General features: G+C 45.5%; 8 protein-coding genes and 2 pseudogenes across 9 annotated transcripts in view; 7 read left to right on the top strand and 3 right to left on the bottom strand.

Moving 5' to 3' along the window:
* Window positions 1-832: 832 nt before the first annotated feature.
* On the bottom strand, window positions 833-3,879 carry LOC133923544 (protein POLYCHOME-like). Its single transcript, XM_062368828.1, has 4 exons — window positions 3,659-3,879; window positions 3,513-3,565; window positions 3,127-3,402; window positions 833-1,735 (listed from the first exon to the last, which is right to left on the bottom strand). Exons 3-4 carry the CDS (start codon window positions 3,394-3,396, stop codon window positions 1,316-1,318), a joined length of 690 nt encoding a protein of 229 aa, XP_062224812.1. The 5' UTR covers window positions 3,397-3,402; window positions 3,513-3,565; window positions 3,659-3,879; the 3' UTR covers window positions 833-1,315.
* Window positions 3,880-30,019: 26,140 nt separating this feature from the next.
* On the top strand, window positions 30,020-31,921 carry LOC133924408 (uncharacterized). Its single transcript, XM_062369924.1, has one exon. The coding sequence runs from the start codon at window positions 30,103-30,105 to the stop codon at window positions 31,573-31,575; it is 1,473 nt and encodes a 490-aa protein (XP_062225908.1). The 5' UTR covers window positions 30,020-30,102; the 3' UTR covers window positions 31,576-31,921.
* An 88-nt stretch (window positions 31,922-32,009) lies between these two features.
* Window positions 32,010-35,099, bottom strand: LOC133924407 (probably inactive leucine-rich repeat receptor-like protein kinase At5g06940). The gene is made up of 2 exons (XM_062369923.1): window positions 32,686-35,099; window positions 32,010-32,543 (listed from the first exon to the last, which is right to left on the bottom strand). Exons 1-2 carry the CDS (start codon window positions 34,925-34,927, stop codon window positions 32,182-32,184), a joined length of 2,604 nt encoding a protein of 867 aa, XP_062225907.1. The 5' UTR covers window positions 34,928-35,099; the 3' UTR covers window positions 32,010-32,181.
* Window positions 35,100-36,178: 1,079 nt separating this feature from the next.
* Window positions 36,179-42,646, bottom strand: LOC133924405 (uncharacterized). Of its 2 annotated transcripts, none has more exons than XM_062369922.1 (9): window positions 42,254-42,644; window positions 41,601-41,701; window positions 41,105-41,504; window positions 39,152-40,003; window positions 38,570-38,621; window positions 37,942-38,009; window positions 37,754-37,860; window positions 37,568-37,655; window positions 36,179-36,887 (listed from the first exon to the last, which is right to left on the bottom strand). In XM_062369922.1, exons 1-9 carry the CDS (start codon window positions 42,374-42,376, stop codon window positions 36,570-36,572), a joined length of 2,109 nt encoding a protein of 702 aa, XP_062225906.1. In that variant the 5' UTR covers window positions 42,377-42,644; the 3' UTR covers window positions 36,179-36,569. The 2 variants fall into 2 exon arrangements, 1 of the variants encoding a protein (XP_062225906.1); XR_009910805.1 differs by having other exon boundaries at window positions 36,818-36,887; window positions 37,568-37,650; window positions 42,254-42,646.
* Window positions 42,647-47,308: 4,662 nt separating this feature from the next.
* Window positions 47,309-48,843, top strand: LOC133925519 (1,4-alpha-glucan-branching enzyme 2, chloroplastic/amyloplastic-like; annotated as a pseudogene).
* LOC133925518 (S-adenosylmethionine decarboxylase proenzyme-like) lies at window positions 48,842-49,517 on the top strand (annotated as a pseudogene).
* Window positions 49,518-55,979: 6,462 nt separating this feature from the next.
* LOC133924404 (uncharacterized) lies at window positions 55,980-56,866 on the top strand. Its single transcript, XM_062369921.1, has one exon. The coding sequence runs from the start codon at window positions 56,424-56,426 to the stop codon at window positions 56,730-56,732; it is 309 nt and encodes a 102-aa protein (XP_062225905.1). The 5' UTR covers window positions 55,980-56,423; the 3' UTR covers window positions 56,733-56,866.
* A 20,814-nt stretch (window positions 56,867-77,680) lies between these two features.
* On the top strand, window positions 77,681-78,712 carry LOC133923543 (fasciclin-like arabinogalactan protein 7). The gene has a single exon (XM_062368826.1). It carries the CDS (start codon window positions 77,774-77,776, stop codon window positions 78,533-78,535), a length of 762 nt encoding a protein of 253 aa, XP_062224810.1. The 5' UTR covers window positions 77,681-77,773; the 3' UTR covers window positions 78,536-78,712.
* A 233-nt stretch (window positions 78,713-78,945) lies between these two features.
* On the top strand, window positions 78,946-79,838 carry LOC133925517 (fasciclin-like arabinogalactan protein 7). Its single transcript, XM_062371421.1, has 2 exons — window positions 78,946-79,251; window positions 79,338-79,838. Exons 1-2 carry the CDS (start codon window positions 78,946-78,948, stop codon window positions 79,836-79,838), a joined length of 807 nt encoding a protein of 268 aa, XP_062227405.1.
* Window positions 79,839-111,812: 31,974 nt separating this feature from the next.
* LOC133924403 (probable WRKY transcription factor 20) overlaps window positions 111,813-112,099 on the top strand; it is a 6,003-nt gene continuing 5,716 nt past the window's right edge. Inside the window, exon 1 of the mRNA XM_062369918.1 lies at window positions 111,813-112,099. This exon is cut by the window's right edge and continues 62 nt beyond it. The gene's annotated coding sequence lies outside the window, so the exon portion shown is untranslated.

Genomic DNA, 112,099 nt, shown 5'->3' with positions numbered 1-112,099 from the left:
TTTCAACTTTGTTGGTCCTTCAGTTTCTCGATATTTCATCCAAGGGCTTCTTTTATTCTCGTTTTGCTCAATACCATAGTTAAGTATGCTTGCTTTTACCAAAGGTTGCATGCTTCCTTTAGTTAAGAAATTCCGGTGAATTCATTAACTTACCGAGCAAATCATAAGGCCTGGACACATCATCATTGCATTGCTAAATGGCGACCAGCTAGGGTCTACCATGTGAATCAGCACAAAATGCAGTTAAGTTCAGAATTCACAAAAGTTAGCACTAAGTCATATGAACAACATTTTTTATTAGGTCCTGATGCTCGTCTTTTTTCTTTTTATTATTCGGTTGTTGTTGCAATGACCACATGAGAATATAAATAAATTGTTTTAAGTTGTACTTTGGAATTGAAAATTATATGGGTGTCGAAAGATGGGTGTAGGCACATGTGCAGCCAGGTTTTCCTCTTAAGCAACCGCACAAGTAAACGCAAGTTGCCTGCAAGACGAACGGAGAATTGGAGTTTTTCCTGACCGGTGTCATCAGTGTTTTGGTGTGTTACGGCCGCCAGCAGGTCAGGATTCAGCAAACAGAATATGAGGTGCCCTACATGAAAATTATCAGTCTAATGTAAATGCCAAATAGCCAAAGCATGAGATAACGAAAACATGCATTCTTCAGCTAATATTTTGGATCAGGAAAGAATATGGAATCTACTGAACAAGTGAACATGCATTCAGATAATAGAATCAATGCTTATACTTCAGTTATGTACTGTATGGCTAAACCTCAAGAGTAGAGAACATCCTCAGCAGAAACACAGAAACCATGTTCAAGCCACTGTCATGCATGGGTATTCTGATTCTGCAATATTATAACATAAGAGTACCTGAGTTGCAAAAAACTGAAATTGTTCATATGCAACTAATTCATATTACAGCACAAAGAAGGAACTTCTACAGAGTTCATTTGTTCTGCTAAGTGCTACCCACTAGAATACATAGAAGCCTGCGTACTTCTACTGCAGTAGCACGAACAATTGTCTATGACGGCATACCTGACAAGCAGCTGTTAATCCTAGGTCCTCAAACAGAGAGAAAATGTCCCTTAGCCATGATCGTTGGTTCTCAAGGAGAGAACCATGGAGACCCATATGAACAAGCAAGACAAAACTGGGCACCATGCCAGGGTTGAAGGGAAGACAACAGAAGAGCAGCAGCAACTTGGCTGGTTAGGCTGGCGGCTAAGAAAGCAGCAGACAAGGGGAAGGAGGACAAGTCTGAGATGGACTTTCTCCTCTCCCCACTGTGAAGTAGAGCAGTCAACTCATCGCATGGACATGAGAGTGCGACTCTGGATGACCCTCTTGGAAGGTTCAGCAGCCTTCGGTGTTCGCTTCATGTTCTTCTTCGCCATCTTCTCTATCTGCTCTATTGAGCTGGACAATTTCCTCTCGACAATATCAGCAAGGGCTGGATCGATTGGTTTGGATGGAGTCTTCGATGAGCTTTCTGCTGGCGAGGAAAACACCTTCAGATTGTCCTCAGCCAAGATAGTTGCAGGGCTCGCAACATTTTCTCTTTCAGTTGAGCCGGAACCAGAGGCAACAGCCGGGGAAGCTTCAGTGCTGTGAGGAATGTCCTCTGTTTGTGCTGGAGTAGCCAGGTTCACAGATTGCAGAGATTGCTCAGGCCTTTGGCTTTGCTGCTGAGCTGCAGCGATCCTTAAACGGTTTCTCTGAATAGCCTGCAAGGCATAGTGGCATAGTCAGAATAGGATGGCAGCTAGCATGGAAAAAACATGCACTGAATGCTTAGTTTCAACTTCTTGTAATGAACTAAGGGCATGTTTGGCAAAGCTTCATCTCTAAGAATTTTTGGAGCCGGATATTCTTAGCTCCAGCAATTCGTGGAGCTAAAGCCGGGGTACACCCGTGGTGTTTGAGTGAGCTATCTTCTTTCCATTTCAGACTAAAAATAGAGGCTTACATCACTTTATTTTAGCATATAAACTCCAGATCTGACATAGAGCTGGGAGCCAGAGCCCTGCTAAATAGGGCATAATGATGTGGGGATAAACTGTAGATGCCTTAACAAATGAACTGAAATATTGACAAATAGTAATGGCCTCTAAGCGAACAATTGAACCTTCTTGATGACATAGATAAAATATAAAATTATGCAGCAAAGGCAAGTCCAGCAGAGGAATAGCTAAACAAAGATGGCATATGTACTTAAATTCCAGATCCACTAGTAAACATACTACACATTAATTTTACAATGGAATAAAAATCGTGGATATGAGCAAAACTATCAAAAGTAAACTTGTCCACCCAGCAATTATTATTTGAGCGTACTTCAGAAGCACTTTAATTTTGGCCATACAAACTGTACATTGCGTAGTAATAGGATCCAAAGTACAAGATGGAGAAGTATAGCTTGAACTCCACTTTGAATGTTACTGCAATTTAACCAGCTCGTTGAGTCAAATGTTTTCATTGGATTCATCAAATATCCCACAATTTACAGGACACCAGAAAGTAGGAAATTGTGCTGCAGGATTTACCGTTTATCTCATTCAGTTGCTTGCTACTGGCAGTACTATATGGCTGAACCTTACCTTACTACATAAAACAAAACAACTTATGTGTTCAAAAGGATCAATGACAGCATTCAGCACCTGAAGTCCCTACATCTGACTTGTGCCAAGCATAATAACTTAAAATTATAGACCACTAGCATCCTTTTTACCCTAGCTGGCACCAAACATAAGTAATAGGTCTGGATATGTATTAAAAATTAACAGGGGACTAATTCTTATAAGATTTAAGAAGAATGCCATGAATTCTTTTAAGCAGTATTGTTCGACTAAAAGTTCCTGGTAAAATTAAGCTAGTAAAAGCACTTCACTGCAGTTCATTAAGGCCATTGGATAACTATCTGACGAAATCCCACAAGCCCCTTAGTTAACAATTGCACTCCGCTTAGAATTAGCAGGTCAACGACAATCACAAAATCTGATCATTAATTAAGCCTTCAACAACACAGCGCACATCCTAAAGAACATAGCCATTGAAGCAATAAGATCTTGAAACAGTTAAATCGCTCACATCATAACAATACTGCACCGCCCTTCACCTTTGCAATTGCCGTGATGTCACGGAGCGGCGTCCTCGGATACCAATCAGGAAGCGGGCTCCTCCTCTTTGGCGGCGTAGCCCTCACGGCCCAAACCGGCGGTACGTTCTCCTTGTTGTTCGAGGGCGATATGAACCGGCGCGCCAATGGCTTCCCGGCGCCCCGAACCGCCCGGGCTCCCGGCGAGGCCACCCTCCTGATAAAGAACCCTCCACCTCCACCCGAGAGGTCGGAGAGGGGCAACCTCTTCCCGTCCCTCATTTCAGGCATCTAGAGCTGTGCAAGAAGCACGCATCAGAAGAGAGACAGACTGGTGAGATCCCAACAAACACATCAAAAGATCTGGAAACGGGTCGACCTAAAAAAATCTCGTTTTCCTCACTTACATGGTGCAAATCTTGCCCCAGCTCCAACCTTTGGTCCTAGAGCTTCACCAGATCTGCAGAAACAGGACCCAGGAAACGCATCAAAACACCAAAAAAAATGGGCGGAGGAGGCAATAAACGGCCCTAAAATCCACAAAATTCCTCACGATTTGCTCCGCTCGTTCTCCGATCTGGGCGCCTCGGACCCCTATGATGCGACTACCACATCGAATCGAGCGATAAACCTTTGGGTAAATCTCCAGGGTTTCAGGTAGTTGGGCCTGTGGTGCCAGGGGCTCTAGCGGGGAGAGGAAATAGCCGAAGCGAAGGGGGACATGGGAGGCGACGGGCGGGATGCTGAAAATTGAAAATTTTGAACCATGAGCTAAACGTGTGATTGGTTGCTTGAATTCTGGTTCAATGTATGCGTATAATTTTAGAGAAATGTGATTAGTTATATGTATAAATTGTTTTAGCTTGGACAGGTGGATATAAATATACGCTCGCAGCTTAGCTTAGGAGGGAAGCTCCATCCACAACATGACCTATGGTGTAAGTTCTGCATCCGCTCATATAGATGGGTTCACTATTTAATATCATAAATTCATCTTCATATGAGTAACTAATTATATTCTCAACTCTTGTATCCGTTTGTATCCTCAGATTCGGTTAACAAAACAGGAACTCATGTCAGCCTGTCCAGATAGATACACTCAAACAAATACTCTTCTATTCAACAAATATGACTTCGCTCAACCTACATATATAATCCATACAGGCAGGACTCATACGGACAACCAATCACACATTAAATTTTTGCGCTTGCACGTGCATCACCTGCACTTTAGGACGTGTTTAGGCGTTTGTTTTGGGTGCGTTTGGTTGCTTGTATATTTGAGTCAGGCTCGTATCTGTGAGTAAAAAAATAGTGTTTGGTTGCCCGTACGAAATCATATTACATCAGATAAAAGTGTACAAATAAATGTTTCTATAATATTTATTTTATGTCATTGTACTGTTATAGTCCTTAGTTTATCTTATTAAACCTTAATATTATTCGAAATACATTAATATCATTTAATATGTACTAATAACATCATTAGTTGGACACCAGGATGCATCCAGTAAGCCTGGCTATACAGAAATGCCCAAATTCCACGTATCTACAGAGCCAAGCTGAGTACATGCATTTGCATCCCAAGAGCCAAGCTCAGGGTGGCATGCAGGCAACCAAACACCTGTTACCTGCATCTTATGGGTCAGGCTAAGCCATATGTAAGCAGCCAAACACACCCTTGATGACTAATTTTGTCACATATTGCTACCTGAATTTAGTCTTGTCACACTTTTATAGTAAAAAAATTGACTGGTTAATCTTATACAAACTTTGGAAGAATATTGTAGGCTTGTTTGGTTCGCGTCTAAGTTTGTCACGTCTAAAGTTAGTCACGCTATATATTTTTAACCAACTGTTTGGTTGACTACCAATATTGTGACAAGCCATGTTTTGTTAGCCCCTTGGCACTACGTGAAAAAGGGCTTCAGTGACGGATGATAATCAGCATTAGTGACGGGTCCCGCACCTATCACCCCGAACGCGTTATTGATGAGTCGTTATTAGTGATGGGTTAAGACCCATCAATTATGAGGTCGTACGTGACAGGTCATAACCGTGACCCGTCACTTATGAGATCATATGTAACGAGTTGTAACAGTAACTCATCACTAATGACTGAACATAAGTGACGAAACGTAACATTGACCTGTCACTTATGACTTATAAAACTTTTTCGTGTTTTTGACACGAAAAAAGTCAAAAAAAATATTTTTTTTCACCCGAGCCATCTCAACGCAGAGGCTCATCGCATATGCCCCACAAGCTACGCTGCTTTTCAATCAATTTTTCAGTCTGCGTTCCGTAGGCCTCGAACCTGCGACCTCCCCTCGCGCACGTAGCTCCCTTATTGCCTCACCTATCATGTAGTTGTGATAGAAACTAGATATTTTATCCTTTGAACCTTCTTTGTCGAAGGTCCGTCACCTATGGTTAATTAGTGATGGTCAGAACCGTGACCCATCACTAATGACTGAACATTAGTGACGGATTGTAATTTTGACCTGTCACTAATTACTGATTTTTCTCATCCAAATTTGTACAAATATTTTATGAATTTTATCGAGGGTTATAATTTACTTAAAAAATTTATATTCATCCAAATTTGTACAAATATTTTATGAATTTTTGAATATATCATCCAAATGATCGCAATTTGATAGGTGGCCCAGAGTACCTTCGGTAAAATGGGCACAACTTTTGCATACAGATCCCGAATTTGACGTTTTCTTTTACTCTATGGATATCTACAGAAAAAGTTATATTTCTTTCTCTCTGACTATGTCGTGTTCGGTAAATTTTTTGAGGCCAAATTCAGCCTGAAAGATTGATTTTTCACCCTCTGAAAGGATCGAATGGCCCAAAAGGGGAGGCGAATTAGGCTTTAATTAAAAATACTTCTACCAAATACTAGAATAAGTAGCAATCTTATCATAGATGAAATATAATAAAACTACGCGAACAAGCTACATCAATACAACAAAACAAGCAAGCAAAGACACTAAGAAAATTGCAGAATTAAAAGTTTGCAAGAATGTAAATGCTCAAAGTAAATGCAGGAAAGTAAAGAGATGGAAAAGATGACTCCGATTTTTTTTCCCAAGGTGTCTCGCCGTCGCCTACAAGGAGGCTATGTCCTACTACAACTATACTGTGCATGGAACGGAGGCATATATTCCATAAACTGCACATCTCCTACCAAGTCCCATCACGGGTAAGGAAGTCGTCCTGCCAGAGCATGTAAGACTGGACCCCAGGTTCGTGTACAAAGTTACCTTCACGCCGAACCCTAGGGAGGATGACTTTGTTGGCCCACTATCCTTTTCAGGCACTCACGAGCACACGAAACAACACAAAACGACCACTCCTCCACTACTCACGAGTACTCACGACTACTCAGCGACCACTCAAAAACTGCTAGCAACTACTCACACGAGCTGATAGCGGGAACACAGAAGCACACTAATACGAGAGAGATTTGTGCCACTTAATCACCGTGACTTTTGGGGTTTTCTTCTTCTCTTATTTATAGACTTGAACTCCTGCAACTGGACTCTTACATGCACTCATGCTCCGCAACTTGTATTGCATCGCACATCACATCCAACGTGGGGAACGAAAGTCATACTAACACGACACACGTCTTGTCTCACATCTTAGTCCTACACCTATTGCGCACGTTCCATACATACATGGAAACATGCGTTTTGACTGAAACAAAAAATGAAAAGATAAGAAACTGGTAGCAACAAGTTATTTTCCAACAAACCCCCTTAATCTTGTTACGCCTTCTTGATTTTGACCACGCCAATCCTTGCACAAACCTCTTAGAACCGAACGCGGGCGAGTGGTTTGGTGAGGATGTCTGCAAGCTGTCGTTCAGTTTTGGCAAACTCGAGGTCGATCTGTCCTCTATCGACACAATCACGTATGAAGTGATAATGGGTGTCAATATACTTGCTCATGTCATGAAGGACTAGATTCTTACTGAGTGAGATGGAAGACTTGTTGTCCACCATCAATGTCGATGCTCAGAGCTCTTTGCTAGTGAGCTCGTGCAGCAACCGAGCAAGCCAAACTCTATGGCAAGCCGCCGTAGCCGTAGCTATGTATTCTGCTTCACATGTGGAGATTGCGACCACTCTCTTCTTCTATGATTGCCAGGAGATGGGACTGTGGCCGAGGAGGAAGAGAACGTCGGTCGTGCTCTTTCGACCATCAAGGTCGCTAGCCATGTCACTGTCATTGTACCCTGTCAGCACCAGTGTGGCTCCTCCTTCCTTCTTGTAAACAATGCCGTAGCCACGAGTATCAGCCACGTAGCGAAGGAGATGCTTGACTGTTGTGTAGTGATCTTCCCATGGATCCTCCTTGTACCGGCTGACATACCCCACGGCGAACACGATGTCCGGCCGTGTGTGCACCAAATAGTGCAGACCATCGACGATGCTCTGGTAGTGCATCGCATCAACTGGTGGTGCCGTGCTCTCCTTGGAGAGCTTCAACTGCTCTTACATCGGTGCAAGATAGGGGTTGCACCCCTCCATGCCACTCCTCTCCGGGAGCTTGCTTGCATAAGCGCTCTGGCAGAGCGTGATGCCACCCTCACCCTGACTCACCTCAATCCAGAGGTAGTAAGTGAGCAGAACAAGGTCACTCATGTGGAACGTTGACGTCACCTTGCGCTTGAACTTGTCAATATCACCATGGCTTGACCTGGTGATGATCAAATCATCAACGTACACGCCGACGATCAATAGATCTGGTCTGGCGTGACATGTGTGCAGAGCGTGCTCACTGGCACACCTAATGAAGCCTAGTGAGACGAGGCTTGCGTCCAGTTTGGTGTTCCAGGCACGAGGTGCCTGGCGTAGCCCGTTCAGTGTCTTTCGCAGCCGCAACACCTTGTGCTCTTGATGCTCGACGACGAAACCCGGTGGTTGCTGCACGTAGACCTCCTCGGCAGCTCCCTGTTCAAGAACATGGACTTCACGTCCATGTGGTGGACAGACCAGTCCTCATGCGCCGCCAGTGCCAGCACTGCGCGTACCGATTCCATCCACATGATGGGTGCGAACACTTCTTCAAAGTTGACACCCTCACGTTGAACGTAGCCTTTTGCCACAAGTTGCGCCTTGTGCTTTAACAACTCACCGTTCTCATCGCGCTTCACCTTGAACACCCACTTCACCCTATTGGCCGGCGTCCAATCGGTAGATCGACGAGCTCCCATGTCTCGTTGTCCTTGATCGACCCTATCTCCTCTAGCATCGTGCGACACCAGCATGGCTCACCCTCAGCCTCGAAGGTGGCTGGCTCCTCTGCACTCACCAAGTGTAGCTCGTGCTCGTCGAGTTCTCGGGCCGCCTACCAACGTGTTATGGTGTGAGGAATCGTCCAAACAGCATTGTAATTAATCATTAAGTCAATCATTTACTTAATCACGACTTCAACGATTAACCAGAATACTATCCCGGTATTCCCGGCACGTGTTTTGTGCCCAAGATCAGAACACATGCCTTTCCAACATAAGCAATCACAACCAAGCTCAATAAAGAGCGAGTTATTAAATTATATTACAAGTTCTTTAGCATTTACCAGTTTAATAATTTACAGTAAAGAGATCTAGGAGGATACTAAAATTGATCAACTCCTAGCCAAAAGAGAAACTACGCAGCGAAAACAAAAACTATAGACCACAAAACGTGGGTGAAGCCATATGCCCTTAGGCTTCATCCCAAAAGCGCGACCACCAAACAGTTGCCTACTCATGCCCGTCACCCTCGACAGGTGTGAAGTAGCCAAACACAGCTTCTTCCTCATCTGTAAAACCTGTAGAGCAGCTGAGTACGAAGGTACTCACAAGACTTAATTCATATAGAGTACATATAAATAACCCAACTGCAAGGATCATGCATTGAGCCATTAGCAAGAAAAAGACCACAAGATTAAGTACGTTAATATGCTTAAGCAACCTAGACATATATGTTTGAGCACCTATGCTTAACTAACATACCCTATAACCAACAACTTGCACATAAATGTAAATGAAAATATAGCAATACATCAATGGATAACATCAACATTTCCCAATAGATCATCCATACTATCGTCCCATACTCGTAACTCTACGACCGATGTGGATGGACAAAAGTATGCTCATGACCGAGAGCATAACATTTCGAATTATTTTTACAACCTGCAGAGGGTACTCCTTTACCTACACAACTTAAGGACCATACGGCTCACGTGCCCACATAAGCCCATGCAAGGGGGTACTCGAGTCAACCTTTCCCAATAAACCCTAACCGTTTGCTCATGCGCCGATAGGTGCGAGGGTCATCCAGAACTACTCCCGAAGCAAACTGGATACACCTACAAGCCCGCTCGCTCACGCCATCGACTCGCACGTTAAAAGATCACAGCTACAAAGGTATTCGGCTTGTCGTTCCCATAATACGACATATAGTAAGCATGGAAAGTGCTAAACCAACGACACCGACGGATGTTGCTTAAATGATGCAAAGCAGTCTATGGTGCCCGAGCTCCTCTCCCGAACTACCCCGAGGAACTCCTCCGGGGCAGAAGATACTCCTAACACCGCCCACATCTTATCTCATCCTCACCACTCATCCAACCAACATCATCAATATTATCATAGTGAACCATAATTAAACATATAGCTCGCGAGGTATGGAACACTCCACCGCTTGACTTCTACCGATGACCTATGCATCGCTAAGCATTTCGAATGACCTTGTAAATTAGACATCAACAATATCGCCAAGACTACAAGGATGTGGATATTCAACAACTCAAGGTAGAGATAATGCAATCAACATAGGTTCTACCCACATAAATCCGACATTAACTCGCTACACATGCAAACATACATAGAGCATATCTTATCAATTTTAGACTCCACACATCAATTCAAAGGGTGCAATATGCTTAGCTCCTTGCCTTGCTGCTCTGGTGGTTGCCTGATACTCCCCGCACAACACTCACAGAACTCCGAGAGGTTGGCGTCGCTTTCAACCACGATCGCGCCACGCTCCGGTTCTTCATTCACTAAAGAAGAACGCATGTAATGATGAGCATGAATGAAGTGCAACAATACATGTTACAATATGTATATGATGAAATACCATAAAATATGCTTTATAACGCATGAAAATATTTTTCCTAGCTACAAGTCATAAGAAGACTAGTAAAATTGGTTTCACAATTTTTGGACTTGTAAAGAATTAACGGTAAATTAATGAAGCCTCAACCTAATTAATTTATCTTATAAATTTAATTAATTATTTTATGGTTCGGGGTATTTTTAATAGGTAGGTTAGGGTATTATGAAACCAACAAAATTAGTTTCATAAAGGTGCTACAGAGAATTTATTATGAATTTTACAAGTTTTAGCAAAGAGTGAACTACGCTGAAACGGTACTGTCTTAGTTGAGCACGGTCAGATCGCTAACATGTGCTGCCAGACCATTGGGAGTGGTGGTCAGACCGTGGGAAAAAAACGTGGTTAGATCGCCAGCGTGCAGAGAGATTTGGGGTCTGGCGGTCATACCGGCCTGGGGGGCACTCCGACTCCTGGAACGACAGTCAAATCGCTATAAAACAAGGTTAGACCGCTATGCTCAGCCAGGGGAACTTTGTGAGCCCACTGGTGATGATTCCGGTGGCTTTTGGGTGGGGATTTTGGATGTAAAGCATCATCTTGACTTCTTCTACCGCGTAGGATAACAAGCGCATGCCAAAAACGACTGAAACTCAGCTATTGCCTCTAATGGTGGTGGATGCCATTTTTGAGCTCGATGAGCTCAAATCTGATCGATCTAGCCATGGGGAAGGAATGAGAGGGGTTTAGTGTGCTCATCACGTCCTAGAAAGCCCATCGTCTAGTTGTGGAGGTTGGGGAATGGCTGAAGCTTGAAATCACCGTCGGGGAGGTGGTGGACGGCTTGAGGAGGAAGAAGATGTTGTCGAGGAGCTCGGGCTCGACGGGGAAGACCACCTCCGGTGGGGGAGCTCACCGGAGACCTCCTCCTTAGCCTCCCCTCCTTGCTCCTCCTCTCCTCCACCTCTCTCTTGGCCGGTTGGGGAAAAATGAGGGAGAGGGTGTGAGAGTGAGAGAGAGAGGGAGAGGGGTGGGAGTGCTGCACGGTTGGGAGAGAGAGGGAGCATGTGAGGGAGTGAGAGAGGGAGAGAGTGCACGTGAGGGAGAGAGAGCAAAAGAAAGTGATGGATCTACTTAACCCGAGCCTCTGTGTGCTGGCGGTCAGACCGCAACTGGCTCATGTCAGACCGCAGTCCACGTGGCAGCCCACGTGGCAGCGTACCTGGAGGTCAGACCGCGGGTGACCCCTGTCAGACCACAAAGGGGTTCTTTTGCTGAAATTTTTCTAAGTCTCCCCTCATCAGCCTCCTTCTATTCTTTTACTTCTCCAAGGTATTTAGGGATCCCCCAAAATGCTCTAAACCATCTCTAAGGTATTTGAAACTTGTTTAACTAGTCTTTAATAGGCAAACACGTGTAAGCACATGCGATGATGATATGCATGCTTAATTACGTAATTAGTATTTTTGGGACGTGACACATGGCATCACCCAAGATGTCCCCGACTGTGCAGAAACAGAGTGGCTCGTCATGGTGCTTGGCTTCGAGATACTGGGTTTTATCAGCCGGTGGCGTGGCAAAATGAGTTGATGCTAATAGCCCTAGCATCGTAGCAGGTGGACATCGCGGTAGGCGGACATGTGGTCACAACGCGAGTTGGAGCCTCGAGCACCACCTTTGACCTCCAGTACCCTGTGTACTCGATGGTGAAGTCGCTGTCGAGGCCAATGGTCGCTGACTTGTCTGTCGTCGACCAGTCCCAGCATCTCTTCTCATCAAAGACCAAGTCACGAGAGACGTGAATGCAGCGTGTTAGCGGGTCGAACAATCATTGGAACGCTGCGATCATCAAGCTTCTGCATGTTCGGCTTGGTCACATTGACATCCGCCACGCAGCCAAATGTGCGTAGGAACGAGACATCCAGCTTCCTCTCATGCCAAGCCTCGAACGACGTCATGCCACTTAGACTCTTGGTCGGCGACTGGTTGAGGAGGAAAACTATTATGGCCACTGCCTCTCCCCAAAATGTCGTTGGCATCTACTTTGCCTTGAGTAGATAGCGTGCCATCCCTACGATGGTCTAGTTGTGCCGTTCCACAACACCATTCTGCTGTGGGGAGTATGGTGTTGTGAGTTGGCGCTCGACTCCCTGCTCAGCGTAGTACTGCTCAAACTCAGCCGATGTGAATTCACCACCCCGGTCAGTCCGCAGCACACGCAGCCATCGCTCGGTCTTCGCTCAACGCGCGTTTGGAACTCCTTGATCGCCGTGGCCGCCTCATCCTTGTTGGTTAGCAAACACAACCACATGTAGCAGTTGTGATCTTCCACCAGCAACATGAAGTAGCACTGCCCGTCGTTTGTCGACGAAGTGATGGGCCCGCACAGATCAGCGTGCACGAGGTCCAGGAGACCCTCAACGTGGTAGTTGGCCTCCGGTGGGAACATAGCATGTCGTTGCTTTCCGGTGAGAAAGCTATCGTAGACCTCACCGACGTGGTCGATCGTTGTCAGACCGCACACCATCTCGTGGTGCGCCAACTTCTTCAGCATGTCGAAGTGCAGATGACCGAAATGGGCATGCCAGAGCCACACCTTGTCATCTTGCTACGCTGCCAAGCACACCGACTGCGTGATGTTTAGTTTGATCGTAGACAGTTAGTTCTTGAAGCGCATTATCTTGGTGAGAAGATGACACTCTAGGTCATGGATCCCTAGCATCGCCACCCTCTCCCACCACTCCTCCTGCCTCGTCGCTGCTCGAGTGCGCTGCTGGAAGCCCGCACGGACGCAAGGACAATGGAGCTAGGGCTTGCTCCTCTCCCACGGGTCGCATCCCCCTTACCTCGCTGCTAAATCTGGGCAGTGGGCGGCGGCTCAGCGGGGGCCTCGACGACGTGCATAAAGGCGTGTGAGGGCACTTCGTCGGGTCGGTTTCGGGGTGCGGGACGTCGGGGGCGATGTCGGGGCACAGCTGGTGGAGACCGCGCGTGGGCAGCATTCGCAGCCAAGATGGCTGCACGTTCCTCAGAGTGGAGGTGGACGACGGCTAGGAGGAGAGGAGGTGGATCTGCGTGTCTTCGCGCAACGACGTGCAAACTCTCAAGCGCTCGCTAAATCTAGCAGCAGTGCAGGATGTGGTCATGCGACAGATGGCGACCAAGGGGGTTGGGGTGATGCAGCTGGCAGCTTTAGAGCAGCTGCGTGTGTGGTGCGGCTGTGAGATTGATGGCGACGTAGCGGGTGGCGGATGTGAGCGGATTGCAGGCTGGTGCCTTAATCCTCGGATCCGATGTGTGTTGATTGAATCTGGTGGTGTTCCTCGGGCGGCGGTTCAGTGCGGTGCTGCTACGGCGCTGCAGCGAAGGGTCCCGCACAATGGCGGCTGTGGTGGAGCTCACCGCTGTGGGTTGCCGTGTTGCTGCGACTTGCCTGTTAGATATTGCAGCAGTTGTTCTACTCGGTGTGAGGGCAATGTGGCTGTTGCAGCGCTCTGCCGTGGTGGTGGATCTCACCGCCGTGCGTGTCGCGTGCCCCGTCTCAGCCGCCCGGTGCCATTTGGGCTCCTCCCCTTTCCGATCTGTCCTCTTCCCACTAGATTTGGCATGTGGGGAGCCCAATGGATAATGGTGGCCTTGTGGGTGGCGCATGTGAGGTGTCAGCAGTGGCTCCGTTGACGGCGTGGCTTCGGTGGTCGCATTGTGCTAGTTCGAATGCATGACTGGTGAGTGGGAGGCTTCGGGTGAAAGCCTATACCGGCTTGCTACTGGTGCCAACAATGGTGACACCCTCCAGTGTCGCTCCTCTTAGGCATTATCGTGGTGCCTCCCACCACCCATGAGGGACTCGCTAGGTGAAAACCCAAGTTCAGTCTTCCGGATGGGCGACGACAGCGTTTTCGACGTCATGTCCTCCTTGGAGGGTTCGCCTTGGAGGTTCCTCCCCTTATTTGAGCCGCCCGAAAGAGGCTCAAAAGTTCGACGAGGTTACTGCTTCTTTGGTGATTTGCTTTATGTTCAGTTGGACGACTGACACACATCGGGAAGAGCACGCTGAGGTCAAGTCGGAGCTACTACGCCGGTAGGGTCCGACAGAGCTTGGCAACGATGACATAAGGTGGGTCTCTTTCTCATATGTTAGTGGTGACCGTGGACGCGAGAATGATGAGAATGAGGCAGCGGTTGAGGTCCGCTGTAGGAAGTCGGAGCTGCTGTGCCATTGCAACGGCAAGCTTGGCAATGATGACCTACACTGGACTTCGTCGTTTTTAGAGATGAGTTGAGTGGGGTGCGAGCCTTTCTTGTTTAATTGTCTCCGTCTTCGTGTCGTTTGGGGTTTTTTCGTCGATTTTCCCACTAATTAAATCGTACAGTTATATGGTTTTTAATCTAATTTCTCTCATAAACTGGATCAGCTCTATTCTTCTAATATAAAACTGGCAGAGCTCATACTGTCATTTAAAAAAAATGATGTCATTTCATTTCTTTTATTTTTTAACCCAAATCAGAGGGACAAAGAAAATGCTGCAACCCCATCATCATGTCATGCCCAGTTCAAAGTTTAAACTCCACTCCATCGACTCCAAAAGGCCGAAAACCCACGGGCAAACGGGCTGAAAGCACCGGACAGCACCTCGTGAGCCGCAAAGAAGTCCACCGCGCATCTCACGGCCTCAAGGAATGCCTACTCGGCAGCTGCGCTCGCGCGTTATTTTTTTATTTATATATTTTTTATTTTTAAAAATACTAGAAATATATGCTTGTTTTTAAAATTTACAAAAATCAGCTCTTTCAGCGGGCAATCCATATTAATCACCCGTAAAAGCGCGATATTTGACGCGTTGAAATGCCGGTCCCGGAACGACTGCTTGGGCAGCTGACCGCTTGGGCAGCTTTCTTGCGCTCCTCTGCATTGATTCGCACGCATGAACACAGCAGTTGATAAATTTCGTTTCTGCAACCTCACTAGCTCACTCCCCGTAATCATGCTTTCCATTTGCAATGAGTTGAAGTCGATTGGTTACCTCCGTGAGCCCCTGAATCTTGATTGTGACCGGCGACTTGGCGGCGGGCGGCTGCGGGGTAGAGGCGGCATCCCCGGTGCCTACCGCTGCTGGCGCAGCGGCGGTGACGGGCTTGAGTTGCATCTTGAGCTTGTTGATCTCATTCTGGAATCTGGATGGTGCACACCCGACGCCACTGTCAACCTGAGGTATCCCACCAGCATGTAGATGAAGAGACCGTCCATGACGAGTGGGTAGGAATACAAGTGGATGTTGAATGGGTAGTTTTGAGTCATTATGCAGCACCGCGAAGCTGCGGCCTTGGAGGATCCCGAATCCACCCCTCGCTGGTAGCGTGTCTGGCAGCTACACCAGCCAACAACACCACCACTCGCGCCAATGACCCATGTCCACGTCAAATATCACATTTTGTCATGGACAATCCATATTTTTCGTCCGTACAACGGACGACAAATATTTATTTTTAGTAATTTTTAAAAACAGAGTATATTTCTACTAATTTTGAAATAAAAATATATAAATAAAAAACCCACTGGCGCGGGCAGTGACAGGTAGTAGCGGGCCGAGGCCCGATTACGGAGGAAAATGTTCCATCAACCTGGGAATTTTGTCGTACGGGCGCAAAAAGAGCTATGAGTTCCGTGGGCCGGCCACTGCTAACGTTGTGGAGTGTCCTTTGGAATTATAGATATATATGCAAAATTACATGACCGTTTCAAAAATTTGCAACAATACGCTACTGTCGCTCGTTTATCGGACAAGAGCAAGGTGTCATCCCATGAACAGATGACGTCTTATGGGCCTCCTCCGGTCAGAAATAAAAAATGATGATTATCAGGGGTCTCGCTCGTTCAGTGGGCAAGACCCCTCGCTTGCTGAATGGGTGAGATCTTCCTTGCAGAGATGGCTGATGGGCCCACTCAAAAGGTGTCACCTACTATTCGAGCAAGACCTTTTGAGTATAAAATACGACCATGCCATCCTGGCTGACATCAGTGGCCACATTTGCATCCAAACGACCTGAGAGAGAGGGAGGAGACGAGGAGAGCACGAGTGAGGGAGGAAAGGAGGAGAGTGGAGGGAGAGGAAATTATAGGCGAAGTCCTGTCGGAGGAAGGATGTATGCCTTTTGATCTATTTGTTTTTTACAAATCCGGTAGGATAGCCATTAACAGTAGGTTTTGACACATGTTAGAGGTTAGATCTTGGATTTTTTTATAAATCCGGTAGAATAGCCAATAAATATATGTTAGAATATAGATCTAGATTTAGAATTGGGGTTAGACATAGTTTAGCAATTAGATCCTATTTGTACACATATTTTCGCATTTTTAGATATATGTCAGGTATTAGATGTAGGATCTAGATATAGTGTAGACATAACTGAGTTAGTAGATGTAGAATTTAGAGGTGTTTGATGAGCGACCCGGGTATATTTTGTTTCAATATAGATTAATTATTGTGCCATATTTTTAATGAATGTTACATTATTATAGATGTAGTTTTATGTATTTTTTTATATTGCATCGGAATAATGTTAGGGTTTTATATCGATGGTTGGGAGATATGTCAAATAAGTGATAGTTTATATTTTTTTTATGGGGACAGTGAAATATTATATGGTCCGGACGGGGTAGTACTGTCGGTATTTGAGTCAATGAACAATGGTATTTCTAGACCTATGCAGAAGAGTGTCAGACACTTGTACGATTGGTTGATGTGTGGTTTCAAAATAAACCCCGAGGTTGGAGATATGACCATTAGTATTGTGGGCAACCATATGAGAGATGATGTGTACTGGGAGGTGTATCTGCTCAGGGAATATCAAGTCTAGAGGATGTACCTGTAGGATGTTGTGCAAAAAGGTTGGTCATTTATGTTGCTTATGCAATGAAAGAATAAAGAGGCATCTGGGGAGATGCAAGAGGGTACGCGGAGGAGGAGGGTGATGAGGAAGAATATGATGAGGATAAGGGTAATGAGGATGATGATCTAGATGCTGTACATTCATCGGTTGATTCGACTGAACTGACTGGTGAGGCAGACGAGGGGGAACAGATCCCTTCTCTAATTGAACAGATGGAGCACGACGATCTTGAGGCTGACAAAGCTCCTGAGTATGACATGCCGGATGATGAGAACGATGTCAATGTTCCTATGGATTGGAACAATCCCAACTTTAACAATCTTGTAGAATGAGGTGATCGAGAGGGCTAGGTATCATACTAGTCAGGCTATGAAGGATGATATGAATCAATGGACGACATCATTTTGATGGCAGTTATGTGTTGTCAAATCAAACAAGAAGGAATACGATGTCAAGTGCGTGAATGAGGGTTGCTTGTGGTGGGTGCATGACTTCAAGGGGAAGTGGGTTGAGTATTGGGAGGTGTCGATTGTGGTGTACCACACTTGTGCGTTGGACGAACTTGAGCTCAGCCACAGGAATATCACCTCAGCCTTTGTCGCCAATGCGATGTACTCCTAGATAGTGAACAACTTGAACTACGAACCATGGTCAAAATTAGAAGTGGAAGTTTGATGCTCTTTGCAAGATACTGGATGAGCGAATGAAGAAGCAAACACAGGAGCTTGCACGAAGGTCCATGAGGAGACCAGAGGATGAACCAGTACCTCTTGAGTCATTGCCAACAAACAATGAAGCTGGCATAATGCGAAGGACCGGGTCATGTACCAAGTCATTTAGCGAGTGGATTGAGAATGAGCCGAAGGACAAGTGTGGTCTGCTTTACGACACAAACGGGGCTAGGTACAACGTTATGACTACAAATTTAGCAGATATGTACAACTAGGTGATGAAAGGTGAGAGGGGCTTATCACTGGTGGGTATTGTAGAGTTCATACTTGAAGTAACCTGCAAGTATTTCAGGGAGCGTCATGCAATAGCACACCCGACGTTAAATGAAGCTCATCTAATTTATGGGATGAAGGTGGCTAAGTACATGGAAGACAAGATAGAGAAGGCAAAGATGCACCGGGTGAAGGACATTAGAATTGCATAGCACAGATACGAAGTTCTTTGCAGGGACAAAGGAGGGGGAGGGGGTAAGCGTGAGAGAGTTATCCAAGGGTGCACCCTCTTCGATGATAGATGCGTTTGCGGCTGCTACAAGTCGATGCTAATGCACAAGCCCTACTCACATGTGATTGATGCGTGTACTGTGACGGGGATGAGAACTCGGAGGTACATCTCTGACTACTTCAAGAAGGAAGCTCTGTTCAACATCTGGAACCACGAGGACTATGGTTTTGGGATTTATGGTTCTTTCATGAATAATCCTGGGCCTGATTATGTGTTTGTCCCTGATCCCGAGAAGATGAAGGGATGTGCAGGACGATGAGGCTCCGTAATGACATAGACGAAGCAGAAGCCATTTGTTGCATGAAATGGTGCAACAAGTGCAACGAACAGGGTACACTTACAAGAAATACACTGTTGGTGTGCCAAGTGTCAACCTCACGGAAGCAGGTCCTTCCAACCCAGCTGCAGAAGGGAGACGTCCTCGTACTCGTCGATCGTCGGCTTCATCAACTCATTGAGTTCGATTAATGTTGTAATTCGTGCTGTAATGGATATTCACGTGCGCAACATTATAGTTTCCTATTGTATTAGTGAGATTGTCACTATGTTTGAGGTTGTAACGTGTTAAGTTGTGATTCATTAACATATTTGTCTATGCTTTAAACAATCTATTCTCTCATGTTATATGTTGCACACTTACTTGTTACTATGTATTTGTTTTGCTTATTAAATTGTAAATGACTAGTGAATATGCAGGTATGATGCAACTAGAGTTGCTTGATGTTAGGCACCGTTCATATTGCATTGCTATGCAGGCTGAGGAGCTCCCGGTACTATGACCCCGTGTGCTAGAGGAGCTTATGAGGGTTGACGCTCGCTAGATCCCGAGGTTTGTACCATTTGAATGTAACATTATATGCAGCTTGTTATCGCTATCGCTCGCTAATTGTATTTTGTTTACAGGTTGCGTGCTACTGGACTTCTTCTGTTGTGTCGGATGGTGGTGGTGGACATGTTGGGGGGGGGGGGCTCAGAGTTTGCCATACGGTTCAGCTACGACAGGGCCTTGCTCGTGGCCCTTGTTGACAGGTGGCGTCCCGAGACACACACGTTCCATCTCCCGTATGGCGAGATGGCATCGATGCTCAATGGCGTATCCCTGCTGATGGGCCTACCTTGAGCGATGCAGCTATTGGAGTGAGGGATGTGGGCGTGGCGTGGTGCGACGAGTTGCAGGGATGCTTCTCCGTTGTTCAACGAAGGGATGGCCTAGCCCCGTTCGTGGCTTTTCTAGTTTTCGAGAAGCACGACCCAACGAAGGCATTTCTCGTTCAGTTTGTGGTATGCCCATCTTGTACTAGTTTGTTATATACTTTACGTTACTAACCGATGAACATATTTGTAATTGTTTCTTCTTTCACAGGCAGACAAAATCCACCCGCTGGTAGGTCACGAGGACGTCTTCGGCCACTTGGATATGTACCTCATGTGGTTGTTCGGGTGGATTATGTTCACCAAGACCTATAGCAACATGGTCTCAAGGACCATGATCCCCTATGTCAGAGAAGTTGCGGACGCTGACCCGGTGCTGGTCTCATAGTGTAAGACCCGTTCCCAAGATCTCATATACCTCCTGTATCAGTCTCTGGATTAAGTAGCTGATATACACTATATAATAGTTATAATATCACAGTCAAACTTCATACATAAATATTAAGGTTATAAGTACAAAAGGTTACAAACTATACCGTATATTACAAACCCGGCCTAACGGCCAACAAAACACAGCGGTAATCAAAAATCCAAGCTACAAGCAGTGATGGTGCGAATGCGACTCTTTAGACTATTTTTCATCTCTGGCTTCACCTCCGGCAAAGTCAGTATCGGCTTCTTCATCAGGATGACAGCAAGAGTGAGTACGGAAGGTACTCAACAAGCCCTATACTGCTTCGAAGTGTTGATAGGTGCATAATAGGGTAATTCAAGGGCAAGGCTTTACAGTTTTGGTTTTAGCATAAAGCAGTTTTATGCAGGTATTCAATTGTGTCATCTACTAAAGACTTCAAAACAGTTTGAATAGTTCAAAACAAGGTAACAAGTTGTATATGTGGGAGTTTTATTCGGTTCTGGGAGGATCTACACATCATTATGCAGTCCCTATTATCACATCCGGTGTACATCTAGTACCACATAGCTTCTGGTGGATTGAGCTAGGAACTTCACCACACGGACATCTAGTCCACACACACACACTCATCAAGACACGCGCACCCGGAGTCTAGTAAAAAAGGTTTTGCCTTCGCATGTCCATGACTGTAGACACGGCTATTCTAATAGTTTTACACTTTGCAGAGGTTGTACACTGTACCCACGTGATATGCTTAGCCTCCAACCGCTGCAACCGGAGGAGCAAATCATACCGAGAGACTTCAATCACCTTTCCTGCCTGGCTTTTCTACAAGACACCCCAAGTCCCAGAGTCCTTGGAATGTATACCAGATTGGCTATGCAATCTCTCAAAATATCCAGACAAAGGGGCAGATGGACACTTGGCCTCTCGCTGCTCCCCAGCCTCCTAGTATGATGCCCAACCCGATCCAGTGAAGAAAAATCAAGTCCTGCCCATTCAGGACGTGTGGCTGCACGGGAGTTGCTTAAGCATGGCGGCGAAATGACTCGATCCTTAAGTGGCTGGGGAAGGTATCTTCTGATAATGAATACCACAGAGGTACAAGCCCCAAGGAGCATCCTCATCCAGAGTACTACTCCACCTGTCCCCACCAAAATAGTTTTCACCCATTTTTACACACCATCCTCCACATACCACATGATATCAAAGATTTCACAACCATCATGGAATTCACAACCGTTAAGGATTCATGGTATATGAGTTATCATTGATAACAATAAATCTTATCTCCGATGAGAGGTGTTTTAAAAGCAACGTCTCCAAGGAAACATATTCAATCCTAAGCATGCTAGATATCAAGGTGTCGTTCGACGTTAAGATAGATAACAACAGGTAAATCGTAGGGTGATATGTTCTGGATAATAACATATTAAGGTATGGCAATTGTTTGATAGGATTAACTATAATAAGCAGTTTGTAAAAAAGAGTAGTACATAACACATGCGATATAAGTCTAGTTTTAGTTGATCACGTAGATTATTTGAAAACATAGGTTCAATATGATCAAGGAGATCGGACATGCCTTCTCCGTGGTTTTCTTCAAGATCTTGGTTGTAGTCAGGATCTTCCTCGCCCGTGACGCTTCCCATGCTTTCTTGGATATAGATGCATAATGGGGTAATTCAAGGGCAAGGCTTTACAGTTTTGGTTTTAGCGTAAAGCGGTTTTATGCATGTATTCAATTGTGTCATCTACTAAAGACTTCAAAACAGTTTGAATAGTTCAAAACAAGGTAACAAGCTGTATATGTGGGTTTTTTTTGGGGTCCTAGGAGGGGTTACACTGCACTCTGCAGTCTCTATTATCACATCTGGTGTACCTCTAGTACCACACAGCTTCTGGTGGATTGATCTAGGAATTTCACCACACGAACATCTAGTCCACACACACACTCATCAAGACACACGCACCCGGAGTCTAGTCAAAAAGGTTCTGCCTTCGCATGTCCATGACCGTGAACACGGCTATTCGAATAGTTTTACACTATGCAGAGGTTGTACATTGTACCCACGCGATATGCTCAGCCTCCAACTGTTGCAAGCGGAGGAGTGAATCATACCAAGACACGTCAATCAACTTTCCTGCCGGGCTTTTCTACGAGACACCCCAAGTCTCAGAGTCCTTGGACTGAATACCAGATTGGCTATGTCGTCTCTCAAAATATCCTGACAGAGGGGCAGATAGACACTTAGCCTCTCGTTGCTCCCCAGCCTCCTAGTATGATGCCCAACATGGTCCGGTGAAGAAAAGGTATGGCAATTGTTTGATAGGATTAACTACTATAAGCAGTTTGTAAAAGAGTAGTACATAAGACGTGCGATATAAGTCCAGTTTTAGTTGATTATGTAGATTATTTGAAAACATAGGTCCAATATGATCAAGGAGATAGGATTTTCCTTCTCCATGGTTTTCTTCAAGATATTGGTTGTAGTCAGGATCTTCCTCGCCCCTGACACTTCCCGTGCAGCATTCACAGAATTCTGTTGGTTCTGCAATTGTGACTACGATCATTAACGAGCTATACTAGAGAAGAATAAAATAACACCAAACAGAAAGCCAAATAATCCCTAATGAATATAATATTGTGATAGATAGGTAGATCTCAAATTTAGATGAATTTTGGTGAAAGAATCGCCGAAAACGGAGCTAGAACGGAGAAGTTATGACTCTCGAAAGGTTTAATCTAATATAAATCGAGAAAATACGAAATAACACTATTCATAGGTGGGACCCATATGAATAGTAGCCTAGGCCCACATAAACAGTGGCGGGATTGGGCTTGAAATGGGCTTAGATTGGGCCGGGCTTAAGTTTGAGGCACACAATACTGGGCCTAATCGGGTCGGGCTGGCTGGTTTAGTGGCTACGGAGCTCGGCCGACCCACTGGGGCACGGCCTGTGGGTGGCTGGGCTGGCTGGCTCGACTGGGCCTCGCAGGCGCGAGAACAACCTAGCCACGCGAGCACGTGCACTCGTGTGCCAGCCCGAGCGAAGCGGCGAAGGGGGGATCGATGATGAGCGATTATGGCAGAGCAACGCCGGAGGGCTCACCGAAATCACTCACCCGCCGAGGTTTCATGATGATAATTGGTCACCGGGCTTGTTCGTCTGGGGGGCTTATCGGTGGCAGGCTAGGACTGGAGCGGCGGTCTACACGGCGGCACAGAAATTGGGCAGCATCTCCCCTACCCTACGTGTGATCTCCTTGCAAGAAAAGGAGCCTAAGGCTCCCTGGACTATATGGCATGGTGGCCGGACCGCAAACAGAGGCACAAGCACACCGATGTCGAGCTAAAGCATGGTGGCAGAGCAAAAGCTCAGCGGCACGTGGCTACAACCAAGAAGGAAGCACGGGGGCGATGACATGCTAGCTAGGGGGTTGCGCGAGGGGCGGGAAGCTCACCGAGCTCAAAAATGGTGAGAAGCTGGACGACGGACGGTGATGCGATGGAGTGGTGGTGGCGGAGGCGACTCGGCTACCGGCGCGGGTGGGCTCCATCGGATTTCTAGTCAATGGAGGACGGCATAGGGATGACGACGTTCTCCGGGTGCTCCTCGGTAGCTCGTGGTGACAGAATGTCAACGGTGAGGTCGTAGCGGCGGAATTGGCGGCGGAGGCGATGCTGTGGTGGTGGCTAATGGGGAAACGGAGAGAGAGGCCGAGGCGCTCTATTTATAGAGGGAGAGGGTATTACAGAGTGGTGGTGGGCGCGTTGCCCTACCTTGGAGGAATAGGATGGCGGCCGACGGTGATATTTTCCCACGATATGTCAGCACTGCATTGGCCACGCACGCGGGTCAAGGAAGTTATGGGCAGTAGACACTTGGGCTGCGTGCGGGAGAGAGCGGAGAGAGGAGAAAGAGCGAGAACGAGGGCAAGTGGCCAGGCATTCAATGCGGTGGCTGGATATTTCTTGGGGAGGAGCGTCTGTTGCGGTGGTGAGCGGCGCAGTGTCGCGCTGGAGGAGGAAGGAGAGAACACGGCGGGCGATCGACGGATGACGGATACTTGGACGGCCACACGCGCAAGGGCATAGGCCAGTGGAGGGTTGGCGAGTGTGTGCGTGAGTTGGGTCGGCAACGTGATGGCGGCCCAGGCGCGAGAGAAGGAAAGAGGGAGAGGTGCTGGGCTAGCTGGGCCGTGCGAGGGAGAAAAGAGGGGGAGGGGAAGAAGGCTGGGCTAGCTGAGCATGGGACGAATAGAGAGGGTGGAGAAGAGAGATTCAACCCAGGAGGAAAAAAGAAAAAGGGAAGGAGTTTGGGGGTTTAAATTCAAATGGAGGTATTTAAATTTAGTTTTGGTATTGGGTTTGGTTTTGGTATAGATTCAATGGAGACATTTGAATTGTAATTTGGATTTGGATCTTAAGACTTTGAAGATGATTTGAATTCAAAATAGATTTGAGCTAAAGGAATCTAGGAATAGATTTGAAATTGAGAGACATTCAATTTCAATCTCCACACAAAGAACCACAAAAACCATAAACCAATGCATATGAATAAATTTAACGTAGGATTATTTTGGAAATAATTCTAGTGCACTTTGAAATACCTAGTCAACTAAATACATATTTGAATATGCATTTTTCCTTGATTTTAGTCGACTTAATTAATCACCAAAAGTTTTAATTTGGAGCAAAATTTGCAATTAATTAATATGATAAAACTCATGATGTTACACGCAATACAAATGGTCTTCTGTTGTGTTGGCTCTGACGTATCACAGCATGTATGACACCTGCATAAAGACCAATGTGAACGTGATCTTAACTGAGTGTCTCCAGTTACTTCAGTTGTGGTCATACGAGCGCTTCGCCATCGGCAGGACCGTTGTCGACCACAGCTCGTACCAGTTCCTTGCCGATGGCGTCGACGACCCGACCAAGGGCTCAATTTGGTGCTGACGTAAGGTAAGAGCTACAAACTTTGCACGTATTTTTTCAATCCTTCCTTTTTTGTTTGTCTTACTTAGTTTGGTTGTATAGCTGACTTGGTCTAATATGCAGACACACCGTGCATACCTGGACTTTGTTCACCAGTTCGATGAGCTAACAAGGAAAGACGTCCGCTGGAGGTCGTATACAGAGGAGGAGGTACTTCAATGCGCTCGTGTTAGACTTTTGGGGCTGTGCTTATGGGACTGGGAGTACTATCTCACGCGGTGCGCCCTCATCCACGACATCTACGTCGAGGAGTACTCACCACATCACGTGATGCGGCAGTTTAGAAAGTTATAGGTGTTCCCACTCCCACTCACTAAGACGGTGCCTAGAAACATACACATGTGCGTAACGTTGTAATTAGCTTTTCATTTCCTTCATTGCTACTCCATTTGTCATGTGCTTATGTTTTTGCAGGTTGACGCGCAAGGGGGCTCATAGCACGAGCACGTTTGTGTCTCGTGTGTAAACATGGATTCAGAAATGGGACCAGGTTGTCAAGGACATCGTGGATGAGGACATGTCCTGGTTCGTGGCTCGGATGTGGATCCACGTCATGTACGGACCGACCGAGCCTCTGTGGCACATGCGCGACACGTACCCAGTGCACAAGGACCAGATGCTTCACATGAGGTACGTAGAGCAGTATACGACTAGTCATTTACTATAATTCTAGGTACATAAGGTGATCAAGTGTGTGACACATACCCAGATGCAGATCGACTGTGGCCTTGAGGTCCCTAGGGCCGAGGTCAGCGCGGCGTTTGGTCGGATCTACCGGCAGGTGCATAAGGTAATCAGGTCGCTCAGCTATAGGTCATCCTCGGACGTTGTGATGGGACCACGAGCACCGGCACCTCTCTTGCCACCCCCTCGGCCACATTCACCGGCCTACCGCACCCACCGGTACGTCCGACCTTCATCGATGAGCTATCGAGGCCATCTACCACCCCAACTTCTGAACCGTACTACGACAGCTCATTGGCAAGGCAATCCTTCACCGGGGGTGGTGACTCGCACTACAGTGGTGCTTGGGCTAGGCATTCTTTCTCCGGCACCGGTGACCCCTAATATGGCATCCTAGCATTGAGATCAGTCTTCACCAGTGTCGATGACCAGTTGTACACCGGCGGCTGGTCGACACAGACTTCCTCCATGGACCTAGGTCATTTTAGTTCTCGCGTCCCCGCCTCATGTATGACACTCGCTTCATGAATAACCAATTGTTACATATCTCACACTTTTATCAATACTAACATGTTTTCTTTGTTGTTCAATGTGCATAGATCGATGATCTTAGGGATGTAGAGGTGCAGGATAGAGATGCTTATTAGGGACGGTACTCAAGTCCCTGAGTACTCATACATCTTTGGACAGAGTGACGAGCTCGGTGCGTTGTAGCTACCTGTCGTGCCACTTACAGGACACAACCCTCCCAAGATGACTATGCCACTCCAGCGCCCGCTGGACGGCCTGTGTAGGCGATCGTTCCACCGGAACCGCTCACGTACTCAGCGAACCAGGTGAGAGCGCAGAGGTGCAGGGTCCCAATGCTGGATACAACCAGGGGGTCCTCCCTAAGAGGGGACGTAACCTATAGGCTACTATGTTATTGTTAGCGTCATGGTGCTATGTTATTATCAGTGTACGGTACTATGTTAGTCAGTGTAATGATATTATCTTCATGTTACTATGTGATTGTCAATGTCATAATATCTTTCATATACTGTGTTTTTGTTTTGTGATTTATTCAGACCACAGAGTCGTACCATGAACATTCCATAATAATCATAATAAACACGTCATAATACGAGCATTCCATAACAATCATAATAAACACGTTGACCTAACGTATAATAGCATGTACGATACCCATAGTAGTGTACCGGAATTTTACCTAACATATCTTAGGGAATGTAAAAGGGTGAAGATCGATGGTACGATACACAAATAGCAACGCTGTTCTGATAGTGGTTCTAATCGTATTGACTTAGATTGAACTGCGAGCAGGCTCCTGAGTCCTAATAATCTCCACCACCGTATTGAGCTGATGGAGGAGGAGGAGGACGATGAGGTGGAGGAGCATCCTTATTGTGGCACAGACAGGTGCACCATGGATCGATACATACAGAAGGGTCCTCCAGGTGTATTAGAGGAGGACTTGGCATATTCTCCACCTCCCTCTACAAGTCAAAGATTTGGTCTCCCAGGTGGTGGATGTAATCTTGGATATACTGCAGAATAGGAGGATCGACCCATCTCATGTATTGGCAGTTGTTGGGGTCATCATCAGAGTCCTTCATAAATGTGAATATCACAATGTATATATTTTTTTTTAAAAATGATATGGACAATCATGGTGATATAGTTCTCACCCTACCCAGAGGACATAAGAAGAATCAACACCCCCATGAATGCTTCGATCGTACATCTAAACGATGCAGTCGTAACCATAGGAGCAGTTGAGCCAGGGCTCATTCGGGTGCTCATAAATCCTTATGTGACTTGGAAGGTGAAAATCGCTCCTATACTACAAAGGAAAGTTGTAGAGAGGCTCCTTATACTCAGTTGGATCAAACGAACACTCCTATCTCATGGCCGACCACCCCGCCCCCCTTCTTCTTCACCCACTCTCTCCCCTAGCCTCCATTGATCATTGTGGCTTCAGTTTCTAGATACATGAGCCTCTTATAGATGTGTTGTAGCAGCATAAATCCTTTTACCGCGGTGTAATTATTTTCGTTGCACCATATAAAACTTACCTTTTTGTCCGCGTGAGGAACACCTACAAAGATATGAAGCACTCCTACGCAGGCAAGAAGAGACTGGACGTGAAGTGGTACTTCAACGAAAGGGGAGACATCCCTAGTCCATCCAGTAGAAGACTTTTCCTATCCGCATCAATGTAATATTACCGTCGACTATGTGTTACCTGCACACATCCAACTGTGATAATAAAATTGACGACTTCTATTAGAACTAATCACATTAGTAAACATGTACTCTATTTTTAGACCTAGCCTTTTCAGAATAAGTCTTCTCATCAGTAGCCTTTTCATACATAATCTTTTCAGAAGTAGCCATTTCAGACATAGTCTTTTCAAATGAAGGTTTTTCAGAAGTAGTCTTTTTAGATATAAGCATTTTATAAGTAGCATTTTCAGTTGATATGACCACTCCTTACTGCAGAATCAACTGCTTCCCCAGGGCTGATTTCCGTGGACTTAGTCCATGCACCAGCACGAAATCGATGTATAAATAGATGATCTCCTAGTCACATGTAGAACCAAACCACTAGCATCAACCTCCACAACTCTGCCGAAAATGACATCTGATCATTTCTCCAAGAAAGACATGTCGGATACTACGCCTGATGTGGTCAAAGTACCCATGTGCTGGTGTGTAAACCTTTGTAGCGTGATAAAGTCCTATTCTCCTACACCTACGGAAGGAGGGTTTTCATGTGCCGCAACTACGAGTATGATCCACCCTAGGGAAGCACCAATATTGACTCTCGCCGCTAGATAATAACTTCTGCCCAAACTACTCTAAAAATAACTAAGATTTACCACTTAATATTTTGGTCTTCCTTGCAATCACCGTCACCACTATGTGATTTCTTACAGTGGCTAAATACTGAGCAGTCGGAAGTGGATGTGTTCCTCCTTCACATTGAGCACTGCGCCGATGAGAGGAGGGAGGCTACACATAAGCACATTCAGGATGAGCATCAGAAGATGAGGGAGGAGCATAATCGCATGATGGCGGTGGCCCGTGAAGCGAAGAGGGAGAGGAAGCGCGAGAGGGCATGTCAGGTGCGTGAGGTAAGATTGGAAGCGGCGAGGAAGGGAAAGTATTTACGTTGCACTTAGTAGATCAGATGTTGTAATCCTATCGTTTATATTTTCTAAAGCATGTTAGGTTTAAACGCGATACTTATTTAGGTTACAATGATCATGTATCATAAATGCCATTGTGTATGTCGTAGCTCTTATTAAAATCACCGTATTCAACCTTTCATTTCTATCAAATCCAGGTATCCAAAATATCGTACAAACATTTAATGGCACTAGATGAATCGACAACAACAAAAATTATGACGCACGGATGCCTATTCTGCCGCAAATAAAAGTGAATTAGAGCACAGCAAGGTATCTCCCGTTTATTGGGTGACGCCTTGCTATCACCCAACCACTGGACGAGAGAAAGATCTCGCTAGTTGAATGAGTGAGATGTGCCACGTCATGCTATTTTTTATTTGACCGAAGGGGGCCACAAGATATTACCCGTTCATAGAGTGAGACTGAAATGAACATATAATTTTGCATATATATATATATATATATATATATATATATATAATTTGTGTAATTGAAACGGGTGTGTATATAATTAATTAATTAATTAATATTGTCCTATGCAACTGCAAGGCTGCAACGTCACTAGACGTCGTTGCTGTCCCACTCACAGCCAATGGCGACGACATCGGGTGAGTGGCAATAAATTAGCTACACTGTCCTATTATCAGTGACTTAGGTGACCTCACATGTAAGTGAGAGCGTGAATTATTATCTGATATGAGTGATAAATAGTTAAATATCTCGGCCCGATAGGGCGCTGTTGGACCGTTTCACAAATAGACAACAACCGAGGGGCCTCGATTGTATAACGCCCATCCCGGGCGATGGATCGTAAAATTCCTCACCAAGGCAATCACCCGCAGTCGTCACTCTCCTTGAACCCTAGTGGCCCCGGGCCCCCGAATTCGCTCGTCGCCATGGCAACGTTCTGGCTCTGGGTGGACCTGCTCATTGACCTCCTCTGCCTATATATATAATTCTGGTCTTCTGCAACTGCATGGGTATTTAACTATTTGTCACTCTTATCAGGTGAGTAGTAACAATTTTGTCACATTGTTTCATCATTAGTGACTCAGGTGACCATATATGTAAGTGAGAGCATGGATTATATCAGATAAGAATGACAAATAGCTAAATATCTTAGCGTGCTGGGGATGTTGTTGGACCGTTTCGCAAATAGACAGCAACAGAGGGGCTTCGATCGTATAACGCCCATCCCGGACCATGGATCGTAAAATTCCCCACCAGGGCAATCGCCCGCAGCCGTTCCCTTCCTCGAACCCTAGCGGCCCCGGGGCCCCGAATCGCCCGTCGCCATGGCGCCGTTCCGGCGCTGGGCGGACCTGCCCCCCGACCTCCTCTGCCGCATCGGCGACCGCCTCGACCTCAAGTGGTACGCCAGCGCGCGGGGCGCCTGCACGGCGTGGCGCTGCGCGCTCGCGCCGCCCTCGCCCGCGCTCCTCGTCGTCGCCGACGACGCCAGGTGGTGCCCCTACGCCGCGTCCCTTCCCACGCGGAGATCCTTCGAGCTCACCGCCATCGTCTCCGGTAGCCGATGCGTCGGCTCCAGCAACGGCTGGCTCGCGCTCTCTGTCGCGCTCTTCGGGGGGCATACCATGTTCGTGCTCCTCAACCCCATCACAGCCGTGGAGATCATCCTCCCGCCGCTGATCTACGAGAGCAGGTGGGTCTCCAAGGTCGTCTTCACCCCCAGCCCCGCCAAGGACGACTTCGCCGCTGCCGCCATCTGCGACATCGATAGGATCGCGTACGTCACCGCCGGGGCCAGGAGGTGGGCCGTCATGGACCCCGTCCACCTCGCCTGCGGGGACCAGCTCACCGACGTCGTTTACACCGACAAAGGTAAGGTCTACTGCCTCACGAGGTGGGGAGACGTGCATGTGCTCCGCCTCCCCGAGCGCCGCCGCCGGAAGCCCGCCAACGCTGATGAAGCAGGCCCCTCCGTGCCAGAGTTTTCTGTACTCCAACCGCCTGCTGAACGCACGGTTAATTTTCGGGCGCTGCGATGGCAGCAACAGCGCAATTTTCGCATGATGCGCTATGAACAGGCCCGGCCAAGAGATCAGGATCCAACCGTGCCATTGAGTATTACATACTGTGCAGAGACGTTTATCCCATATAGGAGGGTTCCACCTGAATCTCAAGGACCACATCTAAATGCGCCGGCCACGGTTGAATCCTTGTTGTCTGAGGCCAACCTCCCGTTTAACCCTGCCACTGTCTTTGCTCCTCCATATGACACCGTATCGGCGTTCACTAGTGCCAAGAACTTGGTGTTCTGCGAGGGTAATTTGTACCAAGTCTGGAGGAATGCAAGCTGCACTGTTACTCTGCAGCTGCCAGGAGGGGGTCAGCGCCGTGTCTCGGAGAATGAGATCTTGGTTCTGAGGTACTATCCCCGGCGTCAGCCTTGCTGGGATTTGGTGAAGGACTTAGGGGGTTACTCACTTTTTATTGGAAGGAACAATGCAGTGTCGATGTATTCAGAGGGTGTGCCAGGACTGAGGGGCAACTGCGTGTACTGGATCGGTGGGCGTGGCAGGGATCAGGGCATGGTTTTTGACATGGAAACTGAGAGGTCTACACCGTGCCGGTCTCCTCCGGTTAGCTTTGTACCTGGGCATCCGCATAGCACAATCTGCTGGTACTTCTTGAGCGATATAGTGAGCAACAGCAGCAGCAGCAGCAGCAACAATAATGGAGGAAGAAGAGTTTATCAGACCCGAGCAAGGGCTCGGGCAGATCTCACGCAAGATCTCGAGGAATGATGCGTCACCAAACTTCTTGGCGACATAGTGAGCACCACCGACCACGGTGGAAGTCGAGTTTACCATGAGCCTTTGCTAAACCGCTTGCAGTACTTGAGAGGGAGAGCCCAATCTGAACGGGGAGCAAAATCTTGCAGAGTGAAGTGCCGAGGGAGAAACTGCTTGATGTAGCCGATAGTCCCAACTTAATTCCTGTTTCCTAAAATAATGTTGTTCTGTCTGTTTGCTCGTCTGTAGCCTTCATAGTATATGTATGTTTATGTTATGTATCCGAATGACTATTGCCGTCTTTGTATGTTAAATTTTCATGATGTTGTGTTGAAATAAGAAAAAGGATATTGAATCATCTGGGTGTTGATAATGTTCTGATTTGCTGTATCAGTTTCTCTGGAGCCCGGAGTTCCTTTTTGTGATATAATTCTGGTTGCAAGATATAAGCTTGGAGATCGCACTGATGCCTTATTTCTCATTATTCTGTTTGGTACACTCACCCTGCTAGTGCCATGCTATGTACAACGAGCAAGGGTTACATAGTAACAGCTACTCTAAAGTCTGAACTTCGAGCATCCAGGGGCAGAAGCAAGCGACCCGGTCGTTCTGCTCCGTTCAAGGCTCCAGAGCAGTTTCAGTGGGCAGCGGCGTCTGCGGATGAACGCTGAAACACAGTGGCTCCAGCGACCGGACGACCTCATCCATGGCCGGTCTCTGGTCAGGCATAACCGACGTGCAGCGCAGCGCGAGCTCAAGGGCTGCCAGCATCCCCTTCTGCGCCGTGCGGGAGACGCTGGGGTCAAGTATCTGTGACGCTCCGTCGGTCACGTTGATCCGCCGCCGCACCCACCTGACGATGTCGATGGAGTCGTCGGACGCCGGATGCTCCGCTGGCTTTCCGGTGACCAGCTCCAGGAGGATGACCCCGAAGCTGTAGACGTCCATGAAGCGCGTTGGTTTCTTGGTGCAGTTCTGCTCTGGTGTCAGAGATAGAGCAGACCAACTTCAGTGAAATCTAATATTACCATAATTTCTCTTTGTAGTGATATTGAATCAAAGTAAATCATAAGTTGGAAACACACGACAGATGATGCCTAGCGTGCAAAAAGTTTATGATACCTGGCGCAACGTAGCACTTGTAGTTCAGATCACAAGCCAAGGAAGACTGGTATGCCTTTTCTCCGACGACAAGATCGATCCCAAATCCAGTAACCCTGGGCTCAAATTCATCACCAAGCAGCACATTGCTCGACTTCAGATCTCTATGCAGCACGCAAGGAGTATGACCGTGGTGAAGGTGCACCAATCCTTGAGCTACTCCCAATGCGATCCTCACCCGGTCGCTCCACCCCATCGTGAATTTGGGCGCACAGATCAAATCCTGCAAGCTTCCTCTCTGCAAGTGTTCATAGATGACGCTGACCTCGCCCTCTGAGTAGCAGAATCCTAGCATCTTGGCGATGTTCTTGTGCCGGATTTTTGCCAATACCTTCATCTCATTCTTCCTTGCTCTGGATGTTAGCTTGCCAGAATTCACCAGCCTCTTCACCGCGATACTTTGCCCGTCTTGTAGCTCAATCAGATAAACTTTTCCAAATGCACCCCTACCGATGATGTTCTTGTCGTGAAATCCGGCGAACACTTCCTCCCCGGTGATCCTGATAGGGTAAAAGAGTACAAGCTTCCATGGGGAGGACTTGCTGCCTTGTAACCTCCTACAAACTGCAAATGCTCCTACAGCGAGCAGCGTCACTCCGGTGACGAACGAGGCCACGGTTGCAGCCACTGCTAGGCCCTGATGCTTCCTCAATGGCGCATCGCAATCGTTAGGCAATCCGGGGCCGCACAGCCCGGGGTTCCCTTGGAGAAACACGGCTGGAAGGCCGGAGATCAGAGACGGAGGCACACGGCCAGAGAGCTGGTTATACGAGACATTGAGCAGCGCAAGCTTCAGGTTCTGGAGTTCCGCCGGAATGCCACCGGTGAGGCTGTTGCTGGACAGGTCGATGTAAGTCAGAACCGGCAAGTCGCCGAGGGACGCCGGTATTGGCCCGGTGAAGGCGTTGCCGGAAAGGTACAGCGACACCAGTCTCTTGCAGTTCTTGAACTCCGGGATCGTGCCGGTGAGCGAGTTGCGGGAGATGTTTACGATGCTCATCGCCGGGGAGTCGCAGAAGTTGTCCGGCAAGCTGCCGTTGAGCTCGTTCAGGGAGGCGGAGAACCGGTACATCGTGCGGATCAGGCCGATGCTCTGAGGTATCCCACCGGAGAAGCTGTTGTTGTCAAGCTGAACCTGCTCGAGCCGAGACTGGACGCCGGAGAACTCAGGCAACTGGCCGGAGAACCGGTTGTTCTCGCCCCGGATCACGCGCAAGTCCGGCAGCGACCAGAGTCCGGCGGGAAGCTCTCCCGTGAAGGCGTTGTCATGCACCTCAAACCTCTGGAGCATCACACACTTCCCAATCTCTTCAGGGAACGGCCCGGAGAGACCGTTCTGTGACAAATCCAGAGTCATCAGCTTCTGAAACTTGATGCCAAAGCCGGGAGGCATGGCTCCGGTCAGGCTGTTCATGGACAGATCAAGAACCTCCAGCTGCTCCAACTCTAGTAAGGATTCAGGGATCCCGCCGCTGAACCCTGACCCCTGCAGGAAGAGCCACCTGAGGCTGCCCATCTTGCCGAGCTCCGATGGCAGCTCGGACTCCAGGAACTGGTTCCTGGACAGGTCCAGGAAGTGCAGGCTGGTGAGGTTGCCGAACAGCGCCGGGTGGAGCACGCCGGAGAGCTGGTTGCCCCCGAGGTCGAGCACCTCGAGGCTCCCCAGCGCGGCGAGGCCGGCGGGCACCTGCCCTTCGATGCTGTTGCCGCTGAGGTCGAGCGACGTGAGCGAGGTGAGCATGCCGAGCTGGTCGGGAAGCGGGCCCCAGAAGGCGCCGGCGCTGAGGTTGAGCGAGACGAGCGAGGTGCAGCGCGAGAGCTGCAGCGGGATGGTCTGGTTGAAGCCGTTGGACGCGAGGCTGAGCGCGACGAGGCCGGGCACGCGGCAGAGGGAGGAGGCCGAAACGTCGCCGGAGAGGCTGAGGCCCGGGAGGGAGAGGGAGATGGAGACGGTGGCGTTGGCGGTGGCGGCGGTGCTGGTGCAGGTGATGTGCGGCCAGTTGCAGTAGGGGGTGGAGCGCGACCAGGACGAGAGCGCGCCGGACGGGTCCTGCAGGGAGGCTTTGAAGTCAAGCAGGAGCTCTTGCGGTGTCTGTGCTGCTCCAGCTGTTGGCGAAGGCGCCGCTGTTGAGGCGGCGATCAATGGCGAAAGGAAGTGGAAGAGGAGCAGGGAGAGGGGGGCGTGGGTGCCGGCGGGTGCCATCGACAACCGGCGAAGCCCGGAAGAGAAGCTGATGCAAATGGACTGATGGAGTGTCAAGCGTGTGCGTTGCTGACTGTTTTAGGCCACTCGCTGCAGGAGCAGGGCTTGACTGTTTTCTGCGCCATGGGCACGTGGCTCATGGGAATTCATCGTGTCGTCGATCATTCATTCATTCATCTCGTCTAATCCTGTCCAAAAGACCACCTCGTCTGATCATGATACGAGTGACTATGTACTGGGTGATTAGGTAGTTTTTTGGGCTACTCATATATTAATCATATATCACCTGCAGCCTGCAGGATAGCAGTACATTGTGCTGGCCGAGTCATGTCAGATGCGCTCGCTTTTGCATTATTTCGTTTGGACTTTCAGATGGGGCATCACTTTTGGACTTTGGAGCAGCGCCTTTGTCCTGCGCATTGGAGGCGATGTGACGTTGGAGCACTGGCCACCATGGCATGGCAGCGGAACGGCAGTTCTGCTCTCACCAGTCACCAGAAGGAAACAGAAGTGTAAATGGTCGCTGCCTTTGGAACGGGTCGCAGCAGTATTTTTCGCCCCTTGGTATGTAGTCAGGGATTGGATCATTGTTACTCCTTACTATTACCTGCAGCTTTCATCTAAGAACCCTACCTCCACCGCAACATATGCTGTTAGAAACATCGGATAACTTTTCCAACTTCCAAGTAACTTTGCTCCGAGGCACTGTCAAGTTGCCTTATCATGAACCAGGAAAAATGAAATTTTACATTTCAATCATAGAGCAGAGACAGACAAGTGCTGTGAGGCCAATCGGTAAAACAACTGCCCTGATATTTTAATCCTCAGCGGCTAAGTCACGGACAGTGTTCCATAAACAAATCCAAAGCAAACAAAAAGGGTAATAGTAAATTATGAAATCTGCAGGCGGATAAGCAGCTTGGGGGGCAGTAAGATGAGGGTTACACAGAGGTGCCTTGTCCTTATCTTCCAATCACCTGTCTTTCATGACTCAATATGAACAACCCTTGGATTTCAGCTACCCGTGAGTTTCGTTGATTCCAAGATACAATGTACTCTTCCCTGAGAAAATATGTACACTTGACACCCATATTTCACAGGTGTTACGTTACAGGCAGGGCTGGGGCAAAACATTGGAGTAGAAATAAGCAGAAGCACGAGAGATTGACGACCAGATCTCAAAGGCTCTCTGTCTAGGGTTTCTATTTACAACAATGACACTAGAAAGCTGAAAAAAGAAATCCTCGAGTAGAAATAAGCATAAGCACGTTACTTAAACTAAAGGTTTGGACATGAACGCATCATTTGACAGGGAAACCATGGAGGCCGAATAATCTATCAATAATAACAAATGTTTGAGTGTTCCTATCGCATTAGCCTATCATTTACTCTTTTTTTGTATTTTCCTCGACAAACCTCCAACAGCCAGTCAACGCAGCATGTGTGCCGATGGGAAAAAAGCACAGGAAACCTCTCACAGAATATGGCTCAAATTTGTGGTCCACAAAAACCAGCATGCTACTAACTAAGATCTTCAACTACTTAATATTTACCAAAAGAGGCTGAACCGAGAAACAGCATCAATCACGAACTATTTCTGCAAGATACATAAGGAGCCGTGGCATGCTGCGCGGCTGAGCAATCAAACCATCGCACCATCATTAGGTTTTGGCTCAGTGCGTGTGTAGGTGAAGCTTCGTGTGGTTGGGGTTAGCAACTGATTCACAGGAGTTGCAGGTGTGGTTGGACTAGGTTTTCCGGCATCAGGGGAATCAGCTGCATCACGCTTCCATTGTAAACTCCGGGCACCACCTCTGAGTGGTAGTCGCCCACGGATAGCACCAGGAAACGTTGGCCTTGGGTATGCAGTTCTTATGAGCCTTGAAGCAAATGGTGATCCTCGAGAAGCACGGGGCCAGCCAGGCAGTTGGGGCACTTCAATAGAGCTTCTTCGAATGACCTGCGGCACAATATAATTAATTGTTGGGGCTCATGCATACATGAAAATTCATGAAGTACTCCTAAGATCCTGCTGCTGGGAATAGTTCCGTGAGAACATTAATAAAGCTACTGCAACTGCCAGAGTATAAGGCTCTGTTTGTTTCGGATTATAAAAGCTGGATTATGATCCAAATCCAAAAGCTGAAACAAACAGCTCGATTGTAAAAACTGGATTCTGATCACAATCCAAAAGCTGAAACAAACAGCTGGTTGGAAAAACTGGATTGTTACAATCCAACACACAGATTGTAACAATCCAGCAATCTGCTTTCTACCAGATTCTAACAATCCACAATCTATAAGCTGCTTTTCACAATCTACAGCTGAAACAAACAGGGCCTAACTTCCCTTGATTTACCAATATGGAAAACATTAATAAAGCTATTGACAAAGGAATGGTACACTTCATACTAACGTCTCATGGAAAATGAAAATACAACTCAGAATTGAATGTTTTGGTGCATTGAATTAACTCAACTAATGAAATCACCTAGACATAATACCCATCTTCTAGCGTTGAAAGTACAACAGAAAATTTTACTAAAGCAGCTGGATCATGTGTAGCAATCCATAAATTCACTAGAAAACCTACTGTACAGTAAAAAAAAACTAAAAGTCAATGTAGTTTTAGTGTTTTACCTTCAAAATGCGTGACATAAAAGATGTGCCATTCAGAGTTAATGCCTGCTCTGCTGATTCTTTGTGCAAGAACTCAATGTACGCTGAGCTGATCAAATAAAAAGAAAGGAAAAGAAAAAAAACAGCTAAGGATACCGTCTAACAAAGCTGAATTTCAGATTTTCAGATAAGAATGAGAATTCACACCCTGTTGGCTGACCAGTGACACCATCAGTCACAATAAGGGTCTTTAGGATAGCCCCAAACTTATTGAAATGACGGGAAAGAGCATCTTTCGATGCACCAAAATGTACCTAAAAGGCCAACAGAACAACTATAAGAAGTGCAAGTCTTCAGCTTCATGAACATAAGGGAGAAAGAAGAGAAGCACTTACATTGCTAACAAAGACAGTTCTAGAATCAGTGCCACCTTCAGGCTGACCTGTAGTGTATGATCCAACAGCTAAAAGGAAAAAGAAACAGAAAATTCCTTGATCATTGCGGGGGATAAGAAAAACACAAACAACATGCAAATGAAGGGGGTTAAAAAGTCAGCAGGCAAATGACAGGTTGATATGAAGTGATGCTACAATAGAGATATTTTAAAGAAAAACCAATTTCTAGGCGCTCATATAGAAAGCTTATTACATCAGGAAATTAAGCAGACTCCAGATCTCTCCAAACTACATTGTCATCATCTTGTCTCAAAAGCAAGATTGTATACCTTATTACATCAGGAAATTAAGCAGATGCCAGATCAATAAAGTTAAAGAATTGCAGGTATTACATAGATCAATATAGTTAAAAGTCAGTCGATAGTAGTTCCTGTGACATCGTATAACTCGTAACTAGCCTTTCCAAGTCCCTACTAGAAAGGCCTTTTTACTTGATACCAAGCACTACAAGAAACATCAATTAAAACACAGTTCTAATAGGCTAAAAAGAATGTTTCCACACAACCATTTCCTCATAGTTAACCAATTAAAGCAGTTTTCACTCGTAACAGCGAGCAGTTCTACATACCAAGTGATGAAGCCTTCTGTACCTCCACCATAGAACTTGAATGTATCAAATCCTAGAATAAATTTTTAAAAAGTTAGAACAGAGTGCTGCATCACAAATGATACAGCAAATAAAAATGCTATATGAAACAGAACAAAAAAAAAACATTGAGACAGATAACATAAAAAGAAAAGCATGGACCAAGACAAATGAGGAAGCCAACAATGCAAAAACTGTTGTACTCCTTGCCAATAGACAAATGCCAAAATGTAGTGTGATCCAAGAAACTTATGAGAATTGCTGTCCTCAAAATATTTAAGAAAACCCAAGCTTAACGAGCTCCATGAGTTGTATTTGGACTTTCTTTTCTCCCTCTAAGGAATTTTGATGATTTTTGTATCAATTAGCATGGTGTAGTTTATCAAAGGATATGCAGTAGCATGCTGGATGCTTTGAGTTGAAAACATTAAATTTAAGGAAGAATACACTTCTAAGCATACTGAACCTGAGAGGAACTCAAATGTTTATTAATTTAACATAAAGCACAAATGTAGTTTACAAAGGAGCAAACAGAAGCCTTGGAAAAGACAGACAAAAACTTACTTTGGACTTATCAGTCACAGTCGTATCATTAACATGCGTGATAGTCACATTTGACTTCCTTGCATCAGCACCTTTCTTCTCCATAGGTACTTGAGGCTCAAATGTAACAGCATCCCTTGCTTCATGGGTTGGAAGTTTCCTTGTACCAGTGTTAGAAGAAATATTTAAGATCTTTTCAGATGGTCTTGGTCCTGAACCAGCATGTGTCCCCTGAGCTATCAATCTTCTGCTTCTTACTTCAGCAGCTCCTCGTACATACCCCACTACTAATGACTCTTTCCCTCCACTAGAAGGCAATGTACTTCGGCGAGAACCCAAACCATTATACTTAACTGTGCGGGTGTTATCATACTCACCAATATTTGGAAGAGAACCAGCAGCTTCCTCTGTTTCCTGATCATACATGTAAGCATAACTGCCACCATACTGATTTCTTTCATGAAATTCAACCTGATTTTCTGCTCGGATGTTATCTATATTATCATATTCTCCACTTTCTGGATCTCGTTCTCTAAGAGCAAGTGATTCTTCAGTAGAATTTATTGTGGGCACTCCACCCAACCTATTAAACACACTCCCAGAAAAGCTGTCCTTAAGAACATCTTCAGCAGCCTCAGCTGCAGCTCTTAATGCTGTTGTGGCACCTGGTACTCTCACATCTGAATTTGTTTTCTGTAACCTAACATGAGTAACATCAAGCGTGGAATCTGATGCCAAGGTAGACACTACAGAACGAAGTCGCTTGGAAGCTGATTCTGATCTAGGGGTCATTGGCTGCACAGTTCTGACAGCATCACGAACAGCAAACTGAAGAAGCCGGCGTGGTGCACCAATAACTGGGTGGGATGCCCTCTGGAAAGATGTTAAAAGTATCACCACAAAGAACAAATAAGGGGCAAGGGGAAAAAAGGAAGCTACTTCCAATTGAGCGATCTTACAGCAGTTCATAAATCATATCAGCAATGATATAATAAACAAGGATAAAGCGCACAGTCATATTTCGCGTGTTGCAGAGCAGCACTTCATCAGTTGGGCACTATAGTTATTCTCTTTTTGTTCTCAAAACTACAAACTTATTTGATCTTTGTTCCTATCAAAATAGGAGAAAACTCACATTACCCCCCTCAACCATCACAGATTATCCTCACCTCCTAGAAAACATTTCTCAAATCTGAATGAAGCAAAATCTAGCATAGTTGAGAGGGTTCCAAAATACAAATTATAAAATGGAACAGAGGGGGCATATACAATAGTGTTAACTGTTATTCCATTGAAGATGAACTAATTACCAGAAGCTCACATAATACAAATTCTATAACAGGATTAGACATATACACCAGGTTATACAAGTCTACAGAAAAGGGTAAAAGCTCCTCATTATGTCCAAATACAGGTAGTACCCGAACAGGCGAACAGATTTTCCAAAGTTCAAATTACAGGTCCAGGTCCTACTAAAACGAAGAAGAAATTTTTGTAGACTTCTATACTTAACAAACACAAAAAATCCAGTGCAAGATTCAAATTATCTTGGGGCACACAAGGGGGAGGGGGGGGGGCAGATAATGTTAGCTCCAATAAACAGAAATCAAATGACTTATCTAAGTTTGCACCAAGGGTTTTATTTGTGTTTTCGCCAGAGATGGACACCATAGTAATGTTCCAGTTGTAATAGCCCGAACAAACTACAGGTACTGTAAACAGGGAAAAGCACTCTGTTCTATCATGTAGGCAGTAATAGCGACACACAAAATAAATCTATGTCTCTATTAGCACTTTCATTTATTAGATTCTGAAGGCTATAAGAAAGCATATAGCCAGAATATTCATCTGTTTCATATAAGACTATCCCTTTATTAATGACATGATAATTAGTGCCAAAAGAAGAAATAAAAAAATTGTGAATGTTGCTAGGCTTTGCGAAACAAACAGCATGACTTAGAGAGGATTACAAACCTTGGTTGATCGTGCATCTGCCTCTCTGCTTCTCTTTTTGTGATTATGCATGTCAGGAGAGCTGGTTCGTCTTACAGCATGTGATTTATGAAAAGCCTTTTCCTCTGCATGTGACCCATTCAAAACTTTTTCCTCTGCATGTGGAACATTGGCTATAACACTCCGAAGGGGAACTGCCTCTGATTGTTCTCGAACTACTAGTCCCCACTCTCTTTTCTGATGAGTTCTCATTGTCTTTTGGGTTTCAGCTTCAGGTTCACAATTGGTCTGTATAGTGCTAGTCAAACTGCGAACAGGCAATCCTCTAGCAGTACTGTGAGTGCTTTTAGCGTCATCATTAGTAGTGACAGCTTTAGGTTGCACATAAAGGTGCAAATTTGAGGAGAGGTGATCCCATAACCTGCATGACCATAGATAGATTCACGGTTTTGTCAGAGAAAATGCATGGTGCAGCAAATGTAAATGAAGTATGAATGTTCGGATGAAAGCAAATAACCAGGATACAAATGCATCATTGTCATCGCCCAAAAAAACCTGCAGCTCCTTTGCAGCCTCATCCCTGTGCCTTCCATTCCTGAGCAACACCACAACATACTCCTGAACAAAAAGAAGAAATAGTTAGACCGGCAATCTCAACAACTTTACGGGTTCTCCACATTGAGAGCAGAGCATGCTAATATCAATCATATGGATTATCTATCATATAGTACTCAACCACAAAACTCAAGACTCCAAGCAACTAATTTAACCTCCTCCACTCAGACATCCCAGAGCGAGGAGGAAGTTAAAACGTGCACAACAATCCAAAACACAGTTCCTTTGAAAACAATCCATAACACAATCGCAGCCAAATGCCAGCAATCCCACTACAAAATCTAGGATCTAAACATGGAGGGTGAGGGAAACCGTACGCGTCCAGTCCTCAAAGCACATGAACCACACTAATCCGCAAATGCGGATAACTAACACGCCCCAGCAGCCAGGGCACGAACCTAAACGAAACCAACCCCCAACTTGTCACGCCGATTTCCGCGAAATCCAGATGGCCGCGCACCGTCCACTACGGAACTGCATTACACAGATGGGCGACGCTAGGGTTTTAGCATCGGATCGGGGGATCGCGTCGCGGTGCGGGAGGGGGGCGCTCACCGCGAGTGTGTCGTCGGAGTAGTCGCCCATGAGCTCCCTGAGCTTCTCCTTGACGCGGTCCCGCAGCAGCGCCACCCCCTCGCCGGTGAAGTTCGCCTTGAACGTCCTCTCGCCGCCGTCCATGGGGAACCCTAGCTAGCTCGATGCCGCCGCCCTCCCGACCCTGCCGCGCACCCCGCGGTTCAGGCGGCGGACGTTACGGCCGCGCAAGGAGCGTAGGCGGCGGAAGGGGAGGGGAGGGGGACGGCTGCGGCGGGGAGGGGACGGCACCCGAGCGCGAGCGGCGTCGGGCCTCTGGACCGTCGCAGGGGACGCTTTGCGTGCGCCTACTGGAGTCTGGAGAGAGATGGGTGTTGTGTTTTGCTGGGGTTCTCGCGTTTTTTTTGGGGGGCCCTGAATGAACTGAAGCGTGGGTGCGGTCGTTCGCGCGGAGAGGTGGAGGGCACCGGCCGCACCAGTTTGATCATTGGCGGTGCGTTGGGCCTAGTAGGCCTTGGAGCAAACGAGATTTACCAGGCCAGGCCAGCGGTTTCGGAGAATCCGAATTTTTTTATTTATATATTTTTATTTTTTAATATTTACAAAAACACACGGTCATTTTAAAATATTACACATCCAGGCTACCGTAGCTCGTTGGATGGACGACGGCAAGGTGTCGCTCGCAAACGAGATTTACCAGGACAGGCTAGCGGTTTCGGAGAATCCAATTTTTTTATGTATATATTTTTATTTTCCAATATTTGCAAAATACACGGTAATTCTAAAATATTGTACATTTAGGATACCATCGCTCGTTGGATGGGCGACAGCAAGGTATCGCTCGCAAACGAGATTTACCAAGCCAGGTCAACGGTTTTGAAGAATCCAATTTTTTTATTTATATATTTTTATTTTCCAATATTTACAAAAATACACGGCCATTTTAAAATATTGCATATCTAGGCTACCATCGCTCGTTGGATGGGCGATAGCAAGGTGTCGCCCATCCAACGGGCGACACCTTGTGAGGCCCACGGTGCAACGGGTCAAAAATTAAATACCTTGGCCTACGTGGTGTCCACGTCGACATGTCGCCCACTGGAAGGGTAACACCTTTGCTGTTGCTTGTTGGAATGATGACACCTTTATTGGGCCCACTGAAAAAGGTACGTGCGACACCTTTTCATACTTAAAATGGCGTGCATACTTGCATACATGCACCACACATTTTTGGACTTTTGAGCCCGTGTGACACTTTCGCTTTTCGACTTTTGAGCTCGTGGTGCATGCAACTTTTGGAATTTTGAGCTTGCTTGCATGTCCAGTGGGCCTAGCTGTTGGTGAAAGAATATATGTCTTCCACGAATAAAGTGCGGCGAGAGCCAACCCACAGGTATGACTCAAGCTTGGAGGAGAAGTGGAGAGGAATGGAACACCACAAATGATTTTCTAGACTAAGGTCCTCTTTCACTGTGTATCCACGGTATGTATTTATGGTGCCTTATAGAGGGTAAGTGTACATGCATACCCCTATGGGAGGAGCTGAGATACAAGTTGTTGCTATACAGTTGGGACCTAGAGCTAGCTTGGTAAAATATTGCTCAGGCCTAGGTAATTCTTTACTTACTCTGATGATATCATCTAACTATGGCACTATAGCGGTGGCAGGTGGTACCGTGTGCGACCGATCGCCGATTGTGGCGCTGGCCCTGCATAGGGTGTCAGACCGACTATTGATTAGATCGGCATTAAATGCTGGTCACTTCGTGGTAGGTGGATGATGGCTGATGGGCCCCCTTCCTGCTGATCTTTTTTGGGGGGGGGGTTCAGCCGCCTCACCAAAGCATCCGGAAGTTCGTGCCCTCCGAGGGTCCCCAACCCTCCAAATGCTTGGGGCTCCGTAGAGAGTCCGGAGCCCGTAGGCTCCGGAGGGACTCCGAAGCTAGGCGACTTTCGGATCTAGGCAGACGGAGCCTAGATACGTCGGGGGTCCCTGATGGCAACCCCAACACTAGCAAAGGTGTCGCCCATCCAACAGGCGACAACAAATGTGTTGCCCGATGACACATTGACGTGGACGCCACGTCGGCCATTTTTTACCTTTATGCAGTGAGTCCCACAAGGTGTTGCCCATTGGATGGGCGACAACCTTGTTGTCGCCCATCCAACGGGCGATGATAGTCTAGATGTATAATATTTTGAAATGATCATGCATTTTTACAAATATTGACAAATAAAAATAAAAAATATCGGTTTCGGATTTGGGTTTTGCTCAGCTTAGTGGACCATCCAAGTGTAACAACTTTATAGGCCGGACCAGAGCCTTGAGAACTCAGCTGCATTGATGTGAATTTCACATGCTTGATGCATCCAGATAATACTAGAAATAGGGGCGCTGCTTTACCGTGCCTGCTAACCCTCATTGGTAGGTTGTATGTAGATAGAAGAGATTACCATGTTGGTATTTTAGAGGAACCAAAAGGTTGGTTGTACTATTTGTAAGAGAGTGTGTATATTACATCAAAAGATTCGTAGACTTTGTTTATATCTCTCATACTTAAAAAATCCCTAATCCATGTATCATCAGCTTTTGTTCGGCTCCCGCGTCCGCTCACTTGCCCTTCATCTGCCCCGCACGCATCGTTCGTCCGTCATTCCCCCATCCGCCCTCCCACACGCATCGTTCATCCGATGGCGCCTCTGCCCAGCCATAGGTTCCCCTCGTCAGCGTGTTTCGCTCCGCCCCTAGTTCCACCTGAAACTGCGTTCCACTCCCCGCCTCACTGCTCGTGTTCCGCTCACTCGGCCCCTCATCCCCAAGATCCGCCCCCATCGCAACCGCCTCCATCCCCTGCACCACCCTTTAATCCACCTTCACCCTACAATCCGCAGCTCCCCCGCCCCTGTCCCCCTACCGTCGACGTCCTCCCGCATCCGCCACTCACCACTGCCCCCGTCCACCGCACACTTTACATAGCCTCTACGAACTCCTCTACGTTGCCAGATGACCACGCGTGCATCAGCGCCTCCACATCGTCGGTCATCCTGTCCGTCGCCCCATCCACACCTCCGGCCGTCGATCTTTAGTGGCTCAAGGCCACCCAGATCTGCATGTATCCCGTTTAGTTGCGGCTCACCCGCTCGTCCTCTTCTTCCACCTGCCCCGCTTCTCCGGCTCCTCCACGCAAGGTCGGCGCCGTCCACCTACCTCCACTTCCGACGGTAAGCTGTGAGGCCGTGCCGCTGCCGCCTCCTCTCGTCCGCCTCCGCCGTGGTAGCTGCGACATAGGCCACCGCGACCCTACTCTTCCCCAAATACCCCCAGTCTCAGTATGGGATCTTCTGCATCGGGGGTGGTGAAGGGGGAATTCGTAAGATCTGAACTGGATCACGCGTGCGCGCTCGGGATCGGGGGGTTCAACATATAACTTCGCTGAATTGTAAGTTTCTTTTGGTCAATTACCCCTTGCTAGGATTTTGTGGCTTGTAGATTTGAGATTTGTTGGGCATGTTGATATGTTATGCTATTTTGTTCATTTTTCTATGTGTCGAGTTTTTAGGGTTCATGGAGTAGGTTGTTTCGTGATCTTGCGTGGTCCTATGAGTTATGACAGAGGAAGGAGGCATGGCCTCGGGCACGAGCTCACTCCCCTTTGATCGAAGGCGCAACATTGCGGTCGGCTCCATCAAGGTAGGGAGGGGCTTCTGGTTGTCTCTTGCGACTATAGATTGTGGTCTGGGGAGTGCGTGGTTGTGTTAGGAAAAAAAGTTTGGATCTTACCTCTAATTTCTTTTTAGCGTGCTTATCCATCTCTTGGTTTTTGTATCCTTATTTAACTGTTTGAGGAGTGAATGATTTCAATTGTTTGGATTGCTTGGTTCTTGGTGTGATTATCCTGCCATCTGTCCATTTTAGTTCTTCTAAAGATTCGGTTGTTGATGTTTAAATTCATTTGAGCATGGAAATGGGTTGATCTCCTTATGCGTGTTCTTGTGCCGGATGCTAGCCGCAGGGTCTCAGCCGGTAGCAGCTCACCTCTAGGAGGCGAAGCAATGTGGTCAGGGCGTCCTGGTCCCCCTCGGAGTCGTTGCTGCCGTCCTCGTCGATCATGTCGCTCCGAATGGAGTCGGCGGCAGGGCAATTCCTCTCGCAGATTTTGCTCACCCACCCGCACCTGCTGCCCGTCGTCACCGAGCAGCAGCTCGAGCAGCTCCAGACCGACCAAGAGGTCGAGAAGGAGAAGGGCAAGGAGAACGCCGACAGGAACAAACCAGCACCGTCAGGTGGCGATCTCGTGCTGTACAGGTAATTGTGGTTTTTGATTAATGAGTTCATTGGCCTTATTACTTTTGGTACATCTAGCTGTAAGAGGATAGGATTTTGATAAATATATTTATTGCGAGCTATCAGATTGCGTATTAAGAGGCCGAGCGCAACAGACTATCACATAGCAATTGTACAATTGTTAAGCTATCGAGGCCAGCTGACATGCTGCATCCAGAGCAGATTAAATCTTGTATTTTATGGATCCTTGTTGAGCTCCTTAAACATTATGCGAGTTAAAAAAAATCTAAAGAAATGTTTGGAGGGATGACCATATCATGTATGAACTGATTGTCAATTGTGTTATGCATAGAGAAGAAAGTGTGAATAATTCTAGCCTGTTTGATTGGGGTGGAGATATCATAGTTCATTTATGAGAAATTGATAAGGACTGGTCTGGACAAGAAGAAAGCTGAGTACCCAGAGCAACCTATGGTATTTATCGTGGGCATGTGAATTTCATCTTTGTTCCTGGAAGAAAATAGTTGAAAGGACATAGTTAGACTATTATTATTGGGACCATTGCATAAGATTTTTCTTTATATTTGATGAGTCAATAATTAATTATAGTTGTCCTTGTATGTTCTCTCTTTGCCACCCAGATTATAAGTTGAAGGGATTATTTTTACACCGTGTTATTCCGTACTTTATGCATATGGCTGATACTTGGTACATGTCAAAGAACAGTATTGTGCTGTCAATTGTTGATTCAATACAAAGTGACATGGACATCTCAACTTCTCATGTAGGATATGTATGATTTCATGGCTCTGGACAGACCTTCAACACCTCGCATTGATCCTGGGATACCATTACATAAAATGATTAGGCTTATCACAATAGGTTTAGGAGGGGAAGGCTATCTCAATTTCATGGGAAATGAGTTTGGGCATCCTGGTAAGTGTTTACAACTTATTGCATTTTGCAGTGTTTCATGGTTTTAGCCATGATCTTTGCATAGTTATTACCTATCGCTTTTGAGGAGGGAGTTGATTCATTTTATTTTACTTGGTAGAATGGATTGATTTTCCAACAGGTCCTCAAAGTCTTCCAAATGGCTCAGTCATCACAGGAAATAACAATAGTTTCAATAAATGTTGTCGCAGATTTGACCTTGTAAGTTTCAGCTGTGCTATTGTATCCTCTCACCAGATCCAGATGGCCATGTTTCTTTGGAAATCTTGTTTAGGAAAGATTATTTTCTATAAATGCTAATGTAGTATTAATATATGTTACCGTTGTTGATAAGTAAGAGTTTTGTCCTTTTTGTCAGGGAGATGCAGATTATCTCAGATATCGAGGTATGCAAGAGTTTGATCGGGCAATGCAGCATCTTGAGGAAAAATATGAAGTATGTCACTGGTTTATCTCTATTACTTATTAAGTCACAGTTAAATTCTAATGCTATCATACTGTGTATGTGTATATTTTAATTAGTAGAAAATTAGTAATTTGAGGAAAACTAATGTGTATATTGAATTTCTTTTCACGTCAGGGTAATCGGTGACTTTTTACTGATGAAATAGTCAATGCAACTGTAGTTCATGACATCTGAGCACCAGTATGTATCACGGAAACATGAAGAGGATAAGGTGATCATCTTTGAGTGAGGAGATTTGGTTTTTGTGTTCAATTTCCACTGGAGCAATAGCTATTTTGACTAGTGTGTTGTTGTTTAAAGCCTGGGAAGTACAAGGTATGCAGTTTTTTTTGCATGCTCTGCAATTTCAATTGTGTAACCTATCATCACTTGCGGGATTTTGCAATTTTTTTATTTCTACACACATAATTTGTTGATCTAGATGTTGTAGTTGGTAGAAGGGTTCTTGGTACTCAAGTAGCAGCGTAGTATTCCTGTCATTTGTTTTATATTCGTTATGGACTTCTAGAGATCTTCCTTCATTGAAGTTTTGTGCATACTGAAATTTATTTCCCAGATTTACTGAAATGGTACTATCAATTTTAGAGCCAGCTATTTGGAGACACATGTTTTTATTGGTTGCTAATGGTTTGTTTTATTTCCTATCAAGTGGTCTTAGACTCTAACGATGGCCTCTTCGGTGGATTCAGTCGGCTTGATCATGACGCAGAGTACTTCACTACTGTAAGTGCTGGCTCAAGTGTTGGGGTACATTCTGCTTGTTTTTTTGGGGGTAGCGTACTAATCTGAATCAACATATGATTTTATTGGTGCCTTGCAGGACTGTGGCATGACAATAGACTGTGTTCTTTCTCGGTTTACGCTCCTAGCAGAACTGCTGTCGTTTATGCCCTTACAGAGGACTAGGAAGCACCCTATGGTTACCCTTGAAATGTGCATGACTGGTCTGGACAAGAAGAAAGCTTCAGTCTTTGTCAAGACTTCTGCTAATGGCCACACATCATGTGCTAAGGAAATGACTAAGCTCTCTGGCATCTTTGCAATTATCTTGGAGATGGAGATCTGCGATTTTGACTTCGAACCCTATGGCTGCTTCATGAATGCGATCCATGGCACTGCATCATCTAACATTCATGTGACCCCCGAGGATGGTTTCAGCTACGCCAGCTATGAGGTTGTGGGCTTCGACGCCACCGCTTTGGCTTATGGTGATCTCGTCAAGAGGGTCCTCAATTGCTTTGGCCCTTCGGAGTTCTCTGTGGCTGTGACCATCTTTGGCGGGCGTGGCCAAGTAGGGACATGGGGGGAAGAAACTTGATGCCGAGGTTTATGACTGCAACAACATTGTAGAGCAGGTGCTACCCTGCAATGGTCTTCTCATTTACCAGAGCTTTTATGTTGCTGAAGATGTTGTCGTTGGTTCGCCCAAATTTGTTTTCCATTGCTTTGAGGGCAAGAATGTGGAAAATCTTGCTCCTGCAAAGAACGGTAAACTTGCTGCAAAGAACGGTAAACTGGCTAATCTTCGCTCATGGGAAGAGGACGCCTTGGAGGAGATGGACATAGTGCTTGATGAGTAAGATGGGATTCCGGTGTCGATTTGCTACTGAGTATTTTTTAATGTTCTAATTGTCGTGGTTGTCGTTTGGTTATTCTGTAAAGCAGCCAAGCAAGGCTATTAGTATATAAAAGTCATTTGTAAGTATGTAATCATGCTTAACCTGAATAAGTATACAACTCTAGGTGGTCTACTGCGTCTACCACAATGAGCATAAGAATTATTTTGAGCCAATGATTGGTTACCTGTCTGTCATTTCTAAACAACTGGCCGGTGCAAATCGCGTCCTGATTTTTGCACGGAGGAGGCTGATAGTTTGCTCATGCCGTTCTGACAGGGACACATCATGCGTTCGTCACGGTTGGCAAATCATTTCATCGTCTATCAGCTCTGTGTACGGCTGAAATAGCGAGATGTTACCTTTACAGCAAATAGTTTTTTTTAGAGAGGAAGTCCACAGCAAATAGTTGGAGGACATGTATCGCATGACTGGCTGTTAGATGCACAGTTTTGCCCGTTTGTTTTTGCGCGGGCCCATTGACTTTTTGCTCTATTTGTATTTTGCTCTCAAGAAAACGCGAAAGATTGCTTTGTTTATTGTACTAATACATGCTTATCTTTTGGAGTAGGTTCATGCACTTGCATTATATGTCATTGGGACTGGAGGGGGCATGTTTTATATCTTGAGTAGATAACAGTCGCGTTTGGTAATCAGAAACTGTTCTCTAATTCTTTCGGCTTTGAGAGATTTGCAGAGACCTGTACTGTTTCTCCATACACTTTATCTGCTGATGAGGCCGATGCCTTCTTCAATAATTTGATGTGATAGGCCTTGTGAGTTGGATTCGATAAACATATTCCATATTCCTATCATGCCGTACTGCCGTCTCCTAATAATATACTTTCAGCAACTGCTTTTATGTGTCGTCGTTGTTCCATTTGTTTGACCCACGAGGAGCTAGATTTCATTTTCGCCAACTACACTATCACATCTCAAATCCGCAATCATGTAATTAAGTCTAACCATGCGTTATTAGTGTCATGATTAATTTTGGGGCAAATTATTTTGGCACACTAGAGCACTTCGTTTCAAGTCAATCGGATAAGAGAAGAAAATTTGGAAGAGAAAGAAATGAATTCGCAGTTGAAACGGGCTTCTTTCTCTAGCATGTGGGGCCCACATGGGTGGCTAACCACTCCCTCTCTCCCTTGGCCAGTAGCCCCACCTGCTCCCTCTCACTCCCTCACTCCCACCGTGCTCTCTCTCTCCCCCTCCCGTTTCCAATCGGCCAAGGAGGAGAGCAGCCCCGCTCTCTCAAGCTCTCTCTCTCTCTCTCTCTCTCTTTCTACCTCAATTCCTCCATCTAGAAGCCGAATCGAGGTACACATGTGGTATTCATGCGATCACTAGCTCATAAGCTTCCCATCCATCCAATTCATTTGTGTTTTCCCAGAAGATTCGAGCCGTTCTTGACGTTTCTTGGTGTTCTTGCTTGAAGCACAAGGAATCGTGGTTGGACTCCTCTTCTGGGCGATTTCTTCGTTTCCTTCATCACCCGGTGGTCACCAACCTCCATAAGCACCATGGGTAAGTCCCTTAGGCTTTCCTCGGCAAGAATGCGTGAATTGGTGAGTCGATTTTGAGTTTGGAGCTAAGGTTCTTGAGTTCTTGAGCTTGGAAGCAAAAAGAGAGGATTCAGATGAGATTTGTGTTAGGAATTATGTTGCTAGGTGGGTGAGTGAGTTCTAGACTCTATGAACTATCTCAAACATGTTTCCCTTTGATTTGGAGAAGCTCGCAAATCAAATCAGCCATTTCTCTCCGCGAAGAAATGCTCTATGTAGCAACTCGGATAGTCCGAGTAGCCCAGTGAAAACCCCGATGATTTGTGCTAAAAAAATTGTTAGGGTTTAGGGTGCAAGTTGAGTCTAGAACCCTTTGTATAGTGTATATGTATATTTATGTAGGATAGATTTAACATGCGAGTCGAATCGGCTGAGGAAAATCATCGAGAGACTCAAGTCTGAACAACCCAGAGGTTCCGGGCTAAATCGAGAGATTTTAACCGAGCACCCTCGCTCGGAGCCTCACCCGGATAATCTGCTCCACCCAGAGATTCCGGTATAGCTCAGAGGTTCTGGATTAATTTGATTTAGATTTAGTAGAGAACCCTCGCTTGGAGTCTCACTCGGATAGTCTGGCCTAACCCGGAGGTTCCGAACTCAGCCCGGAGGTTCATTCAAAAATGGCTAACCGAGAACCCCTGTCCGAGGTATAGCCCGAAGACTCCAGAACCCAGAGGTTCCGAGTTCAACCCGAAGTCTCCAGCCTCCTGTTAGCTTTCCGAAGTCGTTTAGATCGCAAAGTTTGCTATTATTTCGCATGTCTTGTACTTTTAGCTTGTTGTTATGCATATTGTAGCATACATTGTTGCACTTCATTCATACTCATCACTGCACGTGCTCTTCTTTAGTGAACGAGGATCCAGAGCGTGACGCGGGTGTGGTTGAAGGTGACACCGAGCCACACGGGTTGTATGAATTCTGTGTGGGTAGCAGCAGACAGCCGCCTGAGCAGCAAGACAAGCATCTAAGCATATTTCTCCTATTAATTTGGATCATATGTGTCTAATGTGATAAAATATGCTTTATGTATGTTATGCATACTATTGAGTCGATGTCAGGTCTTGTATGGATAGAACCTATGTTGATGCATTGCACCTCCGTTTTGAGTTATTGATGATCCATATCCGTGTAACCGAGGTTTAACTTGTCGCTGTCTAAATTGAAGGTTAATCAAAATGCTTAGCCATGTATAGGTTCTTCGGTAGAAATTGAGGAGTGGTTCAACCCCTGTTTACGAGCTATAGGCTTAATTATTTTCGTAATGATAACCATGTTGAGTTGATGGTGTTAGTTGGATGAGTAGTGAGGATGATGCGAGATATGAGCAGTGTTAGGGGTGTTTTCTCTTGCCCCGATGTGGAGTTCCCCAGGGTAGGTCGGGAGAGGAGCTCAGACATCGTAGACCGTTTACGTCGCTTAAGCACCAATCGTTGTTGCAGTTGGCTTTAGCACTTACCGTACTTACCACATATTGATCTAATGGTAAGATAAGCCGAATACCTATGTAGCTGTGATCATTTGAGCTTGCACATCTATAATGTGAGCGGACGGGCTTGTAAGAGACACTTGAGGTTGCTCCGAGAGTTAACCTAAGTGGGCTCTGCACCGAGCGATGCCTGATTCAATTGGTTGGAGCTTATTGGGAAAGGTTGACATGAGTACCCCCTTGTGTGGACCTGTATGGTCGCACGAGCCGTATGGTCCTCGAGTCGTGTAAGTAAAGTTGTACCCCCTGCAGGGTATCAAAACATTTTGAAATACCGCTCTCTCGGTCATGAGCATGCTTTTATCCATTTACAGCAGTCGTAGAGTTACAAGTGTGGTTTAAGATGATTGATGGGTTGAGATGGTTCTTTACAGATGTTATTAGTATGATTCCTTTTACATATATGTTTAGTTGATGGTTATGAGTTAGATAGTTGTGTTGGTTAAGTCTAGATGTTCACACATGTTTTTGTTAAATTTTGCTTTTGCATATAAATTTACTTAACAATGTGGCTGTGTTCTTGCTAACATCCCAATTCATAATCCTTAGAGTCGGGTTCTCTATAAGTACTCATTATGGATTAAGTCTTGCGAGTACCTTTATACTCACGCTGCTCTTTCAGGTGCTACCGGCGAGGAGGAGTTGGTATTTGGCTACTTCACTCCCGCCGAGGGTGGTGGCGGGTATGAGTAGGCAACTACTCGGATGTCGTGTTTTTGTGATAGAGCCTAAGGGCATATGGCTCCATCCTCCTTTTGTTGTTTATAGCTTTAGCTTCCGCTGCATAGTTCTCTTTTGTCTAGGCGTTGAGTTAGTTTTTATCTCCTCCTAACTTTCTTTTGTTGTAAATTATAAAAATTTGCGGATGCTTAAGAACTTGTAATATAGTTTAATTACTCGCTTTTTATTAAGCTGTGTTGTGATGTTAAAAGTTGGAAAGGCATGTGTTCCAATCTTAGGTACAAAACACGTGACGAGATTATCAGGATGATATTCTGGTTAATCATTGAAATCATGATTATATAAATAATCAACTTAATGATTAATTAGAATATTATTTGAACGATTTCTTATATACACGTCAAAGGCAGTTTTTGTTTAGGACGCTTATACAAGCCTCGTCATCGTCAAATGATAAGCATCTCTCACCGGAATGATTGCGCACAATTTATTTTAATATATATAGATTTCTTTTTTGCCCAATGTCAAATGATATCTTGCGTTGAAATTATACTTTGAAAGCACATTTTATCTCCAGCATTGCAATCTGGAGTCGAATCATATCGTGTTACTGTTGATGCTATCGAATAAAAAATATTAGCATGTTATCAGTATGATCATGTATATGTTATGGTGTATTGTATATAATGCTATAGACAGTAACTTCCTTTACATGCCATGTCCTTGAAGTAAATTATGACTTTCCGTTGTAATGCGCGTGCCTCCACTTCGCCGACTCCGCCTGGTTGCTCGCCGTGCCGGACTCATACGCTAGCTTTGCCGACGTTCGCCACGCGGTCGCTGAGGCTGTGGAGGACTTCTAGCGCCGCGAGGCGCTCACAGACGTCGCGCTTGGCCACGTCCTCGGCTGCCAACGAAGAAGATGAGCGCCTAAACCAACCCCGCCCCTCCTCCGGTGTGCGCGTGGTCCACGAAGCCCAAGCCTCTGCTCGTAGGCTCGAGCGCACCGGTGCACGAGATGGGCGCCTCGATCCCTCCCCTTCTTTTCCTTCCGCTTGCTCAAGCTCGAATGCAGAACAACCGCCGCCGCTTCATTCTCTTCTCCATCTCCGGCAACTACTGTCGGCGCTTCCACACTGCACCATTCACCGAAATAACCCCAGCACCGTGATCCTCCCGTCGTGGTGATTCCATTTTGCCCCATAGCCGAACCCAGTTCGCATCGAGGAAGAAATGCCCAATTTTGGCCGCCCGCCGCCGCCGAGCCCGATTCTCCTCGCCCGTGAGCTCCCGTCTCAATCCCCTTCTCATCTGCCGTCCCTACCACTCTAACTAACTCCCCGAGGTGACAATTTGGCCTCTGTCCCTCTCCTTCCTTCCCGCGTCGTGCGCCCTGTTCTGGCCACCGCTGCGCACCGTCGTCGGCGCCGTAGACGGCGAATTGTCCTCGGCCAACCATCGGCATACCGTCGCGTTGCCCCGAAGAAGCTTCGGCCCGAACCATTTGACCCTAATCGCTCTCTCCCGTCGGGGCCATGCCGCAGCCCGAAGCAACCGCGCCATCACCGCTGGCCTCCCTCAATCGCCGGCGAGTTCATCCGAGCCGCTCGGTAGCTTCCCCTTGTTCCCCTCCTTCTCCCAGTGGTCCTAGTTTGCTCAGAGTTGCTGGGGAATAGCAGCCCCATTCCGAGCGTCGCCGGTCGTCGGATGGAGCTCTTCTTCAACCTCCATCCCGACCGACCCCGAGCCCCTTCACGGTCGCGCGCACCTGGTCCACCCGTCCAAGCCTCTGGCTCACGGGCCATGAATAGTACCAGTGCCAGCATGGACGCTAGCTAGACGAAAACCATGTCAGAGACTTTGGTTAAAAATTAGTAAACGGTTTTACAAAATTTAAGATTCATAATATCTAATTTTATAGTTTAATATTTTAAGTATACAGCAGTCGATAGTTTAGAGGGTTATATAGATTTTTTTTTCTTGTATGATCGACTTTAATAATTGTTGACCTATAGTTCTTTATCACATATACCGCAGATGTAGCAAAACAATATCTTACTTTAGTCCATGTCTAAAACCACCATTTAAAACCTCCTTTAGGGCGTAACTTGGCGTGGATCCGCAAGTTTATGGGGTTAAATATCCGGTTTTATAATTCAAAAGGTTAATGTGAACCTTTTGGAAAGTTCAAGATTCTAAAGTAGGCTCATTCCTCCCTTCAACCTCTACACGGAGGGACGGCTGAAAGGCACACATACCGGCAATTTCCAGCGCCCAAATCCAGAATCTACTTTCCAAGGAAAGGCAGGCAGGACACTGCATGCAGTGCAGCAATGCACACCAAACCTCTCTCTCCGAAACAGCATAGTTTGGTGTACCGTGTCCATACGCCAAAAGACAGCAGCCTTTCGATGCACCTTTTGCGTTGCAAGTTGCAGCACTGTGCTTATCTCGGAACTGTGCAGTGCAGCACACCGATAAGCACCCTGATTAGCTTTTGCTAAAGTGACGATCGAGTACGCGTCCAATCATCTGAACCCAAACCTGCAGGCCGCATGAAGAAACTGATATGATACTTCACGAGTGCCAAGTCGAAAACATCCTTGACCTTCTAAGTAGCTAGCTGGCTGCACATGTAGGATTACTGCTAGCAGCTAGGTAGCCCGGCAAAACGATCGTACCGGAGAGGAAGCCTGGAAAATCCGGCGTTAATGCCTGGCCAGTGCATCTGGGAGATGAGATGAGATAACCAGGTTGCAGAGCAGTTGTTTTCGGGTGTGACCATCCCTCCACTAACCTCGCAACCTTTTCAGCTTTAGCAAGTGCTGGTCCCTCCCCCCATCCCCACCACCAGGCCTTGTGCCTTTCACCTTTCGAGACTCTCTGTCCAAGTCCTTGTAACCTTGTCATGTGTGTTTATTAGCTTAGAAGCGATCGATATCAATCGTGTATATATAATATACAAGGCGTGCCTTCGATCGAGCTCTCCAAGATGCTGTCGAGGCTGTTGCCGAGTTACAACAGAGGAAGGCGGCTTCTTGCCAACTGAGCTCGTGTGCGCGTGATCTCGGAGAAGTCAGGTCGACGGTTTCTTGCCGGTCCAGCAAGTGATACCGACCTGTTCTGACCCTGGCTATGTGGGGCGTGCTGTCCCTTGTGCGGCGAGGCATGCGGCGGCGGCGGCGGCGGGCCGCGCGCGTGGTGGACGAGAGCGCGCTCGGCGACGGCGCGGCGGCCGCGGCCGCTGGCGACGTGGCGCACGCGCCAGCGGCGCCGGGCGTGCTGGCCAGGGCGCTCCTGGCGATGGCATGCGGCGCCGTCCGCCTGGACGGCGACGGGGCGGAGGAGGCGTGGGCGGCGAGAGGATGGCGCCCCGCGCGCGCGGCCGACGAGGTCAGCCACCTCATGGTGCGCGAGAGCTTGCGCTACGCCATCTACGCCTAGGCCCGTGCTACTGCTCGCTCGCCGTGCGCATGTGTATATGCAGGAGAGGGATCCATGTAACCATGTTCATGTCGTGATTATCTTTATCTTAACTAATCCAGATCGAGCAATCAAGGGCCCTCCCCTTTCTATCACCGCGCAGTGTCCCTTCCCCTGGTGGCCTACGTTGGCAGTGGCAACCAGCGAACTTGCCAAGCCAGGGAAACCGGAAACCTGACCACCGGCCGTGCTCCGGCGGCGATCACCGTGTTGGAAACGCCCCTGCCCGTGTCATGTGGTCGGCATGCAACTTGCCCCCTGTTCACGCTCCGAGTCGACCGCTTCACGGCCCTGATCATCACGGCTGACTTTGAGTGAGGATCACACGTAGTGGAACCGACGGCCCCACGGGTCCTGACCGGCGAAGAAGTGGCTAAGAATCTCGGCGGCGCCTCGAAAGGAAGACAAGGGGGCCGTGCCGTCGTGGCCCACGGCTCGTATACAAGATAAGCCATGGCCATGGGCAAGTTGCTGAACTTTTCGGAGAAAAGACGATGACAAAGTTCACATACACGAGCAAGAAGGATCAGGTTCAGTGATCGGAATATTGAGGGCTATGGCGACAGCAAGTGCTGCATCTGTGCGGATTGATCAGACGTGATGAATCGAGCCGTGATGAATAAAAATTGTTTCTTTTGTAGCTACCATTTGTAAGTCCTAATCGACGTAAAGCGATCAATGTGTTTATTACTCAATGTTTGTCATAAGGTATTAAATGTGAAATGGTCTCTTCTTAATGTATATGGAGCTGCTCAGGCAAGTCAGAAGGATAAGTTCCTTACTGAATCAGCCTGTTTCTGTCATAGTGTTCCTTTTCACTTGATTGCAGGAGGGGACTTCAACATTTTGAGATTCAGCTCAGAGAAAAACAATGATCATTTTGATCCCACATATTCTGATAAATTCAATGCTATAATCAATTGTTTGAGCTGAGAGAGCTTCAACTCAGTTGAAGGCAATATACTTGGGCAAGTGCATCAGACAATCCTACTTTTGAGAAGCTGGATAGAGTTCTAGTTTCTACTGAGTGGGAAGATAAATATCCATTAACTTATGTTCAAGCTTTATGTAGAAACATTTCAGATCATATTCCTCTGTTGTTGAACACACAAAGCAATGCCATACCTCAGGTGAACCAATTCAGGTTTGAGATGAAAGAATTAGGAGGCTCCAGTAAGCTACAGAGCCAATAGATATTTGGCAAGAGAAAATTCGAAGATTAAGGAAATGGCTTAAAGGGTGTGGCAAAAATTTGGCAGGGAATTTAGAAGGAAGAAGCAGTATCTGGATGAGTGCATTGATAAGTTGGATGCTAAAGAATAACAAGGACTTTTATCACAGGAAGAGTTAATATTCAAGAGCCAAGCAGAAGCAGATTTGTGGACTTGGTTACCTGAAGAACTTTTTTGGTCACAAAGATCAAAGGAGACATGGTTAGTGAAAGGTGATGGAAATACCAAATACTACCATGGCATTGCAAATGGTAGACACAGTGTAACACCCCGGGGACCACCACAAGTCGTGGGCGCATGAGTTGATTCGACCACCAAAAACCCTGACCGCCACCTCTTTCCTGAACTCCCTACGAAACCCTAGCCGGACGTGGTGCTAGCACACCAGCGTATGATGTTCCATCCCTGTACGTGTGGATACCATAGAGGCGATGCTGCTATTGTGGCACTGATCTCCTCGGCGTGAAGATCTCGGTGTTGATAGTGCTCTCTGGTCATGAAGCTGATCGTGCTCTCTCGTCGAGGATCACAAGTGCCCACTCGGAGGTGGTCTAGGAGCATGAGCACCTGGTCGATGAGGTGGTCGAGGAGATCGACTACTTACTCTTCGTGATCGAGGACGTGGTCGAGGCTTCCTCTTCGTGGTCGAGGACGTGGTCGAGGCTTCCTCTTCGTGGTCGAGGAGCAACATACCTGCTCGGAGCTGGTCGGAGAGCTACCTCCTTTGCATTGACGTGCACGACATTGGATCGGTCTACCCCAACTCTTCTTCTGCTGCACAGCGCGTCTATTGGTAACGATCCATGATCCCCTACTCGCATAGTTTTCTGGTTGAATGTGGTAGAGAATTCTTTTTGTGCTAGCGCAGCCTACCTGTTCACCAACACCCTCGACATCATCTTTACGAACGTGCCCGATGAGATGCAAGTCCCCTAGTCCGACATCAAGCTAGGAGCGCAACCTTTCTACGACATCGTACTCGGGTCCTCGGCCCAGACCGATCGGTTAGATAACTCTACTCGTAACATTCGGGGGGGGGGGGGGAAGAAAATTTCCGAATGGAAAAAGTCCTGTTCGATGTGGTCGATTTCGATACGGTGTACAACGCCATCTTAGGGAGACCGGCTTTGGCAAAATTCATGGCCGCGGCCCACTATGCGTACCAATGCATAAAGATCCCCGGCCCTAATGGGGTCATCACGACTCAAGGTTGTCCAAAGTCTGGACTCCAGTGTGACAAAAGAAGCCTCGACATGGCAATTAAAGAGGAGCCAGACAAGGAAGCAAAGAACTCCCGACCTAAGGTTGTAGTCAAGACGCACGGTGAGGTGAAAGACGTCCCCCTGAACCCCTCAGAGCCCTCCAAGACAGTACGGATTGGCTCCACCCTGGACCCCAAATAGGAACTCGAGCTCATCACCTTCCTTCGGGCACACACCAACGTGTTCGCATGGTAACCGTCCGACATGCCCAGTATCCCTAGGAAGGTGATTGAGCACAGATTGGCGGTCCGACCAGACGCGAAGCCGGTGAAGCAGAAACTTCAGAGGTTCGTGCCTGATTGGAAGGAAGCTATCAAGCAAGAGATCGAGAAGCTCTAGAACGTAGGCTTCATATGAGAATTGGAGCACCCCAAGTGGCTGGCAAACCCGATCATGGTGCAGAAGGCTAACGGCAAGTGGTAGATGTGCGTAGACTTTACTGACCTCAACAAAGCCTGCCCGAAGGATGCCTTTTCACTACCCAGGATAGATCAGATAGTTGACTCCACCTCAGGGTGTGATTATTTATGCCTTCTAGACTCATATTCTGGTTATCACCAAATTAGTATGTGTAAAGAAGATGAGGAGAAAACTGCCTTTATAACCCCTTTCGGGGTCTTTTGTTACTAAAAATGCCATTCAATTTAAAAAGCGCTGGCGCGACGTATCAGCGCGGCATGCAGATTACCCTCCACGAACAAATCGGGCATAACGTGGAGGCATACGTTGAAGATCTCATCATTAAGACAAAGAACAAAGAAGATCTCATAGCCGACCTTAAAGAAACCTTCGACAACCTACGCAAACATAGAGTCATGCTGAATCCAGAGAAGTGCGCTTTCGGAGTTAATGCAGGAAAGCTCCTTGGTTTCCTAGTGTCTCACAGGGGAATCGAGGTGAACCCAGAGAAGATTCGAGCTATCGAAGAGATGAGGCCCCCCAAGTCGGTACAAGAAGTCCAGAAGCTCACAGGGTGCATGGCAGCGCTTAGCCATTTCATCTCCCGACTTGGAGACCGAGGGACTACCCTTCTTCAAGCTGCTATGAAAAGACGATGACTTCAAGTGGTTGGAGGAAGCCGAAAATGCACTGGTCACACTAAAACACTATTTGACATGCCCGCCCGTGCTGGTCACCCCTAACCCTGAAGAAGAACTACTCCTTGACATCACAGCGAATCCCTGAGCAGTAATCGGTGTCCTAGTAACAAAAAATATCACAAGAAAATAAGAGGGAGAAGACCCAACGACCAGTGTACTACATCAGCGAAGTGCTGCATGGACCAAAGGAGCGATACCTGCAAGTTTAGAAGCTACTATACACCATGCTCGTAGCATTGCGCAAGCTCCGGCACTACTTCCAAGCTCACAAAATCACGGTGCCATTGACCTTTCCACCAGGAGAGATTTTGCACAACAGAGACGCGATCGGAAGAATTGCCAAGTGGGCAGTTGAGCTCGGAGAATTCGATATCCGGTTCATTCCCTGAGCAACTATGAAATCCCAAGTTCTCTTCGATTTCGTCATCGAATGGACAGAAGCAGAGCAACCTCAAGAGGACAGCATGGATCAGACAGGAGTATGGAAGATGTTCTTCGATAAATCTCTGGCTCTAACAGGCGCGGGGGCTGGCTTAATCCTCGTCTCCCCAAACGAGGATTGCCTTTAATACGCCGTACAAATCTAGTTTTAAGGCCACCAATAACGTGGTCGAATACGAGGGCTTGTTGGCCAGTCTCCGAGTAGCCTCCGCCCTTGGTGTCTACCGCCTGCTCATGAATGGGGATTCACAGTTGGTGGTGAAACAAGTCAGCAAGGAGTACCAAACCTCAGCCAAGACCATGGCAGCATACTTCTCGGAGGTCCAAAAGCTAGAGAGGAAATTCGTCGGTCTCGAGGTCAAATACATCCCACGCAAGGATAACTGCCTCGCCGATAGCCTCGCCAGATTAGCCTCTTTGTGATCTTCCGTTGATGTCGGGATATTTCTCGAAAGACTCTCGAAGCAGTCCGTACTGTCCGAGGAGGACACGGTCAAAGGAGCGATCATCCATGAGACATATGATAAGCTCGGGTCATCACCAAGAATTGACATGCCTAAACGGGTGGCGGGAGACCTTGTCACCCAGCTTGAGTCCGAAGGTTCGTGGATGGATCCTATCCACAAGTTCCTTCAAGATCGAGCAATCCCTAAGGATGACACATCGCCCGAGCAGATTTCCCATAGGGCCAGGATGTATTCCCAAGTCGACGATGCCCTCTATCATAGAGGAGCCCACAGAGTGCTCATGAAATGTATACCTCAGATGCAAGGCAGGCAACTGCTCGAAGATATACACGAAGGGGTGTGCGACGCTCATGCTTCGTACCGAACCCTAGTCGGTAAGGGCTTCCGACAAGGATTCTATTGGCCTACATCTCTCCGTGGTGCGAGTGACCTGGTAAAAAAGTGCAAAAGTTTTCAATTTCACAGCAGACTTATACACCATCCCATTCAAGCATTGCAGACGATACCCCTCTCATGGCCCTTTGTGACATGGGGGCTGGACATCCTGGGACCTTTCCCAGCAGCGCCAGGGGGCTATAAGAACCTATTCATCGCAATTGTCACATTCACCAAGTGGATAGAAGTGGAGCCTGTCATGAGCATCACCTCGAAGGCAGTCAAGAAGTTCATCATGAAGAACATAATGACAAGGTTCGGTGTCCCGAGCAAGAGCACTACCCGGTGTTCGTGGGTGTTTTGTGTCTCTCACTTTTGGGTTGGTTAGAGACTCTTGAGCACTGAGACACGTCAAATTGTTCTACGTTGCATCCCTCTTTATAGTGCGACATACCTATACTCAAATTCAAATATAAAACTAGTTTGAACCAATTTGAGCCTTTGAATATCTTCAAGTGCCACTTATTTCTTTCAAACCTTGAGGGTTGCCAACTTTTATATAATCTTCACTCTATGTCTTCTTAATTCTTCATGTGATTGATGCGAATCACCCATAGCTTTCCATGGCCTCGCATGTTCCATTGGCGCAAAGCATTCACTCACCCTTCACCGCTGCATTGGTCCTTCGACGCTAATCCCTTCGCTTGCCCTTCACCACCGGATGGTCCATCGCAGCCGAGTATTGCTTGCCCTTCATCGTCTTGTCATAGAAAGCCACATTGTATATGGCATTTTCAATCTCTTCACTTTGTCATATTAATCAATAATTTGAAAATTATATTCCATATTCTTCTATGTCATCAAATGTCTTCACAAACATCCAATGGGACTATCAATTCTTTATATGTTCCTTGAACTCATTTGTCCCTTGATTTTGTTTACCGTATTTGTCCCTTGATTTTGTTTGCCGTCAATCACTCAAGTATTCTCTAGATGGGACTATCCTTTGTTCATATACCCATTGAGCGCATTAGTCATTTACTTCTTTGTCATTGATCATCCAAGTATTCTTTCATGGGACTATCAACTGCTCACAAACTAATTGAACACGTTAGTCCCTTAATCGTTTGTCATTAATCATTCAAAACCCACATAGGGGGCCTAGATGCACTTTTAATCTCCCCATTTTTGGTGATTGATGACAACATGATTAAAGGTTACAAATGATTTTATAAAAAAAAATTGAATCCTAAGATATATGGTGAGCTCCCCCTAAATGTGTGCATTGGATAAAATTTGATTTTGAAATCAAATGCACATATTTAAAGAAAAGTTTTGTAAGAGCTCCCCCTATATCTTAGCATCCATGAGGTGCAACAAGTGTGAGTGTGAACAAATGAACATATGACAGGTATTTCACTCAAGAAAAAATAAAGAACTGTTCTGTCCACTTTTTCCGAAGAAAAACGAAAACTTCTGGAACAAACCAGAACTTTCGATTTACACAGCATAGAACACAAAAACATTGCATCACACAAGTCTCACACTAATCATAAAACAAACTTAGGTTCTTACAAGAATTTAACCAAGTTCTAGCATACCACATGACACTCATTACATAAAGTTCTCAAGTCCAGCATCACAAAGATAGATAGATACAAGACGAGGTGCTGCATTCAGCAGAAGCCAACCGGAACTTCCGATTTCCAACCGAAACAACCGGGTGTTCTGGACATTCTAGAATAGACTGCAGACCACAACATTTGAAGCTTTTCTCTCCCCCTTTGTCATCAAGCGCCAAAAGGTAAGAGAAAGATGCAGGCATGTAGAAAGTTTCTCTACTTGTGATCAGTGAACAATCAAGCAAGCAAATCAATGATCACAAGAGGATCAACATGATCAAAAAGATCAAGAACCAAATGTTTTCTTAAAAACACACTAGTTTTGTTAAAACCTCCTCTTTCAAAAATTTCTTTCCTATCGCAAACAACAACATGCAGCAAATCAAGTCTTGGTTTGAGGACCTAGAATATTTAGCTCATATCTCCACTTTTGTGGCATTCTCATTGACACACAAGAGAAGGTCTTTATTCAAGTCATAGCCACACTTTAAGGTATGAACCAAATATCTATAAACACTTTAACCAAACACCCAAAAGACATACTTTTGGAGTAGCTTGAAATTTTGCATACACATGCACACTTAGGGCCTAGATGCACAAAGGTAACACAAAGATCTAGGTTTGGAGAAATATACCTTTTTCATCCACGACCTTGCCATCTTTTTTTAGGTGAAGACATCCCTTAGCTTGCACGAGATTTTGATAGGCTTCGAATTATCCATGCCAACTCTCCTTAACATCCTTGAGGATGTTCATTTCACCAAGAGACTAAACACAAATTTCACTTGAAGAAAGATTAGTCTCAAAGCACAAAGCATAGGATAAGCTCCCCCTAAATATGTGCATCCAAGTACTTGAATTACTTGTAACATGTACTTAGTTCATTCAAGAATCTAGAGGAGTTTATCCTATATTTTCAGTTAAGGCACAAAAGGAATTTACAAAGGAAATACTTGTGCCAAGAATGGACTTACAACCACAAAATCATGTAGATTACCACAGGATGTGAATTATGGCTTGGCAATCTACCATGTGAGGAGCTTTATTGGGTATAAGCCCTTTGTATTTGAATGAAGTGTGCCTCTATTTGACTTGAGATTGATTCTTCACACTTGGCTTCATTAGCTTTGTTGATATGCAGCAAGTCTTTGAATCTTTCAAATCGATGTCTACTTCCATGCCCATCTTCTTTAATCAATTTCTCACAAATGTGAATGGACTTGAAAGTTTACCAACTTGACGTGCTTGATTTGAAGTCCACAAAGGAAGCTCAATTTATCCATCTTGCTTGTAGTGGAAAATCCATTTGATTTTCACCAAGTTTAGCTTGATCTTTCCATGTGGGAGGGTTACACTTCATTTCTTGTAATGTGATTGAGTTCATCTTCCATAGCCATGTAACACCCTGGTTTCCAATTTTGCAATTTCCTAAAATTTTCTAGAATTTAATTTGGGTTTGAATAAATAGAATAGGCTAAAACCTATTTTCTAAATTAAATTCAACTTGATATGGGTTATAATTGGTTGAAATGCATCCATGCTGAAATAGGCATTTAGGGTTTATTTTTGTTTGGATTTTATTTGGCTTTGTTGATTTGGTTTTGCTTAGGTTTGAAAACCAAAGAATGGAAATAGAGAAGGAAAGAAATAAAAGGAAAAGCCCAAACTCTACCCGGCCCATCCCTCTCCTTCGGGCCCAGCCGAACCGGCCCACTCCTCCCTTCCCTCCCTTCCTCTCCGCTTGGGCCTCAGACTCGGCCCAGCCAGTGCGAGCACGCTGCAACCAAAGCCATCCAGTGCCGCAACCCACAGCCGAACGTGCCCTCCGCCTTTTCACCTCTGCTCCGAGCCGCTAACAAGTGGGTCCCACCTATCGCCTACCTTGAGTCGGAGTCCGACACCTTCACGAGCCCACCACCGTGTTGTTTCCATGCCTAAACCGAGCTGGAGATCTTCTAGAAGCTAACCAAATCAAGTCCCTGTGAGCCCCGTGACCGATTGTGGCTTATCTCCAACAAAATCCACGTTTAAACGAGGGAATCGACTCGGATTTGGCCGTCGCCACCCTAAACCCTAAACGAACTCGGCCCGGTCCCCTCGAGCCTCCCTGCCTATAAGTAGTAGCTCCTATGCCCTCCTCGAAGCATGCCAGTTCTTTTCCCCAACTCGCTGACATGTTTCCGACGTCGAAGAGCCCTCACACTGCAGCTTCGACACCCGAAGACGCCTCCGCTCGACGAGAAGCTTCTCGAGTGGTCTGCCGCCTCTGTTGATACCCTAGGTAAGCTCGCCGTGTTCCCCTCATCATGTTCTGTCGCTCACCGACGTAGCTGGCGAGCTGAAGCACCGATCCGGCGTGTTCCAGACCGAGCGTCGCCCCGCCACGATCGCCGCCGGCTCTCTGCTATCGTCGGACAACCGCCTATCCACCTTAGTCGTTAGATCTAAAGTCTGCGGTCCAGATTAGATTGGATACATACCCTTTCATCTGCCTATCCCGAGCTGCCACATGTCCCTCTTAAATCCAATTAGCGACCTCGGCCATGTCACCTCGCCACAGCAGTCGCCACATCATCAAACATGTTGATGTGTCATGCCTAGTCATGCCCAGTCAGCGCTTGCGCATTAGTTCAAGGTTTTTCAGTACAAAAATAAATCTAGTATTCCCGTAATTAATGTAATCTTGCACTTAGACCCATGAACTTTTCTATTTTTACCTAAAAGCCCATGTCTTTTTGTAGTTTAGGCCCTAAACTTTTCCATATTTACAAAAAAAGGTCCCTCTATTTTTACAAAAGGCCCATAATCTTTCTATTTTATTCAAAATAAGTCATTTTCCTTTTCAGAATTAACCATAAACTTGTTTTTAGCGTAACTTTGTCGTCCTAGCTCCTTTTTAGATGACTCTTACGTCGTTGGATTCGTTTTTCAGAGCTCTATCTTTCTAGATAGGTTTTGTCTTGTTGTTCTTTTGTTTTGTGTACTGTTCTTAGTATGTTTGTTTGTATGGTTTGCCGATAATTGTGCGATTAGACGACAACATCCTGGATCGGTTTGAGGAACGCCAAGACCAGGAGTTAGAGTACACTGAGCAGTAGCAAGGAGAAGGCAAGTGTCCTTGATCTTCTTGAACCTATGTTTTTAAATATTTTGGTTTACAAATTGTATGCAATGTCTGTTAATCTGACAAGTAGTCACCTATGTTAGGGTTTGCCCTAGTTTTCCTTTCACATCCTTTGAAGCCTATGTGGTAGTTGATATGAGTCTTTTCGGTAGATTTTCTTAGCCATGCTGTCGAGATGTTGGGAGGTGTAATTAACTTGATTAATGGACCTATGCAATGATGATGGTTAACTTGATATAGGAACATGGAACCTTAGGACTTGGGTAAAGAAATGGCTTTGATAATGTTGGTTCATGTGGTGGGCTTGTGGATACGTTCCAAGCTAGGTTACAGCTTTTGGATGTTCGTTAACATTTGTCTAGGTTCTGGATGTTCTTTAACATTTGTCAAGACTCTTGTTGGTTATTACCCTGTTGGATAGTCTTTGCCCAAGTGTCACATATATGGACCGATTCGTGGAGCGACAACCAAGGAAATACCGTACCAACCACAAGGCCGACATGGGTAAGGCTTAGCATATTGATTAGACACCTGGCTCGGATTCGTTGGGGTACCAGGACCTAATTGATGGACCATGCTTCATAGTGATCTCCTGGCGGCACACCACTAGCGTGTGTTAAGTGTTTCACGAACACGGCAACATGGAAATCACGACTCGTGGGGAAAGCTGGACAACCTATGCAGAGTGTAAAATCTGTTATATCAGCCGTGCCCGCAGTTATGGGAGGCTTAGATCCTCACATGATTAGTTGGTTGTGGTTTTAGTATTGGTGGTACTGGATGGTTATGGTTTGCAAGGTGGTTAGCCTCGGATGATAGTTGTTGGGTCGTTTGGGTTACATTCACTTAACAACTTCTTAATGCTATTTAATTGCATTACTGTTTTCTTTAGTTGCATTTACGCAAATATACCATGTGTTAGCCTTTTCTTATTGAAAGTCTGTATATCGTTACTTTACCACACTTGCTGAGTACTCTATGTGCTCACCCTTGCTATCTCCCACAATACATATGCTGCTCAGTGGAAGACTTTGAAGATTTCCAAGAAAATGACCTGGTGTTCTAGGAGCGTGTCTTCCGGTCGGTGCCTTTGGAGTTGCTTGGTCGCCAATGCTTTCGTTTTGCTGCCGTCATTTAGCTTACCATCGTTTAGATAATAAAGTTATTTAGTTTAAGTCTTTAATGTAAGAGTTGAACGATTGTAAGTTAAAGTATTGGTACGGTTATCTTCACCTGTGTTGTCCTTATGTGTGTTAAATTTCCTGGGCACACATAAGCCGCACATTTAAACCGGGTGTGACAAGCTATCACCAAGTTCGGATCCTCTAGTGCTTCTTTTACCTTATATAACTCACAAAGACACTAAAAGGTAAAATTTACAAAGAAATAGTAACTAGAGGTTTTAGCAATTACCATCCCTCTTTTAAGTGTCTCCTTGAACATCATTGATGGAATGGTCTCTTAGACACTTGATGAGCTCTTGAACGAAGCACTTGTGGTGGAGGTCCAATTTTAACTTCTTCCATCATCTTAATATACCTCCAACCTTCTGCAGATATCGGAAACCGATTTAGCTCGGAATGCCCGGTTTGTAAAGACCGGAACTTCCAAATAATATCAGGACTTCCGAATTATCCAGAGAAGATAAGATGCTTGGGTGGTTTCTTGAGTCTTGATCTTTGCTTGATATTTTTCTTGATGGCCACCACCAAGCATTCATTGCCTGTATCCTCACAAAACTTTGCTCTACTAGAGCACCATTAAACGCATCACTTTAAAAAACGTAGAAGTTTAAACAAAACTACCTAGCCAACTTCAAGTGTTCACAATCACCGAAAAGATTGTGAACGACTCACACCTACACAAGGTTAAGGAGGTTAGATATTTCAAGGTAGGTACTTGTTACTGAGATGTCATTGGTTCTTCATGTTGGAACAATAATCTTCATACTTGGCGCCCTTTCCACAAATGATGAGAAACACCACTTGAAAAGAAACTTGATATGAGATGTGCAATATAATTCTTCTCAAGTAATCCAATTCTTCAATGCATCTCTATTGTACCTAGAAACTGATTCAAGTACAATTTGATCTCCAAACTCATTGGGTCCGAAGAGGTTAGCAAATATCTTAACACATAGAGCAAACTCTCTAATAAACGGTGCATAATGATTTGATATGAAATTGGTAAGTGATACTATTAGCATATGCAATCTTTTTTATATCTTCTGTCTGAAACTTCAAACGATTATTTGGATATCTAAATGATATCAAATAAAAATATTTTCAACTATAAAGTGATGAGCATGCTTGTTTAATTCAATTGTTAATATCTATAGCATGTTTATTTTCTTTGATCCAACATATAGAGTAAGCCTCTCTCAAAATCTCTTAACGGCTAAAAGGTGCATAGAGTTTTGATTTGACTTCAATTGGTATATGCTATCAATGCTTTCAATCTATAAGCCATAAATATACCAAATGAAAGACAAATATCATAAATGATGTCTAAATTATATCTAGGATAAAAATATCAACAAATGATCACTCATAAAGTTCAACAATTGAACTAAGTGAAAAGATAGAGAAAATGAAGATGAGTAAGTTACAAACATGCTCAAAAACTTATCTGAAGCAAGTATATTGAAAATGATATAATCATTGAGATAACAAACTTCCGTAAACTCCAAGAGGCAAGTTTCCTTGAAGAAACCAATTTTCCTAACAAGGGAGTTAAAGGAAATTTTTCATAAAGAAAGAAATCACTAGAAGCAAATGATTGAAAGGAAGATGATCAACAAATACTACTACATCACTACCAATTGTAAGAAAATAATGGTATATGGAGATATAACAATATGGTATTTGCAAAAAGGCATATATCAACTTTCTTTCGAAGAAGCATGTGAAGAATGTTTAGAAATTAAGCACCATGCTTCAAGGCAATCTTCACAAAATCAAATATCATAAGTAAACACATAAAAAACATAGTTGATTTGATCCGAATGAGAAGGTGATTCAAATGAGATCTTGAGATTAAATAGATCACTAAAGAAGTACTACAAATCTCATGTTTCAATTTAAAATCACATATGGATCAATTAATAGATATTTTGAGACATTGAGTCTTAAATGAGCTTGTCATACCACATAGATGCTAGATAAACAATAATATCAATTCTAGGTGGTATTTCTCAAATATTCACAATTTATGTGAAGGTAAGATGCACCAAGCAAAATACTCCCCCATAATGTGATAATCCATTAATTTCTCTAAAGAGCCGAATAGAATTCAATGAAACGATTAAAATAAAATAAGGCTCCAAAACCACACAATAAACAAATAAATGTGCAAAGCATCCTACCCATACTAGATATATGATCTACACATACTAGTCGGCAAGAAATGCTATGCATGCTAGAAATAAATTTATAGCACACTTAGCAAGTAATCTAGACATGCATAGATAAGAAAATGTAAGCATGGCAAGATAGCAATAAAGTCTACATATGCTAGTATAAGCATAAACTCTAACACAAGCATAGGTACAAAACCTACACGTGCAAAGAGCTAGGAACCTTCAATTATTTCTGGGCACATCAGATGTTCTGATTTTTCAATCGGATGTTCCGGTATGTGTAAAATACCAGGTTTTCAGAAAGCTAAAGAACAAGTTAGATGTTTCGATCACACGATCGGATGTTCCGATATGTGTAAAACACCAGGTATTCTACAGCCTAAAACAGATCGGATGTTCCGACCCAATGATCGAATATTCCGATATATAAAAAATTCTAGAAAAAGTAGAGAACAACGAATCTAACACAATGATGAATAATATGAATTTGAGGCATTGTGATAGAAAGTTACTTTCACAGAGTGACATTGCATAGATAATAAATATAATTCTACATAACTTTGCTCTTTAATCAATTAGATAAATCTTCAAATAATTTGCCAAGTCTCTAATGCCCTCCATTTCACATATTGATCAATTTTGAGATTTTTGGTCCCAGCAATGTTGGGTCCTAAGACATTAGTCACAATAGGCTTGGTAACCCAAATGACCTTTTTATTCTTCAAGCCACATTGAGTACCAATAAATTTGGCAAACACATTATCAATTTCATCATTCCTAAGCAAATAATCATTATTGACAATTTGAGGCTTATGATGAATACCTTGGGGACATGATGAAAATAAATGTCCTTTCTTGCGGCATGTGTAGCATATTTTACCGTCAAGCTTCTTTTCTTGAGGCTTTTCACCTTGATGACCTTTTGCTTGGTCCATTTGCTTGTGTGATCTTGACATAGTTTGGGGGCTCTTCTTTTGATGTTGGTCATCTTGATGAGAACTTCCTTGATCTCTTGATGATGAAGGTGCTTCTTCCTTCATAGACCTATTGTCTTGTTGTTTCTTGATCAAGGATCTCTTCTTCTTCTTCAAAGGGCAATCTCGAACATGATGACCCTCTTTCTTGCACTTGAAGCAAATGATAAGTGCGGTGGTCTTCTCTTGACCTTGAACCTTCTTCGTGGAATTATTAGACTTGTTCTTCTTATTGGAATTGAATCTAAGTCCACTTTTATCCTTTGGATGCCTTTGGTCAACTAGCATCTCATTAAGAGTAGCCTTCCGTTTGAAGCACCAAGTCAAATATTTCTTCAAATAATTGACTTGATCCTTGAGCTCTTTAATTTCCTCTACAAGGTTAGTTTAACAAATAGAACTAGAGGAGACAATTTGGTTAGAGCAATAAGGAATAGATAATTCATCATTGGATATAGAATTTTCATTAGATGGATTCCTAGGACTAGCACGTGACAATTCTACATTAGGCAAAGAAAATGTGCTAATGTCCTCATGAGGTTTATAGGAATTTACCTTTGTGAGAACAACCTCATGAGCTATTTGTAGCTCGGTATGAGAAGCTACAAGATTTTCATAAGTGCACAAAAGCTCATCATGGTTTTTTTGTTGTTCCATATACTTGCTAGTAAGCTTTTCAAGTTGAGCCTTGAACTTAACATTTTCTTTCTCCATAGATGCTACACAAGAAATAGAGTTAGAAGCACAAGCATCAGCAATAGAAGAAATAGTGGATTTGTCCTTAGATAAAGCATTGGAATTAGGATATGGCATTTCTAAATCCACTGGCGGCATAACATCTAATTTATTAATCAAAGAAGCATGTTTAATATTAAGATTCTCATAACGATCAGATAAAGAATTGTGAGACTCTATAAGCTTTTCATGCTTTCTATTTAAGATCTTAAGCTCTTCAATTTTATCTATGAGGTATTACTCTTGCCTCTTGAGATTTTCCTCTTGACCTTTTATTATGCTCATGAGTTTGATCATCTTAGGCATATCTTTTTTGCTCAAAAGATCAAACCTGAGCTCATTACTATCACTAGCATTAAAACTAGTATTAAAACTAGCTAACATTATTAACCTCACTTACCAATTTGTTTTTACCTTTTGCCATAAGGCACATATGAGAATTGGTGTGAGGGGATGAGCACCTTGGAGAAGTGGATGCTTCACTTCCAAGTTGAGGACAATACAAGCTATAATGTCCATATTGGCGAAATGTATAACACATCTTATTTATCCTTGATCTTCTCCTAGGTGGAGCCTTCTTCTTGATTTTCTTTGTGGCTTCTCCACCTAAGCTTTGTCTCCCATAAGCTTCTATTTCCTTCAAAATATTAGTCTCACAAGTACTAATGGAAATAGATGCATTACAATAAGGACAATTAACTATATCATCATGATATATAGGCAATTTTGCATTAGATGATATGCAAGGGTTAACAATACTAGTAGGTATAGAAATTTCATTGCAAGTGTTGTTAAAGTCCAAAGAAAGAATTTGACACTTACTAGTCTCACTCACCATTTTATTACATTGCTCGGATTTTTCAATTGGTGAGATAGATAACAAAGTGACATCCTCATGGACAAAAGAGAAAGTCATTTGGTGCTCTTCATGATGTGATGATAAAGTAGAGCACTCTTCAAATGACACCTCCGAAAGAAGAACCTCCTAATTCCTTTTGGGCTTGTTGTATCTTTCCTTAAGTGTTGTCCAAATGAGATGAGCGTCCTCAAGTGGCATGATGGATTCAAACACATCTTCACTGAAAGCATTAAATAATACTTTAGTAGCTTGAGTGTTGAGATGTAGGTATTTCTCTTCCTCTTCGGGTGATAGCAAGATGCCACTAGGAGAAGAAATACATCTACAACTCACTCTATTTGAGAACCCATGGCCCTAAAGATATTGAGAACCCATGGCCCTAAAGATATTGAGAACACGAGTACTCCAAGTTAGATAGTTAGAACCATCTAGCAAGAGATGTTCTAGATATATATCATCTCTTGTCGACATCTTTTCTCACAGCGATGAAGCCTAAAACGTGAGTCTAGGCTCTGATATCAATTGAAGGATCAAGATGTCACCTAGAGGGGGGGGGGGTGAATTTGCATTCCTGAAAAATTAAAACTTTACATTGGATTATATAGAATATGGAACATCTGGGTTCAATCCGGAACTTCTAGCCTTATCCGGAAGTTTCGGGCTCAACCCGGATATTCCGGTCACAGAGCTCGAAATTGAAATCAAACTATTCCTAATAAGTTCTAGCTCAAACTAAATGAAGTCGTGTGTTCCATATGATGATTCCAAGCAGATCCACGGAGCACATGCAGTCAATTTCACATGAGCAAGTAGATTGATCAAATAGGCACAAATGGAAAGCAAGAACTCAAGAACAATCAAACCAAGAGAGGAGATACGCGATTTGTTTCCCGAAGTTTGTACACCTCTATTTGAGGTTCCTACATCTCCGTTAAGGGGCTCCAAAGAACCGTGTCTCTTTCAACCTTTTCCCTCACCAAGCGACCACCGAGATCGAGCTTGGGCTTTCACTCTTGATTTCTTTCCTTGCGGAGGCGAAATCGAAGCCTTCACAAACTTCTTGTGGCACACCACAAGCTTCGTGTCGAGGGTTTGTCCATGACAATGATTCCAAGGTGTACCTGTCGATGGGTGCATGATCAACGTTCCGATAGGTGGGAGTGTGTGTGTGTGTGATGAAACTCAAGAATACAAGGGGTTATCCAGGTTCAGGCCTCCCGGAGGATAATAACCCTATGTCCTGTGTATTTCTTTATGAGTTGGAAGAACTTGTTACAGAGTGAGTTCCTTCCTCTACAAGTTCGATTCTCCCCCCTTTATATAGCATAGAGAAGAAGAATTTACAAGTGGGCCCACACAGTAGACCTATGCCTAACTAAACTGTGCCCCACTTGCTTTGGCGGTATAGCAGGCCCGTCTCGTCCGTTGAACGCCTCCACGCCTGCCTCACCCTAATCGTCTGGCCTGCCCTGTCCCATCACTGTGCACTGCACGCGTGCCTGTGAGGCTGCCCCACTTTCCTGCAGGGCCGTACCATAGCATTTAATGCTACGGGACGGGGCACTGCAATATTGCGCCAGCCATGACTTTGCTCGCCAGTGAGAGGTGCCTAGGGAAGGAAAATACTTGAGTGGAAGGTATTTAATGAGATTAGACTGGTTAGGTGAGTACTGCCCCGCGACCAGCAAGGACTGGTCGCAAGGCCCACCTGGTCGCGTGGTGGGGCCACGGTCTTGATAATATTTACTACCAGCTGGTATTGACCTGTGTGGGCCCTCCTGACTGGGGATCCCCTTATTCTTTACACCGACAGTAGCCTCCAAGCTCCTTCGCGAATGTGGTGATCTGAGCAGTTTGTCGCGTGGTCATGGTCGGACCTGGTCCCACCACTTGGGCCCAGGTGAACAAGAGTTTACCCAGGGAGTGGTCGTCTGTCGAAGATTAGTTCTAGACAATATGTCCGTAAATTGACTGGGTACCTTCGAGTGTAGGGATTAATCACGAGACGAGACGAGACAAACGATGTATACAGGTTCGGGCCTCCGATTGGAGTAATACCCTACGTCCTGTGAGAGTGTTGCTGCCGTATATTGATGATCTCGAGTACAAGCAATGTGGCTAAAACTATTACAAAGAGTAGACCGGATCTAATCTAAACTAAGGCTAAAGTCGCCGAGTATCTTCTTTGCTAGGGTCTTGATGCTTGCTTCCAGTCCTCTCGTCTCGTAGCCTATTCGCCTTATATAGGGGTGAGGTACTAACTCCTATCCAGCCGTAGTCGATAGGGAGTTGTCTTCCTTGACGTCCAAGTAGATAATTCCGTTTTGAATACTGATCGTATCGGTTTAGGTAACCAATCTAACAAAATGCATAAAATTAGAAGAAAATATAAAATATGCTAGTGGAAGAGAAAATTATTTATGCTCCAAACTTGTACCCAGATCATATACAAGTATTGGTTTGATTCGTACAGGTTTTGATCAACTAAGAAAATCGTGCGTCAGTGTAGGCAGCCCAACCAAAAGCAAAATAGATTTGTCTTGCCTGCTGGCTCCACTTGATGCGACGACCTTAAGCTACACGATACTTCTTAATCTATTATCTTAGAAAGATTTTTTATTTTTTTTACATTTTATTATGAATGGTAGCTATTGATTAATTGTATTTTACATTGACTCTTGATTTTTGATTTTTTTCGAAGAATATTTGATATGGATCATTCTTTTTACTATTCTAACCCCAATTTTAATTATTATTTATTTTATTTTATTTAGACTCTTTATTTAAATATTTTGTTTCTCAAACCGTATGGAAATCGAACTGCTGATTTTCCATAATTTTACAATTACTCTTTATTTAAATATTTTGTTTTCCAAACAATATGTAAATCAAACTACTAATTTTTCATAATTTTAATTTTTAATTTAGCTATTTATTAATCATATTTTATATGAACTCTTTGATTTAATCTAGATCATTAGATGTTCATAGCAATCAATGATCTAGATTCTTTTCTTTTTTCTAATTAACGTGATACTTTTGTAGCCTTAAGAGTGAATGTGGTGGCTCCGTTGGACCCTCAAATAATAAGATAACTAGAAAATTGGCCCACGCTAATAATGTGGCTAGCATCACTGCAATATTTTATCATGATAACCTTTGATTAAAAATTAGTCTCTTTAGTATTTTTACGAGGTTAGTGTCATTTAGTTACAAAATGTATAAAATTAGAAGAAGAGACAAAAATTATGTTAGAGGAAGGGAAAATTATTTATGCACCAAAATTGTATATGAATCGTATATATGTATTGGTTCGATTCATATATGTTTTGATCAACTGCGAAAATCGTACGTCAGGGTGTAGACAGCCCAACCAAAATCACAACAAGTTTGCCCTGAGTGCATGTCAACCTTGCTTGCTGCCTGCTTGAAGTGACGACCTTGAGTTACACGATAATTCTTAATCTTTTATCTTATGAAGAATTTTGTTTTTAATTTTTATTATGAATTTTAGCTATTGATTAATTGTATTTTACATGGAGTCTTTATTTAGGTATTTGATTTTTATAATAATTTATTTTTTCTAAGACTATATTTTATATGCATCCTTATTTTTCTATTCTCCCCATTTCAATTATTATTTATTTTATTTTATTTGGACTCTTTATTTAGATATTTTATTTTCTAAACAGTGTGGAAATCAAACTGCTAATTTTTTATAATTTTTAATTCCGAATTTAGCTATTTATTAATCTTATTTGATATGGACTCTTTGATTTGATCGTTAGATGTCGTAACAATCAATAGTATATATTCTTTTCTTTTTTTTCCATACGTGGTGACTTATTTTGCCCCTCAAATAATAAGATAACTAGTAAGATGACTCATGCTAATAACGTGGCTAACCTCGCTGTAATATTTTATCATGATAAAATTTGATTAAAAATTAGTCTTTTTTGTTTTTTTAGGTTAGTTTCACTTAGTTACAAAATGCATAAAAATAATGTTAGAAATAGAGAAGATTATTTATGCTCTAAACATGTACCAAATCGTATACATGTATTGGTTTAATTTATATATGTTTCGATCAACTGTTAAAATCGTACGTCAGGTGTAGATAGCATAACCAAAATCAAAATAGGTTTATCTTGCCTAGTGGCTGTTTGATGCGATAACCTTGAGCTATACATTGCTTTTTAATCTATTATCTTATGAAGAATTTTGAATTTTTTTTTATGAATGGTAGATATTGATTAATTGTATTTTATATACATTCTTTATTTATGTATTTGATTTTTTTTTTCTAATACTACATTTGATATGGAGCCTTCTTTTTACTATTCTAACCCCTATTTCAATTATTATTTATTTTATTTTATTTGGACTTTTATTTAAATATTTTGCTTTCCAAATCGTATGGAAATCGAAATGCTAATTTTCTATAATTTTTAATTCTAAATTTAGCTATTTTTTAATTGTATTTGATATGACTGTTTGATTTAATCTAAACTGATAGATGTTCATAACAATGGTCTAGATTTCTTTATTTTTTTAATTAACGTGGTAATTTTATGACCGTTAGATGTTCATAACAATAAATAGTCTAGATTTTTTTTTCTAATTAACCTGGTAATTTCTTGATCTTGAGAGTAAACGTTGTGGCTATTTTTGCCTTTCAAATAATAAGATAATAGATAGATAGATAAATTGAGATCAATGAAAATATATCGATTTCATAAGCATTGAGTATTCACATACTTTACATTCAACGTAATCAAAGCGTATCACCGTACCTTTTCTTTGCTAGAAAAGAGAAATTTATTAATCAACAACGAGGCCGACATGCTCAATAATCAAAGCGTATTATCGTACTTGATCACCTGTTGAATATGTTTCATTATGATTCGCCAACGGCATTTTGGTTTAATCAGTATCGGTTTCCAATTTCCACGGTCTCTTTAAAAAAGCAGTGCTTCCTGTCGGTGCGTATTACCATTACGAGTTTTATTCTTTCTCCAATCTTACTGTATTATGCAAATAATCTAAGCTAATGTCTTTGTTTGGAACGATCTGAACGATTCAATGTATGAGCTTAAAACTATATCGCAAACTCGCAATACATGTACCGATCCGCAGGTCAGAGGAACCGTTGATCACCACCACCGACAGAGAAAAAAAAAATCATTCTTTGTGTCGTACGATCATGTTCAGATCTTCGTTCGGTTGACTACTGTTAATGACAGCATACTGCCTACCGACTGCCAACCAAATGCCACCCCATGTAGTTTCATCATTTCTTATGAATTACCATCCACTATAAATTCTCCTGTAACAAATCCATAGCTTCAACGCGCCCTGATCAGGTGCAGCACCGTTGCTCAATCCGCATTTTAGCAAGTGTTCGACTCGAATATACTTCTTGAAGTTGCAGTTGCAGGTGTAGTTTTGCAGAAATGAAGATGGGATCAGCCGTTCTTGCCATTGCAATGCTGTGCCTCGCACTGCCCCGGGCTGCATTATGTCAGAAAGCACCGGTTGAGACGCCGGCGCCGGTGCCGGCACCAGCACCAGCACCACACCACGTCAACCTCACCGATCTGCTCTCACTCGCCGGCCCGTACGGCACGTTCCTGGACTACCTCACCAGGACCGACGTGATCAGGACCTTCCAGAGCCAGGCCAACGTCACGGACCAGGGCGTCACCATCTTCGCCCCCGAGGACTCGGCGTTCGCGGCCGTCGAAAAGGCCGCGCTGTCCAACCTCACCGCCGACCAGCTCCGGTCGCTCATGCTGTGCCACGCGATGCCCAGGTACTACCCGCTCTCGGCGTTCTCGGTGCTGGCCGCGTCGAGCCCCGTGTCCACGTTCGCGGGCGGGCAGTGCGCGGTGAATGTGACCGACGCCGCCGGGACGATCCACGTCATGTTGGGCTGGGCCAAGGCGAAGCTCGTTAGCAGCGTGTACTCATCGGCGCCGGTCGCCGTGTACGCGCTGGACAGGGTGCTGCTGCCGGAGCAGGTGTTCCCGACCGAGCCGACCGTGGCGCCCGTGCCAGCTCCAGCGCCGGCACCGGCGGCGCACGGGGCCAATGCGACGGACGGCGCGCCGGACGCCGACGAGCATGGCGTCAAGAGTTTGTCGTGCCGGGTCGGTGCGGTGCGCGTTCTCGTTGGCCATTTGGCTCTCATGGTTTTCGGGTTCCTGATGATGTAGACGGCGAGTTCTTTGTGCCGGTGCGCATGTACGGTGAAAGCTTGTTTTTGTGGGAGGAGTTCGTTTGTTGCCAAACCTTGTGTTGAATTGCTTGCATTGTAGACGTGTCGATCCGTTTTACCATAAACATTTCCACAGGTTAATCAACAAGATTATGGTCCCAGTTGTTATGGACTTAAAGACTCATCTGGTTCTCTAATGCTGCGTGTAAAAAAAACTCTCAAGACCATTGCTTGGCAGTTGACACAGTCCTGTATCATCTGAACCACTGGAAAAATAGGAAACATGAGCTCCCAGTTTGCACAAAAATCGCATCTCCGTGACTCTCTCAATGCAGTCACAAATAGCTCGCAGTTCAAGCTGAACTCGCCTTCGGTCTTGCCTACACTGCGATCGTCGACGCTTGCAACATGAAGTGCGCCATCGCGTTGCTCACCATCGTAATGTCGGTGTCCGTCCTGCACGCCGGCGCGCACCGGCCGCTCGTCAAGTTGCCACTGCAGAGCAGCGACGCCGACACATGGCCCTCTGCTTCCCAGGCCAAGCGCGCCAACCTCACAGAGATTCTCACCCTCGACGGGCCCTTCCGCACATTCCTCACGCACCTGCAGCAGACCAACCTCGTCGAGGTGTTCCAGAAACAGGCCTACTGGACCGACCAGGGCATCACCATCCTTGTCCCCGTCGACAGGGCCTTCGCCGCCATCAAGCCGTCGGTAATGTCAATAACAACCATGTACCACAGAGTGTACGTACGAATATGGAGCAAGGATAGATCTGACTTCTCTGACATCGGGTGCAGGTGCTGTCGGGTCTTTCCAAGCACCAGCTCAAGAACCTGATGTTGTACCACTCGCTGGCCAAGCGCTACGAGCTCGCGGAATTCGAGGGTCTGAGCCGGAGCAACCCGGTGACGACGCTCGCCGGCGGGCTGTACACGGTGAACGTGACGTACGACGGAGGCACCATCCACGTGCGATCGAGGTGGACCGACGCCAAGATCATCGGGAGCGTGTCCGTGGCCGCGCCCATGGCGGTGTACGAGCTCGACAGGGTGCTGCTCCCGGACTCGCTCTTCCGCGCCCAGCCGCCCGTGGCGGCAACTGCTGACGAGCCCACGCCCGCGCCGAGCAACGAGGATGCCAGCGCGCCCGTGTCGGAGTCGGCAGATCCCGTCGTGCCGAGGCAGTACGGTTCGGCGGGAGTGGCGGACGCCGCGAGCTCGGCGCGCGGAGCCGGAGATCGGTTCGCGAGCTATGCGGCCACCGCGGCTCTCGGTGCAATGGCACTGGTGGCATTGTAAGGTAGTGGTGCTTTAATGCGAGAATAGAATGGGTTATCGGTATATAGTTTTACATGTGGTGATTCCAGGATGTTTACTCATCAATGACTGCGGAAGCTAAAATCACAATTTTCATGATTAAAAATTCACTTTTTTATAAATCCACAATGATTTTAAACTCTGGAATAAGGTCCGATTAACTCAAAATATTAGCAGCAGAAAGTAGGCAAAATAACACAAATAATACGATAAGAATCATGTCAATAAAAAATCTGGATCTTAAGATATGCCCTGAAAACAAAACCGTGTCGGATGGTGAAAATAATCAAACTCAGAAAACCTGGAGATGATCAACATATCGCCTCACAAAAAGCACCAAATATCTACTAGAAAAATCCCTATTTTTTTCTCAAATAAGCTCCCTCTATTTTCTCTCTCGAGTAGGACTCCTCTGGGATACAAATGCCAGCAGCCATTGAATTTTTATATATTTTTTTTATTTCTTTAATATTTTTAAAAATACACGGCCGTTTTAAAAAATCACAGGTCTAATCTACCGTCACCATTTCAACAGGCGACAACAAGGTCTTGCCCGTTGAACGGGTGAGATCTTTTGGACCCTAGCGGTCAGCGAATTAAATAACTCGAGAGAGGAAGTTCTCGCACGTTCAGCGTGCGAGATCAAGTTCTCGCTTGCTGAACGTGCGAGACCTTCATGTCACTCATTCAGCGGACGACATGTTGTACTCGCCCACCGAATAGGCGATATGTGCATATATAGAATTTTATTTATTTATTTAATTTAATTTTTTTATACGATAATTTGAAAAATAGTGCACATTCATTCGGTGAGAACTGTTAGTTATGCAAATAGTTGTTGACATTGGTTATTGTTTTGAAAATTTTGGTTCGATGTAAATTTATCGATATTTGTTTATTTATTTGATGTAAAATTGTATGAGTATTTTTTAAGTAAAGTAATGTTAGGAGGATACAAAATCTATTTTTTGAACAATTATAGTTGTGAAGTACTATTAGCATAGAACCTAGCACGGAGGTTACATACGCTGACAAACATTACATGGGACATAGGGTTTATTGTCACTGCGCGAAAGGACCCTAACCATAAAGAGATAACGACAACAAATATTAGCATGTACAGTACACCTAAATACTAACCTAATAGCGTGTCACTGCTAATCCTAACATGCCTTAGGGAATAAACAAATATCAGGTTACAATAGATGCTCTCTACTGAGTGCACCTAGGATATTTATCCTTTCACAAGGCTTCGGGGCCCTTCGCCTTAGCACGACGGGCCCTCTTCCGTTTCCTTTCCCTCTCTGATTCGCGTGCTTCAGCCGCGGTGCGCTCCTTCGTTGTCTTCCTCATGAGCTGCTCCTCCTGACGCTTTAATCGTAGTTCCTTCTGCTGTTGCTCGTACTCCCGTCGTTCGTACGCTTCCCTCCTCCACCGCACGCTCATGTCGACCCACCGCTTCTTGTGCTCATTTTGCTCCATGTCGAGCTATTCCATGAAGTTACAAATAGGTGGAGGAGACTGGACAAATGAAAAAGATGGGAGATTAGTAAGACATTGCATGAAATCATATGAAAAGTGTCACATGAGTGATCTATATCGCTATACCGGTAGGTATTCATATGGTCCATATCGAAACTTGTCGCACTGGTAGTTGGCACACATGAAGAAGCGTAGGGCATATGTGCAGGAGATGTCCTGGGACTCGTGAAGCCTACAAAGGTCACCACAGAAGCACATCGACGGTTCGACCCCTTGGGGAGCTTAGTGGGCTTGATAGAGCTGAGAAAGACATTGCAGCTGAGAGAGCTGATGAAGAAATGGTGTATCAATGGATGAGGGTGGGGTTATTTATAGTGGCTGGGGGGTGGTGCATGAACTGAGTGCATATGCTTGCATGGGGGCTGCAGCATAGGATTCGCTGTGAAAGCTAGAAAAGTTATGGCATTGATGCCTGACAGAGATTCCTTGTGAAAGTTGTTGCTTGGTGTGGTCATTTTATTCTGTAAAAGTTCAGCAATGAGTTATTATTACCTCTGCATGGAAGGCAGGAAATCCTATGAAAGCATTGAATTTAGAAAAACGTATTGGTATAATGATAAAACCTGACCATTTCATTAAATAAAGTGAATACTATTAGAGGGAAGCAGGTGAATTAGATGAAATTCGTAGCACGATAGGATATCATGCACACTTACCCCACAACAGAACTAAGCAACCGTGGCAAGCGGAAACATTTTCAGACTTTCTATTATACTGTAGTCGCATCGTGGCATGCGTGCCTTGTGCTCTTCTATCTCCAACTCCAGCTCCCTTTTCTTCTGCTCTTGGTCTTCATTTCTCCTTCACTCTTCGTCCTCAAGCTTGCATCTGTCAAGGATGTCGCGCCATAGCTCGTAAGGGCCCATCTTGCCTTTACCCTTGTCGAACCCGGAAGTCATGGAAGGGATTGTGTTGGACTGTATTGGAGAAGAAGTAGCCATGGATGGGTTACCCTTATATACACAAGGGGGGTATACTGCTAGGAACTGTTGAGTGTGTTGGAGGGAGAGTTATTGCGATGCTAAGGTGGGGGTCTCAGGGATTCCTTTCGCGCGTGTCGGAGAGTGAACTCCTGTCGCAGGGATCCCGAGAGACCCCTTTTTAGAGATTCGGCCGGGGGGATGATCCTGGAAAAGCTTGTGTGGGAAATAATCGGGAACGGAAATAAATGCGATGGCTGGTGGGAGACGATCACCCTAATGCAAGGAAAAGTGGGTACGCCGGGTTTTAGACAGGTTCGTGCCGCACGGAGGCGTAACACCCTACTCCTGTATGAGCGCTATATTTATCCTTGAAGGGGATTCTTCAAGGAGGTATCTGGTTCTAAGGGGAGAACTGTTTACAAAGAGCTTGAGGCTCTTCTGTTCTAGCTTAACTTGAGCTGGTTCGAGTGTCTGTCGATCTATCTTTGGCCTGGTTCGCCGGAGATTGTTGGTTGTCTGGTCTCTTGGTCGTCTTGTGGTCGGGGGCTCTTGCTCTCTCCTCTTTTCTTTAGTGTTCTCCATCCTTTCCTTTTATAGGCGCGCCGACCTCAACATATCCTGAATGGGAAAGAGGGGACGTGAATGCCAAGGTGCCATGGAGAAAGGCGTAATCATTTCATCTTGGCGAAGTGACAGGGGCGGTGGAGAAATGCGGCGCGCATTCGACCACCAGCCGCTGCGGGAGCCTCGGGGCGCCATGAAAGGGGCCCACTGGGCAGCCTCAGAGGTGCCCGGTGCGCCCACCCTGTCTTGTTCTTCTGCCAGGGCAGGGTGGCAGGCCGAGCGCTTCGATTCTGGCAACGTTATCCCGAGGCACCTGGATGAAACGGGACGGGACCCGTGCATTTAATGGACCCACGCCCCCCTGCCAGTGCATGGCAGGGTCTGACACTGGGGCGTGGGCAGCTGAGAATATCAGGATGTCAGGATGTCAGACCGCGCGTGCCTATTAAATGCGGCATTGGGCCTTCGACTGGATGACACCCTGACGACGGGACCCTTCGGGTCGTTGAATGATCTTGCGCGAACCTTCGGGGAACCGAGTCCTCGGGGGCTGCCACGTGCAGCCCCGAGCACTCTCTCCCGAGCACTTCGGTGGGACCTTCGGGGCACCGAGTCCTCGGGGGCTGCCACGTGCAGCCCCGAGCACTCTCTCCCGAGCACTTCGGTGGGACCTTCGGGGCACCGAGTCCTCGGGGGCTGCCACGTGCAGCCCCGAGCACTCTCTCCCGAGCACTTCGGTGGGACCTTCGGGGCACCGAGTCCTCGGGGGCTGCCACGTGCAGCCCCGAGCACTCTCTCCCGAGCACTTCGGTGGGACCTTCGGGGCACCGAGTCCTCGGGGGCTGCCACGTGCAGCCCCGAGCACTCTCTCCCGAGCACTTCCTTCTTGGTATTTGGGCTCTGCGGATCATCGGGGAACTAGGGTGCTCGGGAACCAGAAGCGGCGGCCCCGAGCACCTTCTCCCGGGACTTAGCTTCTACCTACCTTGCAGGGTGGTGATATGTGGTGGATGGCCGGCCTGGCCTCGGGACTTAGGGACCCCTGGTTCTAAATACACCGACAGCGCGGATGTCGAAAGTGTCCGCCGACAAAGAGAGAAAGATGTGTGGTGCTATAGAAGAAGAGATAAGGTCACGGGTGAGTGTTTCCTTATCATTTTACTGTGTGTAGTCAGGATGTGTCCAAGCTATAGGATAGGATGCTTAAAGCTCTGTCCTATGGTCACTTTATGTGTAAAGCCTAAGTCATGATAGAGGTGTTATCATTTCATGGTTACAGATGAGTCGTGTGGTCACTTCGTGTCTAAAGTGTGAGTCACGACAGAGATATTGTGCTGCAGCAAGGTGTTGCCATTTCATTCTAAAAGCTAAGGCATATGGTCACTTCATATCTAAAGCACCATGTTCTTGTTTGGAGCCTTGACGGCGATGCCTTTTTACTCAATGATAAATGATATTTACAGAAAGTTGAGTATACATATGATTGCATCTATTTTGCAAAATAATGTAAATAAAGAACATGTGTTGTCACATTTGTCTACTACCGTCAGGACGTCTTGTATATAAATACAACCCAATCAATTCTCTACTCACACATCTCTTGACCTTGAATTAAATAGAGAGAATGACGTATCATCATCCTTTCGATGGCACCATTGATCCACCACCTCCACACCCCCATTTAGACGTCTATGGTAGAGATTTCTACGGAAACCACAATTTTGTTCCTTGCTCATTTTGGCTATCATGTCAACATGGAGATGATGTTGTAGTCCAAGTTTATATGCATTTCGGTGACACGGAACGTTAATTCTTCCGTTGTCCACATTTCAGAACACGAAAAAGATAATACTCACTTTCTTTCCTATTTTCGCAACACCATTTACTTATCTCATCTATATTTTTTTTCTAAACGCATGATTATGGGTTCCAGTACTAGATTGACCCGCGCATAGAACCACACATTCAAGAATATATCCATCACCTTTACATCTTCATCAAGGAACTACAGGAACAATTGTGCCAAGAGAGAGCCAGAAACGTCAGAAGAAGCTATATCCCGCCTTGCATGGCGGGTCGGAGGAACAACTGGGAGTAATATCGATGTGATCTTGCAGTAGGCAAAGGATTTAATTTCGTATTTGACATGTACTATTTTTCATTCCCTAAGACATGTAAGGTGAAGCGTCGGTACTCCACAAGGGGTATCGTATATGCCATCGTATATTCGGTCGACATGTTTTTCATGCCACTATTATGAAATAGTCTTCAAACGAGTAGTTTGAAGAAAGATATTATGACAGTAACAATAACATAGTACTTTGAAGAAAGACAATTACATAACACTATGAACGTAGCAATGACATAGCTGCCTACAAGTTACGTCCCCTCTTAGGGATGAGGCCCCTGGTCACATCCATCCTCGGGACCTTGCGTCTTCTCGCTCTCACCCTGGTCTGGCGAAACGATCGGCCGCGTAGGACGTCCAGCCGGCGGTGGAGTGGCATACTTGTCCTAGGAGGGTTGTGTCCCCAAGAGTGGCGCACTAGGTAGCTACGATGCACCGAGCTCATCGCCCTGTCCAAAGATGAAGTCGTACCCAGGGACCTGAGTAACGTCCCTACTAAGCAACTCCATGTAGCTACCATGCGCCTCTACGTCCCAGAGATCCTCGATCTCTGCACATGGAACAATGAAGAAAACATATTAGCATCGATAAACTGTGAAATAAATAACAAATTGTTATGCATGAAGCGAGTGTTGTACCTGAGCTGGGGACGTGAAAACTCGAAGGACCTAGGTCTGCGGAGTAAGGGTGTGTCGCCCCGCTGGTGGTGTAGAAGGGGTCACCGCCACTGGTGAAGGCTAGCCTAGACGTTGTGACACTGTAGTGGGGGTCAACGGGGCTGGAGAACGAAAGCCGAGACAACATGCCACCGTACTGGGGGTGACCAGCCCGGGTGGAGGACCGTCTCACCATAGTAGGGGTCGAAGACGTCCTCGACGGGTCGACGGCAAAGCTCGAACGTACCGGTGGGTGTGGCGGCTCGATGAAGGTGGAGGATACGTGTGATGGTGTATGAACCGAAGCTCGTGGTCCAGTTGTAACATCCAAGGACGAGCTGCAGCTCATTGATCGAAAGACCTTGGCCACGTTCCGGATAATGCGGCCAAACCCTGCGCTCATCTTCGCCCTTGGGACCTTGCCGCCATTGTCGAGCCACAACTTCGACACACGTGCCTCGGCATCAACCTGGCGTAGTATGTCCCTCTGCAAAGGAAACCTTCAGTTAATTAAATAATTTTTTTTGCCATCTATTGTAGTAAATATGTACTCACGTAGTGTTATTCGTACCTCAAGAGAATGCGCTTGGTCCCTATGCGTCAGGTACGTATCGCGCACGTCCCCCATGTGCCGTGAAAGCTTAGTCGGTGTGTACGTGACCCGGATCCGCGTCTGAGGCACAAACCACGAGAGGTACGCCGCGTACGCCTCAGAGTGTGGCCGATCCTCGTTGATGATGTGTTCGATAGCTTGGTCCCATTCGTCAACCCATCGCTGCACATGTGACGCAAACGCGCTCGTGGAATGAGCCCCCTTCCGTGTCAACCTGCAAAAACAAATATACGTGAAAACAGATGTAGAAGAGGGTCACATGAAAATGTAAGTACAACGTTATGCATCTGTGTATGTTGATAGGCACTGACCTAGCCACTTGTAGCGGGAACGCCTGGAACTTCCCAAACTGTCGCATCACGCGATGCGGTGAGTACTCCTTGACGTAGATGTCAAAGACGAGGGCGCAAGTTGTGAGCCAGTACTCCTGATCACGTAAGCAGAGCACCAAAAGTCCAAGCGGAGCGCATCAATATACCTCGGTCTCAGTGTACGGAGTCCAGCAAACACAGTCCACTGTCAGCTCATCGAACTGTCTGCACACTGGACCAACTTGGTTGTGGAACCAAACTAAGTTAGAGAAACAAAAATATATCTGTAATGAACATATACATACACAGGTAGCATAACACTTACCCTACATCTGCACCACAAGGACCCCATGGTCGGGCCGTCGACGCCGTCCGCAGTGAACTGGTATGCGCTATGGTCAACAACAGGCCTGCCGATGGTGATGCGCTCGTACAACCACATCTGAAGCAGCAGGGGACACCCGGTCAGGATCGCGTTGATGTCGGTCTTCGTACAGCCATCCCACAGTCCGCAGTACATTGCAGCCAGCACAACTGAAGCCCAGCTGTCAGTGTCTGCAACCTCTCTAGTGTAGGGGATTATGCTCCTCGAGACCGTGTTGTCGTGGGTCTCAATGAACATGACCCAACCGAACAACCGCAGGAAGTACGCTTCCAAGTGGCGGGAGACATCCTCGTTGCCTGCTTGTGGGTGGATGTTGTCCGCCTATAAAAAAGGAACAAGTACCAATATCTTATTCCGTTAGTAACGTAATGGAAATGAGAAAATAGTATGAGACATACGTACAACAAACTGAACGAGAAAGGCCTTCGTCGGGCCGTACTTCTCGGTCCCTGAAAAAGGCCTGAATGGGGCTATGTCGTCCCTCTGCTCAACGACGGAGAAGTGGGCTAGCATCTCGTCGTGCCAGCCCACGTCCATGTCCCAAGCCCCAACAACGGCGTGAGACATCCTCGAGCATGGGTGCCATCTCACCGCACAGGAGGTGGAACGTAAGCGTCTTGGGATGCCACCTGTCGACAAGGGCCGCCAGGAGGGTCATGTCGTAGCTAAACCGCGTCACCGCCTCCGAGGCCCCCGCCAACGCGTCCATCCCCACCAGTCGGCACAACGGAAGTAAGCCAGAAGCACACAACCTGCAAACATAATACAGTTAGCGATAAATAACGATAAAAATCGGTATGAAACGTTAAATGTAAAATGGACAAACCTTGGAATCCAGCACTCATCAATCCTCATGCTCCTCAGCCTGCACCGCGGTGCAGTACCAACGGTGCCTAACGTCGACCTCAAGGTCAAGCAGCTCCAGGTGCGTCATACCTGCATGTTCACAAGTTATTTACATTTGTATATGCAAAATAAACACAGAGTAAGAAGTGTCTATCACTCTAGACCTGGTCTAAACTGATCTTTAAACGTCCAACATATAACATGAAATAATAGATTATTCAAATTATACATAAATATGTGAACAAATCACAACCTAACATGTTATAACCTCGCACATAGTGACAGTCTCAGTACTAAAACAGTAAAGTACAATGTTGTGCACATGAATATCCATCACACCACAAATTACAATATTAATCGATCTAAATGAGCCGATGAAACCGATGACCGATGACCCTGAGGACGTCTGCCATCTACACCAGACCTGGAAGGACCTGCTTCCGTACGGTTCACACTTAGGACACCAACGGTGCATTTCTTGTAAGTGTGTCATGTTCTGTAGCACTTGCTGCACAATTTCACACGATGCCTAGCTTCTGTTTCATCCATGTCATTATGGAGCCTAGTAGTCCTGCGTCGTCCCTTCTTTTGCTTCATTTTGTCGGGATCAGGGATGAAAACACAATCGAACCCAAGTTCCTTCGTGAAAGAACCATAAATCCCAAAACCGTAGACCTCATGGTTCTAGGTGTCGAACAAAGCTTCCTTCTTGAAGTAGTCGGAGACATACCTTCGAGTCCTCATACCTATCATAGCACACACGACAATCACATGGGAGCATGCCTTCTACAGTAGCATCGGCTTGTAGCAGGTGCAAACGCACCTGTCATCGAAGATGCTGCACTTGTGGATAACTCTCTCACGCTTTCCCCCTTCTCCTTCCTTTGTCTCTGCATAGAATTTTGTATTTGTGATGTGCAGTTCCCATGATCTTTACCCGGTGCATCTTTGCCTTCTCTGCCTTGTCTTCCATGTACTTAGTCATCTTCATCTCATAAATAATACTAGCATTATTCAGCGTCATGTGCACTACTGCATAGTGGTCCCTGAAATACTTGCATATCCATTGAAGTATGAACTCTACAATCCCCACCAGTGGTAACCCCCTCACACCTTTCATTACCCAGTTGTAAACCTCTGCTAAATTTGTAGTCATAATGTCGTACCTAGCCCCATTTGTATCGTAGAAAAGAGCCCACTTCTCCTTCTGCTCATTCTCGATCCACTCGCTATATGACCGGGTAAATGACCTGATCCTCGGCGTGATGCCAACTTCATTGTCCTTTAGCAGGGACTCAAGAGGTACTAGTTCGTCCTCCGGCCCCCTCATGGGCCTCCCTGCACGCTCCTGTGTTTGCTTCTTTGCCAGCTCATCCAGTGTCTTTCAAAGACATCAAACTTCGACTGTTGGATCTGACCACACAACCGCTTGAACATGTTAATGAGGTTCTTGTTCTTGAATTGGCGGAAGAAGTTTGCACCCAAATACCTCATGCACCACCTACTCTGCAGATCTGGCCACACAGGTCCAATCAAGCCATCGTCCGTTCCATTTTGCAGATCCAGAATTGCCTTGAGCATCCCAGCATACCGGTCATGTATAATGCACACGTTCGGCCGAGCACAAACAATTATCATCCTCACACGGTACAGGAACCAATAACAATTGCTGTTGTTCTCACCCTCCACAAATGTGAAGGCCAACGGTAGAACTTGATTGTTCCCATCGACCCCAATAGCAGTTAGGATCTGTCCCGTGAACTTGTCAGTAACGAAAGTGTCGTCGATGCACAAGATAAGCCGATAATTCTTGAAAGCTTCGATAATGCCCCTATTGCGAAGAAACATCGCTTCAGGACGTACTTGCCAAGTTTGGATAGCAATGGATACTTATCAATGTCGTAATACGTCCCTGAGTTCCTTCAAGCAATGATCTTTAGCAAATGTGGCAGATTCTCATACGACGCTTTGTAGGTACCGGACCTTATCTCGATTGCCTTCCTCTTCACCCTCCATGCCTTCTTGTAACTGATAGTGTACTTGTACTCCTCCTCAATTTGCCTGATTATGGACCCTAGTTCGTAGTTTAGGTTGTTCACAATCTGGACGTAGATCACATTAGTGACAGAGAATGAGGTTATGTTCCTGTGGCTGGGCTCAAGTTTGTCCATCATGCAAGTGTGCTCGACCACAATCGACACATCTCAATAGTCAACCCACTTCCCTTTGAAGTCGTGCACCCGCCATGGGCAATCCTCATTCGCGCACTTGAGATCATATTCCTTCTTGCTTGACTTGACAACATAAAACTATCGTTGAAGCGATGTCGTCCATTGAGTCGCAGCATCCTTCATGGCCTGACTGGTAAGATACTTAGCACCTTGAGTCATCTCATTCTACATATACTTCCAGGTCATTTGATTCACCTCATTCACCACAAGGTTGTTGAAGTTGGGATTATCCCAATCTGCGGGAACCGGAGCATCATTCTCATTATCCAAGATGTCATACTCAGAGGATTCGTTAGCCTCACGATCATCCCGCTCCATCTGTTCAATTAGAGAAGGGATTCGTCCCCTCCCCCCCCCCCCCCCGGTCTGCCTCACCGGTAGGTTCATTCAAATAATCCGGTGAATGTGCACCATCCGGATCAACATCCTCCTTATACTCTTCCTCAACACCCTCCTCCTCCGCGTACCCCTCACCCTACATCTCTCCAACTGCCTCCTTATTCTTCTATTGCACAAGCAATATATGAGGCCAACCTCTATGCACAACATCTTGCAGGTACCTCTTCCACACTTCATCTTCCCAGAGCGGAAACACCTCCCAGTACACACCTTCTCTGTAACGGTTACCCACAATGCTAATGGTCATATCTTGAATCTCGGGGTCTATTTTGAAACACCGCATCAACTAGGCATACAAGTGTCCGATACTTTTGTGTATAGGTCTGGAGATACACTTGTCCATTAACTGAAATACGGATAATACTACATCTTCCGGACCATATAAAATTTCACGGTCCCCATAAGAAATCCTAAACTGCCACATATCCGACATACCTAACAACCATCAACAAAAACCCTAACATTATTGTAACAGAACATAAATAATTATATAAAACCATATCTACAATGAAAAATTCATTACAAACATAGCTCAACATATAATCTATACTGCAACAAAATATTCACTTATCGTACATTAAACATTTCTAAATCCTACATCTATCACATCAGTTATGACCACACTATGTCTAAAACCTACATTTAATACCTAGCATATGTCTAAATACTATATCGTATTGCTCAAATATACGTATAAACAGGATCTAATTGCTAAACTATATCAAACTCTAATTCTAAATCTAGATCTATATTCTAACGTACATCTAGTGAATATCCTACCAGAGAAGTTAAAAAATCTAACATCTAACATATGTCAAAACCTAACACTATTGACTATCCTATCGGGTTTGTAAAAAAACAAAGAAAAAAATATACTTTTTTTTTCTCCGATAGAGCTTCGCCGGGCAATTTTTTCCTCCCCTCCCCTCCCCTCCCCTCTCAGTTCTGTGGGAAACAAATGAGGGCGTGACGCCGGCAGGGCCCGTACGGTGGAGACGCCACAAAGTTCTCACATGTTCGCCTGCTGAACGGGCGAGATCTTCCTCTCTCTGGTTATTTAATTCACTGACCGTTAGGGCCCACAAGATCTCGAGACCTTGTTCTCGTCCGTTGAACGGGGATGGTAGGTTAGACTGCGATTTTTTGACACGGCTGTGTATTTTGAAAATATTAAAGAAATAAAAAATATAAAAAAAATTCGCAGCCATCCTCCTCGCTACAGAGTCCAGACCAGCCCGCCACTGTAGCCGACTCAAATTCGTCCTGTGACGGCTACCCGACTCAAAATCAAATTCGCCAGCCCACGTGGACAGCAGCAGACCGCTGATCCACCGCCTGGGCTGCTTCTCCCAGCCGTTAGCCCACTTCGGCAGCAGCAGGCCACCCAGCAGCGCGCTGGGCTGCACCAGGCTTGGCCACGCGCCCGTGCCCACCTGGGCCTCCACAGCCCTACTGGCCCATGCCAGCCGGCCGCGCGCGCCTAGGCCGCGGCGCCCCGCTCCCTCGTATAAGGCGGGCTGGGCCTCACATCCTCGCGCGCCAGGCCTCCGTCCGTGGGCTGCCTTGCTCAGCAGGCCACCAGGCCGCCGCTTTTGTGCACCAACGCACCAGTCAATATGCGCCTGGGCCATGTGCTGCACACAACTAGTAACACCACAAGGCTTGGACCTTTTTTATTTTTATATTTCGGAAATAAAAAAATTATAAACTTTGGTGTCCGTTTTGAAAAATTATACAACTAGACTATGCCCGTTAGAAAGGCCCTTCCAACGGGCAACATGGTTAAAAATAAAAAAATTATGTTTTATTGCTCTTCAAATTTAAAGTACCATCGAAATAGTCATGAAAAATTCTAATAAAAAAATAGTAGTGTAGAGGATGCTATGATCTAACTCTTAAAAAATTCAAACAAAAGTATGATATGTACAATGAGAAATAAAAGTATGAAATGTCTTTTTTTTCTCATTGTACAAATAATTGTTTAAGTTGTATTTTTTAATACTAGATTATAATATCCTCTATACTATATATATTTTAAAACAATTTGATAAGGTTCTCGGAGCGAGGCTCTCCTCGTCTCTTTGTATGTCTCTTGAGCATGGCAAAACGATTCTTGGTACAAGTTACGAGGTATAACCTTGGGATCAGGATTCGCTTGGCACGGCTTATGGTTCGAACATATTTTTCCTCATTGACCAAGTCCTCGTCCCGAACGAAATGGTTAACGGACAAGATCAGCACGAAGCCACGAACGTTTCAAAACCAGCTCTTTCCTCGACGGCAACCGGCCGCCTGCAACTAATAGCACCCTGGCCCGCCTGTCTACGACCTGAATCAAGGTAGACAATGCCATTATAAACCCACACTTCAAAACTTATTTTCGACTATAAAGTGACGTACATGCGTACATACCATTAACTTCACTCGTTATGATTTGAATGTTAATAAATTGAGTTGTATCCTCGTACCTTCATCGTCACATAAAGAGATGGTTCGTATCCATACTTTAAACTTGAGAGGCACATTTGGCATTTGGAGACCGGGCTCTGAAACCTAATAAGACATACACATACTGCTTGAGGGCGTGCAACAAAGGGCGTGCTTGGTTGCTACCCGAGAGAGATGGTTTGGCCGGGACGCTGACATACTGCTGCTTGAGGTTTGTTTGGTTGCAAGTCCTGAGTTCCTCCATGACTCAAGCAGGTCCGATCAGGCTCAGGCGTCCGAAAAACGGAAGCTTCGCTAATCCATGAGCAACGTTAATCAACCATGTCACGAAGCTTGGCCAAGAACTTGCCGGCAGCAATCGATTTCGTGAACTTGGCCAAGAACGTTTCCTCGAGTTGTACACCTCTCTCCCATCCCAAGAAACAACCCGCAGACAAATGCAAGTTTTGGCCATCGGAGCAGCGGCGCGGCCGCCTTCTTCCTCGTGAACTATCGCCATGGCGCCACCCTGATCTCTGCAACGGTTGCGACCTCGGTCCAATTCCTCGCAGACAAAGGGTCAATACTACTCCCTTACTCAAAACCCAGAGCCTAATTTATTTGAAGCTCGGCCTGTTCGTCACCACCACAGGCACCCGCCATGGCCGTTCTTCGTGCACTATGCTGTACAACTACCAGAAATAGACTCCACTTGGCCCCATTGTTTTGTTTTTGCTGCTCCTCGACATCTCTCCGGCCGAGCCTCACCGCTGGTGAGCTCCAGAGAGTCGTACGCTCCCCTGCTCTATTCTGCTCTCACCTTGTACCTCGGATTGAGGATGAGGTGTTAGAGAAGCGTATTTCACAACTTTACTCTTTCTCATATATGAAGTGCATTTTCTTTTTCTTTTTCTTTTGCTTTCCTTAGGCACAGGACTTCAGTGAAACATATATGAATCTCAATCCACCCATAGACACCGCTCTTTCGGCGCGGGCATGAGCAGGAACAAGCTCCTGCAGCTCCTTTTCGTGGCGGTTTTGCTACGGCTCCAGACATCCTCGTGGCCCCGGCCGAGATCACTTGCAGCTGCTGCTGGCCAGGGAAAGCAGGGGATGGTCCAGCTCAGGCACGTTCAGTTCGCAGCGCAGCGCAGTGCAGTCAGGCATCTCGTTCTCAGGCCACCTCCCTCGACATGTGAGATTCTGATTGACGGGACGGACGGATTGGATACTTGGGTGCTGCCAAAAGGCATGCACGATCGACAGAGGTTGCGTCTCCAGCCGGCCACTTTTTACCGCTCCAGTTTGAGTGTGCTCGCCAGATCCATTTTGCTGCCTTGCTTGGCCAAAACTTGTTTGCAAACCTGGCCATCTTCTTGGAGGAAGAGGGAGAGGTGGCAGTAGTAATCCGAGGCGGGGAGAGGAGTACGCGCGATACGGACGTGTAGTTGGAGAGAGTCGTTGCTCCGGCTTTAAGATGGTACAGTACGTGCGGTACCCCTGCATCTGAGCATGCAATTGCAATGCATTGCAGCTTGGGGATCTCGCTCGCATTCAATTCCAATTCCACAGGCGCCATCCGCTGATCGAATCGACGGTTGCCATTCATTGTAATTTGTTAGCCCAGATACTTTAAAATTTTGTTACCTATAATACTATTATAATATCTTCTAACACTAATACAATAATTTTTATTTTTTCTATCTGCAGCGACTATCATTTTCTCTATCTTCTATTACTCTTCCTTTCATTCGAGTCTATATTCATCCTTTATAAACAGTATTGCGACCACCTCTTTCCGCCCGTAAAGTTGTGGTGGTCTCCCTCCTCATCGCTTCACTGTAGCAGTCGATACGATCTCTACTGGAGCGCTTTGTGGGACGACGTTGAGCAGCATTCAACCTACTACTTCACTATAGCGGTGGATACGACTTATACTAGAGTCTTTCTTAGGATATTTTTAGCAGATACTCTAAAAATCCATTCTCTATAACCCTATTATAACATTCTCTAATAATAAATATTATAGTACTCTCTATTTTTTTTTATCTCCAACAACTATCTTATTTCTAACTTTTATTACTCATTCTTTCTCGTATCCGCATTTAGCATCTATAAATAGTGTTACGACGGTCTCTTTTCACCTGCAAATTTACTGTCGTTTCTTTATGACCACAACATTGTTGCAACCGATACGGCTTCCGCTAGAACGATTTGCGAACGAGGTCAAGCGATAAAGGATGTGTAAACAGTGATACGATTTGCGGTGTCCGTTAGAGATGACCTTAATATGTGATGGTATTTTCAAAGGGAAGAAGGTTCCTTTTTCAAAATTTGAAGAGGATGTGCTCAGATCCCTGGCGTTTCGAGCTGCAGCGCATGGGTGATGAGCCATCGGCACGAAATCGATGCTCATCGCACGCAAGCGAGAAGGGTGGTGCACGGACGGGCCGGCGGATCTTTGGTTTATGACAGCCATGTGGTACAACCATCGCTGCCTTCATTGATCGGGGACAGCTCCATCAATCCATGTCTGCATCCCATACAAGATGGAAAGGCCCGGGCCGGCCGCGCTCACGTACCAACTCACCCCATCTTTTTTTTTTTACTCCTCTCTCGCTCTCTCTGCATCAGCGAAGATCGTGCTACTCCATTAGTCTTCCAACTAGAAATCCTAAACCCACTTGGGCGCATGCTCTTTGGGCTCCCTTGTATTTGCATGCCTGGTTTTGAAACTGAAGAGCAAGCACTTCACTCTATTTTCCATCACAACTTATTTGGACCGGTGGATTATATTGGTTCAAATACTAAATCCGCCGGTGGATTTAGTATTGGCTACGACTTAATTATTTGGACCGGTGGATTATATGGGTTCAAATACTAAATCCTAAATTTCTTCAGAATAACCTCCTCATCCAAACACGGCCTTACATTACATAGTACAACGGGCTCCAAGAAAACAGAAGAATGTATGAGCTAATTGGTCTGCACGTTTCTGTTGGTTGCCTAGGCTGCATGCGCCCAAATTAGTAACCTTCAATCATACAACCATTAAGCCCAAGTATGTGAGTGGCAGCCGGTATTAGGAAAAAAAAAAACACTGCCAATTTCATTCACCCTTTGTTTTTTTTAAACACGAGTACGACATCTACTAAAGATCAGAGATAAAGATGAAGATTAACGAAGTTACCACATGTATCACGTTGTTGATAGGCACGTCGCCTGGCACTGAAAGAAAAGTTCACCTCTATAAGACGCATAAGGAACAAACTTAGGGTTCAATCACTGGTGTATAAGAGGTACAACTAACTCCGCTAATCATCCAAGCCCGGACTTGGTTCTCTTCATTCACCCTTTGTGATTCGTAAAACCATCTAGAACTATTGGATTTGGAATTTGAAGTCAATACAGCAACAAAAACCAGCCCTGAAAAAGTTGTTGTGATGGTCATGTTGTTAGTGATGATACGCCACAGATATGAACTCTAGTTTTGGTGTATTCTCTTATTTACCATTTTTTCCTTAAAACTTAAATTTGAGATGCAAAAGATTTAGGTGAGTTTTGGCCATCCCTCGAAATTTCTTCAATGATTTTTTTTTTTTGAGAGGAGCATGAATCAAATCACTTCCAACCGTAAGCTAGCCACCGGTATAACAAAACGAATTCTAGCCGGTGCTTGTTCGAGTTCAGTCACCGGAAGTGCCGACGCTTGTAGTCCAGGACCTGCAGCTCCATAGGCCTCATTCCACTTCGACGGGAGTGTCACAGCCACCTCTGTTGTTCTGGGTGACTGCCGGCGAACCGGTGGTTGGAGCGACGGTTCCTGATTTCATCAGAGCGATGAGGGCTCAGATTCTGCAGTCGGTGCTTCACACGCCACCACCAAGGAGGCGCCCGCATTCACCTGCTCGACGTGATGAAGATGTTGTGTCATTGCCTCGCCGCAGCAAGCGGGTGGCAGCATAGAAGTAACGTGTGTCCAACCCGATCATCCAAGCATAGAATGTGTTGATGCGGAGCTTCGGCGTTACCTCTGACTCTCGGCCACCGGATGCGGCAGCAATCATCAAGTATGAGTGCACGTTCGATGTGCCTCTGTCTGGTTCACACCGGGCGACGACAAGAGAGTTGTTCCCTAAAGGGGCTCCTAGGGGTGCACCTGTGCCTTTGGTGCCAGCGGCGGTTGCCTGAGTACCGCGGAAGCCCTTGCAGAGGGTCGTTGTTAGCCCCATGGATCGTGAAAATATCCTAGTTTGGAATATCCGTGGCCTCAATGCTAGGGCGCATCGCGATGCGGTTTGTGAGATCAAGAGTGTGTTTCTCTACTTTGCATTTAGGAAACTAAGCTCAATGTAATTGACGATGTTATTATGTTGGTATGCTAGGTGCCACCTTCAATTATTGCTTCTTACCTGCTGTGAGTACTCGTGGCGGGATCCTCATTGCATGGTGCGCTGATATTTGGATAGAACCAATATCACACTTAAGGATTGATCGCTTAGTGTTAAAGTGGGTCATCTTGGTGGCTCATGTCGGTCTACGAACCTCAAGGGGAGCAAGATAAGGTCGCATTCCTACAAGAACTTCGTGACTTGAGGCAAGGGTGCATCCGGCCGTGGATGCTTTGTGGTGACTTTAACATGATCTATAGGGTGGAGGACAAAAGCAACAACTCTTTGCATCGGCGCTTGATGGGACGCTTCTGGTGATTCCTTGACAATCTGGAGCTCAAGGATCTCCACCTACATGAACAACTTTATACATAGAGTAATGAGCATGAGCACCCGACTCTTGAATGTATTGATCGTTTTTTCGTCAATCTGGATTGGGAAGGTGACTTCCCCGATCACTGGTTAATCAGCCTCTCAACTGATTGCTCTGACCATGCCCCCATCCTTCCGCATACAAATATGAAATCCACCTTCAAGAATTAATTTTGATTCGACTCGATATGGTTGTGGTTTCCAGGGTACTTGGAAACAATTAGGGAGGCATGGCGATGCCCGTTTGATGACATCGACACCTTCCATGCTTTGGATTACATGCTGCGCAACACCGCAAAGGCCCTCAAACGGTGGACTCAAAAATTCATTGGCAGTGTGCGTTTGCAACAGTCCATAGCCAAAGAGGTCGTTTATCGGCTCAACCTTGCATTGGACAGAAAGCAGCTCTCACCTAAAGAACATGATATGCGGAGGGAGCTCAAATGTAAGTGCCTAGGGCTGGCATCCTTGGCCTGTACCATCAACCGCCAATGCTCCCGTATCTTGTGTGAAAGACTCCAAACCCGAGATCTCCAGTGCCTCATGTATCAGTCCCTGTATCAAGTAGCTGATACGCATAGTATAATAATTATTGTATCATAGTCAAACTTCGTACATAACGTATTAAGGTTCAGAGTATAAAAGGTTTAAAAACCATACAATATATTACAAACTTCACCTAACAGCCAATAAAACACAGCGGAAATAACTACCCAAGCCACAGGCAGCTAAGGTGCGAATGTGACTTCTAAGTCTACTCTTCATCCTCGTCTTCTCCTCCATTGAAGTCGGCTTCAATTTTCTCATCTGAATGATAGCAAGAGTTAGTACAGAAAGTACTCAGCAAGCTTTATACTACTTCAAATGTTTCATAGATGCATAAAGGGTAATTCGAGGATAAGGCTTTATGGCTTAGTTTTAAACGCAAAGTAGTTTATACATGGATTCAGTTGTATTTTGTACTGTTAACTTTAAAATAGTTTGAAACCAGCTAACAAGTCATATCGGGGGGTTTTCGGTTCTGGAATGGGCTACACCTCACTCCACAGTTCCTATTATCACATCTAATGTATCTTTAGTACCACACAGATCCTAAAAGATTGAGCCAGTAACCTCATCACATAGACATCTAGTCCACACATTCACTCATCAAGACGCACACACCCAGAGTCTAATCATCAGGGTTACTGCTTTCTCATGTTCATGATTGTAGACATGGCTATTCGAATATTTTTACACTTTGCAAATATTGTATACTGTACTCACGCGATATGCTCAGCCTCCAAACTGTTATAAGCGGAGAAGCGAATCATACTGAGACACTTTAATCACTTTTTCTGCCGGACTTTTCTACGAGACACCCCAAGCACCAGAGGCCTTGCACTGAATGCCAGGTCCCTTTTTTAAGCCTTTGGCCAGTTCTTGAAACATTCAAACAGAGGGACAGGTGGTCACTTGACCCCTCGTTGCTCTCAGCTTCCCAGTATGATGTCCAACCTAGGCCAAAGAAAGTCAAGTCATATCCATAATAAGATGTATGGTTGCATAGAGGTAGCTAAGCATGATAATGCAATAACTCGGTCCTTAAACGAACAGGGTAGGTATCTTCTAGCAATGAATACCATAAGGCAATTCAAGCCCCTAAGAGCATCCTCTACTAGAAGACTACTCTTCCTACCCTCGTCAAAACAGTTTTCACCTATTTTTACATATCTTCAGTCATATCCCACACGACATCAAGGATTACACAACCATCACGGAATTCACAACCATCAAGGATCCATGATATATGGGTTAATTTGATAAATAGTGAATCGATATCTTCGAAAAGATGCATTTCAAGGCGACATCTCCGGGGAGACTTACTTAATCCTAAACATGCTAGATATCAAGGCGTCGTCCGACGTTAATATAGATAACGACAAGTAATTCTTAGGGTTATATGTATTCTGGATGTTGATATTTTAGGTATCATAATTGTTTGATAGGATTAACAACTACAAGCAGTTTGAAAAAGCGCAATACATAGCACTTGTGATAATAAATCTAGTTTTATTTGATCATGTAGATTATTTGAAATCATAGGTTTAATATGATCAAGGAGATAGGACTTACCTTCTTTGAAGTTCTTCTCCAAGCCTTGGTCGTAATCAGGATCCTCCAGTCTCCTAATGCTTCCTACGCAGCACTCACAAAACTCAAGTGGTTCTACAAACGCGACTACGATCAATAATGAACTATACTAGAGAAGAGTCAAATAACACTAAATAGAAAGCTAAATGAGCCGTAATGGATACCACAATGTGATAGATAGGTAGATCTCAAATTTAGATAAATTTTGGAGAAAGAATCGTTGAAATCAGAGCAAGAACGGAAAATTTACGACTCCCAAAAGATTTAATATAAAATTAAATCGAGAAAGTCTAAAATGTCACTGTTCATGGGTGGGGCCCACGGGTGGGCCCACTGAACAGTAATTGGGGCCCATTGAACAGTAACTAGTGTGATCCACTTGCACAGTACCTAATTGGGCCAAATGGGCTCAGATTGGGTTGACTTGGGCCTAGGCCGCATCATGTTGGGCTGCATAGTATCCGATCCACTCGGGTTTAGCCGGTTGGTTTGCGACTGCAGGAGCTGGGCCGGCCCACTGGGGCATGGATTTCTGGTGGCTGGGCTGGCCTAGCAGGTCAGCTGCTATCGGGTTGAGCCATGGCCTGGCCTGGCCGGGCTGCACTAGTAGGCCAAGGCGGCCTCGCGCGCTTGCGCGTGGCACGCTGGTTGGGTTTGAACAGTGGCGAAGGGGAATGGGTGACGGCGAGTAATCATGGCGGTGCGTTACCGGGGAACTCGCCGGAGTCACTTTCCCGCCAAAGTTCCACGACGAGATTCTAACACCGGCCACCTATGTGCTACAGGGAACTTGGCTGGGGGTTCATCGACAGCAGGCCATGACCCGAGCAGTCCCAAACGGTGGCAAAAGAAGGTGGTGGCAGCGCAGAAAACTCAGGCAGCACCTCCCCTCTTCTACGCGTAATCTACCTGCAAGGAAAAAGGAGCCTAGAGCTCCTGGTCTACATGGCATGATGGCCGGACCACATCCAAATGGGAAACACACGCTGGTGATGACCATGACATGACAGCGAAGGGAAAAGCACGCTGTTGCACATGGCCGCATGAAGAGAGAGCACTAGGACGGTGGCATGCTAGCTAGGAGGTTGCACGAGGGGATGAGAGCCTAGGCGATGGAGGGCGGCACAAGGACGACAGCGACCTCCTGGTACTCTTCGGTAGCTCGTGGGGAAGAAATAGTGATGGCGGAACTGCAGTGGTGGAGCAATGGCGCGGCGGTGATGCTGTGGTGGTGGCGTGGTGGGGGAACAGAGAAATGGAGACTGGACTATCCAATTTATAGAAGGAGAGGTAGCACAGTAAGGTGGCAATGAGCGAGACATGGCACAGAGAGGCGGTGATAGCGAGAAGGTGCGGCGTTGCTTCTATGCGGTGGTGGAGGACTGCGCCGGCCTCGAGCACGTGAGGTCGTGAAAGTTTAGCGACGTCAGGCCCTTGGGTGGCGTGCTATGAGGCCAGAGAGAGGGGAGAGAGAGAGCAAGAGCGCAGAGGGATGGGCGAGAAAGTCAATGGCGCATTGAATGCATCGGCCGTCTTGGTGGCAGGGCAGACAATGCGGCGGCGTCACGCTGGCGAGGGAGAAGGCGCGATATCTAGCCATCGGATGGGCGACACATGGATAGCGCGACGCTTGCGTGGGTGCGGGATGGCACGTGATGAGGACATCACTCCCTCGGATACATACATTGATCCTCCATTGAACTTTCAAGGTCCAATCACAAGAGCTCGCGCACGACAATTAAATTTAGAGGTGAGCTCGTTCCTAAGCAACTCTTTATATAATTTTGAGAATAGATTACTACCTAATGATCATGTGTTGCTTAGGAATCATGGAGAGGACAAGGAGACACATAGAGGAAGGCTTGGAGGCGTGGAGGAGCAGCTAGGACGTCCAACAACAGCAGGAGGTCCAGTCCAACTCGAGTCCGAATCAGCCTCGACCTCCAGGACCAGCGTGCAGTAAAACGGACGCCCAGGACGCATCCGGACTCCGTTTTCGACGATTCACATATGGTTGGAAAGATAATTTCATAAGGAAACCAATGGCGTTGGTTTGAGGTCCAAATTACTTCTGAGTCAACAGGAAACGTCGAAACAAGTCAGCGTCCAGAATCTGTCCCGGTGCTGCATCACCGTTTTTGGTCCGTTGGGCCGTGTATCGTCGTTGAGCCTATTAGGGGGGCGTGACCAGGGGGTGTGACGACCCTAGACCCTTATTATCAGCCGCCGCCGCTCTCGTTAGGGCGGGTTTTGCTTAGATTATTCTGTCAAGAACAGTTTCGTCGTTTCGTCGGCTTGTGAGACCCCAACTCGTGAGATTAATCATTCATCTGCAATTTGGTTGCATTCTTCCTTGTTCTTGCTTGTGTTCTTCGATTCGCAGGCAAGGATTTTAGCCTTCTTGGCGAGGTCAACCGTGCAACGCCGGTTGATAACCAGAGGAGACGTGGTGCTGCGATTGCGGGGTTTCGGATCGTGTTGTTCGGAAGCCGGATCGACTTGTGTCTCGTTTCCACCAAATCGAGAGTTACCAGAACCTTTCGGAAGATCGGGAACCCTTGTTCATATTAAGTGGTATTCAGAGCTTCAGGTATACCGTCAGGTTCATATCTACCCTTAGTTTCGAGTGTTTTCGCCTTCGTTCCATAGTCCACTGCCATATCATTTTTTTTTCCTGTCCTACAACCCTTCCGCGCCTTTAGCTTTTGCATATTTCAGTTTCAGAGTTCGTCGTGTTGAGTTTGTGTCCTGGTCAAGATCTTGTTGCTGGTTAGGTCGTGTTAGAGTCCAGTTCGTGTGTTTTCCCCCACCGTTTCCATCAAACCCTAGCCTCCGTCGCATATTTTCCCCACTTTCTTCCCGTTTTGTCCTCTAATTCGGAGTCGTTTCTCAAATCGGGCATAACTTTCGCGTACGAACTCCGTTTTCAGAAAAGTCACAGAGTTTTTCGCATCGAAACGGCGTTTTGGATCCGTTCGTCTCCTGCTTTGCTGGGTTCGGCGAAATCAGAATTCCCAAATTCGCCTCCGAAGTTTGAGTTTTCAATTTCCAAATATTTTTCTCATTTTCCGGCTGAACTTCAGAAAATTCTACAGGCCGCGTCTTTCACTTGTTTAAGCTCAAATTTTCTGTGGTTCCCTCTTGTGTGCTCCTAAGTGAAAAAAAAATATCAAAAAAATAAAAAGAAAAATTCGAATTTTCCCAAAAAAACAACGACAGCCAAAAAAATAGAAAAAAGAGAGGGGCCAAAAGAGGAACAATATTTAGAGGAGCACATAGAGAAGGGCAAAGTGAGCTGTGTTAGCGTGTGCTGTTTAGTTCTTTGTTTCTGTTGCTCTTGCTATCCATCATACTTGTTTCTCCACCTTGTTTATCACACATACTTGGTACTTGCAACACTTTAGGCCAGCAACGAGAACAAGTACTTGGGACTATAATTCAGCATTACTATCTGTTTCTGATTTGTGTTCCACATATACATATTTGTTCTCTTTGTGTGCCTTCCAAGCTCCACAGATCCTTCTGGACAGCACTGGTTTGCATCCCTGCAATTGCTCGCACGCCTTCCAGGTATCCTTTGCTTTGCTGGTAAGAACCCTGGTAAGAGCTTGGTAAGGTGTCTACCTTTGCTGATCTTGATTGAGAGGCACCACTCCACCTTTGTAGTACGATTATTAGGGATAACCTTCACTGTTTGTTGTTGTATTTGTTTCCACAATGTCAGTTGAAGGAGATAAAACGCCAAAGGACTTCAAGGAGTGTGTCAGCCAAGAGCAGCTACAAGCTGTTGTAGACAATGCTCAGAAGGAGATGAAGGAGACAGTCATCAAGGCTGTCACTGAAGCGATAATTGAGATGAAACTCGCAAACGCGGTTGAGCGGGTGGACAAACGGTTATCCGAGCTCACCGACAGGGTAAATGCTTTGGAAAACCGTCCTGTGCACAACGAAGATGTGAATAGGAGCAACACCGGTGATGAGTTGTATGATGACGATGTTAATGTTGATCCAGCGGCGACATTGCAAAACAGATTACGGCGTCGTCTTCGCACTAACACCACAGGTATGGGTGGCGTTCCACATTACCACCACCATCGAGGTATGTATAATCGAGCTCATGAAGATCCTTATGCTAAGGTTAAATTTACTATACCTTCTTTTTCGGGACATTATGATGCTGAGGGATATCTTGATTGGGAGATGACAGTAGAGCAAAAATTTAGTGCCCACCAAGTACCTGAACAACATAGAGTTAGACAAGCCACTAGTGAGTTTAAAGATTTTGCTATTATTTGGTGGACTGGTTTAGCTGCAGATGGTGCCACACCTCGTACATGGGAAGAGCTTAAGGTTGCTATGCGTGATAGATTTGTTCCCCCATCTTATCATAGAGACCTGCGTAAGAAATTGATGCGCTTAGAACAGGGAGATAAATCTGTGCAGGATTATTATGGTGAGCTTCAAAAGGGCTTGATGCGTTGTGGCATAGTAGAGGGAAACGAAGATTCTATTTGTCGATTTTATTCGGGTTTGAGACGTGAAATCCAGGATATTATTGATTATAAAGAATTTAACAATGTCAACCGGTTGTTTCAGTTTGCTATGCTTCCAGAGAAGGAGTTGCAGGGGCGTGAGCAGCAGGGCAAGTACAAGGCCAGCACCACATACTCGCCGCGCACAGGACCATCCTTTGGGCTGTCCAAACCATCCACTTACAGGGCTCCCTCACCAGCGAGCAAGCAACAAGCAGCTACGGCACCAAATCCGGTCACTACACGACCTTCAGGCTCAGGTAAAAATTCTGTTTTGCAGGGACCTTCCAAGAGTGCTTCCTCTGTTGCATCAAAGGGACGCACCTTTGGCATTCAGTGCCGTCGCTGCCATGGATTCGGTCATGTGCAGAAGGATTGCCCAAGTCAGCGGGCATACATTGCAACGGAAGATGGGTACATCAGCGCCTCTGACATTGAGGAAGAAGAAGAAGAAGAACCAGTTGTTGAGGGGAGCAACGAAATCTTGGGCAGTGATGACACAGCGACCTATAGGAGCATCATTGTGCAGCGGGCACTCAGCACAAAGGTACAACAACCAGAGAAGCTGCAACGCCATAACTTGTTCCAGATTTTCTTCGTCATCCAAAATCGGCGAGCACGTGTCATCATCGATGGAGGTAGTTGTAATAATTTGGTGAGTTCAGATTTGGTCAAGAAGCTTGGCTTGACCACACGCCAACACCCCCATCCATATAACCTTCAGTGGTTTAATGATGCTGGAAAAGCTAAGGTAACACAAACTTGCAGAGTTTCTTTTTCCATTGGTTCCTATGCTGATTATGTTGACTGTGATGTGGTACCTATGGAAGCTTGCTCACTTTTATTGGGTCGACCTTGGGAATTTGATAATGATGCTATACACCATGGTAGAAGTAATACATATACTTTTATGCATAAAGGAAAGAAAATTACTTTGGTTCCTATGACCCCTGCTGAAATTGTACAAGCTGATAAAGAACGAGCTGCTAATTTGCGTGATACTAAATCTGAAAATCAACAAGTTGCTAATTCTCTTTATCCACCTAAAAAGGATAAGTCTGCACCTAGTTCTAAGGTAGAGGGCATAAAATTGAAGGGTGGTGTTATGCTTGCACTAAAAAGTGACCTTGCTGAAATTTCTAATAATGATATTTGCTACACCTTGGTTTGCAAACGAGTTTTGTATTCGCTTGATGATGTTATTAGTTCGATACCTCCTGCTGCCACTAACCTTTTGCAGGAGTATGAGGATGTTTTCCCAGCTGAGATACCCCCGGGACTGCCACCTATGAGAGGGATAGAGCATCAAATCGATTTGATCCCGGGAGCAACATTGCCAAATCGTGCTGCGTATCGAACCAATCCCGAGGAGACTAAGGAAATTCAGTGGCAAGTCCAAGAGCTTTTGGACCGCGGGTATGTACGTGAGAGCCTTAGTCCTTGTGCTGTTCCTGTGATTTTGGTTCCTAAGAAAGATGGTACTTGGCGTATGTGTGTTGATTGTAGAGCCATCAATAACATTACTATTCGATATCGCCATCCTATTCCTAGACTTGATGATATGCTTGATGAGTTGTGTGGCTCTGTAATTTTTACAAAGATCGACTTGCGTAGTGGTTACCACCAAATTAGAATGAAACTTGGAGATGAATGAAAAATAGCTTTCAAAACTAAATTCGGATTATATGAGTGGTTAGTAATGCCTTTTGGTTTAACTAATGCACCTAGCACTTTCATGCGTTTGATGAATGAGGTTTTAAGAGCTTTTATTGGACGATTTGTGCTGGTTTACTTTGATGACATATTGATTTATAGCAAGTCTTTGGATGAACATATGGATCACTTACGTGCTATTTTTAATGCTTTACGTGATGCACGTTTATTTGGTAACCTTGAGAAGTGCATCTTTTACACGGATCGAGTCTCTTTTCTTGGCTATGTTATTACTCCACAGGGAATTGAGGTGGATGAGATGAAAATTGAAGCCATAAAGAGTTGGCAGGTGCCCCAAATCATCAAACAGGTGAGAAGTTTTCTTGGACTTGCAGGTTTTTATCGTCGTTTCGTGAAGGATTTCAGCGCCATTGCTGCCCCCTTACACGAGTTGACAAAGAAAGGTGTGGTGTTCCATTGGGGTAAGGCACAAGAGGAGTCCTTTGACACTTTGAAGGACAAGATTATGCACGCGCCATTGCTGCAACTTCCAAATTTTGGTAAGACCTTTGAGCTAGAATGTGATGCTAGTGGAGTTAGCATTGGAGGTGTTTTGATGCAAGAAGGTAAGCCCGTTGCATACTTTAGCGAAAAATTGCATGGCCCTGTTCTTAATTACTCTACGTATGATAAGGAATTGTATGCACTTGTACGTTCTTTAGAGACGTGGCGTCATTATTTGTGGCCCAAAGAATTTGTTCTACATTCAGATCATGAATCGCTTAAGTATCTTCGTTCTCAAAATAATCTGAATCGTAGACATGCTAAGTGGGTTGAATTTATTGAATCTTTTCCTTATGTTATCAAACACAAGAAAGGGAAGGATAATATAATTGCTGATGCTTTGTCTAGACGATATGCTTTGTTGTCCCAACTTGATTATAGAATTTTTGGACTTGACTCAATAAAAGAACAATATGTGCTTGATCCTGATTTTAAAGATGTATTGCTGAACTGTAAAGAGGGACGTACATGGAACAAGTTTGTGATCAATGATGGATTTGTGTTTAGAGCTAACCGTCTATGCATTCCAGTTGGTTCCGTTCGTCTTTTGTTGTTGCAGGAAGCACATGGAGGAGGATTGATGGGACATTTTGATGCTAAGAAGATGGAGGATATGTTGGCCACACATTTCTTTTGGCCAAAGATGAGGAGAGATGTTGAGCGGTTCGTGGCACGCTGTACCACATGTCAAAAGGCTAAGTCTCGCTTGAATCCACATGGTTTGTATATGGCTCTTCCTGTTCCTTCTATTCCTTGGGCAGATATTTCGATGGACTTTGTTTTGGGATTGCCTAGGACTAAGAGGGGGAGGGATAGTATTTTTGTTGTTGTGGATCGTTTTTCTAAGATGGCACATTTTATACCTTGTCATAAAAGTGATGATGCCGTTTATATTGCTGACCTCTTTTTCAAAGAGATTGTTCGCTTGCATGGTATGCCTTCTACTATTGTTTCAGATCGCGACGCTAAATTTTTGAGTCACTTTTGGCGCACTCTATGGAATAAGTTGGGTACAAAACTATTGTTTTCTACTACTTGCCACCCACAAACTGATGGCCAAACAGAGGTAGTGAACCGCACTTTGGGTACCATGTTGAGAGCTATTTTGAAGAAAAAATTGAAGATGTGGGAAGAATGTTTGCCCCACGTGGAGTTTGCTTATAATCGGGCAACACATTCTACCACTAAGGTAAGTCCTTTTCAGGTAGTGTATGGTTTTACCCCTCGCGCTCCTATTGATCTTTTGCCTTTACCTACCACTGAAAGAACACATAGTGATGCTAGTGCACGTGCTGATTTTATTCGTAAGTTGCATGAAACAACTAAAATAAATATCGAAAAGATGAATGAAAAGTATAGAATTGCTGGTAGTGAAGGTAGGAAAGAAGTCAAACTTGAACCGGGTGATTTAGTGTAGTTACATTTAAGAAAAGATAGGTTTCCAGAGCTGCGTAAGTCTAAATTAATGCCAAGAGCTGCTGGTCCTTATAAGATAATTGAGAAAATAAATGATAATGCATATAAACTTGAGTTGCCACCCGAGTTCGGGGTTAGTCCTTCTTTTAACATTGCAGATTTGAAACCTTACTTGGGAGCCGATGATGAGCTTGAGTCGAGGACGACTCCAATTCAAGAGGGGGAGGATGATGAGGACATCACTCCCTCGGATACATACATTGATCCTCCATTGAACTTTCAAGGTCCAATCACAAGAGCTCGCGCACGACAATTAGATTTAGAGGTGAGCTCGTTCCTAAGCAACTCTTTATATAATTTTGAGAATAGATTACTACCTAATGATTATGTGTTGCTTAGAAATCATGGAGAGAACAAGGAGACACATAGAGGAAGGCTTGGAGGCATGGAGGAGCAGCTAGGATGTCCAACAACAGCAGGAGGTCCAGTCCAACTCGAGTCCGAATCAGCCTCGACCTCCAGGACCAGCGAGCAGTAAAACGGACGCCCAGGACGCATCCGGACTCCGTTTTCGACGATTCACATATGGTTGGAAAGATAATTTTATAAGGAAACCAATGGCGTTGGTTTGAGGTCCAAATTCCTTCTGAGTCAACAGGAAACGTCGAAACAAGTCAGCGTCCAGAATCTGTCCCGGTGCTGCGTCACCGTTTTTGGTCCGTTGGGCCATGTATCGTCGTTGAGCCCATTAGGGGGGCGTGACCAGGGGGTGTGACGACCCTAGACCCTTATTATCAGCCGCCGCCGCTCTCGTTAGGGCGGGTTTTGCTTAGATTATTCTGTCAAGAACAGTTTCGCCGTTTCGTCGGTTTGTGAGACCCCAACTCGTGAGATTAATCATTCATCTGCAATTTGGTTGCATTCTTCCTTGTTCTTGCTTGTGTTCTTCGATTCGCAGGCAAGGATTTTAGCCTTCTTGGCGAGGTCAACCGTGCAACGCCGGTTGATAACCAGAGGAGACGTGGTGCTGCGATTGCGGGGTTTCGGATCGTGTTGTTCGGAAGCCGGATCGACTTGTGTCTCGTTTCCACCAAATCGAGAGTTACCAGAACCTTTCGGAAGATCGGGAACCCTTGTTCATATTAGCACGCGAGGGCGAAGCTAGGCCGATGGTGCGTCTGTGACCCAAGCGCGAGAGAGTGGAGCCGGGAAAGAAGTTGGCAGTGCGTTTGGCTGCGCAAAGAGAGAGGGAGGGAGATTTAGCCCAGGGAAGAAAAAGAAAAAGGAAAAGGTGGAAATGTTTTTGGGATAATTCAAAAGAGATATTTGAATTTAGATTTGACTTTGGACTTGGCATAAATTCAAATAGGTATATTTTAATTATGATTTTGATTGGACTTGGAGATCTGAGAGAGGATTTGAATTCAATTGGATTTGAACTGAAGGGAAACTAAGAGTAGATTTGAATTTGAGAGACATTCAAATTCAAACCTCCACACAAAGAACCATAACAATAATAAACTAAATGCATATGAACAATTCAACGCACATAAAAGTTTAGTAATTAATTTAGTGTATTTTGGAATACTTATCCAAGTAACACATTTGAATGTATATACACATATTAATACACACACACACATTCAATTGTATATTTTCTCGATTTTAGTTAGATTAATTAATCACAATTTTTTTAATTTTGGAGCAAAATTTACTATAAATTAATATGCTAAAACTTAGGATGTTACACTCGTGTCAGTGGATCAACATGATTGCTATCCTATTGTCCACCGCAAGCACATGGGTCCTGCTCAATGGTCGAGCCGACTGTCGGATTATGGATTCTTAACCTCTCGTACCTAGGCTTCGCGCTACGCCTCCGTTGGGAATGGCTATGTCGGGTGGACAATTCGCGAACCTGGGTAACCATGCCAACGGAATCTGAGCGCACCATCTGTTCAATGTTTGATGCTTCCTTCATGGTCAAGATCGGCAATAGCTCCAAGGCTTTGTTCTAGACAGATAAATGGTTGGTCGGTGACTCAATCCAACATACGGTGCCACATTTGTTCTCGGTGGTAGGCAAGCACATCTCGCATTCACGTTTGGTGGAACATGCCTTGTGCAACTGACAATGGGTGCGTGACATCACGGGGTCGCTGACGGTTGCCATTCTAGTCGCGTACCTCCAGGTCTGGGATGCCATGGAACATGTCAAACTAAAAGAGGCTCCAGATAAATTCATTTGAAAATGGTTGGCAAACCAGCAATACTCGTCATCATCGGCATATAGGGCTTTTTTCCATGGACAAATGGAGCTCCCTGGAGTGAAACAACTATGGAAGACAAAGGCGCCGATAAAATACAAGTTCTTCTTTTGGTTGGCGCTCTATGGTCATTGCTGGACAAATGAACGACTATAGAGGCACAACTTGAGAAATTGTGGACCTTGCTCCCTATGTTCTCAGGTGCCTAAAACTATCCAACACCTGCTCCTCGGTTGTGTCTATAGCCGTGAAGTTTGGTTCCATCTACTGAGTCGGCATGTCTTCATCGTTTCACCCCACGGGCGGACATGGACCTGGTGGATTGGTGGCTACCACACGCAAGCGACTCCCAAAGGATCTCAGGCGCGAATTCGACTCCCTTCTCATTTTGGCCAGCTGGTGTATCTGGATGAGGAGGAACCAAAGAATCTTCAATCGTACCGCAACCTTGGCAGGTGATTTGAGCAGGCTATCTTGGACGAAGGATGCTATTGGGTGCAGGCTGGCAACAGGCGACCGGTGGAGGTTCTACAACCGTCTTAGCCGTGTTGTTGTTGCCTTCTTAGCACTATTGTTGTTGTTGTCACTTCTCTAGTTTTTAGGTCGTCATTGTTTCACCGTATAATCCCCAATCATGTAATCTGCCGCTATAGTTCGCCTGGACACGATAGTGTGGTCGCTTGTAACTCTTTCCTCTTAATGAAATAATATGCTAAGGCGCGTTCTAAAAAAAACGAATTCTAGCAGAAGTTAACTTTCTCATATGCAACTGAAGTTTTCATGAGGTATGCACACTTCTAGGCAAGTTCAAAATCTAAATATATCATATTATTTTCATTTTCAGATTATGTAATCATATATTCAGTTTGAAATTCAAAAGTTTCAAGCGACAGGCTTAATTATATAATTTTTGTTCCCCCTGGTATTCTTCAAACTGAACTTCTCCCGCAGGTTTATGTGAAGAACACACACCAATTCAGTCACGGTCCAGACCATGAGAAAAACAAAACGCACAGTATGTTTGTAAGTGAGCCACCGTTGGATTGCCTGAAATATATGATTTTTTAAATCAAATGTACACAAATACTGTACTCTCTGACTCAAGTTGTCAATTGCTTATCATACGGTATAACATCTAAGTACGGTACAAGTATAAACCCAAAATTCGAATTTCGCATTTTTGTTCTTATAAACACAAAAATCTGCACTATAGAGAGCACAAACGAACCTCAATTAAAATCCACAAATTCGAAAACAACAAAAGCTCCATGACAAACAAACAAACCTAAAATCCCAACTGAACGAAAAATCAAAACAGGAGCGACAGGGAAAAGCAGTTTGCAAGAGGGAGAACCACAGGCACCGAGCACGTCATCGAAATAAAAAAAACCTTTAATACAAATAAGAAAATAAATACAAATGTATAAATAGTAAATACCGTTTATCTTACCTCTATCCAAAAACTAGAATGGATCCTTCGTTAGAATGGTGGATCAACTGCATCCTTCATGGCTGTTTTGCACCAAATTTTTTCCGTATGTCCGTTCCTCTCTTATCCGTCTCGACCCCCAACGGATCCTTCCCGCCGCACATCTCCTACCCTCTCTTGGTCAAACCGGCCCTCCTCTCTCTCCTCTGTATTCTGTTTCTTCTCCTCTCCTTTTTCTTCCGTCCTCTCACTCTCTCTAGCATAAAAGAAATGTGAAATGAAACCGATGAGAGAGAAAGAGAGGAGAGGGCGAGGGAGCCGAGTAGTAATGGCAGGAGGAACCTTCTTTTCCTGACTCCCTGCGGTTGCAGCTCATCATTTGTCCCTGATCCTTGTGCTTCGTTCCTGTTGCGCTTTCTTGGTCATTGGTGGACTGAGCCGTCCGGGGGAGAAGGCCAGAA

The sequence above is a fragment of the Phragmites australis genome, chromosome 7 (genome assembly GCF_958298935.1).
Source record: "Phragmites australis chromosome 7, lpPhrAust1.1, whole genome shotgun sequence".
NCBI classification, from domain to species: Eukaryota; Viridiplantae; Streptophyta; class Magnoliopsida; order Poales; family Poaceae; genus Phragmites; species Phragmites australis.
Note: the sequence above shows the minus strand (reverse complement) of the source record. Positions and strands in the feature narration are given on the sequence as shown.

Coding starts and splice junctions, on each gene's coding strand:
- LOC133923544 (XM_062368828.1), bottom strand. CDS start 3,396: ATGCCTGAAATGAGGGACGGGAAGAGGTTGCCCCTCTCCGACCTCTCG. Junction 1,736..3,126: donor ACATCACGGCAATTGCAAAG/GTGAAGGGCGGT, acceptor TATGCCTTGCAG/GCTATTCAGAGAAACCGTTT.
- LOC133924408 (XM_062369924.1), top strand. CDS start 30,103: ATGGCGCCGTTCCGGCGCTGGGCGGACCTGCCCCCCGACCTCCTCTGC.
- LOC133924407 (XM_062369923.1), bottom strand. CDS start 34,927: ATGGCACCCGCCGGCACCCACGCCCCCCTCTCCCTGCTCCTCTTCCAC. Junction 32,544..32,685: donor CAAGTGCTACGTTGCGCCAG/GTATCATAAACT, acceptor CTCTGACACCAG/AGCAGAACTGCACCAAGAAA.
- LOC133924405 (XM_062369922.1), bottom strand. CDS start 42,376: ATGGACGGCGGCGAGAGGACGTTCAAGGCGAACTTCACCGGCGAGGGG. Junction 38,010..38,569: donor ACAGAAGGCTTCATCACTTG/GTATGTAGAACT, acceptor TTTTCCTTTTAG/CTGTTGGATCATACACTACA. Junction 37,656..37,753: donor GTCACTGGTCAGCCAACAGG/GTGTGAATTCTC, acceptor TTATTTGATCAG/CTCAGCGTACATTGAGTTCT.
- LOC133924404 (XM_062369921.1), top strand. CDS start 56,424: ATGTGGGGCGTGCTGTCCCTTGTGCGGCGAGGCATGCGGCGGCGGCGG.
- LOC133923543 (XM_062368826.1), top strand. CDS start 77,774: ATGAAGATGGGATCAGCCGTTCTTGCCATTGCAATGCTGTGCCTCGCA.
- LOC133925517 (XM_062371421.1), top strand. CDS start 78,946: ATGAAGTGCGCCATCGCGTTGCTCACCATCGTAATGTCGGTGTCCGTC. Junction 79,252..79,337: donor TCGCCGCCATCAAGCCGTCG/GTAATGTCAATA, acceptor CATCGGGTGCAG/GTGCTGTCGGGTCTTTCCAA.